Below are 139,124 nucleotides of genomic sequence, written 5' to 3'. Positions count from 1 at the left end.
ATCTGGTACACTACACAATTCAAGATTACTGTTTGACATGATAACTGATCAGTCATCACCTTCTCATTCATCTAGTACACTACACAATTCAAGATTACTGTTTGACATGATAACTGATCATCTCACCTTCTCATTAATCTAGTACATTACATTCAAGATTACTGTTTGACATGATAACTGATCATCTCACCTTCTCATTAATCTGAGTACACTACACATTCAAGATTACTGTTTGACATGATAACTGATCATCTCACCTTCTCATTAATCTTTTACACTACACAATTCAAGATTACTGTTTGACATGATAACTGATCATCTCACCTTCTCATTAATCTAGTACACTACATAATTCAAGATTACTGTTTGACATGATAACTGATCATCTCACCTTCTCATTAATCTAGTACACTACACAATTCAAGATTACTGTTTGACATGATATCTGATCATCTCACCTTCTCATTAATCTAGTACATTACACATTGAAATGATTACTATTTGACATGATAACTGATCATCTCACCTTCTCTTTAATCTAGTACATTACACATTCAAGATTACTGTTTGACATGATAACTGATCATCTCACCTTCTCTTTAATCTAGTACATTACACATTCAAGATTAATGTTTGACATGATAACTGATCATCTCACCTTTTCTTTAATCTAGTACATTACACATTCAAGATTACTTTTTGACATGATAACTGATCATCTCACCTTCTCTTTAATCTAGTACACTACATTCAAGATTACTGTTTGACATGATATCTGATCATCTCACCTTCTCATTAATCTAGTACATTACACATTGAAGATTACTGTTTGACATGATAACTGATCATCTCACCTTCTCTTTAATCTAGTACACTACACATTCAAGATTACTGTTTGACATGATATCAGATCATCTCACCTTCTCATTAATCTAGTACATTACACATTGAAGATTACTGTTTGACATGATAACTGATCATCTCACCTTCTCATTAATCTAGTACACTACACATTCAAGATTACTGTTTGACATGATATCTGATCATCTCACCTTCTCATTAATCTAGTACATTACACATTGAAGATTACTGTTTGACATGATAACTGATCATCACCTTCTCATTAATCTAGTACACTACACAATTCAAGATTACTGTTTGACATGATAACTGATCATCTCACCTTCTCATTAATCTAGTACACTACACAATTCAAGATTACTGTTTGACATGATAACTGATCATCTCACCTTCTCTCATTAATCTAGTACACTACACATTCAAAATTACTGTTTTGACATGATAACTGATCATCTCACCTTCTCATTAATCTAGTACACTACACACATTCAAGATTACTGTTTGACATGATAACTGATCATCTCACCTTCTCTTCATTAATCTAGTACACTACACAATTCAAGATTGCTGTTTGACATGATAACTGATCATCTCACCTTCTCATTAATCTAGTACACTACACATTCAAGATTACTGTTTGACATGATAACAGATCATCTCACCTTACTCATTAATCCATGAGCACTACACATTACACAAGATTACTGTTTGACATGATAACTGATCATCTCACCTTCTCATTAATCTGAGTACACTACACATTGAAGATTACTGTTTGACATGATAACTGATCATCTCACCTTCTCATTAATCTGGTCATTACTGACACAATTCAAGATTACTGTTTGACATGATAACTGATCATCTCACCTTCTCATTAATCTAGTACACTACACTACATTCCAAAGATTACTGTTTGACATGATAACTGATCATCTCACCTTCTCATTAATCTAGTACACTACACATTCAAGATTACTGTTTGACATGATAACTGATCATCTCACCTTCTCATTAATCTAGTACACTACACATTCAAAATTACTGTTTGACATGATAACTGATCATCTCACCTTCTCATTAATCTAGTACACTACACCATTCAAGATTACTGTTTGACATGATAACTGATCATCTCACCTTCTCATTAATCTAGTACACTACATAATTCAAGATTACTGTTTGACATGATAATGATCATCACCTTCTCATTAATCTAGTACACTACACAATTCAAGATTACTGTTTGACATGATAACTGATCATCTCACCTTCTCTTTAATCTAGTACTATTACACATTCAAGATTACTGTTTGACATGATAACTGATCATCTCACCTTCTCTTTAATCTAGTACATTACACATTCAAGATTACTGTTTGACATGATAACTGATCATCTCACCTCTTTTAATTAGTACATTACACATTCAAGATTACTGTTTGACATGATAACTGATCATCTCACCTTTTCTTTAATCTAGTACACTACACATTCAAGATTACTGTTTGACATGATATCTGATCATCTCACCTTCTCTTTAATCTAGTACACTACACATTAAAGATTACTGTTTGACATGATATCTGACCATCTCACCTTCTCATTAATCTAGTACATTACACATTGAAGATTACTGTTTGACATGATATCTGATCATCTCACCTTCTCTTTAATCTAGTACACTACACATTAAAGATTACTGTTTGACATGATATCTGATCATCTCACCTTCTTTAATCTAGTACATTACACATTCAAGATTACTGTTTGACATGATATCTGATCATCTCACCTTCTTTAATCTAGTACATTACACATTCAAGATTACTGTTTGACATGATATCTGATCATCTCACCTTCTCTTTAATCTAGTACACTACACATTCAAGATTACTGTTTGACATGATATCTGATCATCTCACCTTCTTTAATCTAGTACATTACACATTCAAGATTACTGTTTGACATGATAACTGATCATCTCACCTTCTCTTTAATCTAGTACATTACACATTCAAGATTACTGTTTGACATGATAACTGATCATCTCACCTTCTCTTTAATCTAGTACACTACACATTCAAGATTACTGTTTGACATGATAACTGATCATCTTACCTTCTCATTAATCTAGTACATTACACATTCAAGATTACTGTTTGACATGATAACTGATCATCTCACCTTCTCTTTAATCTAGTACACTACACATTCAAGATTACTGTTTGACATGATAACTGATCATCTTACCTTCTCATTAATCTAGTACATTACAATTCAAGATTACTGTTTGACATGATAATCATCACCTTCTCATTAATCTAGTACACCAAGATTACTGTTTCTGATCATCTCACCTTCTATTACACATTCAAGATTACTGTTTGACATGATACTGATCATCTACCTTCTCTTTAATCTAGTACATTACTGTTTTGACATGATAACTGATCACATTCAAGATTACTGTTTGACATGATAACTGATCATCTTACCTTCTCATTAATCTAGTACACTACACATTCAAGATTACTGTTTGACATGATAACTGATCATCTCACCTTCTCATTAATCTAGTACATACATAATTCAAGATTACTGTTTGACATGATAAACTGATCATCTAACCTTTTCTTTACCCTAGTCAAGTACACATTCAAAGATTACTGTTTGACATGATAACTGATCATCTTACCTTCTCATTAATCTAGTACATTACACATTCAAGATTACTGTTTGACATGATATCTGATCATCTTACCTTCTCTTTAACTTTATGGGTCGTTCATCAGGAGGTTCATCTCCATCTTCATCACTGTTACTTATTACCCTTTGTTCTTGTCCACAGCTTTCAGGATCTTTTCTTTGAACCTGACCTTCTTTAGTACCTATACTTTTAGAGGAATTTGTTTTAGTTTCAGTGTCTGATTCTCCTTCACGTACCTCAACTGCGTAGCCTTTGCTCGATTCACAAGTACAAACTTTAAAATCACTGTCTTCATATAAACTACAGTAATTTTTAATATTATTCTGTTTACAAATACCTGACAGTTTTTTAAGGTCCTCATTATTCTTGTGGTTATTACTGTCTACAATAACCTGTTTAGAGCAGTCCTCATTGTTCTTTTGGTCAGAGTTGTTCACAATGATCTGTTTAGAACAGTCGTCATTGTTCTTCTGGTCAGAGTTGTTCACAATGATCTGTTTAGAACAGTCCTCATTATTCTTCTGGTTAGTACTGTCTACAGTAACCTGTTTAGAGCAGTCTTCATTATTCTTCTGGTTAATGTTGTCCACAATAATCTGTTTAGAGCAGTCCTCATTATTCTTCTGGTCAGTGTTGTTCACAATAATCTGTTTAAAACAGTCCTCATTGTTCTTCTGGTCAGTGTTGTTCACAATAATCTGTTTAGAACAGTCCTCATTGTTCTTCTGGTCAGTGTTGTTCACAATAATCTGTTTAGAACAGTCCTCATTGTTCTTCTGGTCAGTGTTGCTCACAATAATCTGTTTAGAACAGTCCTCATTCTTCTTCTGGTCAGTGTTGTTTACAATAATCTGTTTAGAACAGTCCTCATTATTCTTCTGGTCAGAGTTGTTCACAATGATCTGTTTAGAACAGTCGTCATTGTTCTTCTGGTCAGAGTTGTTCACAATGATCTGTTTAGAACAGTCCTCATTATTCTTCTGGTTAGTACTGTCTACAGTAACCTGTTTAGAGCAGTCTTCATTATTCTTCTGGTTAATGTTGTCCACAATAATCTGTTTAGAGCAGTCCTCATTATTCTTCTGGTCAGTGTTGTTCACAATAATCTGTTTAAAACAGTCCTCATTGTTCTTCTGGTCAGTGTTGTTCACAATAATCTGTTTAGAACAGTCCTCATTGTTCTTCTGGTCAGTGTTGTTCACAATAATCTGTTTAGAACAGTCCTCATTGTTCTTCTGGTCAGTGTTGCTCACAATAATCTGTTTAGAACAGTCCTCATTCTTCTTCTGGTCAGTGTTGTTTACAATAATCTGTTTAGAACAGTCCTCATTATTCTTCTGGTCAGTGTTGTTTACAATAATCTGTTTAGAACAGTCTTCATTGTTCTTCTGGTCAGTTTTGTTTACAATAATCTGTTTAGAACAGTCCTCATTATTCTTCTGGTTAGTACTGTCTACAGTAACCTGTTTAGAGCAGTCTTCATTATTCTTCTGGTTAATGTTGTCCACAATAATCTGTTTAGAGCAGTCCTCATTATTCTTCTGGTCAGTGTTGTTCACAATAATCTGTTTAAAACAGTCCTCATTGTTCTTCTGGTCAGTGTTGTTCACAATAATCTGTTTAGAACAGTCCTCATTGTTCTTCTGGTCAGTGTTGTTCACAATAATCTGTTTAGAACAGTCCTCATTGTTCTTCTGGTCAGTGTTGCTCACAATAATCTGTTTAGAACAGTCCTCATTCTTCTTCTGGTCAGTGTTGTTTACAATAATCTGTTTAGAACAGTCCTCATTATTCTTCTGGTCAGTGTTGTTTACAATAATCTGTTTAGAACAGTCTTCATTGTTCTTCTGGTCAGTTTTGTTTACAATAATCTGTTTAGAACAGTCCTCATTATTCTTCTGGTCAGTGTTGTCTACAGCAGTCTTCTCTACAGTACCTTCCTTAGCACAACTGTTTTTCTTAATGACATTATCAGAATGACTCATGGTAAATTCTCGATACATTTCTCCTTCTACACCAGCACAGCACGTCCTGAAGCCTTCATCACATTCTAGAGAACACTGAATTTGAGGAGAAGTGTTTGGAGGCACAACTTCCAAAACTAAATTATCTGTATTTAACTGTTTTTCTTTCCAGTAATTTTCATGAAACTGGAAATAAGTAAGTTGGTACAGTTCTTTATAATGAGCTTCCCATAAAGCTTCCCATGAACTGTGATTGTCAACACAATCTAAGTGTTCAGTTTCTTGAAAACTCACAAACACACTACAGTCTTCCAAATTTTCAAGATTCAATACACAATTATTTTTGTTACATTCTTTACCACTAATACTGGAACAACATTCTTGGCTGCTTAAGGAACACTTACAGTGACAAATTTTAATAGCTGTATCTGATGGTGTAATATCTTCATTCGCGAGTTGATCACTGTTGCACATACCTGTACCAATACATGCAGATAAGTTGTTTAATGTCTCTTTAGTACAAGTATTTGGCTCAGAAATTTGTGAACCAGTAATGTCACAACCGATGCCTGCTTGATTTTCTTGGGTCTCACACCTAGAACAATCGTTAGTCATAGAATTAACACAGTTTTGAATTTCATAATAGGATACTTGCTTCAAGTTGGTTTTACACTGAGCATTTTCAACATATCTCTCCTGAGAATAGGTTTCATCTACAAAACAACCAACTTGCTTTTTTATCTGAACTAATAACTGTGTGATTTTTATTACAATCATGTTGTTGACCATTATACTCTGGACTTAAATAATCTTTATATTTTTCCAGCCATGTTTGCCATAAAATTAATTCTCCATACTCAGACCAGTACAGTTCCCATGCCTTGTGTTCATCTTGAGAATACTCAAACTCTGTACCATCTTCATCAGATACACAGGAGTAAGCTTCATTAATATTAAACATGTGTTGTTCTTCTTCATCTTCATCCAGAAGAGCTTCTATCTCATCTTCTCTTCCTTTAGCACTTTGTGTTTTTTTTCTTTTTCCATATCTTTGCCTTTTCTTTATACCATACTGCCAGAAAATATTAAACAAATGTAACTGATTTCTTTTGTAACTGAAAGTCTAGACATTAAAATATCTACCGCAAAGTTGGAAGACAAATAATTAAACACTTGAATATAAAATAATGATTTTGATTTCTGGTATACTTGTACTTCAAATTACTTATTAACCTACCACATAAGTTCAGTTGCTGTGATTAACTTTGTTTATACAACAATTTAGTTAAAAATGCAGTTCTGTGATTAGATTTTTATTTATAAATACCTGAGGTAAAAATAATGCTTTATTACTGATAGCAACTCTCACAGCACAGAAACTAATTCACCATGTAAATTAGAATTTATTATTAAAAAACAAATATATATCATATACAGACTAATATGAATATAACTGATGACTAAATCTAAATCATTTGAAATTTATAATAATATCACAAATACATTTTGTTTAATAAAACAGTATTAATTTCCAAATTTAAATATAGTCTGAGATGTGTGTGTTATAAACAACATTCCCTCTAAGTTGCAAGGCCACACACCAACTAATTAGTCAAGAGCTGCACACTTCATTATTGCAGCCATGTACATTCTCAGTAAAGTTGAGGAGTCTCAACATGTTGACTGCCTTATTAACACTGTTATTCAGCAAACCTAAAGCCCAAATAATTAAATGGTAGCCTAATAATCCAATGAGGTTGACGGCCAAAAAAATGTTAGGTCACATCTGCTCATTACCTTGATATTGGTGCACACGATAGGTAGGTAGGTATTCAATGTTTATTGGCACAAAGCTACAAGGCTATCTGTGCCAGACAAGATGTAGTACAGTACAGATATAGGGCACTTAAGGTAAAAAGTAAAATATGTAAAATTAGGAACTGCCAGGAAGACGGAAGCAAGAAGTACACTCTTGCTGACAGTCACCTGAAGTTGGCCTTTCCAGTCCTGGGTTCAGTTCAAAAGAAAAATAAAAACTAAAATGTGTAAAATTAAGATTTGCCAGGAAGACTGAAGCATGAAGATTGAATTTGCAGTCAGTCACCAGAAGTTGGCCTTTCCAGTCCTGGGTTCAAGTCAAAATAAAAATTGAAATGTGTAAAATAAATCATGCTAAAACAATATATAGTCCAATAAAAAACCTTAAATTAAGTGTAAAAGACCAATGGCTCTTAAAAATGTAAAAACATGAGTGATATGAGCAGTATCACCTATAACATGAGCCAAAGTCAAGGGCAAACCTGCATTACAAATATCTTTAAAATGGTGTCATCATTCTAGGTTGTAAAGATGGCATGATAACAAAATGTGGATGATTGTGATCTGAGTGCCACATAGACCACACATTGGTGCAGCAGTTCCAGATAAAAGGAAGTGGTGGGTTAAAAAACTGTGACCAATGCGTAGCCAAAACGATCTCTTCTCTCTGATCTTTACAGAAGCAAGTGGACCAAAGACCCAGAGAAGATTTGATTTGAAAAAGCTTGTTATTGTGTTGCTCATTTCAGGTTGCCTGCCATCTGGTGTACAATCTGGATTTGATAACTGTACCATAGTCCATGTAGGGAATGGGTACTGGGATGATAGATCCAGAACAGACAGACTTTGCTGCTCTGTCGACCAGCTTATTTCCACAAACACCAACATGACCTGGTGTGCAAAAGAATTGGATGGACATAGATGAGAGAGAAAGATGGGCCAGTTTGTTTTCGATATTGATGAGAATAGGGTGATGACTATCATGGAATGATTCCAGGGCCAATAGACAGCTGAGTGAGTCTGTATATATTGTACAATTTGTATATTACATTATTTCAATATGTTTTAGGGCAAAAGAGATGGCATAAAATTTGGCAGTGAAAACAGAAACTATAGGGGGGAGTCTGTGTGCCACAACTGAACTGTCACATACCATGGCAGAGCCCACTGAGTCACCCTATTTGGAACCATCTGTATATATAGGAATGGATGGATCATATGAAAGATGCTCAGCAAAGAAAGAGCGATATTTCCAATCGGGTGTATCTGCTTTCCTCAGATGACTCAAAGATAGGTTACAATTGGGGACAGTAATTTGCCATAGTGGAATAGGCTGATTTGAAGAAACTGCAATGTTATTCAAAGATAAATCCAAATCTTCTAATTGTGCCTGGATACAGAGACTAAAAGGAACAATGGCAGATTTTCTGTTGTTAAAAAGTGTGGTCCATTGTGGTTGGAAAACACAACTCCAGGTAGGATGCTGTGGTAAGGATCAAAGTTTGGAAGCATACATTATAGACAGTTGCAAACAGCAAATATATAGAGGAGGTTCATGAGATTCCACATACAGACTTTGCACGGAAAAAGTACAAAAAGCTCAATGCAAAGCCAAAGCTCCTGATGATGGACAGGATCCAACATTTTCAGTGCTGAGGTTCTTAAAGAACCATAGACCACAGACCCATAGTCAAGTTTAGATCTGACAAGGGCACGATTAATTTTGAGCATGGAGTATCGATCTGCTCCCCAAGAAGTAGAAGAGAGGACACGGTGGAATGTTCAATACTTTAACACATTTGATCACGGAGTTGCTTGATATGCAATATAAAATTTAATTTACAATCAAATGTAAGACCTAAGAACTTTGCCTCAGGGATAACAAGAAGTACATCATCATCAAGACAGAGTTCTGGATCTGGGTGGATTCTCCGTTTGTGGCAGAAATGTATACAAATGGTTTTAGAAAGTGAAAGTTTAAAACCATTTGCCGTGGTAAACTTCAGTATCTCATTGATTGTAGTTTGTAGCTGCCATTCAATAAACCTCATGTTTGATGACTGACATGAGATGTGAAAGTCATCAACAAAAAGACCATTTGCAACAGTAGTGGGAGCTATTTACTGATGGCATTAATCTTTATAATGAAAAGTGTAACACTCAGAATACACCCTTGGACTTGGAAATGGCACTTCATTAAGAATTGCTGGATAAAAAAGGGTTAGTTTCCATGCAATCCATACGAGTAAAGGTCCCTTAAGATGCCATACCTCCATGTTGTATCGTAAGTTTTTTGTAAATAAAAAAACCAGTAACAAGATGTTGTCACCTTAAAAAGGCTTCTCTGATTGATGTTTCAAGGCGAATTAAGTGGTCTATCATAGAGTGTTGTCTTCTGAACCTACACTGAGCAGATGAGAGGAGGTTGTTTGATTCAAGAGCATTGTCTTCTGAACCCACACTGAGTAGATGAGAGGAGGTTGTTTGATTCAAGAGCATTGTCTTCTGAACCCACACTGAGTAGATGAGAGGAGGTTGTTTAATTCAAGAGCATTGTCTACTGAACCCACACTGAGTAGATGAGAGGAGGTTGTTTAATTCAAGAGCATTGTCTTCTGAACCCACACTGAGTAGATGAGAGGTTGTTTAATTCAAGAGCATTGTCTTCTGAACCCACACTGAGTAGATGAGAGGAGGTTGTTTAATTCAAGAGCATTGTCTTCTGAACCCACACTGAGTAGATGAGAGGAGGTTGTTTAATTCAAGAGCATTGTCTTCTGAACCCACACTGAGTAGATGAGAGGAGGTTGTTTAATTCAAGAGCATTGTCTTCTGAACCCACAGAGTAGATGAGAGGAGGTTGTTTAATTCAAAAGCATTGTCTTCTGAACCCACACTGAGTAGATGAGAGGAGGTTGTTTAATTCAAGAGCATTGTCTTCTGAACCCACACTGAGTAGATGAGAGGAGGTTGTTTAATTCAAGAGCATTGTCTTCTGAACCCACACTGAGTAGATAAGAGGAGGTTGTTTAATTCAAGAGCATTGTCTTCTGAACCCACACTGAGTAAATGAGAGGAGGTTGTTTGATTCAAGAGCATTGTCTTCTGAACCCACACTGAGTAGATGAGAGGAGGTTGTTTGATTCAAGAAAGGCAGGCATTGATTAACCTCTCTAAGATCTTACTGAGACAACTTGTCAAAGTAATGGGACGGTAATTCAAGGGAATCATTGGATCCTTCCCAGGTTTCAGAATAGGGAGTATGATAACCAAACATCTGGATAGACATTTTCCTGCCATATCCGATTAAAGAGAGCTAGGAGAATAGTGAGATAGTTCTGGGAAAGGTGGAGTAATATTTCATAATGTATATCATCAGGCCTGACTGACGTATTGTCAGACTGATGAATAGCAAGTTTGAGTTCCATCAGTGTAAGAGGGCGATTGTAGTCATAGGAATGGGCAGTTGAAAAGGAAAGAGGCAGATGCTCTGCCTGTGTTTTAATGGCTAAAAGGAAGGGGATAAACTAGATACACGAGAGAGGAGGGCAGAAGTGTATCTTCCACTCACCCTCTGGATCTTATCCCATACAACTTTTGTGCTGGTGGTTGAAGAAATGCTGGTGTATTTAATCCAAGATTCCTTCTGGCTTTGATGCTTAACTTGCGGCGTGTGCATAGGCTTGCTGAAATCTGATGCAGTTTGAGGCGTGGGGTATCTTGAAATTTATCCCAAGCACGCTTCTGAGTTTTCCGTGTTATAGAACAGGCAGAATGGGGATGCCGTGAGGGAACATGTCGAGGTTTTAGAGATGCATCAGTAGCAGCTTGTATAATACTGTTGGTTACTGCTGCTATACAATTATTTATGAATGATTTACATAAGATGGCAGGATCAAGTTCCGAGAGAGTAGTGAAAGAAGGCCAGTTGGCCTGGACCAACTTCCACCGAGATACATGGGTCGGGTGGTACTGATCACGGCTAATCTCTCGTAAGATGATAGGAAAATGATCACTATCTTGTGGATTGATGTCAATCTCCCAGGAAAAGTGAGTGAGTAGCGAAGGGGAACTGACAAAAAGATCTATAGATGTAAATGACTAACAAGGTGCATAAAAATGTGTGTAAGAGCCACTATTGAATAGAGCCAGGTTGTGGTTCAGGAGCATATGCTCTATGGCACACCCTCTCATATCAATGTGGGAGCCACCCCAGAGGGGATTATGCCCATTGAAATCTCCCAAGATTAAAAAGGGGGTAGGCAGTTGTTCAATGAGGGTATCGAAGTCTGATTGATTATAATGCATTTCAGGTGTAAGATATAGAGAGCAAATAGTGATGGTACAACCCAAGGAGACACGAATGGCTACTGCCTCCAAGGGTGTGGTCAATGACAGGGACTGGGTGAGCACATGCTGATCAATCAGCAATGCAACTCCCCCATGTCCCCATCCTACACATAGCCTGTCATTCCAGTATAATACATAGTGGCAGATAGTAACTATATTTGTAAGCTGTAGAAATGTTTCCTGCAAAGAAAGACATATGGGATGATAAAAGTCAATCAGATCTTTGATGTCAGTCACATTTGATTGGAGACCTTGACAGTTCCATTGGATTAGTGTGGCCATGTGTAATTATTTCAGAGGTGAAGATGGTAGAGAGTTCTTCTGCTTACGACCTTGTTTTTTTTCTTTATTGGATGTGGGTCTATCGCCCTCTATGGATCCTGCTCTAGCTCGAATGGCCGGGTTTGAATTTATCGGTACACGTACTAATGATTGAGGGCACGAACGAGTTGTTTGTTTAATTTTTGGGATATCAAGAGAGAGGCACCCCATGGAAACATCTTGACTTGAAGAAAGTGAAGTTCGGCAATGACTGGAAGGTGTGGTCAGGACAGAGATGGAAGGAGACACTGATTCATGAACTGTGTTGATTTTGGGAAGTGTTTCATTAAGATTTGCTGGTGAAGATTGTGTAGGGGATAGGGTAAGGTCTGTTTGGACTCCTATTGTAGTAGTAGAACTGGTTATAGCAGCATAAGTTCTGGTCAGAATAGGTAATAATAATATTCAAGCCTCTGTGTAAGTGAGATTGTTAACTGTCTTGAGATTGTTAACTGTCTTGAGATTGTTAACTGTCTTGAGATTGTTAACTGTCTTGAGACACTGTACTTCTTTTTCTTCTACCCATTTAGGGCAAGAGGTAAAATAAGAAGGATGTGTACCATTACAGTTTATACAATGTGGTTTGAGTTGGCATTCAGTGGCATTATGGTCTTAACCACCACAACGGGCACAGGTCAAGGAACCACGGCAAGGTTGTTTTGAATAACCAAAACACTAACAATGGAAACATCGTACAGGATTTGGAATATAAGGTCATACCTCACAATTCAGATATCCTGCTTTTATTGTGGTGGGAACGTGGTACTGTAAATGTTAGTATTAGAACATCTGTTGGTTCCAGAATTCCATCTTTTCGAGTGAAGATTCAGCATACTGCTGTGACACCTTAGCTGGTGAGGCCTGCGAGGATCTCCGATTCGGGGACAGTCTTTAAATCTCTTTCAACTATGACTCCTCTGAAAGTATTCAAAGTGGAATGAGGAGTAACTTCAATGGATATGTTCTCCAAGGCCTTTGATGTCAGGAGGAGTTTGGAATGCTGTGATGAAGATGTTTCCACTAAAATGTCTCCCGAACGTAGCTTTTTTACCGATTTAGGGGAGTCAGCAAGCCCTTCTAAGCCCTTCTGAATAAAAAATAGGGATATCTGCCCTAGAGGTTTGTCACTTAAGGAATGCAAAATTAGGAATTGTGAGACAGATTCAAGTGGTGAGTTAGGCTGTACAGATTTATCGATGCGTGGTCGTTTTCCAGAAGTCGGGTTTTTCTCGATGGTTTCAAGTTGTGTTACTTTTTCGTTTTAGGAGTATCCATAATAAATAGAAAATTTTTTGGTGCCCACTGACCCCACCCACCATGAAGCTCTACAAGGGGATGCACTACAGTGGCTGAAGGGTACTGCAGCGACGTCAGGGTTTCGTGAGCACTATACCTGAACACTACTGTCAGACACAATGTCCACAACACACGTTGTGGACGTCCTATGCTGGTACTCAGTTGACCCTTGCCCAAATGGACTAGCCAACTGATCCTGGGGGGGCCACCCTAAGACTGCCTGTTTGCAGGAATTCAAGGCCAAAGTGGTGTGTTGGAGTTGGACCCCTCAACCACCAAGATTCTCTCCTCCCCTTCACGGGTTACCACACATGGCAAACACACAGGTGGATGTTTAGATCCCAGAGGAGGTAAACTGTAAGAACAGAACCTTCTCTAAGAGTTCCCCTTACCATGTACAGGAATCCACATCGTGGGGGGTGCACATGAAAATATCCATTCCACCCATGGATTGAAAAACTTAAAGGGAACATTGATTATAACAGAAATATCAGAAAACAATTACATAACATCGTACTCATGTATTTCAGATAGTACAACAGTGAATACATGGACCTTTATTAGTATGTAGAATGGAGTAGCTAACCATGTCACTAAAAATATTACATAGAATGACAAGTTGACTTTTTACATGAACACTAATACAAATCATTGATTCACTTATCCTTATCAGGTCTTCTAAAAGTAAGTATATTCATTGAAATGGAAAACATTTGCAGAACTACAAAAGATGGACCAATAGATGTTAAGACACTTGTCCTTGGAGGTGGACCTAACCCACCATTCATAGAGATTTCATTTTAGCACTTTCAACTGAACATGTGCATATCACCATGGAACTAAATCCTTTAGGAATAATTTAATCTTTATTTTTAAATAAGCTGATGTAGGTTAAAGATAATCTCTAGTCTTTTGAGATCTGGAAGAATACTTATGAATGGAGTTTGAATAGTTCTATTGATCCACTTAACAAGTCAGCAAATAAGTGAATTTAGAAAAACAATCCCCCTAATTTGTTTGAGGAACTATATGGCCAATCACCTGTTTAACTAATTACATGTATCTCAGTTTTATAAGATAATAACCATCACTTTTTTAACTAATTAAATGCACCTGAACGTAATAAGGTAATAACATTTATATGCAAAAACGGCTCATTTGGGCTGAGAAAACACTTTACATAGAAGAGCGAACAACGTTTCGACCTTCTTCGGTCATCGTCAGGTTCACAAAGAAAGAGGTAACTGACCGGAAGCTGACCACATGTTTGAAAGGGGTTGTGTAACTGTGTGTAACTCGCTCTTCTATGTAAAGTGTTTTCTCAGCCCAAACGAGCCGTTTTTGCATATAAATTTTCTCAACAAGTGGGTTTCTCATCATCACTGAAGGTAATAACATATTTGTTTGCCTATCTAATTTCAAGGATCTTTGTGTCAACAGTTTTAGGTTTAATGAACAAGTTATATTCAATATAACCAATTAATGAACTTACATTTTCAGAATGAAGTTTCTTGGAGGTACCAAATGACAGTGGCAGACCCATTTCTCTCATCACCTTTACATCATCAGCATATTCTCCTTCAAATGTAATGGGTTCTTCACTTCTTTCAGACAATATCAGGGTATCTTTGGTACATGAACTGCTATCCAGAGTATCTAAATATTGGATTTTGTCACCATTACCAGCTGTTGTTATGTTAGAAACTTCTAGGTCTTCAACACTGGAAACAGAAAGGTTTTCCGTTATAAAATGAAAAGATGTACATAATGTTACAGCACTTTTAAACTTTGAGGTACTGGTAACAACAATGCCAAGATGTCTCTGTTTCACACACATAATGTTACAGCACTTTTAAACTTTGAGGTACTGGTAACAACAATGCCAAGTCAGTTAATGTCTCTGTTTCCACACACACTTTTAAACTTTGAGGTACTGGTAACAACAATGCCAAGTCAGTTAATGTCTCTGTTTCCACTTTATGAAAATTATTAGTTTTAAACTTTGAGGTACTGGTAACAACAATGCCAAGTCAGTTAATGTCTCTGTTTCCACACACATAATGTTACAGCACTTTTAAACTTTGAGGTACTGGTAACAACAATGCCAAGTCAGTTAATGTCTCTGTTTCCACTGCTTTATGAACTAGTGATTATTAGTTTTAAACTTTGAGGTACTGGTAACAACAATGCCAAGTCAGTTAATGTCTCTGTTTCCACTGCTTTATGAACTAGTGATTATTAGTTTTAAACTTTGAGGTACTGGTAACAACAATGCCAAGTCATGTCTCTGTTTCCACTGCTTTATGAACTTGTGATTATTAGTTTTCTTTGTTGGATCTCTAAGTGTCCTCCTTTTTCTAAACTCTGTTGATCAACTATGTCAGTGGTTGCTACACAATGTTTACATTAAACATGAATATAAAAGCAACAGCTAACAATACCTCTGGAGCTTGTTGACCCACTTTTCTAATCCAAAATACATCTCATATTTCTATCTTTCTTTAATAAACTTCAAGTACGTGTTAAGAGCTAAATATCACAATAAAAATATGTCTGTGAAATAAGTGTAATCAGAAATCATGATGGTTTTCATCAATATCTTAAGCTCAGTTTGTGTCTGTTGGTTTGAACTTTCAGCCATCTGCTTATGTTTTAGCATCTCTTGATCAACCAGTTCCAAAGTTGACAGAGTGATACAGGAAGATCATGAAGGGAGTTGGGAATTAAACCCCTCCCCATCTTCTATATACATCACTGTGTGTACAGTTGTTCCTTACACTTCTACACTTGATCAATCAGCACCCAACTTGATACACAATGATACAAAGAAGTTCATAATAGGGTGGAGATGACTCCATCTAATTTCATATTTAATTTCTAAAAGAAACTACCAAATCAGCATGACATGAATGACATGAGAAATGTCATGGAGAGATGGTCCCTCCATCTAATTTCATATCAATAGAATTCTTGAAAACAGTATGTCTTTATTTTTAGTATTGGTACCTTTATCTATTTTTATTGCATATTTAATGTTTATTATGTTAAGAAACAAAAACAGAAGCACAATTTCCTATTCTTTATTTAAAATAAGTGTTTATTCCACTGTCCAATGTGTGGATACTACATGCTAGCTACTTGCAATGTTAATTATTTTGTAGAGAAGGTCATTCAGTTTATCCAGCCTAGGAAAACTCAAACAAGGACAAAAACACAATAATTTAAGTTTTACTTCATGAAACTAAGCATGTAATGTATTCCTCCTGTTAAAACTGGTTATCCCAACCTGTACCACAATATCTCAAACAACTGAAACATAATATTACTTTCTGTGAATTCCCACTGAAATTTAAGCTATCTTTTATCTTTTCTAGGAAACAAAGATAATTCTGCTTTGTCAGCAACAATTTCAGTTTCACAGAATAAACCATCATATGATCTAAATATTAAAAAACTATTTTCACAGCTCTAGTAACAGCAATTAGACCACCAAGGTTCTTCTTTATAGAGTATGAAAAACAGATTAAATTATTCATAATAAATAAAACTAATTTTACAACTAGTAATGATCAATATAGAGAGAAGATATCAGGTCATTAAGTCATTATTTTAATAGACATTTTTCTAAAATTTGTTTTACTGTAATTTCATATCCACACATTTAAAGCCAGTTAAAACAATACCCATTTTCAGTAATTTTAGCTCTTTAAACAAAAAAGAAAAATAACTTTTTAGTTTGGAGATTGTATCTTCAACATTAAAACATGTTAAAAACATTAACATAACTTGTGGATCTCAGTTTCTGAATATTCAATGATGTTTTGATTTCAAAGAAATGTTTCAACAAATTATAAACACTTCTGTTTATTAACTGTAATCCTTATACTTAATGATGTTTAATAATTATCTGCAATTTTTACATGCAAGATTAATTTTTAACATCTTTCTAACATTATCAACTTATTTTACTGTGCCAGTAAATGTATTTTTATCTTTAACTAAAATCATAAAAATAGTACAAATGATAAAGTAAGGTTCTTTCACACCTATTTCCAACTTTGAGAATTAAATAATTATAAAAAAAAATATTATAAAGAAACAAAATGATGGCTGAAAGTTAGAGGCAAATGACCAATCTAGAGGATTATGGGTGAGAAGCAGTGTTCCTTCTGAAGATGAGTAGCCACACAATGACTGACCAATCTAGAGGATTATGGGTGAGAAGCAGTGTTCCTTCCAAAGATGAGTAGCCACAGAATGACTGACCATTCTAGAGGATTATGGGAGGAAAGCAGTGTTCCTTCTGAAGATAAGTAGCCACACAATGACTGACCAATCTAGAGGATTATGGGTGAAAAGCAGTGTTCCTTCTAAGATGAGTAGCCACACAACAACTTACCAATCAAGAGGATTCTGGGTGGAAAGCAGTGTTCCTTCTAAGATGAGTAACCATACAATAACTGACCAATCAAGTGCTGCACACTTCATTATTCCATCCATGTATAACCTCAGCAACTGTTAGCAGTCTCAACATGTTAATGGCCTCAATGACCCAAGCAGTAAACAGGCCTAAAGCCCAAATAACTAACTGGTAGCAGAGCACAGCACCATAATGACCCAACAGGGTTAATGGTCTCATAATACCTCTTACACTTCAGAAAAAAGAAAAAAACTTTATTCCTCATATGGACTGAAAGAAATTAAAAGAAAAATTAGTAGGAAGCCCTCATAGGCCCATGTTTATGGACTTACAACCAATATTTTCTCACAATTTAACTTAATCAATTAGAAGAATTAGATGGCCAAGTTCAAAATAGAACAGAAATTCTAAATACATTCTAAGTAAATTAATTTTACTCAATCATCAGGTATAACTTTGTGATAAACTTATGCCAAGTCTATTCTATTAATATCAGCAATATAAAAAAATAATGTTACTTCCACTTTATATTGTACAATTTGAACAAACCTAATTACAGTTGCACATTTCATAAAATTTATAAAGTCCTTTGATATTTGCAAAAAGGTAACAGGTATTAAAACAGCCCACTTCAATACTGATTAGGTACAAGTTAAAATTCACTGATATTTTATTATAAAATAGATTAGACTTAACATCAACGACATTATAAAGTTCGACAACTCACTTGTTCAACTTCAGAGCATACTTGAACTTAAAATCTTTGATAAAACATAAACACCAAGTTCTTCAAGAATGTGCAACAAGCATCAAGATTTTTGGCCAAAATATCTTAGCAAATGCAATATATATTTCTTGAAATAAGTGACAGACTTCCATCATTGTGTGTAAAAACATAAATTATATGCACTAGGAACAGTAATGTCATAACAATGTACCTACCTTGAAGTGGGACATTAACATCTGAGGAAAAATAGAATTACTTTTACCTAATTTTTAGTACTAATGGCATTAATGTAAAAACTAAATATTTATAGTGTAATTCGTGATTTTATTATATATAAAATTTAAAGTATGATAACTTTCTTACCCAATAAATCTCGTACAGCAGCACCAATACAAATCATGTGAATTATCCGCTTGCATTTCGATGTTTGCTATAAAGTACCATGATTCACATCTGTTGTTGAAAAGTACCTCACCGTTGTATTCCAAACAATTGTTATGTCCAACAACAACCATTATTGTTGTCAAATGCTAGGTTTGTTAGTGTTGCTCAACTCTCATTTAGTAATAGCACTACCACTTCTACTAATACAAGTAATTCTTTACTACTAGTATTATTCGAAGTCCAAGTACTCCCGACATGAAACAAACATGTAAACTTTTAAAAGAATGCTATTTATTCTTTAGTTTTCAATATTTAACATTAACCACTGCCGTCCTCAAATTTTGCACAATATCAATACTCCGACCTAAAGCATTGTTATAGACATACATGAAAGGAACCGGTGAAGTGACACCTTTCTTATATGAATGTAAAATAGAAAATATTTATTTTGCAATTTAATTTACAAACTTCGTTCCCAATTGCTTCTTTCTACATAAACTTTACAGAAAGTGCACCTATTGTAAAACTAATTGCTAAAGAAATGAATAAGAAGAATTAGGTTTAAATTTATGATACAAAAAATTGAATATATTTTTCACTCAAACAATTAATATAATATATTCCATTGTTCATAGATGGCAGGCCAATAGTAAAAGTATAGCAAGTGTATGCGTTTTCTTATAGCAAAGCCACATCGGGCTATCTGCTAAGTACACAAAATGGAATCGAACTCCTGATTTTAGATTTGTGTATCCGTAGACTTAGCGCTGTACCAGCGGGAGACAGTATGATTAGAGAATGGTGGGTAACTAAAACGTTAAATCACTTTTAAAATAGACACACTTGTTTGTTGAATGAATCTTTTGGCCATCTCATGCACGATAAGTTGATCACAGTTTGAGATGTAGTGACGCAGCAAGTTGATTGTTCAGTTTAGGTTGTAGGTTACGAATTAGGAATGTTTCCTTTTCTCTTAGCGTCCATAATATTTGTTGTGACATGTTTGTCTGATGTAATTCGGCGAAATGTATAAAACTATCTAACCTCGAATTTTATTCTCATTTACGACCAAGATCTCTAAAAGACTCAACACCAATATAAATAGAAACACACAAATGATTATATAAACAAATAATAAAACAAAACAAAATATTGAATATAAATAATGCTTTCAAAGCCAGATCTCACAGTTTACTTTATTGATTAGTGAATTATTCTTTTTGTGTTGAACAGCGCGTAGGGTTGAATCTGTATAGAGTTTCGTACACTTATTTCACAACTAGCAAACGTATATTCATATACACGTGAGGCCACAACATTTACACGTCATCACATACTCTACTACTTTTAATATATTGACTCAAACACATGCTTCATTATCATAGTACCATACCCTACACGAACTACATCACAGGTGACTGTAGTTATAGTTCGGTAATGTGCTGTCATCTGTAAGTGAGTAACTCAGCAGCTTTGAAGGTCTGGCGAAATTTATATGCATTAGATATTCAACCTAAATTTTCATGAGCCAGTAATGTTATTCGTATTGTCTCTACCTCCCCACAGTAAATAGATGTTCAGTATTACAACCATGAAGAGTTGAGCCACACAAATAACACAAGTCAATTCATACGCACTGCTCGCGCTGCTCGTTTCATGTGAAAATAAAATCGGCAGACCCCAGACATAGACTTTTCCCGAAAAGTTATCTGATTCAGTCTCTGCTTCGGGATAGAACAAAACCCTTACTATTCACAGAGAGTCATGCCTCATTAAGAATATGGAAGAATCCTTTTCAGATGAAACACTGGCTTTTACTTGTTTATGGTGGTGTATTTTAAAGCAGTAAATTGAAATATTATGAGAAGCATTTCGTTTTAAATATTTTACTGACATTATACAAGGGGCAGCTATGAAAAGAGTACTAGAGTAGCACAAAAAGTGGCATCCTTAGGGTGTAATTGAAAATCATACAACTCGTAGTACTGAAATTGTTACTGAGAGAAAATCCATCAATGAAAGATAATGAAAATGTTGGTGAATGAACGATCAAAGTAATGGTAGTTTCACCTAAACCGGTTTGGTGTATGTGTGTAGGACCGAATTTTCAGAAAAGATGCAACCAACAAAGATTTATACTAGATACAGATGTTGACGTCAGGAAAGAAAAAAACGCTACCAGCTGAGAGGTTTGATGTACAGGGTGTTTGGAAAGTCACTGTGCAGTTTTGAAAGCAGCGATAACAGCATTCATTCAGTTTATTTCAAGCCAGCAACTGATAGCAGTGTTTAGAAACAAAATAAGAATAATCCAGGTCTGTATTGATGCCAACGGGGTTCACTTTGTTTGTTTGTTTTGAATTTCGCGCAAAACTACTCAGGGCTATCTGCGTTAGCCGTCCCTAATTTTAACAGTGTAAGACTAGAGGGAAGGCAGCTAGTCATCACCACCCACCGCCAACTCTTGGGCTACTCTTTTACCAACGTCACATTATAACGCCCCCACGGCTGAAAGGGCGAACATGTTTGGTGCGACCGGGATTCGAACCCGCGACCCTCGGATTAGGAGTCGAACCCCTTAAAACACTTGGTCATGCCGGGCCCAGAGGGTCACTTTCAACATTGTTTATAATTGTCATTCATATTTACCTCCTGTATTCTATATTGAAACATGTCTGTTAATAAATATATAAGTGCACAGTGACTTTCCGAACACCCTGTATAATTTAAAGCTGGTTGGAATTCTGTATAAAATGGACAAAAATTATTGTAGCTTCTATATACCCGTTTGACATTTAAAAATTGTTAGAATAAATTTTAAATACAACAGAGGTTGAGTTTTCTAAAAGGAAGAAAACATCTGTTCTTAAAAACTAAGCCTGGTTTGGTCTTGTGATTAGCTCGGTCAACTAGCAAGTTGGGGGTCGTGAAATCCAAACATTTTCATTCTATTTCATTCCTCAGCTGCTTCATATTTGAACAAATATATCGTGAATATAGCTTATTTATGTGTGTGGTATTACACAGATGACTACTAAAGCAAAAAGCTAGGTCCATTAATAACTGAACGTTCTTGAATTTGGGGGGTATTTTTCCCAAAGAGTTATGACAGTTAATTCATAGTTAAAACACAGACCTATGCAAATGTTAATGACTTTTAAATCTTTAAAATGTAAAATCAGCAACAACTAATACTCATGTTCGTCAGTTTGATCTGAGTTAGCCTCAGTAAGACGAAACCACTAAATAAAAATAGCATTCAAGTTAAACTTCATTCACAAAAGGTGAACACCTAACGTTACATAGTAACTGTAGGAGCTATTCTCAAAATATAATGATGAAAAAAGAAACAAACATGCAGAAAAACACAATTCTAAAGAAAGAACTTTAAACAGCTCTTACTATATTAAATAAATAGAAAATGTTGGCTTCTGTTAAACAATGTAACAAAAAACACACACGAAATTCTCCCTAAATGTATGTCAAATCTGTATCAAATCTCAGTAATTCTGGTGTAAAAGCTGTGTAGTTTTACCTTCTCATGCCCCAGCACTGTCTTAAATATCAATAAACCCTCAAGTTTCTGAAAAATACTTGCAACTGTTACCTGACTCACTAATTGAATTGTTTGTTTGTTTTTCACACAAAGCTACTCAAGGGCTATCCGTCCCTAATTTAGTAGTGTAAGACTAGAGGGAAGGCAGCTAGTCATCACCACTCACCGCCAACTGTTGAGCTACTCTTTTACCAACGAATAGTGGGATTGACCGTAACATTATAACGCCCCCACGGCTGAAAGGGCGAACATGTTTGGCGCGACGGGGATGCGAACCCGCGACCCTTAGATTACGAGTCGCACACCTTAACACGCTTGGCCATGCCGGGCCAAAATATTCTTATAGTGAAGGTGTCGGGGTACGAACCCACTAATTGAAAACAATATTGTTCTATAAGATAACCATATAAGCAGTCTTCTTGGTTCACTACTTAAACTAGTTTGCCCTTTAAGGAAAGTGAAAGCTAGTAACTCACCTGTATTTAACTTGAGGATATATTAGATGCGACAATTTTGAAAATTTTACTTTTGACTAAAGACGTGGAAAGCACATATTGCTTCTCCATACTACATACATTACTTTTCTAGATGGATATATTAAACATTCTAATCAATACTATTAAAAAGGAACATTAAAAAGTTTAAATATATGTAAAAACGAGTGGTTTGGGTTGAGAAAATTTTTATGTAGAGGAAAAAAGTTTACCTTACTCTAAATATTGCTCTGATGTTGAACTTAACATAATAACAGAAAGCCTTTAAAGATTATAACAATGGCTATGTGTGTATTAAGGAAATCCTGTACATTTATACAAGTTTGGTAAACCTAAGGGACGTTGCTGATATGTTATATCACAAGCAACAGTAGTTTCTAGAAGTAAATTGTAACACTATGTTCACTCGCCTGCCACTTAAATAGATTAAAAAAGCTGATTAGGTCTGTATCTTGTCTTTTTATCACCAACAAGAAAATCAAACTCAGTGGCGGCGCCAGGGGAGCTTGAGTCCCCCCAAATGAGCCAAGCCCCCCAATATTGTTACATACATATATTCATAAAATATAGAAAACACAATCGTCGTTGTTGCTTAACAATTAACATCAAAGAGACATAGATCTGTAGAAGTCAACGTCTTCATTAAGACGGAAGTATGTGTCATGCGTCCCATAGCAACGTACTGAATGTACTGAAACTCGTGTGTTGTATTGCCGCTCCCCTGTGTAATGCCATTCTATCTTGAACTTTGACGAAGATTAGACAACCACGTTGATTTTAAGTTACAACAGATCATCAGGGATTTTACTTGATAAACCAAAGGTTTCACAGGTATTTACCCATCAATTTCAAGGGGCAGGAAGTATCTACACCATTGGAGCTTGCAATCATGCTGGAACCAGCCTTCATGGATCTCCACGAACTTGTATGCATCGCTGTGACCATGCCTGTCACTTCAGCTGCCTGTGAGAGAAGTATCTCATGTCTCAAGACATACTTGAGCAACAGCAGTGGTAACAACTGCACCAGCAACCTTGCTGTCATATCAGTAAACTCCAGGAGGGCAAAACAACTCGATATTGATACTGTTATAGACACATTTGCTGCCAATCATCATAACAGGCGCATTGTTTTGAAGTAATATTGACTATAAGCACAACATGATGAAAGATAGTTAGCCTGATAGTGACCTTACTTTTCCTCAGAGTGTATTAACTTCCACATGGGATAATTCGTTTTTGCTATGTAAAGTATATCTTTATGTTATATTTCTTTTGATTTGTAGCTTTACTCTTAATGGTATATTAAATGTTCAATCTAAGCTAATCTTGAGTTTATTTATTATTATGTATTACCTTGGGTGGAATTTAGGTGAGCTTCTTCTGTACATATATTTTCATAAACAGTTAATTTCTAATTTGTAATAATGAATTATTAATCAGAGTATGAGTTTCCAATGAAAACTGCATTGAAAACGCAGTTCAAAATAGCACACCTTCCTGAAATGTACCTTGGTATTTACATTATTATAATTTACCATCTATACTCCATATTGATGGCATTTTGGGAAACCCCTCCACAGTTTACCTCAGCCCCCTCAACGAAAATATCCTGGTGCCGCCACTGTTCAAACTTATCCATATGAAATAATGATGTAAAGTCTACCTTTAAAAGTGTTTTTGGCTTAATTATGAACGACCGTAGCCCAAAGTGAAATTCGTGAAATAGGTGGCATTTTCCTCAGCTATAAACAGTTCCTTGTTAAATACCCTTCTCTTCAAAATAACAGCACCACCACCTTTGTGTGACTATTAACTATTCACCCAAATTTTTAAATATGTAATTTGTATTTAGTTGTAGAAACATAAGTGTGTACAAGTAAAAGATTCTTAAGTTGACCACTTTAGTTTAAGTTTGTGGCTTAACGACTACGTTTACCCTTAGTAAATGATTAGGTCTGGCATGGCCAAACGCGTAAGGCGTGCGACTCGTAATCCGAGGGTCGCGGGTTCGCGCCCAAGTCACGCCAAACATGCTCGCCCTCCCAGCCGTGGGGGCGTTATAATGTTACGGTCAATCCCACTATTCGTTGATAAAAGAGTAGCCCAAGAGTTGGCGGTGGGTGGTGATGACTAGCTGCCTTCCCTCTAGTCTTACACTGCTAAATTAGGGACGGCTAGCACAGATAGCCCTCGAGTAGATTTGTGCGAAATTCCAAAACAAACAAACAAACAAGTAAATGATTAGGCTAATTTCAATTTGGAACAAGGCCTAACAACAGAGTACATTTAATCCATAGGTTTCACTCCTGTTTAATTACGATTGCTAGAAGTGAACTGTTTATGATTCAAAACAAGACCCAATCGTAGAGGTTCAAACTGATACTTAGCATCATTATCCAAGTTAGAATAAAACTAACCTTACTGTAAACTACATGTATCTACAAATTACCGGAAATCTTCGAGTATATCTTTAATACGTTGTAAAGTGCGCCAGAACTTCGATGTTTTCAAACTGACTCTTAACATTTGTTTGTTCCGGTTTCCCTCGAAAAATCCATTCTATCAACATCCACGGTTTTATTTAAAAGGGGTTAATACCATTTGAGACTACTTGTTTCTTTCTTAATATTTTTTTAAAATGGTTTCTTGTGGTAAATTTTAATAAAGAGTGTGTTATTTGATAATACAGTTCTGAGTACTTGTGATGTTTGATATGGAATTTGAATAACATAATTACTGGTTAGGACTAGTTTTCTAAAACATGTTTGTTTGTTTGTTATGAATTTCGCGCAAAGTTACTCGAGGGCTATATGTGCTAGCCGTCCATACTTTAGTAGTGTAAGACTAGAGGGAAAGCAGCTAGTCATCACCATCCACCACCAACTCTTGGGCTACTCTTTTACCAACGAATAATGGGAGTTACCGTCATATTATAACGCCCCCACGGCTGAAAGGGCAAGCATGTTCGGTGTGACGGGATTAGAATTACGAGTGGAGTGCCTTAACCACCTGGCCATGCCGGACCTTCTAAACACACCCAGTTAATTAAAATTTCGTTGTAATTTCAAATATTATAAACTATATAACTTTAAAGTAGTACAAACAAGTAGATTGGTACCCCGATGGGTTATTGGTAAATTTAAGGGCTTCCAATGCTAAAATCCAAGGTTCAATGTATGCAGTCGAACTATATTATTATTATGGGATTGTAGTTAAGATCCTTTGTATATAATCAGTAACTGAAATATTTTAAATTTAAACTGACCATTCATTTTAAACATGTTCTAGTGTTTGTGATGAATTATGTCTATGAACTAACGTCTTTTTTTTAAGTTTGTTTTCTCAAACTAGAACCAGAAACCAAACCTGTATTATACTGTGTGTTTTATTAACTAAGCTAAGGATTTTCCCACTATCAACTCCTGCTAAGACACATGCCAATCACAACACTTAGCAGAATATTTATTTTCTGTACGTTGTTCTACAAAACCGTATTAAATCTTGGAAAGGTCGGTTAATATTGTCATTGAATCGTGCTAGTGTAAAATAACAATAAGTTTCTGCATTCAACTGTATAATGTTGATGGTTACTATCAATAATAACGTTATTACTTAATACTGATAATACTATAGCATTTAAAGATGCATGCCAGTGAAATAATGAGACCAGTTTTTAATTATTTGATGCCCGCATTAGATCATCCAACTTACTGTTTCCATTTTCTGATACGTTAAAAAAGTACTTTCTAAACTTACAAAAGTAAACATTTATTTGTTTCAAACACCCCGTGTCGTCGAACCAATCTCAACCAAACGTGGTAGAAAGATACTCTGGACCAAGAGGCACGTTATTATCTGGCCTCACTCGAAACCAAAATATGTTTGTTTTAGCTAATGATTCCACACTACAGTCTTGAATAATTTTTTTTTCCTAAAACTGTAGTTTTCATCAACAAATGTGAGTATTTTCAATACAATATCAAATATTCACATTTTTTGCTTGGCAACCAAAGGACAAAGTCAAACTCTTAAAGACAGGGCTTCAGTTGAAAATCCCTAGCTTTTCACATGGTTGGATTAAGGTTTTGTTGGGCTCTAGTTTTTTGTTTGTTTTTTCAAATTTGTGGAAAGCTACAAGAGGGCTATCTATGCTAGCTATCCCTAATTTAGTAGTGTAAGACTAGAGGGAAGGAAGCTAGTCATCACTACCCACCGCCAAATCTTGAACTACACTTTTACTGATGAATAGTGGGATCGACCATCACATTTTAATTCCCCTACAGCTGAAAGGGCAAGCATGTTTGGTGTGATGGGGATTTAAACTCTCGACCCTCAGATTATGGGTCAAGCACCCTAACTTCCTGGCCAAGCTGTCCTGAGCCACAGTTCCAGGTAATGTTTGGAAATAACAGTAACAACTAGCTCTTGTCTTTATTCTACCAGTTTTACATAAGTCTCTGGTTTAATACAAAACTGATTCTAAGTTGAGTGTTCAAAAGAAGAAATCTCTAATGTGGTCTATCAAGAAGCACTCAGAATATCAAACACCAAGGCTGTAGAAAGGGATAACCAAAATAGTAACATCGATAAACTAAACTGTATGTATATTATTAAAGTTCTTGATTTATTAGTTCAAGCCCTACATTAAATCTTTATGCTCTCAAATGTAAGACGCCTGTCTCAGCTTGTATAACCAAGTACCATACGCTTGTTAACACAAACAAAATTACAGAACGCGTTTCTGTGGCAAGGTTCATCAATTCTCATATTCAGTATAGTAGACAGTAATTTCAGTAACTGTACGTTTTCAGTAGTATATATGTTTTGTTTTTCCAGATGTAATACAACTAAAAGTTAGAATATTCAAGTAGAATCGTACTGTGGTTCTACTGAAAATATTTTATAGTGAGAGAGAACAAATATATCTTTTGAGGACACCATCATCCTCTTAAGGTAATGATGTCCTTAAACTTATTGTTGACATAAGTGGGGATTCGCTTCATACAAAATGTAAACATCTACCATTTTGTTTCTGTTGACACTAGTGGTCTATAGAAAGGTCCATCATTTTAATTACATTTCATTATGTTAAAAGTGTCCAATTCATCTAAAGAATGTATTTGTTCATGAAAGAAATGTTCCTTCACTACAATGCTCTTATAATTAAGGTTGACTTGCATAGACCTATGAGGACTGACAGCATCTGCACTTGTAAAACAACACATACAAGGCTTAGTTTTAGTGGATGTATTTCCCTAAAGAATGTAGCTGATATATATAACACATTTTAATTTTAAAATAACTTCAATAAAGACAAATTCACATCTGTAGAGCTATTACTTCATTTATAAATACATTAACATACATTTAGTACATCGTTAGCAAATACAGAAATTCATGCATTTGCAGTTATTGTTTTACTAGCAAAGTACAAAAATGGATGAACCTACTATATGAATATTAAATATAATGTGAAGATATCCATCATTTGAAGAAAGTATGCCTTCAATTAAATATAATGTAAATATATCCATCATTTGAAGAAAGTATGCCTTCAATTAAATATAATGTGAAGATATCCATCATTTGAAGAAAGTATGCCTTCAATTAAATATAATGTAAAGATATCCATCATTTGAAGAAAGTATGTCTTCAATTAAATATAATGTGAAGATATCCATCATTTGAAGAAAGTATGCCTTCAATTAAATATAATGTAAACATATCCATCATTTGAAGAAAGTATGCCTTCAATTAAATATAATGTAAAGATATCCATCATTTGAAGAAAGTATGCCTTCAATTAAATATAATGTGAAGATATCCATCATTTGAAGAAAGTATGCCTTCAATTAAATATAATGTGAAGATATCCATCATTTGAAGAAAGTATGCCTTCAATTAAATATAATGTGAAGATATCCATCATTTGAAGAAAGTATGCCTTCAATTAAATATAATGTGAAGATATCCATCATTTGAAGAAAGTATGTCTTCAATTAAATATAATGTAAAGATATCCATCATTTGAAGAAAGTATGTCTTCAATTAAATATAATGTAAAGATATCCATCATTTGAAGAAAGTATGCCTTCAATTAAATATAATGTGAAGATATCCATCATTTGAAGAAAGTATGCCTTCAATTAAATATAATGTAAAGATATCCATCATTTGAAGAAAGTATGCCTTCAATTAAATATAATGTAAAGATATCCATCATTTGAAGAAAGTATGCCTTCAAATAAATATAATGTAAAGTTATCCATCATTTGAAGAAAGTATGCCTTCAATTAAATATAATGTGAAGATATCCATCATTTGAAGAAAGTATGCCTTCAATTAAATATAATGTGAAGATATCCATCATTTGAAGAAAGTATGCCTTCAATTAAATATAATGTGAAGATATCCATCATTTGAAGAAAGTATGCCTTCAATTAAATATAATGTGAAGATATCCATCATTTGAAGAAAGTATCCCTTCAATTAAATATAATGTGAAGATATCCATCATTTGAAGAAAGTATGCCTTCAATTAAATATAATGTGAAGATATCCATCATTTGAAGAAAGTATGCCTTCAATTAAATATAATGTGAAGATATCCATCATTTGAAGAAAGTATGCCTTCAATTAAATATAATGTGAAGATATCCATCATTTGAAGAAAGTATGCCTTCAATTAAATATAATGTGAAGATATCCATCATTTGAAGAAAGTATGTCTTCAATTAAATATAATGTAAACATATCCATCATTTGAAGAAAGTATGCCTTCAATTAAATATAATGTGAAGATATCCATCATTTGAAGAAAGTATGTCTTCAATTAAATATAATGTAAAGATATCCATCATTTGAAGAAAGTATGCCTTCAATTAAATATAATGTAAAGATATCCATCATTTGAAGAAAGTATGCCTTCAATTAAATATAATGTGAAGATATCCATCATTTGAAGAAAGTATGCCTTCAATTAAATATAATGTAAAGATATCCATCATTTGAAGAAAGTATGCCTTCAATTAAATATAATGTAAAGATATCCATCATTTGAAGAAAGTATGCCTTCAAATAAATATAATGTAAAGTTATCCATCATTTGAAGAAAGTATGCCTTCAATTAAATATAATGTGAAGATATCCATCATTTGAAGAAAGTATGCCTTCAATTAAATATAATGTGAAGATATCCATCATTTGAAGAAAGTATGTCTTCAATTAAATATAATGTGAAGATATCCATCATTTGAAGAAAGTATGCCTTCAATTAAATATAATGTGAAGATATCCATCATTTGAAGAAAGTATCCCTTCAATTAAATATAATGTGAAGATATCCATCATTTGAAGAAAGTATGCCTTCAATTAAATATAATGTGAAGATATCCATCATTTGAAGAAAGTATGCCTTCAAATTGTTAAGCAGCTAAAACACATGTCAAAAATAAAATGTGTTCAATGTGTTCAGTGTCTCAGAAGAATTTTGCAATGTGATGTAAGGGTTTTGAAGACATACAATGAAATATTTGAGTAACAATAAAACATACATATAATTATAAAAAATAGCTTTTATCTCCAAAAGGTTTTTATTACAATAGAAATCTTTCTTGATTAAAACATACTATATAAAAACAATTTATAGTTTTATAATTGTACTTAATCACTACAAACTAATGACTCATCATTTGCTACCAAATTGCCTTCTATATATATATATATATAAATTTTAACACATGATATATATCTCAATTTCTTACAACCATATTCTTCAAAGAAAAAGCTTTCAATTGAGTCTGCTAACAGGAAGTCTAGTGTTGAATCAAGAAGTAACAGGAAAACACCTGTTTATAACCCAGTCTGATGAATGGTAGTCTACTGTTGAATCAGGAAGTAACAGGAAAACACCTGTTTATAACCCAGTCTGATGAATGGTAGTCTACTGTTGAATCAGGAAGTAACAGGAAAACACCTGTTTATAAACCTGTCTGATGAATGGTAGTCTACTGTTGAATCAGGAAGTAACAGGAAAACACCTGTTTATAACCCTGTCTGATGAATGGTAGTCTACTGTTGAATCAGGAAGTAACAGGAAAACACCTGTTTATAACCCTGTCCGATGAATGGTAGTCTACTGTTGAATCAGGAAGTAACAGGAAAACACCTGTTTTTAACCCTGTCTGATGAATGGTAGTCTACTGTTGAATCAGGAAGTAATAGGAAAACACTTGTTTATAACCCTGTCTGATGAATGGTAGTCTACTGTTGAATCAGGAAGTAACAGGAAAACACCTGTTTTCAATCCAATCTGGTATTCTTGATGACTTCCTGTACCTTGGAGAGTGCACCAAACGTTGCCACTTTTGGCCAATTGGAAATTCATATGCCAGTAGTGATTCACTTTTCATCTCTGTATTGCACCCTGGATTCTGAAATACACATATCACTATTACACGTGCTATAAGTCATTATCAGTATTCTATAAACTGATACACTGTATAATAAAGGGTTTTATTCAAGCTAACCATAAATCGTAATTACATTTTCAGTTTGGATTTTTACTCTTTATAAAATTTATTCAATTATTTTATTTTATAAGTGATGGAGTACAGTTGGGTATAAGTTTTGTTTGATTATTTTATTCTATAAGTGATGAGTTTTAGTAGACTCCAACTCTATCCTGTATTTTAAGTGAAAACAAAATATATTTAAAAATTTTATCCTATAAATGCTAGACATGTAAATACCAAAGTTAACATTTGATTACTGAACACATTCAATTAGATTTTATGAACATTACTCAATCATTAGGTGTCTGTAAGTACAAATTATGATGTTTTACATAACAACTGGGTTTCAGTGATGTGTTTCACTTACAGACTGTTTTTAACTTGTAAATTTAGTATTTATTGTCTGAGTTCCAATAGTTGTCTTGGTCTTATACCAGTCGGTTTTAGTGGTATAAACACAGCAGATGAGTAATTATGGGTTACCACAGGCAAGTATGGCTCTATCAAATTAACAAGTCATCAACAGACTTTACTACTTGGCAAAAAAAGGTTGAGTAATCCTGCTCAAGCACTAATTACTGTTAACAGTTGGGTTTCAGTTATTTAAGTTCACCTGTTAAATACTATCTTTTATTGGTTGGGATCTTGTGACTTAGATTTATTAGATGAACACTGTCTCTTATCATTTTGGTTTTAGTGATTTAAGTTCACCTGTTAACTATTATCTCCTACTGGTTGGGATCTTGTGACTTAGATTTATTAGTTGAACACTGTTTCTTATCATTTTGGTTTTAGTGACTTAAGTTCACCTGTTAACTACTATCTCCTACTGGTTGGGATCTTTTGACTTAGATTTATTAGTTGAACACTGTCTCTTATCATTTTGGTTTCAGTGACTTAAGTTCATCTGTTAACTATTATCTCTGGCTGGTTGGGATCTTGTGACTTAGATTTAGTATTTGCCTACTGTTTGTTCTAAGATTTAGTCTTAAATAGCCTACAACTATGATATTCCTTGTTGTACACTATAATGGACAGTAATAACATATTTACAACCTGAGGTAGAAAATAGGAAGCCCACTTTGTCACTGCTGGTTGTTGAAAGTGTTGGTGGATGTGCCGATGAGTTACGGCCGCACACATCCTAAAAAGGTTCTGAAAGTGAATTCTACAAAAAAACTGTTTTCATAGAAATTCTTGACAAACAAAAAAGAGATAACATAACGATGATTAAACGGCATTATTTGACAACTAAATTTAACACACGTTTATAATATGACAAAGTTTATAACAGTTCTAGTTGTATACAACTGATATTTCTCTATGTTTACAAACTGGTGAAAAATGAGATCCATTGAGACTAATGTGACACAAAGAAAACCACTTTGTGCAATAAGATACTAGCAAAAGAAACCACTTGATGAAAGGAGATCCACTGACACTAATGTAAAACTGGCTCTTATATGTCCATATGACATTTAAATGTGTCCACTTGTATTAATGTAATAAAAAATTTACCTTTTACTTAGAGTTCCACTAAGAGAAACATACTCCCAGAATAAAAGATGTTGAGATAATTCTGCAGCTCCCGGAACTCTGGCTTCAATACAAACTGGCACTAGAATCAGAGTTGTACTTTTAAAAATAGTATTTTACCATTGGAACTGTGTTATTATAAGATTTAACAAGCAAATCATCTGGTGGCAATTATATTAAACTTTTAATAAACTATGAACTATAATTTCATGAGTAAATAAACTCAGTATTATGAGAATTGTATTTTAATCATGAAGTACAACTTCCAGTTTGATCAAAATGTGTTATACTAGTTTGGGAGAACTCCAATCCTCATCAGTAACTATGAATACAAGTTAACCAAAGAGAAATAACCTGGACTTATATAATAGTGAAATGTGAACACAAAGCACGTTCACACCAACAGTATATTTGAATTTCAAATAATAATTATGGTATGGGTATTGTCAAAATATAATTAACTATTTTGTAAGGAGTATATAAAAATTGACTAATTACACAAATATATAAAAAACACCCATGAAGAAAAATATTGATGTGAAAACAAATGGTGGCATTGTGAATATGAACTCTTCAAGGTATTTACAAATGTGTTGCCTTCATAATTAATTCATTAGTTTATGTTTAGCTTTTACACCTAACAAATACCTTTAAATTTGGCAGCCATAAGACAAATGGCTAACACTTCATTTACCCCACCAATCCTGAATGGATCCAGAAAACAACAACTAACTGTCCTCTTCTGGATATACTGTTTGAACATGATCTTGTTATGGCAACTGACTGCTACGCCCACATGTAGAGGCTGAAGCTCCTATTGTGGACAGTGAAAGTATTAATTCTTACATGATATAATTCACACAATTCAGGTAAAAAAGAAATGTAGTTTTAACTGAGTTAACACAAGGTTAACCACATTAGATAAATGTAATAAAATGTAGTTTTAAATGAGTTAACACAATGTTAATCCTATTAGATAAATGTACTAAAATGTAATTTTAACTAAGTTAACACAAGGTTAACCACATTAGATAAATGTAATAAAATCTCAAAGTGTATAACAAACATTTTGATTCCACATTTTCAAAAACAGATTATAAAGCTAGTTGAAATTAAAGAACCTAAACAGATGCTTGAAAATTACATTCAATATTTCATTATGCAAGTTTTAAAATAAATTACTTATAACAATTTGGAATGGTTATTTAAAATTGATTTCAAACAAATTTTACAACTAAAATCATTTTAAATTCTTCACAGTATAAAACACTAAAATTCTAGACAAATTAAAATTAGAACAGAAAACATTCTGAGTTATTCATAGAGCTGAAGCAAACACTGACATAAAAAAATATTCAAAACCATTTTGGAAAAAAAAATTAAAAGCTAAACCTAGATTCAAAACTTTAAACCAGAGAGAAATAATAAAAATAACACTTTACATGACTGTTAAATTCTGTGAATTACAAAGACTCTGAGAAAATGTCAAAATAAAATAGAACATCCAATTCTCACTTCTGCAATTTCCATGTGCGCTAATATGTCATCAGAACTGGTTGGCTCCAGAACCCATAAAGGGCAGAAACCTGCTAGTTCCTTCATCCAATGAATAGCTTCATTTTGGTCCCATCCTGCACTTGCATCCATAACCTAGATTTAAACCAAGACACTGTTAGACACGAAACAGCCTATTTAATTGTTCACTTGCAAACAAGTAGATAATCACAAAGACAAAAGGGTGAATTGTACTAAGAACCAGCAGAGACCCACAAAACATCTGCAACGAGATGAATATCTTTATTCCAACAGTAATTTAAACACAGGATTTATAAAATAATACAAAGGAATTTAATCATAAACCAAAATCTACTAGTCCATTTGTCTTTAGTCTAACATCAGTTAAGCCTTTATTAAGTACACCTATATTTAATAAGAAATAAATTAATACTGTAAGTTGTGTACATTTGCTTTAGTTTAGTTAGGGCTAAACTTTATTGTATCTAATAAACTTGTTATTCTATGACCTAATGTTAGACATGTTTAAAAACTCATAGGCTTTTAATATTCTGTTGCCCAAAATGTCTACAAAGTACATTTACATTCACTTAAGTGCATGTGCACACATTTTCAAAACAGATAAAACTATTATTACAATAGATATTTTAATTAAAAACTAGAGTTCGGAATTCATCATCACAGCTTTTTAAGAACCAGAAGAGGTAATATTTATAAAATAGTAACACACAAGAATATTTTCCCATCCAATCTCCTCTCGAATTATTTCAAGTCGACGCTTATCATCTTCTAATTCTTCTCCAATCTTTACTTTGAAGCTAGAAAAGATAAAGTAGTACATGTATTTATCATCTTCTAATTCTTCTCCAATCTTTACTTTGAAGCTAGAAAAGATAAAGTAGTACATGTATTTATCATCTTCTAATTCTTCTCCAATCTTTACTTTGAAGCTAGAAAAGATAAAGTGGTACATGTATTTATCATCTTCTAATTCTTCTCCAATCTTTACTTTGAAGCTAGAAAAGATAAAGTAGTACATGTATTTATCATCTTCTAATTCTTCTCCAATCTTTACTTTGAAGCTAGAAAAGATAAAGTAGTACATGTATTTATCATCTTCTAATTCTTCTCCAATCTTTACTTTGAAGCTAGAAAAGATAAAGTAGTACATGTATTTATCATCTTCTAATTCTTCTCCAATCTTTACTTTGAAGCTAGAAAAGATAAAGTAGTACATGTATTTATCATCTTCTAATTCTTCTCCAATCTTTACTTTGAAGCTAGAAAAGATAAAGTAGTACATGTATTTATCATCTTCTAATTCTTCTCAATCTTTACTTTGAAGCTAGAAAAGATAAAGTAGTACATGTATTTATCATCTTCTAATTCTTCTCCAATCTTTACTTTGAAGCTAGAAAAGATAAAGTAGTACATGTATTTATCATCTTCTAATTCTTCTCAATCTTTACTTTGAAGCTAGAAAAGATAAAGTGGTACATGTATTTATCATCTTCTAATTCTTCTCCAATCTTTACTTTGAAGCTAGAAAAGATAAAGTAGTACATGTATTTATCATCTTCTAATTCTTCTCCAATCTTTACTTTGAAGCTAGAAAAGATAAAGTAGTACATGTATTTATCATCTTCTAATTCTTCTCCAATCTTTACTTTGAAGCTAGAAAAGATAAAGTAGTACATGTATTTATCATCTTCTAATTCTTCTCCAATCTTTACTTTGAAGCTAGAAAAGATAAAGTAGTACATGTATTTATCATCTTCTAATTCTTCTCCAATCTTTACTTTGAAGCTAGAAAGATAAAGTAATACATGTATTTATCATCTAATTCTTCTCAATCTTTACTTTGAAGCTAGAAAAGATAAAGTAGTACATGTATTTATCATCTTCTAATTCTTCTCCAATCTTTACTTTGAAGCTAGAAAAGATAAAGTAGTACATGTATTTATCATCTTCTAATTCTTCTCCAATCTTTACTTTGAAGCTAGAAAAGATAAAGTAGTACATGTATTTATCATCTAATTCTTCTCCAATCTTTACTTTGAAGCTAGAAAAGATAAAGTAGTACATGTATTTATCATCTTCTAATTCTTCTCCAATCTTTACTTTGAAGCTAGAAAAGATAAAGTAGTACATGTATTTATCATCTTCTAATTCTTCTCCAATCTTTACTTTGAAGCTAGAAAAGATAAAGTAGTACATGTATTTATCATCTTCTAATTCTTCTCCAATCTTTACTTTGAAGCTAGAAAAGATAAAGTAGTACATATATTTAAGTAAAAATTACAAAGGTCAAGTAAAAGGAAACAATCACTGTATACTATGCTTTATTTGATATTTATTTAAATTAAAATAATGTTTAAAAAAGTAATTTGTAAGTAATTACAAAAACTGTGATTCACAAAATTACAAGAAAGATTTGTAGAAAACAATTGTATTTTCCTAAATTAACTTTTAAGTATCCTTGTAAAGTCTTTTACTTGGTTCCAGCCAACTAACAATGGCTCTTAAACTATTAAGTACCTTAAAACTTAAGGTTGAAATAACAGTTAATACATCAAGATTATCCAAGTTACATACAACAAAAACAATTTTCCAACTTACATAATATCTAAAAAAAAACTGCCATTTTCTAGGTTACATAGGTAACACAGGCTAAATCCATGATTCTCCGAGTTACAAACTACAACAAAATATCTGTGATTCCTAAATCAATAATAAAACATTCGATATAATTTTTGAAAGTATTCTGAAAGCATCATATCTCACCGTGTGAATCCATCGTTGAGTGCTTCTCTACAAACCTGTATAGAGAGACAGCAGTTCTTCACTTAAGATGTTATATGGATATATAGAGAGAAATACCTCTTCAACCAAGACAAAGGTGATTATTTCAGGTAATACACTCACATTACACTGAACTTCTAATGTTCCATTAATGGATACATATATAAGTATGGTTTTAGAAAATTGTTTAGCTATTCTAAAACAACAAAATATTCAAATCCATTATTATAAGTACTGTTTATGATATAATAAAGAACATAGTGTATGTTGTTACTGTTCTCAGTTGGACTTCACTCATTCTTGGCACCCCCATTCGTGCTGTGTAACAAGGATACCCATACATGGATAGAGCTTCCTCTGAAAGTAACAAATATATCTCACACATGTTGAAATACCTTACACTACACACAGATCTATATGTAGACATTCTACAAATGTGAAATACAGACAGAAACTGTTCAAATGGTTTTCTAATATAAAAAAGGACAATTTTCTTTTATGTACATACAGTTTCATATAATATTAGGGTAATATATACATTGAAACTTAAAGGATAATGTTTAGCTGTCAAGGAATTTACTTACAATTATATTTTACTTTATTTAATACATATAGAATATGATAGAATGTGTAATATCAAGAATTTTTATTAATATATTAATTTGAATACATATTAAACTAACCTCTTTCTTTCTTGTATGGTTCATTTTGCAAAAGTATTGCTGAAAAGTTAATAAAATTAAGAAAACTAAAGTGTGAATCATATATATAAAATGTTAGACTGATTAAAGCAGGTCAAATAGCTGTTTAAAATGTAAGAACAAATGAAAAAGAATAAATTCTTATGACATTTTCTGTACAAATTAAATAATTATATGAAAATCATAGTAAAGACATAAAAACAAATTTACAAAAAAGCAACAGATTATTATAAGTATTTACTAAAATTATTAAAATAGTTAAAACAGCAAATTGAAACCATTTTTTTTAAAAGTTAACAATGATAACACAGCAAAATGAATTGTTAACTTTTAATATGATAGCTAACATGGCAATGTGAATCATTTTTAACTTTTAATAAAATAGTTAACACAGCAATGTGAATCATTGTTAACTTTTAATAAAATAGTTCACACAGCAAAGTGAATCATTGTTAACTTTTAATAAAATAGTTAACACAGCAAAGTGAATCAACTTGTAATAAAATAGTTAACACGGCAAAGTGAATCAACTTGTAATAAAATAGTTAACACGGCAAAGTGAATCAACTTGTAATAAAATAGTTAACACGGCAAAGTGAATCAACTTGTAATAAAATAGTTAACATGCAAAGTGAATCATTGTTAACCTTCAATAAAATAGTTAACACAGCAAAGTGAATCATTGTTAACCTTCAATAAAATAGTTAACACAGCAAAGTGAATCATTGTTAACCTTCAATAAAATAGTTAACACAGCAAAGTGAATCATTGTTAACTTTTAATAAAATAGTTAACACAGCAAAGAGAATCAACTTGTAATAAAATAGTTAACACGGCAAAGTGAATCAACTTGTAATAAAATAGTTAACACGGCAAAGTGAATCAACTTGTAATAAAATAGTTAACACGGCAAAGTGAATCATTGTTAATAAGCTAATTAACACAGCAAAGTGAATCATTGTTAACCTTCAATAAAATAGTTAACACAGCAAAGTGAATCATTGTTAACTTTCAATAAAATAGTTAACACAGCAAAGTGAATCATTGTTAACTTTTATTAATACTATTAAAGCAGCAAATGTTCAGGAATAAATCACCTATTCATCACTGATAAAAGGAAACATTAAAGCACATTTATATAGTTATGTAACAAAATATAAAAAACCTTGTTCCTGGATAACTTTGAATATTTTTATATTTGATTCCTTTCCTAACCAAATAAAATTCAGTGTATTAAAAGTCACTGTTAAAAGAAATGAGCTGAATAAAGTTCTTTATATTTACCATTATGCCAAAATATAATTTATACCAACATGTCACTTTTACACTTATAACAATAACCAACACTTAAAATGGGATAAAACAGATGAGCAGATGATAATTTTACTTTTAGATCATTCTCCAATAAAGTAGCACAGTAAAAATGATTAAACAGATTTGTAATAAAATGAAAACTCACCCTTATAAATATAAAAGCGATAGTGTTAAACAGTACAGATATGCACAAGTTATCTTGCAAATCCTATGTTTGGACCTAAGTTTAAAACAAGCCAGTAAAAAAGAACTTAGCTGCTAAAGGTTTCATCTGGCTCAAATAAACTTAATTGTACACAAATGTCATCTTGACAACAAGAGATAGCTATGTGACTTAAATTTGAAGAATGTGGTTGGATTAATATAAATGCCAGTCTGCAAGATGTCATCAAAAGGTACCATGACCAGAATAAAACAAGCAAAAACTGGACCAGCTAATAGAAAATTTATAACATACTGAACTGAAGAGGTGTCCTAATAAACATCCCCCCCCAAGACAAAAAATAATGATGACATTAAATATGAATATGGATAGTAGAAGAAACATCATGTAAATCCATCACCACCATCCAGTCTACAACAAAGGAATTTTCATGACAACTTTGTGTTCCATTTGAAAACGAGACATCTAACAAAAATCAGTCAAACTGGTCTAGGAACAGGTATTTCTTATTTTATTTGGACCCACAATATGAAAGAAGTAAAAAAATGGGGAAGTATAAATATTTATTTCAACTGGTTTCTTCTGAAGGAGATTTGAGAGTTTAATTCAGAATTTGAAGGTGGAAGGACAACATGAAGACTGATTTGATGGATATGTAAAAACCAAGGATTCCACAGATGAATTATTACTCAAGACTGCAACAAACAAATGTAAAGTTATACAATACACATCAATAACCTTAAGAAACAGTACTTACCTAAAGCTTCTTCTCTTGTAATAATGTCAGATCTTCAAAATAAAAGTAAGTCTTGGTTTATGAAATGGTTTCAGTTAATCAGTAAGCATTAAAACTGATTTAATTAATTACATCTATGAAGAATTCTAAATAAAATAACATGATACACAGCCTGGTCACAACAAACTAAACCATGAGAATTGTAGTACCATCATAAAAAATTAAAAACACAAAACCAGCAATGTTATGTCACAAAGTGATATATTAAAATACATCAATAACACTGTATTGTTAAAGTACATACTAATATCATGTCCTAATTCATTCACCTGTACTACATCCTTCTGTTACACATCAGTAACACTGTATTGTTAAAGTACATACTAATATCATGTCCTAATTCATTCACCTGTACTACATCCTACTGTTGCATACATCAATAACACTGTATTGTTAAAGTACATACTAACGTCATGTCCTAATTCATTCACCTGTACAACAACCTTCTGTTACACACATCAGTAACACTGTATTGTTAAAGTACATACTAACGTCATGTCCTAATTCATTCACCTGTACAACATCCTTCTGTTACACACATCAGTAACACTGTATTGTTAAAGTACATACTAACATCATGTCCTAATTCATTCACCTGTACTACATCCTTCTGTTATATCAGTAACACTGTATTGTTAAAGTACATACTAACATCATGTCCTAATTCATTCACCTGTACTACATCCTTCTGTTGTATCGGTAACACTGTGTTGTTAAAGTACATACTAACATCATGTCCTAATTCGTTCACCTGTACTACATCCTTCTGTTGCACGCATCAGTAACACTGTATTGTTAAAGTACATACTAACATCATGTCCTAATTCATTCACCTGTACAACATCCTTCTGTTACACACATCAGTAACACTGTGTTGTTAAAGTACATACTAGCGTCATGTCCTAATTCGTTCACCTGTACAACATCCTCCTGTTACGCACATCAGTAACTTGCTGTATTGTTAAAGTACATACTAACGTCGTGTCCTAATTCGTTCACCTGTACTACATCCTGCTGTTGCGTACATCAATAACACTGTATTGTTAAAGTACATACTAGCGTCATGTCCTAATTCGTTCACCTGTACAACATCCTTCTGTTACACATCAGTAACACTGTATTGTTAAAGTACATACTGACATCATGTCCAAATTCGTTCACCTGTACTGGATCCTTCTGTTATATCAGTAACACTGTGTTGTTAAAGTACATACTAACATCATGTCCTAATTCATTCACCTGTACTACATCCTGCTGTTGCATACATCAATAACACTGTATTGTTAAAGTACATACTAACGTCATGTCCTAATTCATTCACCTGTACTACATCCTTCTGTTACACACATCAGTAACACTGTATTGTTAAAGTACATACTAACATCATGTCCTAATTCATTCACCTGTACTACATCCTACTGTTGCATACATCAATAACACTGTATTGTTAAAGTACATACTAACGTCATGTCCTAATTCATTCACCTGTACAACAACCTTCTGTTACACACATCAGTAACACTGTATTGTTAAAGTACATACTAACGTCATGTCCTAATTCATTCACCTGTACAACATCCTTCTGTTACACACATCAGTAACACTGTATTGTTAAAGTACATACTAACATCATGTCCTAATTCATTTACCTGTGGTTAAGTAAAAATTTAAACTACGGTAAGAACATTTGAACTTAACCAAGACAAACACTAAATTAATGAACTTTGAACTTAACCAAGTCAAACACTAAATTAATGATCTTTGAACTTAACCAAGACAAACGCTAAATTAATGAACTTTGAACTGAACCAAGACAAACACTAAATTAATGAACTTTGAACTTAACCAAGACAAACACTAAATTAATGAACTTTGAACTTAACCAAGACAAACACTAAATTAATGAACTTAACCAAGTCAAACACTAAATTAATGAACTTTGAACTTAACCAAGTCAAACACTAAATTAATGATCTTTGAACTTAACAAAGACAAACACTAAATTAATGATCTTTGAACTTAACCAAGACAAACACTAAATTAATGATCTTTGAACTTAACCAAGACAAACACTAAATTAATGGTCTTTGAACTTAACCAAGACAAACACTAAATTAATGAACTTTGAACTTAACAGAATACTAAACACAAAGTTTCACTGTTTACAATAACACAAAACAGGTACTTACATGTGTGTGAAGTCAACAGTTGAGAGCAGTTTCTCAGCTGGCTAAATACAGAACACATACATGTGAAACATTTTTTTGGTCTAAAAGTATGTTACAAGGCATGTGCTATACTTGTGTTATACAAGATATACAGCTATTAGCTTGTTAAACAAGTATTCATATATATAAATGCAAAGTTTTCAGTCATATAGTTTGCAACAGTGTTAATGTTAACAATTTCTTACAGCATGTCATGTGTGGATAAAACTGTTATTGTTTTAACTTGTCAAATACATCACACAAACATACAAAACTTGTCGCGTGCTTTGAAACAAGTTTGTTGTAAACTTCTGTTAGAGAATTGAACATGGTGCATAAATACAAATTATATGTATAGACACTTAATTTACATATATATTAATATTTCAGTAAAAATATATAACTTAAGTCAACATCTATTTTTCCTATAACCTTCAGTTATGTTTTCATATGAGAAAAAGAAAACTATCTGGAGACAAATGAAGGCACTAAAATAAATGTATAACAGTGAATCTGTTACAGCATGAGAACAGAGGGGCCAGTGATGTCATGAAAGACCACATCCCAAAATGTGATAAACCTTAAGAGCAGTCAGCCATGGAGTTGAGAGGGCACGATGAACCAAAAGTTGTATTGAGCTAAGTTGTAAAGCAGATGACAATGCTTGACTGATATTCATATGAAGAAAGACCCTGAAAGAGATGATATATAGAGTGTGCCAAAGGAAGGAGTTCTACATTTTGACCAACCAGCCCACCTGAGCTGCTGTAGAAAGTAGCTGCCAGTATGATTGGCCAATTGTTGTTCAGCATGAGACACATTAAGCCAGCCATCAATGTTACAGTCCCTAAGCATGGAGATTTCATGGGTGTGTGTTTTCTTATAGCAAAGCCACATCAGCTATTTGTGGAGTCCACCGAAATTTCATGCAAAAACCTGGAAAATTTGACAAAACATGTAAGGTGCAGAGGCAAGGGTCAAAATTGTTAAACCACCCTGAGGTGGATAAACCAAAGATAAAGATGAGACTGAGATGACATTGTTACATGTAGGCAAATGTTAGAAACATACCTTGGTGTCATCCACACCCCAGGAGAAACTGCCCATTTCAGGGTGAAAAAAGACATCATGGCAAGGGGATAGTAAAATGCAGCAGTTGAGGTGGGATAAATCTGTTACTAGCTGCCAATCTCTGGTTTTCTTGGGAACAAGAAAAAAGGTGAGGATAAAACCCCCTTGAAATATGAGGAACAGATTCAATTGCCCACTGCAAGAGCAATATTAGAACCACTTTTAACAAATGCTGATAGAACATGGGATTTCAAGGAGAAAGGAACGAAAAGGAGCAACCAGAAATAGGGAAAGAAATGGGAATTAGAAGAAAATGAGCCTCCAGTGGAAATAAATGAGCTTCAAAATTTGGAAAGGCAAAATGTTGTTGGACCAATGGCTCAATAATACTAGGAGAGTATCAATATTTTATGTCCCAGAAATGTGAAATTATGCCATACATAAATTTATAAGAGAAGTTGAGAGTAAATGGACCCGAGCCAATAAGTTATCACAAACTATAAGATCAAAACAACAAAGAAATCACACAGTAAACACCAGAACTGAGGACAAGATTCTGGCTAAAGTGAATGAAAGAAGGATGACAGTACCTCCAAAAAACTCCACAAGATTTCTCTGGAGAGCCCCAGAATATGATGTATGCAAGAAAAATATCAGAAGAAGTTGATAAAGGTAAGAAGCAAGCAAGAACATTGGACAAGGGAAGATAGAAATGATTCAGAAGAACCCCCTAAATAGGTAACAAGTGATCTTATTGTTGTTGATCTAAAACTGATAAACAGTACAATGTAAGAAAAAGGTGAAATAATCAAAGTCCTCATGTAACCATAAGGATTAGCAAGAATCCAAATATCAAGAGAGGGGAAAAAAAAGTTGTAAAGATTTTTCATGTAATAAACAAGAGTGAGGTAAAAAGGAAATAAGTGACAGAACTAAAACAACTCAAACATGAGACATAAAGACTGAATCAGGCCTAGGATACTCCCCAGGTTGGGAAGACAAAAGATCGACAAATTCTGGAGGTGGAAAAAGAGGATCAAAGTCCTTGTCAGCCAGCAGAGGCTTAGCTGTTTTAGTAGAAGTCTTGATAAGGTATGAGGAAAAAAGTTGGACCACATAAAGTTTGATCCAGATAAAGTACGAGGGGAAAAGGTTGGACCACATAAAGTTTGATCCTGATAAAGTACGAAGGAAAAGGTTGGACCACATTAAGTTTGATCTTTCGATGTATAGAAGCAAATATATCCATCATTGGGTCACTTGCACCCGAGGTCCGAGCTAAACGCTAGTTGCTGTTGTAACACCCAAAGTGGTAACGCTAACTTTGGAATGCATTTCTCAGAGAGGTTTAACCAAATTCATGTGCAAAAATAAAGTGACTTCAGTGAAGTGGTAAGAAATATTATGTTGAAAAATGACAAGTTTGTGAGGAAAACAACATGGAACAATAAAAGAAATAAAACAACAGAATTCAAACGTTGCCAAATGAAAAAAAAGAGTTTGACAGAGGTGTATATAGAGTCACATGAATGTATTGTGCTTCTAAAAGTGATGCATAGTGATTTACATGAGAGACATATTGGAATTACTTGGGTGGGGAACAGAATGCTTGTGGCATTGCATATAGAAAAAGTTTATATTGAGGGCAGCTAGGAACAAGAATATCTAATCTTATGAGCAGAAATAAGTATCTTATCAGATTCACGAAAATGGTACTTTATGGATGAATATTAAATGTTACACTCTGTAGTGGAAAAATTTACTGCAAGTTATGATAACCAAATAACACCACACAATAAAGGCATCAGAATGAACAGTTGTTATAATGACAATAGATGGTGAATTGAGTCATTACAATAAACACCCAACTAAATATGTGATAAGATGGATTAAACCAAACAGTTACTATCTGTCAAATGTAAGGATAATATAAATTATGATAGTTAACAATCAAGAAAAATGTAAAATGAAGTATTTTGCATCTACTCCTCATAATTAAACATTTTTATTAACTTTCAAAAGATATACCACATACCTCAGGTAACAAACTACATAAAAATAACTTTTAGATAAAAGACACGTAACTTACCATGTTGACCAATAACTTCCACAGAGGTTTCAGTTCATGTCGAGCCCAGAGATCCCATAGAGCATTCACAACTGCAGATGTAGCCATCTGTACAACTCCCTTCTCTGGCCCTAGCTAGTTAAGATCAGAATAATGAAAATAAGCTCTTTCTAGTTTTAATCTAATTCAAATACATTTAGAATTCCACTAACATTTCCTTCTCTAGTCTAAACTAATTAAAAACACCAGTCACCAATTAGTACACTAATTAAAAACACCAGTCACCAATTAGTAAATAATTAAAACACCAATCACCAATTAGTAAAATAATTAAAACACCAGTCACCAATTAGTAAACTAATTAAAACACCAGTCACCAATTAGTAAACTAATTAAAACACCAGTCACCAATTAGTAAATAATTAAAACACCAGTCACCAATTAGTAAACTAATTAAAACACCAGTCACCAATTAGTACACCAATTAAAGCACCAGTCACCAATTAGTACACCAATTAAAGCACCAGTCACCAATTAGTACACCAATTAAAGCACCAGTCACCAATTAGTACACCAATTAAAGCACCAGTCACCAATTAAAGCACCAGTCACCAATTAGTACACCAATTAAAGCACCAGTCACCAATTAGTACACTAATTAAAACACCAGTCACCAATTAGTACACTAATTAAAACACCAGTCACCAATTAGTTCAAATAAGTTTATAATCACAGATACTTCCCTTTTCATTTAATTATGTTTAAAAAATACATCTTAGTACCACAGTAGCAGGCTTTTCTCTAATCCTAGTACCACAGTAGCAAGCTTTTCTCTAACCTTAGTACCACAGTAGCAGGATTTTCTCTAATCTTAGTACCATAGCAGCAGGCTTTTCTCTACTCTTAGTACCATAGTAGCAGGCTTTTCTCTAATTTTGTACCACAGTAGCAAGCTTTTCTCTAATCTTAGTACCACAGTAGCAAACTTTTCTCTAACCTTAGTACCACAGTAGCAGGCTTTTCTCTAATTTTGTACCACAGTAGCAGGCTTTTCTCTAATCTTAGTACCACAGTAGCAGGCTTTTCTCTAATCTTAGTACCACAGTAGCAAGCTTTTCTCTAATCTTAGTACCACAGTAGCAGGCTTTTCTCTAAACTTAGTACCACAGTAGCAGGCTTTTCTCTAAACTTAGTACCACAGTAGCAGGCTTTTCTCTAATCTTAGTACCACAGTAGCAAGCTTTTCTCTAATCTTAGTACCACAGTAGCAGGCTTTTCTCTAATCCAAACACAAGAATTTGCAATCATAATAATAGTTTCTTTTCCAGTCAGTTCATTTAAAAATTACATTTTAGAATAAAATAGTATGTATTTGTTCAATCCAAATAGAAAACACTTCTTCATAAAAATGCTGTTCATACATTTAAAAAATACAGTTTCATTCTACAGTTGAAATTGGTTAAACGTTTATGACAATGTCCTCTTCCACAGTCCATGCAAGTGATATGTAATAAATGATGACAATGTCCTCTTCTACAGTCCATACAAATGACATATCTACTACTAATATTAAAATAATATTCCTTTCTGAAGTCTATACAAATAATAATTCACACACACATTACAGTCATACAGTGTCACAGTTGTGAGCTACAGCCATCTCTAAACATAATAAATATAACATTAATACCAGTACGACATTAAATCTAATGTTAATTTCCCTTGTTTGGATGGAGATACTCAGAATTGGTATAACTTAGTACTACATGGTAAATAAATAACAGATTTTGTTTCACAAAGGTAATTCAAATGTCCTGTTTAATAAATAAATCACAAGAACAAATTATTAACATCAACTGTATTTCCTCTTAAGTCACTGTGCAAACATAATATTAATTTAGTGAATAAAACACCTATATATATATATATATGTAGTTTGCTAATTTATAAACCAAAACAAATTAAATATACATATATATTATCTTAATGACATACTCTCTTCTAGTACAGACTAGTTGAAAACAAACCTATACATGTAGTATTATAAGTATATTGTCTTTTACAGTATAAACTAGTTAAAACAAACCTATACATGTAGTATTATAAGTATATTGTCTTTTTCAGTATAAACTAGTTAAAACAAACCTATACATGTAGTATTATAAGTATATTGTCTTTTACAGTATAAACTAGTTAAAACAAATGTATACATGTAGTATTATAAGTATACTGTCTTTTACAGTATAAACTAGTTAAAACAAATGTATACATGTAGTATTATAAGTATACTGTCTGTTGCAGTATAAGCTAGTTAAAACAAATGTATACATGTAGTATTATAAGTATACTGTCTGTTGCAGTATAAGCTAGTTAAAACAAATGTATACATGTAGTATTATAAGTATACTGTCTGTTGCAGTATAAACTAGTTAAAACAAATGTATACATGTAGTATTATAAGTATACTGTCTTTTGCAGTATAAACTAGTTAAAACAAATGTATACATGTAGTATTATAAGTATACTGTCTTTTGCAGTATAAACTAGTTAAAACAAATGTATACATGTAGTATTATAAGTATATTGTCTTTTTACAGTATAAACTAGTTAAAACAAATGTATACATGTAGTATTATAAGTATACTGCCTTTTGCAGTGTAAACTAGTTAAAACAAATGTGTAAATGTAATTTCATAATTGTAGTTACTGGTACAGTATGACTTAAAGCTAATGTTTAAACATATATTATATACAACGTAAATTATTTAAAAAGAAATTGAAACCACTAAAACTACCTTTTATATGGAGCTCACATAATCAGTGATGATGAGAAAACACATTTGTAAAATATATATGTAAAAATGGCTCGTCTAGGTTGAGAACATTTTTATGCAGAGGAGCGAATGTTTTGACCTTCTTCAGTTCACCTGACGATGACCAATGCAGCAACATGTATTTGGTACACGTGGCAAGAGCCTTGAAGAATAATACTGCATCTACACATGTTAATACATACTGTACCACAATACAATGCAATCATTGTTAGATTATAGCTGTCCACAACCTTCATCAGAAGCATCTGAGTAGAGAAGAAAGAAACAACAGAAGTGTCTGAGTGAAGAAGAGAGAAACAACGGAAGTGTCTGAGTGGAGAAGGAAGAAACAACAGAAGTGTCTGAGTGGAGAAGGAAGAAACAATAGAAGTGTCTGAGTGGAGAAGGAAGAAACAACAGAAGTGTCTGAGTGGAGAAGGAAGAAACAACAGAAGTGTCTCAATGGAGAAGGGAGAAACAACAGAAATGTCTCAATGGAGAAGGAAGAAACAACAGAAGTGTCTGAGTGGAGAAGGAAGAAACAACAGAAGTGTCTGAGTGGAGAAGGAAGAAACAACAGAAGAGACTATAGCCTTATGGTGATTACACAATAGGTTGGTGAAATAAATGTTAACACACATAGCTTTGTTCAAGGCTTGTTGTATGTGCATGCGAGGTAATAGCACTTTATGGTGCAGGGTGAGTAGCATTTCTGAGAAATATACATTATGTAACTAATAATATTATCTTACTTTGTTAGTGTTTAAACAATCATATCACAGCTTTATCTCCATTGTACAGAACATTGTAAGCAAGAGTATAGTATGACAATTCAGTTTACTATGTTACAACTGATGTACATTTTTCTCTTACTGATATGTGGATTTAGTGTTTTCTATAAAACATTATAAAGAAAAGATCAGTATGACAGTTCAGAGAATTTATATTTTATTTTATAATTTACACATGTAAGTTATACTTACCGAGTTCAGATGTCTGTTCTGGATTAGCTTTTGGAAGAATTTACCAAAATTAGCAAATATGTCTTCAAACTTCTCACCCACAATCGACGGTGACAAAATCTTGACAGCAGAAACAACTGAGAAAGGGACAACAGTATCCAATTTAAACAATCACATCAACTGACAAATGAAATCCATAAATATTTATATAACAAACTGAATTATTAAGCACTATTCAAATTTAATTATGACAGTTTGTATGTTGAGATAAAATATATATCAAAAACTAGTGGAATAATGATAACACTACTCGGTGTGCAAATCATTCTCTCCCACCAGTACGTTGTGTTTAATGTTGGCCTTGGTTGGTACATATCAACACAAATGGATCATGTTTAGTGTCTAACATTAATAATTAACTACAGAATAAATTTATATTCAACATCCAAACACTATACATGCTCAAATAATTTACTACAAATAACATACACTATAAAATAAATCAGCACACAGTGAATTTATCAGTTACTTTACTAACACAGAACACAAAGAGTAGTAGTAGGTGTCATGGGTTTTAAACGATAGAAAAATATTAAAACTAACCCAGTTACCAGTAAAATATTTATGTTTATGTGCATAAATTAACATAATTTTGATATTTTCTAAACCACAAAATATTTTGCTCAAAACAAAAACTTCATACATGTTAAAGTGAATTGAAATAACTTTAGTTTGACAAGTGAATATTACAATCTTATATACAATAATTTAAATCAAAAAACACACATTTCATCAACCAGAACATGATTTCTCTGTTGTATAACAAATCCTACTACTTTACTTTAAAGTGTTTCAGTTTGTTTCTTACATTGATCACTACAAAAACATTCCTGGTAGGATTCTAGGAAACCATGAAAGTTCCTTTAAATTCTGAACTGCAAAATTCTATCACATACACACAAATATTTAGCTGATGCATGCCTCCAAACCTCAAATAAATTACATACACAAATATACATATTATTTTCACAAACCTTTAGTTACACATACAATAACAAATATAAATAATGTAAAATTATTACTGTAATATTGCTTTTGTTTGCAGTAGGAATTCAAACAAATTTCATTGTCAGCTCTAAGAATATATTACACAATGTTACAAAAAGTCTTGAGTTGGTATGATACAAATAATTTTTAGTTTGTGGTAGTATTAATATAAACCAGGAATTTTACCAGGATATTCTACATGATACAATATGTAAAGCTAATTATAAAAGTATAAAAACCATAACTTGCTTAAATAATAATATGTGAATATATGCAAAACACAGTATACATCAATCCACATAAAACTGAGCTACATATTACATTCTGTTGATAAGTATGCAGTATTCTAATTAAAAAAAGGCTTACGTGATAAAACATTTTGTCCAATAATAAAGTACATTTAATAAAATATTAATAAGCTAAGGGAACAGTCAATCAAATTCACAGTAGATACAGGGCCTACACAAGTAACATCATTACTGACAAAGTTGAAGTTACTGTCACTTGAGAATTCATTGTAATAAACTTAAATTGTGAATGAAAAACCCACAGCAGAACAAAACCCAAAGCTTCATTAATGAATACAAATCTTATCTAAATGAAACCAGACAAAATTTCAACAAGTCTGAAACATATGGTGTTAAAGAAAAGAATGACATTATCGCAAGTGCATAGAGGGAATTACTGTGTATGGAGGTTGTGCTGCCCTCTTATTGGTGGAAGGCTCTTGTTGAATGATGATGTCATCATGTACCAGTGCAGTTCACAGTAAACATGTGAATTTAGGTGAGAGTTATCTCAAGTCTAGTAACATTGAAATCTCACTAGCAGACACCAAGAGATGATAGCATTATGTATATGGGGGTGAGGTATTGTCTTGGAATAAGGATGATCTCACTAGCAGACACCAAGAGATGATAGCATTATGTATATGGGGGTGAGGTATTGTCTTGGAATTAAGATGATCTCACTAGCAGACACCAAGAGATGATAGCATTATGTATATGGGGGTGAGGTATTGTCTTGGAATAAGGATGATCTCACTAGCAGACACCAAGAGATGATAGCATTATGTATATGGGGGTGAGGTATTGTCTTGGAATTAAGATGATCTCACTAGCAGACACCAAGAGATGATAGCATTATGTATATGGGGGTGAGGTATTGTCTTGGAATTAAGATGATCTCACTAGCAGACACCAAGAGATGATAGCATTATGTATATGGGGTGAGGTATTGTCTTGGAATTAAGATGATCTCACTAGCAGACACCAAGAGATGATAACATTATGTATATGGGGTGAGGTATTGTCTTGGAATTAAGATGATCTCACTAGCAGACACCAAGAGATGATAGCATTATGTATATGGGGGTGAGGTATTGTCTTGGAATTAAGATGATCTCACTAGCAGACACCAAGAGATGATAGCATTATGTATATGTGAGGTATTGTCTTGGAATTAAGATGATCTCACTAGCAGACACCAAGAGATGATAGCATTATGTATATGGGGTGAGGTATTGTCTTGGAATTAAGATGATCTCACTAGCAGACACCAAGAGATGATAGCATTATGTATATGGGGTGAGGTATTGTCTTGGAATTAAGATGATCTCACTAGCAGACACCAAGAGATGATAGCATTATGTATATGGGGGTGAGGTATTGTCTTGGAATTAAGATGATCTCACTAGCAGACACCAAGAGATGATAGCATTATGTATATGGGGGTGAGGTATTGTCTTGGAATTAAGATGATCTCACTAGCAAACACCAAGAGATGATAGCATTATGTATATGGGGGTGAGGTATTGTCTTGGAATTAAGATGATCTCACTAGCAGACACCAAGAGATGATAGCATTATGTATATGGGGTGAGGTATTGTCTTGGAATTAAGATGATCTCACTAGCAGACACCAAGAGATGATAGCATTATGTATATGGGGTGAGGTATTGTCTTGGAATTAAGATGATCTCACTAGCAGACACCAAGAGATGATAGCATTATGTATATGGGGGTGAGGTATTGTCTTGGAATTAAGATGATCTCACTAGCAGACACCAAGAGATGATAGCATTATGTATATGGGGTGAGGTATTGTCTTGGAATTAAGATGATCTCACTAGCAGACACCAAGAGATGATAGCATTATGTATATGGGGGTGAGGTATTGTCTTGGAATTAAGATGATCTCACTAGCAGACACCAAGAGATGATAGCATTATGTATATGGGGTGAGGTATTGTCTTGGAATTAAGATGATCTCACTAGCAGACACCAAGAGATGATAGCATTATGTATATGGGGGTGAGGTATTGTCTTGGAATTAAGATGATCTCACTAGCAGACACCAAGAGATGATAGCATTATGTATATGGGGGTGAGGTATTGTCTTGGAATTAAGATGATCTCACTAGCAGACACCAAGAGATGATAACATTATGTATATGGGGGTGAGGTATTGTCTTGGAATTAAGATGATCTCACTAGCAGACACCAAGAGATGATAGCATTATGTATATGGGGGTGAGGTATTGTCTTGGAATTAAGATGATCTCACTAGCAGACACCAAGAGATGATAACATTATGTATATGTGAGGTATTGTCTTGGAATTAAGATGATCTCACCAGCAGACACCAAGAGATGATAGCATTATGTATATGGGGTGAGGTATTGTCTTGGAATTAAGATGATCTCACTAGCAGACACCAAGAGATGATAGCATTATGTATATGGGGGTGAGGTATTGTCTTGGAATTAAGATGATCTCACCAGCAGACACCAAGAGATGATAGCATTATGTATATGGGGGTGAGGTATTGTCTTGGAATTAAGATGATCTCACTAGCAGACACCAAGAGATGATAGCATTATGTATATGGGGTGAGGTATTGTCTTGGAATTAAGATGATCTCACTAGCAGACACCAAGAGATGATAGCATTATGTATATGGGGGGTGAGGTATTGTCTTGGAATTAAGATGATCTCACTAGCAGACACCAAGAGATGATAGCATTATGTATATGGGGTGAGGTATTGTCTTGGAATTAAGATGATCTCACTAGCAGACACCAAGAGATGATAGCATTATGTATATGGGGTGAGGTATTGTCTTGGAATTAAGATGATCTCACAAGCAGACACCAAGAGATGATAGCATTATGTATATGGGGGTGAGGTATTGTCTTGGAATTAAGATGATCTCACTAGCAGACACCAAGAGATGATAGCATTATGTATATGGGGTGAGGTATTGTCTTGGAATTAAGATGATCTCACTAGCAGACACCAAGAGATGATAGCATTATGTATATGTGAGGTATTGTCTTGGAATAAGGATGATCTCACTAGCAGACACCAAGAGATGATAGCATTATGTATATGTGAGGTATTGTCTTGGAATAAGGATGATCTCACTAGCAGACACCAAGAGATGATAGCAATTGTCTTGGAATAAGATGATAGCATTATATGTATGTGAGGTATTGTCTTGGAATAAGGAGATCTCACTAGCAGACACCAAGAGATGATAGCATTATGTATATGGGGGTGAGGTATTGTCTTGGAATTAAGATGATCTCACTAGCAGACACCAAGAGATGATAGCATTATGTATATGGGGGTGAGGTATTGTCTTGGAATTAAGATGATCTCACTAGCAGACACCAAGAGATGATAGCATTATGTATATGGGGGTGAGGTATTGTCTTGGAATAAGGATGATCTCACTAGCAGACACCAAGAGATGATAGCATTATGTATATGTGAGGTATTGTCTTGGAATAAGGATGATCTCACTAGCAGACACCAAGAGATGATAGCATTATGTATATGTGAGGTATTGTCTTGGAATAAGGATGATCTCACTAGCAGACACCAAGAGATGATAGCATTATGTATATGTGTGGTATTGTCTTGGAATTAAGATGATCTCACTAGCAGACACCAAGAGATGATAGCATTATGTATATGTGAGGTATTGTCTTGGAATTAAGATGATCTCACTAGCAGACACCAAGAGATGATAGCATTATGTATATGTGAGGTATTGTCTTGGAATTAAGATGAGTGTTTCCCAGTACTTATGAAATGATTGCATCCCACTGGTTGTTAAACATCATCTAAATGATGACACAGGATAATTATTTATCATATAGTGTCTTTACTTGGTCTGTTCTAAATGGTTTGTTGTTTGATAAGCAACCTAGAAATTATATTCAAACTCTTTCATCAGATGAAGGAAATTAGGAAGTTTATTGTAAATTGTATCAATCTTGATCAGTTTCAGAAGAATGTGCACTCTGGTAATGATTGTTACACTCCCTTTGTCACTCCTCAAAATTAGCATGTTTCACAATTTGCACTTTAATTGTCAGACACTTGAAAATAACACACATGGACTTGTTTTTACACTTTAAAGACACACATGGCAATCAGTAGCAACTGGCAAGTATTGAAAATAAGTTTGTGCACTGTAACAGGCCATCACAATGAGACTCATAAGCACCCAAAAAATGGGTTTTTGCACGGACTTATTAGAACCCTTATCATGTTTGTCACGATACTCACTGTTGATGCAATCAGCTGTTGTTTGTTTACACACAACAAGCTCACAGATAACTTGTTGGCTACTATGACTGGGTTAATATATTATCTTGGTTGATGCAAAACTGTAATTATGTGAAAATGTTTGTTTCCAGTTGTGAGATGAAAATTTAGCAAACTGTTAAAATACTTACCAACTTCAAACTGTTAAAATACTTACCAACTTCATTACCACGACCGAGTGTGTATGTATAGCCATGCCCAGTTAATCCTATCTCAGTGAATAGTTCCACATAAACATAGGAGTAGTCTGGAAGAATCTAAAAAGACGGGATAAAAAACTCACACATACACTGAGATGACTTTTTTTTAATAATTATTAATAAATAAAAGCAGACAATTTTTTTTTATTTAAACAATCTATTAATAAAAAAGTTTATCCACAATATAAATTACCTTTCACATTAACAAACTGAAATATGTATTTTCAACCATTTATCTAATGAATTAGAAAATTTTGAAACAAGAGGTGTCACCTTGATACAAAGACATGAGTATTGTGTCATGAAGCCATGTCATGATTGTATCCATACATTGTCTAATAGGATATTATTTACACATCTTCCTGAAATTTGGCAAACTTTCAATACACATTACAAGTCTTTATTATAGACAAAAAGCAACAGAATATCTAATAAAGTACTTCTGTTAATAATAAATCATTCAATAAAGGAAGATGAGTACAGATTACTACAATCATCTCATGAAAAACATTACATGCAAAGTAACATAAATTAACAATAACAAAATATAGACAGATATCAGCTAGTTTTATCTTCACATCTTATGCCAACTGCCACTTAGTTGACCACACTTGAGAATTTGAATAAACATTATAAAGTATGAAATACTTAAATAAGACAATGTTAATAATATAGGTAATAAATCATAAACCAAACTGTCAAACTTTGTAACAATGTAATATAGATAATAAAATGTAGACCAAACTGTCAAACTTTGTAACAATGTAATATAGATAATAAAAGATAGACCAAACTGTCAAACTTTGTGACAATGTTAGTAATATAGGTAATAAATCATAAACCAAACTGTCAAACTTTGTGACAATGTTAGTAATATAGGTAATAAATCATAAACCAAACTGTCAAACTTTGTAACAATGTAATATAGATAATAAAATGTAGACCAAACTGTCAAACTTTGTAACAATGTAATATAGATAATAAAATGTAGACCAAACTGTCAAACTTTGTAACAATGTAATATAGATAATAAAATGTAGACCAAACTGTCAAACTTTGTAACAATGTAATATAGATAATAAAATGTAGACCAAACTGTCAAACTTTGTAACAATGTAATATAGATAATAAAATGTAGACCAAACTGTCAAACTTTGTAACAATGTAATATAGATAATAAAATGTAGACCAAACTGTCAAACTTTGTAACAATGTAATATAGATAATAAAATGTAGACCAAACTGTTAACTTTGTAACAATGTAATATAGATAATAAAATGTAGACCAAACTGTCAAACTTTGTAACAATGTAATATAGATAATAAAATGTAGACCAAACTGTCAAACTTTGTAACAATGTAATATAGATAATAAAATGTAGACCAAACTGTTAACTTTGTAACAATATAATATAGATAATAAAATGTAGACCAAACTGTCAAACTTTGTAACAATGTAATATAGATAATAAAATGTAGACCAAACTGTCAAACTTTGTAACAATGTAATATAGATAATAAAATGTAGACCAAACTGTCAAACTTTGTAACAATGTAATATAGATAATAAAATGTAGACCAAACTGTCAAACTTTGTAACAATGTAATATAGATAATAAAATGTAGACCAAACTATCAAACTTTGTAACAATGTAATATAGATAAAATGTAGACCAAACTGTTAACTTCTGTAAGAAACTGTTGTATCATCGTATTTAGATACACATCATATTGACTGCTATGTTGAAATACACACCCCTAGCTATAATGCATCTTAAATATCTACACTATAAAAGAAATAATCAAATTGTCAAGTTTTACTTTAATATATTTATATTGATGTTATATATTAAACATTATTATATGTTTGACCTAGTCTCAAAAGTTTCATATAGACTTTTACATTTTATTTCATCAAAATAATCTACAAATGTACGTGTAGGAACTATTATTTAATAACATTTTACTTTAACATATTTGTTTTAACAAAGATATGCTACAGTTCGCTGATGGTTTGAAACATATTAAGTAATGTACAGAAAAAGTTGATTAATCCACATCATGTGTTTTACAAAATGCAAGTTTTTATTAAATAAAAATATTCATCAAATCTGATGTAAGCTACCCAATAATGTAATAATAATTTGTCTATTAAAGTACTTAACAAAATCTAAGCAGTAGATTCATCTGTTTAAACAAAATGTCTCACTAGTAAACCCTGGTGTTTTATCCATTTAGTTCAGTTGGTAGAATATTCACAGGTCTTGATTTCATATCAGAAGTGAGGAGGAAATATACTCTTCAAAAAAAGAAACGCAAAAGGCAAAATATGAGACACATTGTTAACAAGTTTATTCTGGGTAGTTCTGTATGACATGTGTGAAACTTTGCACATTCACTGCTGAACATCCAAAGTCTGCAAAGGCGAAGTCCATGCTCACTAGTTGAAGTTTAACGTCACTCAACGTCAATAACAAGTATGCCCCCCGTGAGCATCAATAACTGTTTGGCATCTCCTGCCCATGGAAGTGATGAGATGACGAATCATATCCTGTGGAATGGCTGTCCACTCAGCCTGCAAAGCTGCTGCAAGCTGAGGTAGAGTCTGCGGTTGAGGTTGTCGCCGTCACAGACGTCGGTCCAACTCGTCCCAAAGATGTTCGATGGGGTTTAAATCTGATGATCTGGAGGGCCAAGGAAGAACATTGATGTTGTGGTGTCTCAAGAAGACAGTGGTGAGTCGGGCTGTGTGAGGACGGGCATTGTCATGTTGAAAAACGTCGTTGACGTTCACCACGGTGGGTTGCACATGGGGCCTAAAAATCTCGTAGACTGTTACGTACGGTCTGATCGGAAATCCTACGCAGCCCTGGTATGGTTGAGGGAGTAGATGTCACAGTGGTGGTCCTATCCCGAAGGTGACGTAACTGGATGTTGCAATCTTGTGCAGGCTGGTCACACGAGGTCTGCCAGATCATGGACGGTCACGAGTTGATCCATGTTGTTGGTGACGATTCCATAGCCTTGTGATGGTGTTTGGGTGGATATTCACAGCTCTGGCAACATCTGATCGAGATTCGCCTGCTTCCAAGCGACCAACGGCATTGTTACATTGTGCTTCAGTCAGTCTTGGCGTAACTGTATTGCGTGTCGGTGGCTTAACACTGAGCTATGGAAACCGAGAACCTGTCTCTTTTATAGGGATTTTGCACATGTTGCACTTGCAGAACATGCAGATCTCTCAAACAAATATATTGGACATGCATGCGTTTTGGCAAAAAATCCGATGTTTTCCTCTGTTTTCAAAGTGCACATCTTTTATTATCATTTTGGTCTGACAATCAGTGCCTTAACATGTGTAACATCACATACTCTGAGTTTGTAACATTATTACATATATTTCTCTTTAAAATAAAAAAATATCCCTTTTGCGTTTCTTTTTTTGAAGAGTATATATTGTAAAAAAATACATAAAATTACATAACTTACATTTCACGTTCAACAAGAATAACTTCTTTTGTTTAAGTATCTCACAAAAAGACAAGAATTTCTCCAAATATTAACATGCTACAATGACAAAACAGGCAAATATTAACATGCTACAATGACAAAACTGGCTAATAGAAATTTATTTTGGTTTTCATTAAATAGTACATATTATTATTGAGGATACAGACAATGTATCGCCACATAAAGACTCACCCACATATTATTATTGAGGATACAGATAATGTCTCACCACACAAAGACTCACCCACATATTATTTATACACTATATATTTTTTATTACTTTTCTAAGATATCTTGAAAGTTTGTTTGTTTGCAATTTTAGATTTGTTTCAAAGTGAGAATCTAATTAGGTAGGTAACTTGGTAATTATAGCTTGTATTTTTAAAGATGAGAAATAACACACTATTGCAAAAATTTAACATTTTGTTACATAAAATTGGTGTCTCATTAGAAAGAAATGGTTATATTTCAATAAAACAATTGTCAAATACAAGAAACGAAAAACAATTTCATAAAACAATTGGATAATACAAAAGACATACTCATAAGAAAAGCAATTTTGTCTGAACACAAAACAAAAAATATCATGATTAAATTCATGTGAAGAAAAACTTAGAACAATTGAAACATTGTTCACAAAACTTCTTGCATATTTATAAAAATCTCAGAAATTTCGGTAGTTGACGTTATTTGATTACTGCATTCAAGTCTCATAATTTTTCACAAAATATGCATTTTATGTTTTATCAAACTAATGCCAAATTATTTAAACAAAGTACCAAATTTTTTGCAAAAATCTGTATTTATGAATAAGAATGCAACATCAAAAGTTAGTTTGTTTTAAAGCAAAAGTTAGTAATCATGGAGGTGAGACATTGTCATGGATTCATTATTTCTGATTTCATACACAATAGGGGAAGATATCATACTAAAATTGAAAATAAAATAATTTACTCTTAAAATAAATTTTTAAAACTGTGAAAAACTACACACATTGTACTTCTGTCAGTCAAAATATTAGCTTAACATTAAAGCTCTAGAATAAATAGTCTGACATTTGTAACACTTTCATCAAGCCAGAAACTAAATCTTAAAAAAAATTATACAACATCAGAAAAATAAGAACAAATTGAGTTCTATTTTTATCTGAAATGGAATGTTACATTTTATTACTGTATATTCAAAACTTCTCCAATATATACACAGGGTGTTCAGAAAGCCACTGTGCAGTTTTGTAATCATATGTTATTATATTTCAGATTTTGGTCCCAATATAATAATATAATACAAAATAAGAAGGATCCAAGCTTGTATTGATGCCAACGGGGGTCACTTTCAACATTGTTTATAATTGTCATTCATATTTACCTCCTGTATTCTATATTGAAACATGTCTGTTAATAAATATATAAATGCACAGTGACTTTCCGTATACCCTGTATAACAGGTGGCAACCCTAGTACCATGACACACTCAATTGAATATTTATTTAAATAATTTATTAGAAACTGAATGCAATGGCAAATCTTGTTTAAAGTGTATTTATGTACATTCAGGAATACTGAGCCACCTCTCAGAGCACGTTTGGGTTGCAGTGTACAATATACACTTATTAAAGAATTAATGAACAAGGTTATATCTATATTTTCAAAAATTACATATAATAAATTATCTGATACCATATGATTACATAATATTATTTAAATTAGAGAAATAAAAAAGGTTTATAACAAGTAACGGATCTTTGATGTATAATACGATAACAAGCCTTTATACAGGGTGTTCGGAAAGTCACTGTGCAGTTTTGTCTGTTAATAAATATATAAGTGCACAGTGACTTTTCAAACACCCTGTATTTGTTGTTAGAACGTAAGGTTCAGAAAACAATTTTTCTTCACTATAATGTGAAGAAGTAAGCTAACATCAAGTTTTATTAAAAATAACTTACAAATTTACTACTTGTTTACACCTTGTGTAATAATCTTACACTACATCATATGAAGTAACTTAACAGTCATGATATTAGATGTGTTTATTGTTGATTGGTTGTGACATTGTGTTAGGTAAGGATTTAAATCTTTTTTAACTTAACATTTTGGGATTACATTGGACATATGGCCTACAAAACAACTTGTGTAGCTTTTATAGTTCTGACAAGTTTTGGAGGGTCAAGCTAATGTAATCTTATCCCATGACAAGTTTCTTATGAACAAATAAATAAATGGGTTCTTCACTGAAGAAAGAACATTTTTTTTCTCAAAGAATGTGGTGTGATATTTATGAAAAATATGTTTAAACAACAATTCTCTGTGATGCAAGTAATGTTTTGGAGAATCCTAGCCCTAAAACTTTTCTGGCATGAGAAACTTATTATGTAATCTTATCAAAATATCTGGCAAGGTAAAGATATGTTTATTTTTTGAACAGCAAGGTTAACCTTTGGGGTTAGGTTGTCTTTGGATATAGTAGATGTAACAGGATTGGAAATTACTCAAGAGAAGGTTTGATGAACGTTTAATAAACATTATCAAAGTCCGATGGAGACAGATCAATATTTGGATGAAATTAACAATTTCAAAGTTGATCTCAGATAATAAATAACAGTTGTCAGTACTTACACTGTGTATAGAACTAATACAACTAATAGTAAAGACATGCTACAATACCCATAGTTGCAAATTATTAAACATAAAAATAACAACAGTTCCAATGGCAAAAAGTCTAATATACTATGTCACCATTGCACGAAGTGGTAGTACTCATACTATTACTAAAATTAGAGAAACAGCTATATTTACTTAGTAGGATATAAAAACTAATTACTAGTAATAATGAACAATATGATCGTCTAATTTAAATCATATGCTTGGCTCTCCTCAAGCTGTCACGTTATCATTTTAGATACGAATACAAAATAACCAAGAATTATATTCATAACAGATATTTCACAGAAATCAATATGAAATTTAAAGTTCCATGTCACACCTAACGTCTCAATCACTGTTTTGTTTGTGCATAGAAAATAAATCTAACGTAATTTTATAAAGTATTAACGAAGCGAATGATTTTTAAAAATCAGTCTAGTTTTTCAGCTACGAAGCTAGGTTCTTATCTTAAACTTAGAAGAGTTTAATAATAATTTATTTTTAAATTACAAGCATTTGCACTGTCCTCATACTTAACGAATAGATAAAATTAAAAATTCAATATTTATATTATATTGTCTTTAAATTTACCGATCCTGTTGTATGCTGGGTTGAATGTTGCTCGTCTACCGGAGGTGGAAACCGAATATCTCGGACGCTTAGACCCCGAACGTGCTCGGCTGTTCGAGACATATCAAAACTAACACCTGTTGTGAAGGCTAATGTATTATTTTTACAGAAAAATCTACTTAAAGTAAACAATGACACCAACAAAAACAGAATAAATTATAGTTGCACTTAAAATGAGCTCAAAACTAATGTTGTTCAGTCTCACGCGTGATTCGTTCAAATGACCTTGGTAATATTGCATAATACCATATCAGTGAACAAGCAATGATGATATGTGCTTTCACGAACCAGAGTAACGTCAGTTAAAGTCTTTCAGTACATTTACAACAGCACTGTTAATAAATATGAATATGCAAGTGATCCTGCTAAAACTCCTAACGACTATGTAATTCAATAACTGGGTAAGATACAATGTGCATACATGTACAAAAGCTTAATATTTATACATATTATACACTGTTATATTATAAATGCATGTAGTGGTAAACTTAGAAACACGGACGAATAAAATCCTGTTTCCACTTAGACACCGGATGCCCTACCACTGAGTGATGTGGAAGTTTTATTGACGTGAACCAATTCTACAAATTGTTAAAAGTTCCCATAAATGTAATTTTAATAACTATGAAATAACTGCGGAATGATCATATTTAAGTAATTAGGGCATTTCAATAAAATAAATATGTGTATCAACTTTTTACTATAATCTGTTATTAAAAAATAGGGTAAATATCAAATTAATTATAATTTTGATAAGTTTCTACAGAGCTGTTTGTAGTTAAGCGTTTGACTCAGACCGAGTGATGAATCTTATTACAAAAAACAAACAAAAAGTTTCACGCAAACAGTGGCTTAGCTAGGGGGGGACAAGGAGGTACATCTGTCCCCGGGCACAGCATCGGGGTGGGGGCGCGCCAAATTGATGTTACATAATTAGGAATGAATTTCAGAATGAAATGTTTTCCCCTCTTAACCAATTAATGCTCAGTGTCCCATATATGGGAGTTGCAACGTCATGTATTGCCACAACTTGGTTGTGATTTGATCACGTTATACCAAAACGCTGTCTAAACGTTGCAAAAACGTCAGATTGCAACATCACTTTCTGACGAACAATGGACGTTGCTATGTAACGTTGCCACAACGTCGTAATTGGTCACATTTTTCTGTTAAGTTGTCTGAATGCTATGAAAACGTCAAAATGCAGTCACTTCACAGCGAATAATCAACGTTGTTATGTAGCATTGTGTAAACGTTGTGAAATGTAACATTATATGCTGTAAATCAGTAATCAGATCGCACATCACACGGATACTTCACCGAACAAAGCCGGTAAATTGTCTATTACTTGATCCAGTTTTTTTAGAATGCTATCATGGCCTCAGCGTCCTGTCCTTCGGGAGTAACCGAACGGCTGTAACAGATAATTGAAATGGGAGTTTAAATGACTTTACCAGATCCCTGCAAGTCTGGTAAAGCTGGAAACGAAGCCGAGGAAATCTGACTGAAGTATCTAAGCGAAGACAAGAAAATCTAACACTGGACTAGATTGTGAACAGCAGAAAATCTAACACTGGACTAAATTGCGAATAGAAAATCTAACACTGGACTAGATTGCGAATAGAAAATCTAACACTGGACTAGATTGTGAATAGCAGATACGAGTCTGAACTTTTCGCGCCTTTTCAGCATTCATCTTAAAATTGAAACGGGTGAGCGCGCAACCGAACCAACGGCTGATTTGGAATCTGACTTACCAAGAGACCAGGTCGTGTCCGAAGTGGTGAATGAGTGGCGCTCGTTTGAGATAATTTTTATCAGAAATTCGTGGATAGGTGCACCTCAGGTGCGTAGCTATTTTTGTGACAAAAATGATTTAGGTGAGAGCAAAATTGTTCAAGCTAGGCCTTTTTTAGATTTTATGATAAGATTTTTGGAGGCACCGTTATGTGCCCAAGGTGAAAATTATTGCTATTAAATATATAATTCGTTTATTCGTTGCAATGTTCATGTATCGGTCATATCATTTCAAAAATACTCATAACGACTTCGCTGTTAAGGATAAACGTAATGTGGATTTGGTTTCAAATAGATTTAATCTTTCCCGTTACTCTACATTCTCCTGATCTCCTTTATCTATTAACTATTGATCGTTCGTTTGATCTACCCACGCTGTTCGCCCTAGCTTTTACCCCTAGCGACCAAGCTCGCTTTTATCCCACCCAACTTCGGACCAAAGCGAAAGCGTAAACTCTTTCGTCAATAACTATTCTATTACTCATGGAATTGAAAACAGAGAAATGCGTAACAGTGATGTGCCAGGAAATATGATTCCCTGTAATGTAATATTATAATTTTTTATACAGCAGACAAAAAATTACGGAATCCTAATTTTAACAATGAAATATAAAATACTATATTTGCAGTTTTCAAAAAAGCTTCCCAGGATTTTATTCGTACGACAACGGTAAAGGATATCCGAATAACCAAATGGTTCAGGCTTCTGGGTCACATAACATTAAAGTAAGTAATTACTCGGCTTTCATAAAATTAGTCATAACTCAGGAGGGCCGAGAGTCCGACATGTTTATGTCTTGAGGTGTGGGGTAGAGTTACGCGTTTCGAGATTGGGGAGGTGGGGGTTAGAGTGTGTGTGCGGGATGTTATGAGTTTTTGGACTGACATGAATGGTTTCGGGGTTGGGGCGGCCGGGTGGGGCGAGGGAGGAGGGTGCGTGACGTTCGGTGATTTCAGAATTCAAATATTCAGGCACAGTAGGGGAATGTTCCGCCTATAATGTTACTGTAACAGGTCTATAGTCATATCTCAGAAGAATAAAATGTCACTGGTCATTTCCAGTTTCATTCTGAAATGTGATGTTCGTCTATTTGTAGGTTAATGTATAGGAAAAATTTCAAATTATACTGGTTCGAATGTTTATAATATAAACAATAATTAAGTTCCAACATGATCAGTTACTAATTTTATATTGTCCCCCGCTAGTACAGCGGTATGTCTCCGGATTTACAACGCTAAAATCAAGGGCTCGATTACCCTCGGTGGGCTAAGCAAATAGCACGATGTGGCTTTGCTATAAGAAAAACACACACATTAATTTTATATTTCTATTTTTTACAGATACTCAATAAAATGAAACGAGCCCAACAGAGAAAATTAAGTGGGGCAGAAGGAAGAAAACGAAGGAAGGCCCAAGATGAAGAATGTGCGTAGTCAAGCAAAATTCTGACAGCATTTCTGAAAAGATGAGAAGATTCTGAATCATCGACATCAAAATCAGTAGAGGATGTAACGAGACATACATCACATGACTCGACGAAAAGACTTGAACTAGAAGACTTAGAAGAAAAGTACAGCAGTGAAACTGATTCAAAACAACCATATTTAGATTAAATGGAATACCAAGGTTCATTAAATTCTGAAGAAGATTTGGAGGATAATTTATCTGATCCAGTTCAACAAGACAAGCCAAAATGTACTAAAATTGTAGCTGATGTGATTCACCATCAAGACTTTGGATATATGATCAGGAATAGCAATCGTGTCAGATGCAATTCGCATAGAACTAGTGGAGAGAGGGTCGATTTATTTTCAGGATAGTGCTGGGTCTTTTGCACAAAAAAATAATAGATCAATGACTTTAGCATGGTTTACAAAACAATTAGGAAAAGGAGGTACGATCTTGGTTGGTGTATTCCCCTGTGAAGGGGGAAGCATTTTGTTTTTCGTGTCTGCTTTTCCCATCGAAAGATGCAGTCATTAACTGTTCTTCTCTGAAAACTTAAAATTTTTTAAATAGTTGGAAAAAACAGAAAAAATTACTTCTCATGAGAATTCCCAAAGGCATCGGGATTCTTTCACAACATGGAAGGAAATGGAAAGGAGGCTGATAAAAAAAGAAGGTTTAAGAGATGCACAGCTTCAAAATCAAATTGCTAAAGAGAAGGAAAAATGGCGACAAATACTTAAGAGGGAGTTATGCTGCATAAAATATTTAGCCGAACAAAATTTGGCTTTAAGAGGCCACAAAGTACCACTAAAACTGAAAAAGGGGAGAGTCACAGAAACGCTGGAAATTTTATAGAACTTCTGAAGCTAGTTGCAGAGTTCGACCCAGTCATGAAGGATCACCTTTTGTATGTGCAGCAAAATCTAGAATCAACTACGTACCTCCCACCAGAAATACAGAATGAGTTCATCCAGCTTTTAGCATCTACAGTTAGAGAAAAAACTTGTGTGTGACATTCAGAGAGCCAAATACCATGGAATAATGTTTGATTCAACTCCTGATGGTGCTTACCAAGAACAAATGTCGGAGACCATTAGATATGTAGATATAAACATCGAGGAAAAAACTGTACTTGTGAAGGAGTCTTTCTTAAATAATATTGCAACTACTGGAGAAGGATAAATTACCTTTCGAAGATTGTCAATCACAGTGTTACGACAATGCATCTGTAATGTCTGGCCACAAATCAGGAGTGCAACAGAGACTTGCTGCACTCAACTCAAAGGCTACATTTGTTAACTGTGATAACCACACAATTTAGTTAAGGTTCATGCTGTTAGTCATGAGGTAGCAAGTGTGACATTTTCATACTGTGCAAGCTATCTACGTTTATTTTTTGCAGTCAACTCTTCGATAAGAGAGACTGAAAACTGTTCCTGGTGTATCAGTGAAGTCAGAGTCAGAAACTCGTTGGAGTGCCAGAGTAGAAGCTGTTAAACCGATACATGATCAACTAGAACAATTAGTAGAACTACTGGATAATATTGCAGATGATCAGGAGGAAATTTCAGATACAAGAAGTGATGCAGTTCAGTTGTAACATCGGATTCTAACATTTGAGTTTTTGGTTCTTCCTCGGTTCTGGAATACTGTACTTGCCAAGATTGACCGGGTTCAGAAGAGGCTTTAGGACCACACCATGAATTTCCATAATGCTGCTCAAGATATTCAGGCTTTACAAGGGTATTTCCTAGAAAACAGTGATGTCATATGCAAGAAATATCTTAAAGAAGCAAAGTAACTGTGCAGTTCTTGTGATGTCCAAATTGAGAGACGGCAAAGAAAGAAGAAAAAAATGCCCGGAGAAACAGCAGAGAATGTAGGACTCACAGCGGAAAATGAAATGCTACGACTGATGAAAAGTATGATTGACAAAATACATATATAAATGGGAGACAGATTCATCAGCTTGAAGAAACTGGATTAGTTTTGGCTTTCGTTTAGACATAAAGGAACTGATGTCTGAACAACTAATGAGACTAGCTTGAAACAGAGAGGCATTTTTATGGGAAGCTCTAATAATTCAGACTAGGATGGCTTGGAGATGTTCAGTGAAATAATGGACTGCCGAAAGCTACTCAAGACAAGGGCTGATGTTAAGCTTTCGACACCAGAGAACCTGCTTCGCTTCATTGTACAGTAGGGGTATGATGTATTTCCAAATCTGAGAGTCGGTCTGCAAATCTTACTGACTGTTGTAACATCTATTGCCAGTTGTGAAAGGTCTTTTAGTAAGTTGAAACTTATCCTGTCTTACCTGAAATCATCCATGGGACAGAAAAGATTGTCAGCCTTGGCTTTGCTGAGTGTGGAGCGAGAGGTTACCGACAGCATAAATTTTGAGGAACTAATCGATAAATTTGCAGCAGTAAAGGCAAGAAGAATTTCTCTTTGAAGTTACATAATTACATCCAAAGCATTATATCAAACTATTTCTTTTACTTTATGATAACTTTTCAGATTACTGTATCCAAAGTAATGTTTTAAATTTTCGCAATGTTATATTTGACTGTTATTTTAGTGTAAAATAATTCTGCATTAATTTTTTATATGCATTCTTGTTTCTGATTCTGTCCTTCTCTGTTATTCAATTATATTTTCAAAGTACCATTGTTACCTCAATTATTTCACTTTTTTCATCTCCTTTATACCCTAGAAATATGCCACGAAATGCAGGTTTTCATGTTCCAAAACTCATAAATTTCCGGAAAAGCATGACGGACCCCCTTATGGCTTACATTTTGTCACCCACCTAAGTATCTCTACCATTGTTTGAAAATTCCACCCCCGTTTCTGACCATCTTTGTTTATAACTGGCCGACTGTGAGATGTGATTCAAAGTGAAGTTAAAATAAAATATATACTCGGAACAACAACAGAAACTAACTTTGGTAAGAGGTTTTGTTCCTTTTATGAGATGTACCAAACGTTTTGAAGTTTCATCCAATCCAAGAGCCTTCTATGCAATTGGATTTTGTCATTTATACGAGGTTAAAATATATTATCGTTGAAATGCTTTTATGATAATTCATTTTGTGTATTGGATTCTCAATTAATTTTCAGACGTATCTGACACAATGTTGTGCTCTAACATTTGTACTAATATACAGTTACGACAGAAAGAGTTTGTACCCCCTGCGTCGTGAGTAATTTTTTCCTCATAACTTAAAAAGTAACACGATTAGGATAATTAAAATGTAGTATATTATAGATATTATAATAACACACATCTATGTAAAGTTTTATACAAATTTAACGACAAATAAACTATTTATAAACAAATAACCAAACATAAAAGGGGCAGAAAGTGTTCGTGCCTCTACTTTAATGGTCAGTTGTGTTGCCTTTCAGGTGAATTACTTGGCACAATCTCTCCTCATAGCTCTCCATGATCGTTTGACAGTACTCGACTGGTATTTTCTTCCATTCTTCTTTACAAAAGGCCTCCAACTCTTGCAAGTTTTTTCGGATGACGCTGATGAACCCTGGTCTTCAACTCATGCCAAACGTTTTCAATTGGGTTGAGATCGGGTTACTGCGATGGAAACTCCAGAACGCTTATATGGTTCCTCTGCAACCAATATTGCATATATTTCGATGTGTGCTTAGGATCATTGTCATGCTGGAATATCCAACGACGCCCAAACCACAAGTTCAGAGCATCATTCTTGATATAAGTGTCTAATATATTAATGCACTCTTCTTATTTCATGATTTTGTTGACGCGGTGAAGGCTGCCTACGCTAGAAGAGCTGATGGAAACCCCATAGCATGATCGAGCCACCTCCGTGTTTAACTGTAGGGACGGTGTTCTTTGGAAAATTTCGTTCCCCATTCTTACGGAAAATATAGCGAATATTATTGTGGCCAAAAAAGCTCGATTTTAGTCTCGTCTGACCAAATAATACTCTTCCAATAGGTAAAGGGTTTATCTACATGCTTTCTTGCATACCTCAATCGTGTTTCTAAATGAACAGGCTTTAAATATGGAGTTCTACGAGGACGTCATGCTTTGAACCCAGGAGATCGTAACATGTTCGTAACTGTAGAGGTGCTTACTTTAACCCCAGTTTCCCTTACCAGTTTCTGTATGTCATTACGTGTTAAACGAGGGTTCCTACTAACTTCTCTGAGAACCGTCCTCTTGGTTCTCTCTGGAATTTTAGTGGGGCGTTAGCTTAAACATGGCAATAATGCTTTGAACAGTAGATTTCAGCACATTAAATTGTGTAATACCAGAAAGAGACACGTGAGACTTGTATTTTACAATAATTCGTTTTTTTTTTAAATCACTAAACAGTTGTTGCCTGTTCGCTACGATGACCAAGCAGATAATGACGGAGACGGCGCTAAATTGCCGGAAGTACATTTTTTTGCTGGCTAAATACCAATAATTATGAGCCCAGTGTCTTGTTCTGGAATGGTATAATGTAGTTTATTCACCAAACTAAACAAACTTTTTACGGGAATATCAGTTTTTTCACACGTTCTGAAATATATGAACAGTTTCTGCTCCTCCTATTTTTGGTTATTTGTTTATAAACACTTTATTTGTAGTTTAAATAAAAAATTATGTATATGTATGTTAGTATAATATTAATAAAAAAGCCTATGTTTATTAGCCTAATCGTGATACTTTTTAAGTTATAAGCAAAAAACCACTCGGGACTCAGGGGTACGAACACTTTCTGTCGTAACTGTGGTATTTCAGACCCAGTTCTTGTCTGTCGTAGGACAGTTCCCAATGCCAGAATTTGTAAACTGAGTCGGGCGTGTTAAGAGAGTGACAGTTAATCCTTTTCATGGTAGGGTGCTAATGTGACATATCGCCTTTCCTCTGATGAGTATTCAGTGGTTCAATATTATGGATTACAGCGGATAGCCTTAATAACTTTGCAAATGTTGTTTTCGACGCTAGATTAGCCCCTAGTGGCACAGCGATATGGCTGCGAACTTATAACGATAAAAAATGGGGCTTCGATACACTTTGTTGGACAGAGCAAAGATAGCCCATTGTGTAGCTTTGCGGTTAACTTCAAACAAACGCTTAGAAAAAAATAACCAAATAAAAGTGCCTTTTCTCTGCTTTTTTTACATATAAAAAATAATATGATATATATATCTATATTGATATTTTATCTTCCATTTAATAAAAATATATAAGTGGTCTTCTGGAGGAAAACGTGAACATACATATGGTGTTTTTGGTTGTAAGTTACTTATGTCATTGAACCTACACATATTTATACAGTATTTGACGACTATGTATAATTTATATACGGCTTGGTGGTTAGGGCACTTAATTTGCACTATGAGGGTAGCGATTCGAATCCCTACGGCATCATGAGGTTGTTACACAGTGACGGGTAATCTCCCTATTTTTTAGTATTTGTTTGACTTGTTTTGAGTTTCACGTAAAGCTATAAGGGCTATCTACGCTAATCGGCTTTAATTTAACGGTGAAAGACTGGAGGGAAAACAGACAGCTACTCATCACTGCCAACTCTTGGACTATTCTTTTACCAACGAATAGTGGGATTGACCGTCACTTATAACGTTTAATTGCTGAAAGTGTGAACATGTTTGGTGGAATAAGGATTCAAACTCACGACCATTAGAATGAGAGACAAGCAGTTCTAACTACCTGGCCATGCCGGGCCATTTGTTAGCAAAATAGTTGCGATGAAGCTGTCTATAATTTCAAAATTAAGGATGGCTAGTGCAGATGGCCCTCTTATAACTTTGTGCAAAATTCAAGTAAACTACTGAAATAATTTGAAACCCAATACCTCATTTGCTTCATGACTTCTAACAGAGTTTGGGTAATTTATTTGTATACAATTTGAATGTTATTTATTGCAAACATTTATCTTTGTGATGTCCCTGAGTAACGAAGGTAGCGCTGCGTTGTTATGTGACTTTTGCGCTCATATTTGAATGTGTATAGTTTCGGTGATTTGACAGTGTTTTTCAATTTATTGTGAGGAGAGGCATTTCTTATTTGAGAGAATTCCACTGGTCGTAAAATAACAATATGTTTTTATAATTTATATTTTGTAATTAAGGGTACCCGTGCAATTTTTTGTGAGACTAAATAAGTTGATTAGTAATTGAATATAGCTTGAAAATTACACTTAGTTACTACAGCCTTTAGAGTTAAAGAGCCTAAGAAGTGAGAATCTTGTATTCTCAAGACGGCTGGTAAGGGTATTAGCATGTTAATTAAAATAAAGTACATAAGGTCGAAACGTTGTTCTCTACTTTATTTTAATTTAAATGCTACTACCCATATCAGCCGTCTTGAGAATACATTTTTACTTCAAGTGGGTTTCTCGTAATCACGAAGTGAGACATTGATTTATGGTAATAGTAACTAAGTGCTCGAAAACTAGGCTTCGAACTAATCAAGCTCAATATCCCAACTGTTTGAAATCTGTATAAATTATTTGTAAACCTTATAAATTGAATATTTGTTATGAAATCATAATCAGTGATGACGAGAAAACCCACTTGTAGAGAAATATATATATGTAAAAACAGCTGGTTTGGATTGAGAAAATTTTTTTTGCAGAGGAGCAAACAACTTTGTCACCTTTTTCGGTCATAGTCAAGTTCACAAAGATAGAAAGAGGTAACTGACCACATGTTTGGTCAGCTATCGGTCAGTTACCCCTTGTTCGCTCCTCTATATAAAAAATTGTCTCAACCCAAACCAGACATTTTTACATATATGTTTATGAAATCAGTTCTCTTTACAAACATTATTTTAAAGTTTAACATAAAGTTTTAAAAGTTAAAGGTCACTCACTCATTAGCCTTATGATTTACCTGTACCAGAAATGCTGTATACTTTGAATTGTTATGTAGAAGAGATTGTTAAATTAAGGCACTGATAATTCATGTTTGACTGTTATAACATGAGCCTCATATGGTTAAAGGCTGTTTATCACATAAGAAGAATAAATAAGTTTCCTCAATGTAAAAAGGTCATGAATATCTATATTAATATCTTTGCTGCTGTGATATAGAGCATATGTAATATTGGCTGTGGAAGCTTGATTTGTGTTTGTTCTTCCGAGTAGAGTAAGCCATTTCAAGAAATAACGTAGACACTTGTATAAGTTGAGTTTGAAAGTTATCTTTCTTTTATATACTTGTACTTAGGATAATTGTTTACTTAAGTAAACTGAAGATTGTGTGATATCATGTCAGGATGCCAGTTTGACATGAATATAGGATATTTCTACGATTCTGTGTCTTTCACCTAAGCATGTTTTGATCCTGTTTTTGTTTGGTTTAGAAACTCTCAACCAGTATTCACATACCATAAATGTTAATTAGAAGCTGGTCTATATAAAGTAACATACATAATTAGTAAAGGTAAAGTTTTGATATGGTTCTGTATTCCCTTTGTTATCTGTCTACACGGTGTTTTTCGAACCTGTGTTGTACAGGGTTCATGTAGACATCAATGTACCAAGATAACACTATCATGTCTTGCTTATTGTGTGATCTCAAGTACTTGTTTTATCCATAGCTCTTCATTTCTTAATAAGTTGCTGAATAATTTTTCATGAAGATAAATGCTACTGGTAGACCTAACCTTGAGTGATTTATTTAAGTTGTATTGTCAATTTCTATTGTTTATTGTTTTATTCTATGTAAACTCATTTACCAGGAACATCTTTAGGGTTTGCCATGAATCGGTTAAGCAAGACACTGGGCCAAAGGAGTCTCAGCCAAAGTACATCAGAATCAGAAGTCCCAGAGAACAGTTTTGAGACGTCTCTGTCAGATATTGATAGACTTAAAAGGAGTCTCAGCCAACATACATCAGAATCAGCAGCCCCAGAGGACAATTTTGAGACGTCTCTGTCGGATATTGATAGACTTAAAAGAACAATAGCAGCATTAAAAGAAGAAAATTCATTGCTTAGACATAACATAGAAGATAAGAAGGAACAACAGTTGAAAAGGTAATTTACCTATTCAGTATTCTAGATTGTAATAATTTAAACCAAGGGTTGGCAACCTCTTTCCATGCAAAGGTCAGAGGCCATGTTTGTGAGTGGATGGAGGGCCACATTAAGTTACAAACTTGAATTAATTTTTAGGACCACCATGGGCCGGGTGGATGTGATATTTTGTTTGAGAACTGAGGACTGGATGATTCTGGCTGGTGGGCTGGACCCTGCCCACGGGCCGTGGGTTACCAACCCCTGATTTAAACTATGACATTAACTTAACGTTTTTTCATGTCATAACTGTTTTTAGACTGTAAAATAGTCTGATAACAGAGGTACTTATTGAAGTAAAATACTTTGACACAGGTGCTTATTAAAGTAAAATACTCTGATAACACGGGTACTTATTGAAGTAAAAATAATCTGATAACACTGGTGCTTATTGGAGTAAAATTCTCTCATAACATGGGTATTCATTAAAGTAAAATACTCTCATAACATGGGTGCTTATTGAAGTAAAATACCCTGATAACACGGGTGCTTATTGAAGTAAGATACTCTGATAACACTGGTGCTTATTGGAGTAAAATTCTCTCATAACACAGGTGCTTATTGAAGTAAAATACCCTGATAACACGGGTGCTTATTGAAGTAAGATACTCTGATAACACTGGTGCTTATTGGAGTAAAATTCTCTCATAACACAGGTGCTTATTGAAGTAAAATACCCTGATAACACGGGTGCTTATTGAAGTAAGATACTCTGATAACACAGGTACTTATTGAAGTAAAATACTCTGATAACACAGGCACTTATTGAAGTAAGATACTCTGATAACACAGGTACTTATTGAAGTAAAATACTCTGATAACACAGGTACTTATTGAAGTAAAATACTCTGATAACACAGGCACTTATTGAAGTAAAATACTCTGATAACACAGGCACTTATTGAAGTAAAATACTCTGATAACACAGGCACTTATTGAAGTAAAATACTCTGATAACACAGGTACTTATTGAAGTAAGATACTCTGATAACACAGGTACTTATTGAAGTAAAATACTCTGATAACACAGGTACTTATTGAAGTAAGATACTCTGATAACACAGGTACTTATTGAAGTAAAATACTCTGATAACACAGGCACTTATTGAAGTAAAATACTCTGATAACACAGGCACTTATTGAAGGAAAATACTCTGATAACACAGGCACTTATTGAAGTAAAATACTCTGATAACACAGGCACTTATTGAAGGAAAATACTCTGATAACACAGGCACTTATTGAAGTAAAATACTCTGATAACACAGGCACTTATTGAAGTAAAATACTCTGATAACAGAGGCACTTATTGAAGTAAAATACTCTGATAACACAGGCACTTATTGAAGTAAAATACTCTGATAACACAGGTACTTATTGAAGTAAAATACTCTGATAACACAGGCACTTATTGAAGTAAAATACTCTGATAACACAGGCACTTATTGAAGTAAAATACTCTGATAACAGGTACTTATTGAAGTAAGATACTCTGATAACACAGGTACTTATTGAAGTAAAATACTCTGATAACACAGGTACTTATTGAAGTAAGATACTCTGATAACACAGGTACTTATTGAAGTAAGATACTCTGATAACACAGGCACTTATTGAAGTAAAATACTCTGATAACACAGGCACTTATTGAAGTAAAATACTCTGATAACACAGGCACTTATTGAAGGAAAATACTCTGATAACACAGGCACTTATTGAAGTAAAATACTCTGATAACACAGGCACTTATTGAAGTAAAATACTCTGATAACACAGGCACTTATTGAAGTAAAATACTCTGATAACACAGGCACTTATTGAAGGAAAATACTCTGATAACACAGGCACTTATTGAAGTAAAATACTCTGATAACACAGGTACTTATTGGAGTAAAATACTCTGATAACACAGGCACTTATTGAAGTAAAATACTCTGATAACACAGGCACTTATTGAAGTAAAATACTCTGATAACACAGGTACGTATTGAAGTAAAATACTCTGATAACACAGGCACTTATTGAAGTAAAATACTCTGATAACACAGGTACTTATTGAAGTAAAATACTCTGATAACACAGGCACTTATTGAAGTAAAATACTCTGATAATGCAGGTACTTATTGAAGTAAGATACTCTGATAAAACAGGTACTTATTGAGTAAGATACTCTGATAAAACAGGTACTTATTGAAGTAAGATACTCTGATAACACAGGTACTTATTGAAGTAAAATACTCTGATAACACAGGCACTTATTGAAGTAAAATACTCTGATAACACAGGCACTTATTGAAGTAAAATACTCTGATAACACAGGTACTTATTGAAGTAAGATACTCTGATAACACAGGTACTTATTGAAGTAAAATACTCTGATAACACAGGTACTTATTGAAGTAAGATACTCTGATAACACAGGTACTTATTGAAGTAAAATACTCTGATAACACAGGCACTTATTGAAGTAAAATACTCTGATAACACAGGCACTTATTGAAGGAAAATACTCTGATAACACAGGCACTTATTGAAGTAAAATACTCTGATAACACAGGCACTTATTGAAGTAAAATACTCTGATAACACAGGCACTTATTGAAGTAAAATATTCTGAAACACAGGTACTTATTATTCTTATGTTTATTTTCTTCCACAAATATATTTAAATAAAGTGGCTACCTGGCATTATTGTTATTTATAATTACAACTATTATATGTACATCTAAACTCTAACAAAATGCCAACCTTGCGGAAACCTCCAGTCAATGTCAGTAACTAATTGATCAGGTAGAAAGTGTTCTGATTATATCGAAAAACAATTGTGCAAAGAGTTTTTTACACAACAAAACCTCTATTATCATAAGAAATGAAGGATAATCTAAGAAAGACTTGAAACAACAGCAACAAAGCTAGGTGAAAGTAAATAGAAGAATTAATAACATGTTAGAATAATTCAGGGTAGGATACACTTTTATCAAACAGTTGATTAGAAAATACCAGTAAATGGTATTGACCAAGTGAATTACATCAAATCAATGAATTATTACAGTTGACCAAGTGAATTAATTCATACTATTGACTATGTGAATTAGATCCTAGTGTTGACCAAGTGAACTAACTTTTATCGTTAACCAAATTAATTAATCTATTTCTGTGTTATCGTATCCTGATGTTATATTAATTTTCTCTAGGAAGGTCCATACGAACATTTTAACGGCAGAGCAAAGTAAAGACAACGACATTGAAACTCTGAAGAAAAGAGTGAGGCCATGTCTATACTTTTTGTTTATTTGTAAAAAAAGATTATTTGTCATACTTTTCTTCAAGTTCTGTTATTTTACTTAATTGTATGATTGTAAAAATTAAAAAATGAAATGAATTTATTATAACCTTTATTGAGCGTATTTCTTAATGTGTGATTTACAACTTTACATTTGATTATTTTCGTATAAACACTTTTTTCTCATAATTCCAGCTGTTATTAACTGAATACCTTTGTGGACTACATATTTCATCATTCAATCGTGAAATCTGTGGTTACAGTAAGCAAACTTTTAAACTCTTAGTTTTGTAGTAATAGAAATGTCACATTATTATTCACTTTCAAAAGAAGTCAGATGAAATTAACTGCAAGTAGCAGCAGACCAATATTTTTGATAATTAGAATGTTTACATTTTTTGACAAAATGTTTTAATAATGCTGTCAGTTTAACATTTCTGTGAAACTCTCACAGTTTTGTGGTTCTTGTTACTTCGTGGAATCTTCCTGAGATACAAGTTTTGTTTTTATATTCTTTATTTAGATGAGGTGGAAAAGACCAGTGTGTGTTGTATGTCAGGAGATTGTAATTATCTTAGTATGTTATATGTTTTCACACAGATAAGATTACTGTGTGCCACATCTCAGGAGATTGAAATAATATTTATGTATTTTTACACAGATAAGATTACTGTGTGTCACATGTCAGGAGATTGAAATAATATTTATGTATTTTTACACAAATAAGATTACTGTGTGTCACATGTCAGGAGATTGAAATAATCTTAGTTTGTTATGTATTTTGACACAGAGAAGACTAGTACATGTCAGGAGATTGTAATAATCTTAGTTTGTTATGTATTTTTACATAGATAATACCTGTGTTTGTCACATGCCAGGAGACTGTGATATTCTTAGTTTGTTATGTATTTTGACACAGATGAGACGGAGAAGACTAGCATGTGCCACATGTCAGGAGACTGTAATAATCGTAGTTTGTTATATATTTATTATTACATAGATGAGACAGAGAAAACCAGTATGTGCCACATGTCGGGAGATTGTAATGAGCTGAAATTTGAGACAGAATTTAAGGTAAAACCAAGAGAAGGGTGTAGTATATTAATTATTTTCAGAAATTTTTTTATATTTGCTGATTTTGTTTAATGTAAACTGTTAAAAGTGGTTTATAAGTTTATTGTCATTTCACTGAATGATAATGATTGTTTACCTGCTGTGATAAAATAAATTCACTTGTTCTGTATTTGAAGTCAATGGATGAAATGTCTCCGTGTTACACGTGGAATATCCAAGAATTCAGAGAGAGTATAAACAATATTTACAAAGAAATATATTTCTGTGTGTGTGTATATATACATAAATAAGTATGTAACCTAAACTTTAATACACTTATCGGTTGAGGTGCCCTATTCAATACACTTATCGGTTGAGGTGCCATGTTCAATACACTTATGGGTTGAGGTGCCATGTTCAATACACTTATGGGTTGAGGTGCCCTGTTCAATACACTTATGGGTTGAGGTGCCCTGTTCAATACACTTATGGGTTGAGGTGCCCTATTCAATACACTTATCGGTTGAGGTGCCCTAGTGTATTTGTCAGTATTTTAAGATTACCCAAGATTTCTTCTGTAATTTTAAGTTGAATGACATATAATTAAAAAAAAAAGTTTGTAACTTAAAAATTTTAAACCTAATTCTACAGATTTTGTTCATTCAATATTAATAAAAGATAAATATATCCATTTTCTGCACGTTACAGATGGTAAAGATTGTTACAAAATATGCAACTTTTATTTAAAATGATTAGTTTTGTGTGTGCAGTTTTTCAGCTGCCTATATGGGTATTTAAATTAACTGGTAAACTGAATTAATTACCTTTAGTTTACATTTAAGATTTTCTGACCATTAGGTAGTTGAAGAAGATGGGAAAATTAATAGAATCGGTGATTTGAAGATTGCTGTTCAGGAAGATGTTACAGATGATATGGACCAGTTTATTTGGTACTGATGTTCAGCAAATATATTTTATTTATTATTTTATTTTTATTATTGTCACTATAAAAACATATATCTGTATGAATAGAGTAATTAGATTCATGTAATTTTGTGAATGATAAAACGATAGGATTTTTCATAGGGCTAACGGTGATAAACTGAGTCATAGAAAAGATTGTATGCTTGATTAGAAAATAAAAGCAGTTTGTTAGCTTATCTCTAAAACTTAAATTTAAAATTAAATAAAGAATGAAAATGTTTTCTTTCAGACACAAATGTCTTGTACAAGGAGAGAGAATTAACAACAGCATATAAATGAATATATTTTATTTGCTCCTTAAGGACATTTAAAATGTATTTAATAATTAACAATCTTTGTTAATTATTATTCATGATATTGAAAGAAGTTGGTCATCTAGAGGTTTAAAACTAGAATTTAGTTAAAAATTGTTAGGGTTAGAGAGAATAAACAGTAGAATGTAGTTAAAATTACAGGTTTCAATATAGAAAATCAACAGTAGAATGTAGTTAAAATAATTAGGCTTGAATATAGAGAATCAACAGTAGAATGCAGTTAAAATTACAAGGTTTGAAAACAGATAATGAACAGTAGAATGTAGTTAGAATTACGAGGTTTGAATGTAGAGTATCACCAGTAGAATGTAGTTAAAATTGCAAGGTTTCAATATAGAGAATCAATAGTAGAATGTAGTTAAAATTACAAGGTTTGAATGTAGAGAATCAACAGTAGAATGTAGTTAGAATTACGAGGTTTGAATGTAGAGTATCACCAGTAGAATGTAGTTAAAATTGCGAGGTTTCAATATAGAGAATCAATAGTAGAATGTAGTTAAAATTACAAGGTTTGAATGTAGAGAATCAACAGTAGAATGTAGTTAAAATTACAAAGTTTGAATATAGAGAATCAACAGTATAATGTAGTTAAAATTACGAGGTTTGAATATAGAGAATCAACAGTAGAATGTAGTTAAAATTACGAGGTTTGAATATAGAGAATCAACAGTAGAATGTAGTTAAAATTACGAGGTTTGAATATAGAGAAGCAACAGTAGAATGTAGTTAAAATTACGAGGTTTGAATATAGAGAAGCAACAGTAGAATGTAGTTAAAATTACGAGGTTTGAATATAGAGAAGCAACAGTAGAATGTAGTTAAAATTATGAGGTTTGAATATAGAGAATCAACAGTAGAATGTAGTTAAAATTACGAGGTTTGAATATAGAGAATCAACAGTAGAATGTAGTTAAAATTACGAGGTTTGAATATAGAGAATCAACAGTAGAATGTAGTTAAAATTACAAGGTTTGAATATAGAGAATCAATAGTAGAATGTAGTTATATTAATAACACACAAGGTCTCAGTCTGGTGTAGTTTATACCAAATTTTAGGTATGATAAAATAATTTTAGAAACTGACTGTTTTTGACATTGTTTAATAATATCCGATTAATCACTTTCATGAATCCGTTTGTATAAAGCTTTTTTAAAATTTATATTTTTTCTGTGTAGCTATGAAGATCAGAATTCTTTACAAGACTTTTTACACAGTTATCTTAGTTATTCAGAAAGCTATGCAAACTTGAAGGAATTAGTTACATTGTTGGAATCGCGCTTTCGAGATTCCATTGAAGTGGTAAAGAAGAACAGTAGAGTAATGGTTAGAATATTGAAGAGAGGATCAGACAGGTACTAAAGTATTTTCAAGTTAATTTTATGCACATTTATGTAAAGTTTACTGCTTTGCAACAAATTAATTTGTGTATTTGCTGAGGTTTTAGTATAAGGAATTTTCTTGTGACTAGCTTGATGGGTAGATCAGGATAAACCTCTTTCAAGCAATGTTTTGATTCTCTAGAAATTTGTGCAGACATGTTGATGTACAAATCAGTGTTTTCTACTGTTTTTGCCATCATGGCCATCCATTAGAGTTAAGGACTGTTTGCCTTTAAGATAAACTTGTACATTTAAACCTGTTGATCCACTGAACTAAACTGATAAAATTACTTAAAGCCAGCTTTAATCACTTTTAGCTAGCCTTCCCTTAAATGTACTTTATCTGCCACATTTTAAGACAACCATTTATAAAAGAACCACTGTGTTAGAAAAACAATGTTTTATTTAAAAGTGACTCCCATCCTGCCAACATTTGTACTTGTTTCTTTCTTACTATTTATTTGTGACAACTGAAGGACAGACATGATGCATCAATATTCTTAGTTCCATTAACAGTTTTAAATATCTCAATCTTCCAGAACTTGTAGTTTTACCACAGTTTAGAGACCTTAACCTGGCCTTGTATGACAACCTGTCCAGAATATAACAAAATACATTTGCTAATCACAACTGGTTTTTCTATATTTTTGTACAGACGATTGGAATTACTGACGTAATGTAAATTAGCTAAAATAAAGTATTTTTTTAATATAAATCAGTAAAAATGAAAATATTTACATCTTTTAATCTCAAGCTATTTAAAGATGTATTATATGAGAAATGATAGGTGCATCTTTTGGTAAATAGACCAACATGTCTTGCGTAGGTTGTCTGCACTACAAGTTTAAAATAATTTCTTTCATTCTTGCACTTATGTTGTAGAAAGCAGCATCGGTTGATGATGGTTGCTGTTTAAGTGTTAAAGAAATGGTACTTTAGTGAATAAGTAGTCAGTCTGAGGGCTCACATCATTAAAAAACAGGTCTCAATATTGGTGGTGGGCACAGTATATAAAGCCCACTGTATAACAAATGAAGTGAAGTACATAATATCAAAATTTTAATTTCATCAACAGATGTATTTAATAAAAGGCAGTTAACTTACTATTGGTCACTGATATCCAGATATAAACAGCTGCTATTGAAATGTGTTGGAGACAGATATTTGTAGCTAACTAAAGACTTATTGGTAAAGATTTACTTATGTTTCAAGCTGACTGCTGTAGCTAAAACTTCAGTTATTTAATCATTATAAGAACGTTACTTATTTTTCTACTAAAACAAAGGAAACAACTTCATATTTCCTGGGATTTTTTGAAAAACCAAGATCATGGCTACAACTGTATCCTGGAGTCACCAAATATTGGTCAGTACAAAGATCTGGTAGAAATAACGTACTATTAAAACTGTGTATAGATGAAATGTTATGTTATTGATAGTATATGAATTATTTTATTTCTGGGTTACCAAAGGTTTAAGCTAGGCTCTTCTATCTACAGACATTAAGTATACGTTTGCTTGTTTCAGTAGCTACTTTAGTTCAATTTTCATGAAAGCAAGCTATGAACTTAGATCAATCCAGTAATTAATTGAGCAAATTTAGTATAACAGTCTAGAAGCAGTTTCATTAATAAAAAATGTGTAATGATTAGAATGCATTGATTCATGAGTTACATTTATAGTAAGTTACAAGAAAAATCATATTAATAAAACTTGATGTAACAATAACTGTAAATTTTATAGTATAGAATGGGCTGTAATAATAAGGCACAATACAAAACAAATTAATGGGAAAACTTAAATTATGAACAGCAAGTATAATAAAGTTATTCACTGTAATTATTTAATGCTGTGGCAATGTTTACCATTCTTAAGTTGTTCATTAAAAATTATTTAAGAAATGACTGCCTATGCTTTGATAAACATTATACTATTATTGGTGAGCCACTTTCTGATTGGATGGAAACTATTTGCAGCGTGAAGTGTCGATACATGGCACAGTTCCATTTCAAGTGATAAACAGGTAGAACTAGTTTTTACATGTTGTGCCTATCTTCCTCATTGTTTCCAGTAATGTATATGGTATTCTCCAAGACACTATTTACATTAAATTGAGTCATTTCACTTACAGATGAATCTGAAATGTCAACAATGACTGAAAAGTTCCAACTAGCAGTAAAAGATGCAGGACTGAAGGCTGCTGTTCTTGGTTTGATAGATATATTTTTAAAAACTGCTTGAAGAAAAGATTTTGAAACATTTTTACTTCTGTTTGTAAAGTTTTAAATAATAAAGGTGGTTGTAGAAGAACCTAGCCATATTGTTTTTGTTTAGATTTGAATTTTTTTGTTACATCTTCAGTTTAAAATCTTTTCCATTTTTTCAACAATGAAAAGTAAACCATAAGTGTATTGTTTTTTAAACTTGGATTAAAATTAATAAATAATATCCTGTAGTTACTGAATTGAAAAGTGACTTCAGAACTAAGACGAGTTGTACAGGACTCTATTCTTCTGTACCTTTAACTTAGCAGTTGTGTGTTAAATTTTAAAAATATATATATCTTCTGATATACATTACATAACCTTCCAAGGACATTTATTTTACAACAACAGAAACTAAAGATCTTAGAAGCTGAGAGATATTACGCAAACATGGACTTGGATCTAAATGCCTACAGTTTTGTTTGTGAGGGATTATACATTCAAATAATTTTAATATATGTCTCAGAAAACATGTTTTTTAGTTCTGATACTTTGATGTTACTTAATTAACCTTGACACTGATGTCATTAGACTACAGTATCTTGTTATTTGTTTATATACTAACTTATATTAGTCTGATTTGTTATTTACTGTCTTCAGAGTCTACCACTTTGGTTTTTGAGCTTTTAATGTGTTCAAAATGAAAACTTTGTTGGTTAAATTGAATTATATGGGTTGGAATGAGAAAGATATTTAAATCCCTTGACAGTAAATTTAAATACTAAAAGCTTGTCAGATTTTCTAAATAATGTATTTTTATTACTCTGATTAAATTAATAGAATAATCAGATATAATAAACATTTTAATTATTTGATACTAGATGGCACTAGTGGTACATTAAGAGAATAATGATTAGATACTGTTACTACTTACACACTATGGTACTAGTAAATAAAACCCATCTCCACAAACCAGTCATTTAGTTCTGAGAAGTTGAAGCATGTTGGTGGTGTATTTGAATGTAGTTTATATTGTAGAAGATCTATATCATATGTTAATACTTTAACTGAATAAAAAAAGGTATCCAGAAGAATGCCAAGAAAACTTGTGCAGTTGAAGTTGAGAAGTGTTATTTGCTTACTCGTGGTAATATTCTTTGTTATGCTACTTTATAATACTAGTTACAGGGAGACGCTTTACAAAATATACACTCGAGTTTGGTATGTTCACAGTAATAAGTTTCATGAGTCAGATAATAATACTGATGTACTTAGTCTCAAGTATCTTCTTGCCACAAGCGTAGATGTAGCTGAAAGAGGTGGCACTGAATTGCTAGCTCTTCGAAAACTTGTCGACCTACAATCAATGAAAAAGGGTAAAATAGAAGGAACTCGAGGTAACAGTGATCCTTTGTCTCAGGGCATTGCAAGATCATATTGTGCAATGATGCATGGACTTAAAAAGATACATCCAAAAATTAAGGTATGTTACCCTTAAGTTTTGAACTAAAAAGTTAAGTATCCACAAACAGATTTTGAAATAAAAATATTGTTTCTCAGAAATAATTCCTAATATTTAAATAAAACTTCTAACACTCCTTATTATTCAGTTAACTGAACTGCAACAAAGTAATACACCACCATCAATATCTTTCCATTATCAACAAAGTAATACACCACCATCAATATCTTTCCATTATTAACATAAGGAAACAAATTACATTTTACTGTAATTATACTGTCAGTAAATTGTAGCTAAATGATGCTAGTACTTGATTCCTCTAAAACTATGTTTTTGTGGAAGACAATGTTTTTATTTCCTCCGTTGTTACTATCACAAAATTAGTTGGTTGACTGTACTGTTCTGTAGGTGTGTAAGGACATAAATAATAATACCTGATGCACTTCCAGTGAAACAAAGTAGAAATATAGAAATATATTTCCACTTCCTCTCCAAGTTTTGTGGATTAGTTTTTTTAACAATTGCTTATCTGTTTGCTCCTATCACATCTTTAGAGAAGGTTACACTCACACAAATTTTTATTTATTAAGATATTTTGTAAAGTAATTGTTTAAGTGCCTACAAGGTTTATTTATTATTTTTGTAGTTGGTTGAATAGTTTAATATTTCCTGTGTAACACAAGGTGGTAGAACTGTCTTGGGTCCAGTAAAATTGTGAAGACAATTCCTGCTACAGTTTCATGACTTAGAAAAACAAATTACTTGATGAAATTTTGTAGAATGGACTTGTGGAGACACAAGTGTAGAGGACAACGTTTCTAAAGTCTTCTGCCTTTCATCTTCAAGACTTTCAAAATGCCATTCTCTACACTTGTGTCTCCATAACAGGCAGTTTCTGTCCATTCTACAGTTAAAGAACAAATTATGGGTTTTGGAGTGAAGGTTGTTTAAATTCATTGTGCATTTTTCACACTATACTCACAAAACTAGTGACATGTAAAGTAATATTTAAATAGAACGTTTCTTATTTTATAGTACAATTATTTTTATTTGTTGTCAGAAAATTATAAAAAAAGTTGGAGAATGCTATTCACATTTTGGTGGTACATTCTGTTACAATTCAAGTACTGATTGATGCTTACATTAAGGCTGTTGCCACTGTTCACTCTTTGAAGTAAACAAAAGAGGCCTACACTTTATTTACAAATTTCACATAAACCATTCTTCTAATGTTTTCAACACTATCTTTTGTTCCAGAACACTTGAACATCTTGTTTTTTGTTTGAAATAACATGTAATTCTATGCACTTTAACAATGATTGTAGGTTTTCAGGTAATACTGGAAAAGGAAGATTGTTCAACAATTACCCTTTATGGAAATCAAAGACGAGAGAATTCAGAAGTTACAAAGATAATGGAAAGTGAAGATGAGAAGGTGCTTTCCGAACATATAGCAATCTGGGTCGAGCCTTTAGATTGTTTTCATGAATATAAAAGTAAATTTCTTAAATATCAAAATTTTACCTCTAATTGTTTTAAACATCTTTACAATTTACAGGTAGTTTAGCTAATCATGGACTATTTTATGTGCTTTAATTATTGAATAGTTACCAACTTATTTATATAGCCTCTATAAACTAATCATAATTTACAGGTAATATCCTGAAAGATATTTACAGATAATATTTTGTAAGAGAATGAGAAATAGTTTGTGTAATCCAAAAAAGATGAAGTTTCATCATAATTTTTCAGTTTTGAACAAAGTCAAAATTTATAAACAATTATTGGTGCATTCTGTGCCCAAAACAACACAAACAATTTCTTTGTTCTAATAGACAAGTATTGGTGCATTCTGTGCCCAAAACAACACAAACAACTTTTTAATTCTAAACAAACAAGTACTGAACCATTGTCTGCTCAAAACAATACAAGCTGCTTTGTTCTAAACAGGTATTCATGCATTTTGCACCCAAAATAACACAAAGAAGTATGTTGTTCTGAACAAGATGACAATCTAGAAATACGTGTTTGTTGTGAACAAGGTATATGTTTACCATCTCTGTTTTAAATAAAACATTTGAAAATAATTTTTATAATTAAGATGAGAGTTCACAAACAAACAAGGTGTGCATGAAGTAACACCTAGTGGTCACAACTCTTTCTCTACTAGATTACTTCCAAATAAATCAAAGTGGGTTCATCACATGATTTTTAAAGAACGAGATAGATTTGTTGGGAACTCAGAATAAATTATTGGTATGCTTGTGCTAAAGTAATATGAAGTGCTAACAGTACTTTTTGCCATGTGTATATGGTGAATCAGATGCAGGAAAGACAATTTAGTTTTTTGTTAGTATAAACACACAAAATAAAGTTAAATATTAAAACCATATTCTGATATTAGTTCTCACCCTTTCTAGTTTCAGAATTTTGAAATAAATGTGCATGAATACTGACTTTCTATTATTTTTGTGTTTTCAGAGAACATACTTCATTGTGTTGCAACTATGGTGTGTGTAGCAGTAAACGGTAAGCCAGTTATTGGTGTGATACATCATCCGTTTCAAAACTTAACAGGTAAGTTGGTGTTAATAAAAACACAGCACATCGAATAATGTACTGTTCCTTAAGTGAAAATAAATCTATTGTAGAACTGGTATACGTATTGTTTTGGTACATTTATATATACACACTGTGTAAAGTTAAGAGTAAATAGATGAACAAGTTGCACTGAATTCAATGATTTGTCATTTTACAAAAACATGTTACATAACTCTTACACATTATGTTTGGTATTTCATTTATTATTTCTGTACTTGTATGATAACTCATATTATTCAGGATTTTATATTAAAGTATTTTGAGTGTCATACATGTACTGTAAACCATGGTTTACAGTACATGTAGTTACTTTAGTAACTAGACTGTTTTCAACTGTGCAGATGGGTTTGTTCTATGAATAGCTACTTAGCTATGCATATTTGACTTTAAACCTTGACGTACAGTTACTTCAACACCTGCTGTTAGTGGTGGGATTAAACATCTGGTTAGAAAAGATATCTGTTTCAAGTAAAACCAGCATAACCCTGTATGTATGATATTTCTAAACATTCATAGGTTTGATAAATTATGATTATAAATATATTACTTCCTCACAATTTTTTTTTAGATTTTTGTATTTAAGGTAGCATAGGTATTTTAGTCTAACTACTTACTGTTATATTACATCTTGACTGTAGTTTAAAATTTAGTTGTATTAAATGAAGTAATTCAGTCTGAATATTTAAACTGTTACACTACATCCTGACTGTACTTGTATGTGTTTAATATAACATAGTATTTTTTTCTGTTCAGTCACATCTATATACATAACCATTATACTTATGATTGATGTGTTCTGTATTCTCGTTATTTATATGTCTGCACAAATTAAGTTTGAAGTGTAATTGTTCTGTATTCTCGTTATTTATGTCTGTACAAATAAAGTATGAAGTGTAATTGTTCTGTATTCTCGTTATTTATATGTCTGTACAAATTAAGTTTGTTTTTCAAAACTTCCCGGTTTTTACCCAATCAAAAACTTATTAGTAGACATTAATAGAGATTAGTTACAGACCTTAGAAATATAGTCTTCAAAAAAAGAAACGCAAAAGGGATATTTTTGTTATTGTAAAGAGAAATATATGTAATAACGTTACAAGCTCAGAGTATGTGATGTTACATGTGTTAAGGCACTGATTGTCAGACCAAAATGACAATAAAAGTTGTGCACTTTGAAAACGGAGGAAAACATCGGATTTTTCGCCAAAACGCATGCGTGCCCAATAAATTTGTTTGAGAGATCTGCATGTTCTGCAAGTGCAACGTGTGCAAAATCTCTATAAAGTGATTGGTTCTCGGTTTCCATAGCTCAGTGTTAAGCCACCGACCGCAATACAGTTAGGCCAAGACTGACTGAAGCACAATGTAACAATGCCATTGGTCGCTTGGAAGCAGGCGAATCTCGATCAGATGTTGCCAGAGCTGTGAATGTCCACCCAAGCACCATCACAAGGCTATGGAATTGTCACCAACAACGTGGATCAACTCGTGACCGTCCATTATCTGGCAGACCTCGTGTGACTAGCCCGCACAAGATTGCAACATCCAGTTACATCACCTTCGGGATAGGACCACCACTGGGACATCTACTGCCTCAACCATACCAGGGCTGCGTAGGATTTCCGATCAGACCATACGCAACAGTCTACGAGATTTTCAGGCCCCATGTGCAACCCACCATGGTGAACATCAACGACGTTTTTCAACATGACAATGCCCGTCCTCACACAGCCCGACTCACCACTGTCTTCTTGAGACACCACAACATCAACGATCTTCCCTGGCCTTCCAGATCACCAGATATAAACCCCATCGAACATCTATGGGACGAGTTGGATCGACGTCTGCGATGGCGACAACCTCAACCACAGACTCTACCTCAGCTTGCAGCAGCTTTGCAGGCTGAGTGGACAGCCATTCCACAGGATGTGATTCGTCATCTTATTGCTTCCATGGGCAGGAGATGCCAAGTAGTTATTGATGCTCACGGGGAGCATACTTGTTATTGACGTTGAGTGACGTTAAACTTCAACTAGTGAGCGTGGACTTCACCTTTGCAGACTTTGGATGTTCAGCAGTGAATGTGCAAATTTTCACACATGTCATACAGAACTACCCAGAATAAACTTGTTAACAATGTGTCTCATATTTTGCCTTTTGCGTTTCTTTTTTTGAAGAGTATATTATAAATGTATTTAGGGTGACTTAATATTGTCTGCTAATAATTCAATGTTACAGGCTTTAGAAATATTATAAATGTATTTAAGATGCAATGATTGTTGTTAGAGAAGAAAATGGCAGACAAAGGTGTTTCTGCTTTGTCCCCAACAAGGAAAATGTTCAGCAAAACTATAATCTTCGCAGGGTCGGAATTATATAAGATTATAATTATGTAAGATTATAATTATGTAAGATTATAATTATATAAGATTATAATATAATATATATATACAAGATTATAATTATGTAAGATTATAATTATATAAGATTATAATATAATATATATATATATAAGGTTATAATTATATAAGGTTATAATTATATAAGGTTATAATTATATAAGGTTATAATTATATAAGATTATAATTATATAAGATTATAATTATATAAGATTATAATATCTGATTTATAATTATATAAGATTATAATATCTGATTTATAATTATATAAGATTATAATATCTGATTTCCACATTTAACACAAAGGTGAAAAATGACATCTCACCACTACTAAAATCTAACTAAATTGTTTAACAATATCTGGAATTAATGAAGTGAACTGATATTTTGTAAAACAAGATATCAAGTCAGAAAATGATAGGGTGATAATGGAATGTTTCCAATGTGGTACATACATAGTCTACCTGTGATAGTGGAATGTTTCCAATGTGGTACATACATAGTCTACCTGTGATAGTGGAATGTTTCCAGTGTGGTACATACATAGTCTACCTGTGATGGTGGAATGTTTCCAGTGTGGTACATACATAGTCTACCTGTGATGGTGGAATGTTTCCAGTGTGGTACATACATAGTCTACCTGTGATGGTGGAATGTTTCCAGTGTGGTACATACATAGTCTACCTGTGATGGTGGAATGTTTCCTATGTGGTACATACATAGTCTCCCTGTGATGGTGGAATGTTTCCAATGTGGTGCATACATAGTCTACCTGTGATAGTGGAATGTTTCTAATGTGGTACATAGTCTATCTTTAGCAGTTCTGGACCATGCTTCAGGTATTTTTAAACAAAGTGTTTCTGGATTCAGAAATTGCTGAAAGATACTGATACTCTAGAGCTAAAACCTCTGCAATAGTTGGAGAAATATCCAGAAGGTGGAACTGAGCAAACTGTTACATTGTACCAAGGGACTTTAACGTGTCCACTGATGGCAATAACAATGTTGACAGTAAAATGTATCTTACTGTAGTGATGAAGACACAGAAAAGGTAGTAAATGAATACTTGCTTGTCACAATTCAACTGGAAAATCAACTGGTGAGAACATTGCATAACTCCTTAAAGTGGGAAAGTTATATCTGAGTAGTTGTTATAAACACAAGTATGGGAGAAACATAGAGTTGCAGGTTATCATCTGAAACTTAACCCTGAATTAGGGTATCCCAATTAACATGTGGCAGTATCAGTTTAATGGAATTCTTGATGACATCAGTTATGATCCGAATATAAGAAACAAGAACTTTGAGAATCTGTGTGAACTATCCTGAAGCATGTGTTCACACACTGGCTGTCTCTTGCTTACAGAGGTTAAATGAGCAGTGGAGACCTCTGAAATAATACCATACAGCCAAATATCATGTAAAAACAATAAAATCCACATGAAGACAAAGTCTGTAAGTGATCTGTATCTTCTTTGGATGTCTCCTCTAGCAACACTCAGTGGAAAAACATCACAAGTCAGAGCAATACTAAACTTTCAAATAGAATTCACAAACTACATCTCCTACAACTCAATGATTGTCTTAAACATATATTTCTTGGAATTGCCATTGTCTCCTTTCAAAAAATAGAACTCTGAAAGATATCCTTGTTTACACAAAAGTGAATTACTTTCCATGTAATAAGTCACGTGGTAAAACCTGCAAGTTTACATATGCAATAAATCACATGGTGAAACCTGCAAATTTATAAAATATCACAATGAAGAAAGCTTTAAAATATCTAAACAAAACATGTGAAACAATCACCAACAACTCTTAGAGAACATTTCAACAACGATATACAATTTCAATAATACACAATGATAGTACTTCACTATGGATTATTTTCTTTAAACTTTGGTAATTATTTAGTGACAAGCCTAGAGTGTGTATCCTAGATTATTTACACAATGTTATTTTGTTCAGGTGTACTACTTTAAGCTCTTGAATATTTAAATAATGTTACTACTAAACTTGGACTGTTTACATGTTGCCTTTGTTATTTATTTTGGTTTGTATAGAAAGAAAACATCTTGAGGTCTATGTAATGTTGCTAATTCATTTTAAAATTATTCTCTTACTGAAGTGTGGCATGCCAGTTGTCGGCACAGTTTTATTTATACATGAAAGTGTTAATTCTTTGATAAAAAGTTTTCTGTAACCTTGAATGTCTGCTTTCATAGGTTGGAGAGGGGAAACACTTATGTGTCATAAAGTAAAATATCTTCTTATTTTTGTGATGGTTACAATACTTGGGTAAGATATCCTAGTATTTGATGCACTGTTATAATTTTGTTCATGACTTGTAGTGCTAGGACTGTGTATCTCGCAATGTCTTGGACCCACAAGGGGTTCATCATGATTAGTTTTGTCATTTTGTGGTTAAGTACAATTAAAATTACCTTAATTTTTTTACAGTTTGGGGTTGGGTTGGCCATGGTGTAACATCAAAAATGAAAATTGGCAAGACTTTCTTTAAAGAGTGGACAACGGAACCAGAGATTGTGTTATCTCGCACTGAAGCAAGATTAGGGGCTGATTTTGCAGCACGAGCCTTTGGAGGAGATGAAACTATCACTTTAGCAGGAGGAGAAGGTCATTGTTGAATGTTTTAGATACAACTACAGTGTTGTTAGTGATCAGCTGCAGGAGAAGGTCTTTGTTGAATGTTTTAGATACGACTACAGTGCTGTTAGTGATTGGTTCCAGGAGAAGGTCTTTGTTGAATGTTTTACACATGACTACAGTGTTGTTAGTGATTAGTTCCAGGAAAAGGTCTTTGTTGAATGTTTTAGACATGACTACACTGTTGTTAGTGATTAGCTCCAGGAGAAGGTCTTTGTTGAATGTTTCAGATACGACAACAGTGTTGGTAGTGATTAGCTCCAGGAGAAGGTCTTTGTTGAATGTTAGTGATTAGCTGCAGGAGAAGGTCTTTGTTGAATGTTTTAGATTCGACTACAGTGTTGTTAGTGATTAGCTGCAGGAGAAGGTCTTTGTTTATTGTTTTACGTATGACTACAGTGTTGTTTGTGATTAGCTCCAGGAGAAGGTCTTTGTTGAATGTTAGTGATTAGGTCCAGGAGAAGGTCTTTGTTGAATGTTTTATATACGACTACAGTGATGTTAGTGATTAGCTGCAGGAGAAGGTCTTTTAGAATGTTTTAGATACGACTACAGTGTTGTTAGTGATTAGCTGCAGAAGAAGGTCTTTGTTGAATGTTTTAGATATGACTACAGTGTTGTTAGTGATTAGCTGCAGGAGAAGGTCTTTGTTGAATGTTTTAGATACGACTACAGTGATGTTAGTGATTAGCTGCAGGAGAAGGTCTTTTAGAATGTTTTAGATACGACTACAGTGTTGTTAGTGATTAGCTGCAGGAGAAGGTCTTTGTTGAATGTTTTAAATACTACTATAGTGTTGTTAGTGATTAGCTGCAGGAGAAGGTCTTTGTTGAATATTTTATATAGGACGACAGTGTTGTTAGTGATTAGCTGCAGGAGAAAGTCTTTGTTGAATGTTTTAGATACGACTTCAGTGTTGTTAGTGAGTAGCTGCAGGAGAAGGTCTTTGTTGAATGTTTTAGATACGACTTCAGTGTTGTTAGTGAGTAGCTGCAGGAGAAGGTCTTTGTTGAATGTTTTAGATACGACTTCAGTGTTGTTAGTGAGTAGCTGCAGGAGAAGGTCTTTGTTGAATGTTTTAGATACGACTTCAGTGTTGTTAGTGAGTAGCTGCAGGAGAAGGTCTTTGTTGAATGTTTTAGATACGACTTCAGTGTTGTTAGTGATTAGCTGCAGGAGAAGGTCTTTGTTGAATGTTTTAGATACGACTTCAGTGTTGTTAGTGATTAGCTCCAGGAGAAGGTCTTTGTTGAATGTTTTAGATACGACAACAGTGTTGTTAGTGATTAGCTCCAGGAGAAGGTCTTTGTTGAATGTTTTAGATACGACAACAGTGTTGTTAGTGATTAGCTCCAGGAGAAGGTCTTTGTTGAATGTCAGTGATTAGCTGCAGGAGAAGGTCTTTGTTGAATGTTTTAGATACAACTGCAGTGTTGTTAGTGATTAGCTCCAGGAGAAGGTCTTTGTTGAATGTCTTTGTTGAATGTTTTAGATACGACTGCAGTGTTGTTAGTGAGTAGCTGCAGGAGAAGGTCTTTGTTGAATGTTTTAGATACGACTATAGTGTTGTTAGTGATTAGCTGCAGGAGAAGGTCTTTGTTGAATGTTTTAGATACGACTACAGTGTTGTTAGTGATTAGCTGCAGGAGAAGGTCTTTGTTGAATGTTTTAGATACGACTACAGTGTTGTTAGTGATTAGCTGCAGGAGAAGGTCTTTGTTGAATGTTTTAGATACGACTACAGTGTTGTTAGTGATTAGCTGCAGGAGAAGGTCTTTGTTGAATGTTTTAGATACGACTACAGTGTTATTGTGATGAGCTGCAGAAGGTCATTGTTGAATGTTTTAAATATGAGTACACACCCATTCGACTACAGTGTTGTTAGTGAAGTTAGTTTTTGTCTTATATTTTTGATAACAAAGAAAATGAGGTAACTGTACTATGACAACTTTGGTATCAAAACCAAATTTGTAGAATTATAAGCCTTCAGATTTATTATTGAGCTCATTTGGAGGAAGATTAATAGATCAGACCTGTGCTGTTGAATGGTAGGAAATATGCTTGTTAGTAAATAATTTACATAAAAAAACCAGGTAGTTGAAACTGTATCAAGAAAAATTCTTCAGATATATTTAAAGTGTCTTCTGATAGTAGTCATAGTCAATAAAACGTAGGGTAACGAATGTTTTCCTAGATGTATTAAAAATGTCACTTTCTTCACAATAGGTTTCAAGCTGTTACAAGTGTTCCAAGGTCTTGTATCTGCTTACATTCATTTGTTAACCATTAAAAAGTGGGGTATATGTGCTGGAGATGCTTTACTGCAGACTGTGGGTGGAAATGTTACCACTTTGAAGGGAACACTCATTTCTTATGAAGCATCTGATGAGGTGGACATTAAAGGAGGAGTTTTAGCCACACTGTTTAAACATGACTTTTTTCTCGACAAATTTAAGAAGGCTAAAAATGTAACCTAACTTTAACACGACTGGTTTCAATAGAGCTTTGTTGAGATATTGATGTGCGTGGTTGTGTATATTCAACAATATGTTGTACAAACATGTAAATTCTGTTTTGAAGTAGGACTATAACTTTATTCTTAATAAAGAAACAGCTTTCCACCCTTTTATCTGTTTATTAAATCATTCGACCAATAATTAGTAAAAGTTACTGACTGGCTGTAGAAAGTAAACTTTTAATGATTAGTAAAGGGTACAAACATCTAGACAAGTTTACAGTCGAGTACAAAACTCTGAAGATGAATTTGACACTTTCTTAGAAGTTCACGTGATGCTGTTTAGTATATACATTAAAATTTTTACATTATTTTCTGTCAATCTTAGTGTCAAACCTCCACTCTCCTTCACAATCTACGGAATTCTTCTACCAGGTAGTGGGGAACGTAGTTTGTAATAGTCTGAGAAAAGAACAACAAATTTACCAAACACTGTATATTATTTTTAAAAACCTAGGAAAGAAAATATGACCATGAATTATATCACACAATAAGATAAAGAAAGGAAGCTTTGAAAGTGTAAAACACACCTTGAGGGGAATCTCTCCAAATTCTTTAAGTTCCTCTAAAAATGCTAAGCAACTGACCACGTCCACATGAACATCACCACGACCTGATCTGTAAGAAAACAACTTCTAAACTTTATAATGAATGACAGCACTATAAAACAAATTGAATCTAGAACCTGCTCTCAAGCTTATTGAAATATAATAAAAATAAAATAATTTGATATCTTTCCCAAGTAACTAAACTAAATTTTATTGTGGTTTTTGTCATTTGATAAGTAACAGTGTACAGATATTTACATAGAAGTAGGAAAAGCTATATACAAATATATTCACAAGAGTTTTTCTGTGATATTTATATAAGGTTTAAGGAGCTATTTGAAACCATAATGTGTTTTTAATAGAATCTGAAATTCTCTATACTTCCAGTTACATTCCATAGTAAGTCACAACACGAGTTGTTACAAATGGAAGACATGACATCCTATAATTTCTTGCCAAATACATCTGGTAGTGAGCCCAATAAAGTTGAGTAACATTTGTATTGTTTGATATAACAAAAAGTTTGAAACAAAATATGTTCTGAAAGTGTGGAAGTTCTATTTCATTTAATTAATATATGTTTAACACTCCTACGAAAAGACGTTTCTAGTCCTGATTTCTCCAAGCCCGTTCCCCTGGCTGTGGTTTCGCTAGATAGTAGATAGGGACAGTGGGAATCTCGTTAATCCATTCATTAATGGATTTAAATGTCAATTTCATTTAAATACAAAATTATTAGCCTAATATTAATAACCTTTCAAGTTGCTCTGGGGCCTATTAGGCCCCACTTTTCGTAGGAGTGTTAAAATTCTTTCATCGTTAGCTATTATCAACCTAACTGTGAGATCATGTTTTTCAACACATCTGTAGGAATAGATATGACAGCATCTTGGATACAAAGGTATTTAAAATCCCTTTCTTTCTCTCTTATATATTTTTGTGTTAAAAAGTCCAAAGGGGTAAAATTGGGGCAACTTCTCAAGAGCTGTAATTTTTATCAAAATAAGGGTAGTTTGGAAATCTGCCTTAAAATATATTCATAAATAATAATAAATAACAAAACTTACAAGCCTTCAGAAGATGTTTTGTTGCTATCTTAATAAGAAAGTTGTTCAACTTATTTTTTGGAACATTCTGTGTAAACTAATTGATAATTAAAGATTCCTGTGTTTTATTCTTCTGTAAGGAGTTTCCTGGTCAAACGGAACTAATCAGAAAATTACAAGGTGCATTGAAGATAAGTCTTATCAAATAATTTCCCAACTGTAAACCTCCCTAATAAGGATTTACTCCCTAGATAGGGAGATATTGAATACTGAATTATCCCAACTGTAAACCTCCCTAATAAGGATTTACTCCCTAGATAGGGAGATATTGAATACTGAATTATCCCAACTGTAAACTTCCCTAATAAGGATTTACTCCTAGATAGGAGATATTGAATACTGAATTATCCCAACTGTAAACTTCCTAATAAGGATTTACTCCTAGATAGGGAGATATTGAATACTGAATTATCCCAACTGTAAACTTCCCTAATAAGGATTTACTCCCTAGATAGGGAGATATTGAATACTGAATTATCCCAACTGTAAACTTCCCTAATAAGGATTTACTCCCTAGATAGGGAGATATTGAATACTGAATTATCCCAACTGTAAACTTCCCTAATAAGGATTTACTCCCTAGATAGGAGATATTGAATACTGAATTATCCCAACTGTAAACTCCCTAATAAGGATTTACTCCCTAGATAGGGAGATATTGAATACTGAATTATCCCAACTGTAAACCTCCCTAATAAGGATTTACTCCCTAGATAGGGAGATATTGAATACTGAATTATCCCAACTGTAAACCTCCCTAATAAGGATTTACTCCTAGATAGGAGATATTGAATACTGAATTATCCCAACTGTAAACCTCCCTAATAAGGATTTACTCCTAGATAGGAGATATTGAATACTGAATTATCCCAACTGTAAACTTCCCTAATAAGGATTTACTCCTAGATAGGAGATATTGAATACTGAATTATCCCAACTGTAAACTTCCCTAATAAGGATTTACTCCCAGATAGGGAGATATTGAATACCGAATTATCCCAACTGTAAACTTCCCTAATAAGGATTTACTCCCAGATAGGAGATATTGAATACTGAATTATCCCAACTGTAAACCTCCCTAATAAGGATTTACTCCTAGATAGGGAGATATTGAATACTGAATTATCCCAACTGTAAACCTCCTAATAAGGATTTACTCCCTAGATAGGAGATATTGAATACTGAATTATCCCAACTGTAAACCTCCCCTAATAAGGATTTACTCCCCTAGATAGGAGATATTGAATACTGAATTATCCCAACTGTAAACCTCCCTAATAAGGATTTACTCCCTAGATAGGAGATATTGAATACCGAATTATCCCAACTGTAAACTTCCCTAATAAGGATTTACTCCCAGATAGGAAAGTGGTAGATATTGAATACTGAATTATCCCAACTGTAAACTTCCCTAATAAGGATTTACTCCTAGATAGGGAGATATTGAATACTGAATTATCCCAACTGTAAACCTCCCTAATAAGGATTTACTCCCCAGATAGGGAGATATTGAATACTGAATTATCCCAACTGTAAACCTCCCTAATAAGGATTTACTCCTAGATAGGGAGATATTGAATACTGAATTATCCCAACTGTAAACCTCCCTAATAAGGATTTACTCCTAGATAGGAGATATTGAATACCGAATTATCCCAACTGTAAACTTCCCTAATAAGGATTTACTCCCTAGATAGGAGATATTGAATACTGAATTATCCCAACTGTAAACTTCCCTAATAAGGATTTACTCCCTAGATAGGGAGATATTGAATACTGAATTATCCCAACTGTAAACTTCCCTAATAAGGATTTACTCCCTAGATAGGGAAAGAGTGGTAGATATTGAATACTGAATTATCCCAACTGTAAACCTCCCTAATAAGGATTTACTCCTAGATAGGAGATATTGAATACTGAATTATCCCAACTGTAAACCTCCCTAATAAGGATTTACTCCCTAGATAGGAGATATTGAATACCGAATTATCCCAACTGTAAACCTCCCTAATAAGGATTTACTCCTAGATAGGAGATATTGAATACCGAATTATCCCAACTGTAAACTTCCCTAATAAGGATTTACTCCCTAGATAGGAGATATTGAATACTGAATTATCCCAACTGTAAACTTCCTAATAAGGATTTACTCCTAGATAGGAAAAGAGTGGAGATATTGAATACTGAATTATCCCAACTGTAAACTCCTAATAAGGATTTACTCCTAGATAGGGAGATATTGAATACTGAATTATCCCAACTGTAAACCTCCCTAATAAGGATTTACTCCCTAGATAGGGAGATATTGAATACTGAATTATCCCAACTGTAAACCTCCCTAATAAGGATTTACTCCCTAGATAGGGAGATATTGAATACTGAATTATCCCAACTGTAAACCTCCCTAATAAGGATTTACTCCCTAGATAGGGAGATATTGAATACTGAATTATCCCAACTGTAAACCTCCCTAATAAGGATTTACTCCCAGATAGGGAGATATTGAATACTGAATTATCCCAACTGTAAACTTCCCTAATAAGGATTTACTCCCCAGATAGGAGATATTGAATACTGAATTATCCCAACTGTAAACTCCCTAATAAGGATTTACTCCCTAGATAGGAGATATTGAATACCGAATTATCCCAACTGTAAACTTCCCTAATAAGGATTTACTCCCTAGATAGGGAGATATTGAATACTGAATTATCCCAACTGTAAACTTCCCTAATAAGGATTTACTCCCTAGATAGGGAAAGAGTGGTAGATATTGAATACTGAATTATCCCAACTGTAAACCTCCCTAATAAGGATTTACCCTCAGATAGGAAAGAGTGGTAGATATTGAATACTGAAGTATCCCAACTGCAAACCTCCCTAATAAGGATTTACTCCCTAGATAGGGAAAGAGTGGAAGATATTGAATACTGAATTATCCCAACTGTAAACTTCCCTAATAAGGATTTACTCCTAGATAGGAGATATTGAATACTGAATTATCCCAACTGTAAACTCCCTAATAAGGATTTACATTCCTAGATAGGAGATATTGAATACTGAATTATCCCAATTGTAAACCTCCCTAATAAGGATTTACTCCTAGATAGGAGATATTGAATACCGAATTATCCCAACTGTAAACCTCCCTAATAAGGATTTACTCCTAGATAGGGAGATATTGAATACTGAATTATCCCAACTGTAAACCTCCCTAATAAGGATTTACTCCCTAGATAGGAGATATTGAATACCGAATTATCCCAACTGTAAACCTCCCTAATAAGGATTTACTCCCAGATAGGAGATATTGAATACTGAATTATCCCAACCGTAAACTTCCCAATAAGGATTTACTCCCTAGATAGGGAAAGAGTGGTAGATATTGAATACTGAATTATCCCAACTGTAAACTTCCTAATAAGGATTTACTCCTAGATAGGAGATATTGAATACCGAATTATCCCAACTGTAAACCTCCCTAATAAGGATTTACTCCCTAGATAGGGAGATATTGAATACTGAATTATCCCAACTGTAAACCTCCCTAATAAGGATTTACTCCCTAGATAGGGAGATATTGAATACTGAATTATCCCAACTGTAAACCTCCCTAATAAGGATTTACTCCTAGATAGGAGATATTGAATACTGAATTATCCCAACTGTAAACTTCCCTAATAAGGATTTACTCCCAGATAGGAGATATTGAATACTGAATTATCCCAACTGTAAACTTCCCTAATAAGGATTTACCCCTAGATAGGAGATATTGAATACCGAATTATCCCAACTGTAAACTTCCCTAATAAGGATTTACTCCCTAGATAGGGAAAGAGTGGTAGATATTGAATACTGAATTATCCCAACTGTAAACCTCCCTAATAAGGATTTACTCCCTAGATAGGGAGATATTGAATACTGAATTATCCCAACTGTAAACCTCCCTAATAAGGATTTACTCCCTAGATAGGGAGATATTGAATACTGAATTATCCCAACTGTAAACCTCCCTAATAAGGATTTACTCCCTAGATAGGGAGATATTGAATACTGAATTATCCCAACTGTAAACTTCCCTAATAAGGATTTACTCCCAGATAGGAGATATTGAATACTGAATTATCCCAACTGTAAACTTCCTAATAAGGATTTACTCCCTAGATAGGGAAAGAGTGGTAGATATTGAATACTGAATTATCCCAACTGTAAACTTCCCTAATAAGGATTTACTCCCTAGATAGGGAGATATTGAATACTGAATTATCCCAACTGTAAACCTCCCTAATAAGGATTTACTCCCAGATAGGAGATATTGAATACTGAATTATCCCAACTGTAAACCTCCTAATAAGGATTTACTCCCCAGATAGGAGATATTGAATACTGAATTATCCCAACTGTAAACCTCCCTAATAAGGATTTACTCCTAGATAGGGAGATATTGAATACTGAATTATCCCAACTGTAAACCTCCCTAATAAGGATTTACTCCTAGATAGGGAGATATTGAATACCGAATTATCCCAACTGTAAACTTCCTAATAAGGATTTACTCCTGATAGGAGATATTGAATACTGAATTATCCCAACTGTAAACTTCCTAATAAGGATTTACTCCTAGATAGGGAGATATTGAATACTGAATTATCCCAACTGTAAACTTCCTAATAAGGATTTACTCCCTAGATAGGGAGATATTGAATACCGAATTATCCCAACTGTAAACTTCCTAATAAGGATTTACCCCTAGATAGGAAAGAGTGGTAGATATTGAATACTGAATTATCCCAACTGTAAACTTCCTAATAAGGATTTACTCCTAGATAGGGAGATATTGAATACTGAATTATCCCAACTGTAAACCTCCCTAATAAGGATTTACCCTAGATAGGAGATATTGAATACTGAATTATCCCAACTGTAAACCTCCCTAATAAGGATTTACTCCCTAGATAGGGAGATATTGAATACTGAATTATCCCAACTGTAAACCTCCCTAATAAGGATTTACTCCCTAGATAGGGAGATATTGAATACTGAATTATCCCAACTGTAAACCTCCCTAATAAGGATTTACTCCCTAGATAGGAGATATTGAATACTGAATTATCCCAACTGTAAACTTCCCTAATAAGGATTTACTCCTAGATAGGGAGATATTGGAATACTGAATTATCCCAACTGTAAACTTCCTAATAAGGATTTACTCCTCAGATAGGGAGATATTGAATACCTGAATTATCCCAACTGTAAACTTCCCTAATAAGGATTTACTCCCTAGATAGGGAGATATTGAATACTGAATTATCCCAACTGTAAACTTCCCTAATAAGGATTTACTCCCTAGATAGGGAAAGAGTGGTAGATATTGAATACTGAATTATCCCAACTGTAAACCTCCCTAATAAGGATTTACTCCCTAGATAGGGAAAGAGTGGTAGATATTGAATACTGAAGTATCCCAACTGCAAACCTCCCTAATAAGGATTTACTCCCTAGATAGGGAAAGAGTGGAAGATATTGAATACTGAATTATCCCAACTGTAAACCTCCCTAATAAGGATTTACTCCCTAGATAGGGAGATATTGAATACTGAATTATCCCAACTGTAAACTTCCCTAATAAGGATTTACTCCCTAGATAGGGAGATATTGAATACTGAATTATCCCAACTGTAAACTTCCTAATAAGGATTTACCCTAGATAGGAGATATTGAATACTGAATTATCCCAACTGTAAACTTCCCTAATAAGGATTTACTCCCAGATAGGAGATATTGAATACTGAATTATCCCAACTGTAAACCTCCCTAATAAGGATTTACTCCCTAGATAGGGAGATATTGAATACTGAATTATCCCAACTGTAAACCTCCCTAATAAGGATTTACTCCCTAGATAGGGAGATATTGAATACTGAATTATCCCAACTGTAAACCTCCCTAATAAGGATTTACTCCCTAGATAGGAGATATTGAATACTGAATTATCCCAACTGTAAACCTCCCTAATAAGGATTTACTCCCTAGATAGGAGATATTGAATACTGAATTATCCCAACTGTAAACTTCCCTAATAAGGATTTACTCCTAGATAGGGAAAGAGTGGTAGATATTGAATACCGAATTATCCCAACTGTAAACTTCCCTAATAAGGATTTACTCCCCAGATATGGGAGATATTGAATACTGAATTATCCCAACTGTAAACCTCCCTAATAAGGATTTACTCCTAGATAGGGAGATATTGGAATACTGAATTATCCCAACTGTAAACCTCCTAATAAGGATTTACTCCTAGATGGGGAGATATTGAATACTGAATTATCCCAACTGTAAACCTCCCTAATAAGGATTTACTCCCTAGATAGGAGATATTGAATACTGAATTATCCCAACTGTAAACTTCCCTAATAAGGATTTACTCCTAGATAGGGAGATATTGAATACTGAATTATCCCAACTGTAAACTTCCCTAATAAGGATTTACTCCCTAGATAGGGAGATATTGAATACTGAATTATCCCAACTGTAAACTTCCCTAATAAGGATTTACTCCCTAGATAGGGAAAGAGTGGTAGATATTGAATACTGAATTATCCCAACTGTAAACCTCCCTAATAAGGATTTACTCCTAGATAGGAGATATTGAATACTGAATTATCCCAACTGTAAACCTCCCTAATAAGGATTTACTCCCTAGATAGGAGATATTGAATACTGAATTATCCCAACTGTAAACTTCCCTAATAAGGATTTACCCCTAGATAGGAGATATTGAATACTGAATTATCCCAACTGTAAACTTCCCTAATAAGGATTTACTCCCTAGATAGGGAAAGAGTGGTAGATATTGAATACTGAATTATCCCAACTGTAAACTTCCCTAATAAGGATTTACTCCCTAGATAGGGAGATATTGAATACTGAATTATCCCAACTGTAAACCTCCTAATAAGGATTTACTCCCTAGATAGGAGATATTGAATACTGAATTATCCCAACTGTAAACCTCCCTAATAAGGATTTACTCCTAGATAGGGAGATATTGAATACTGAATTATCCCAACTGTAAACCTCCCTAATAAGGATTTACTCCTAGATAGGGAGATATTGAATACTGAATTATCCCAACTGTAAACCTCCTAATAAGGATTTACTCCCTAGATAGGGAGATATTGAATACTGAATTATCCCAACTGTAAACTTCCCTAATAAGGATTTACTCCCTAGATAGGGAGATATTGAATACTGAATTATCCCAACTGTAAACTTCCCTAATAGGATTTACTCCCTAGATAGGGAGATATTGAATACTGAATTATCCCAACTGTAAACTTCCCTAATAAGGATTTACTCCCTAGATAGGGAGATATTGAATACTGAATTATCCCAACTGTAAACTTCCCTAATAAGGATTTACTCCCTAGATAGGGAAAGAGTGGTAGATATTGAATACTGAATTATCCCAACTGTAAACCTCCCTAATAAGGATTTACTCCCTAGATAGGGAAAGAGTGGTAGATATTGAATACTGAATTATCCCAACTGCAAACCTCCCTAATAAGGATTTACTCCTAGATAGGGAAAGAGTGGAAGATATTGAATACTGAATTATCCCAACTGTAAACCTCCCTAATAAGGATTTACTCCCTAGATAGGGAGTGGTAGATATTGAATACTGAATTATCCCAACTGTAAACCTCCCTAATAAGGATTTACTCCTAGATAGGGAGATATTGAATACTGAATTATTATTTTGTTACATTAGTACTTGTTTAACATTTTATTCAGTAAATGTAAGAAGAAAAACCTTTCATTTCAAGAAGTTTGCTAATGTTTAATAATTCATGTTCAGAGTAACTTTTATATGTTCAAGTCATTGAAACATTTATAAGGTATAAAACTTTCATAATTATTATAAAAATGTAAATGTCTGTTTTATGACAGTATTTAACCAGGAACCATTATGCTGAACTGCAGTGTTTGGAAATGAAAGTTTGAAATTATTCTCAAATTGAACAGAAAACTTAATGCCAGGATGTTAATTGTTAAATATGGTTTAGCCTGATTCTTATTGTGAAATACAATACAAAGCAGCATCACCACACTACTTGTGTGAAATAAAGGTTTGATTTCACTTGTACAATTGACTAACTGCTATATTTCATTGTGGGTTCTGGGACAAAGCAGCATCACCACACTACTTGTCTGATCAGCTGTGGGAAGTCGTTTTGACTAAGGAATGTCTTCCTATTCAAGGACAATATAATAATATACAGAGTTTCCTTATCAATATAAATGTTGAAAGGCTACATTGGGCCCACTACCAGGTTCTCTATGGAAGGATTGTAATACATCATACCTTTTCTGTCTGTAACAACTAGCATATTTAACTTGACTTTGCCTATTAGGACATAAGAACCAGAAATAAATGTCATGTATAGTTAATGGTGGTCTGCAGTACAACTTTTGTTAAACTTCCTTTTCCTGCTTTGTCTTCTATTATTATTTTAAATGTTTATCATAATAATTAGATAAGAAAGAACATGGAAGTAAACTGAAACTAATTTTGTCAAGAAGGTAGTCTGGGTCATACCAGGCATATGAAATTATTTGACAAGAATCTACAGTGTGCCATACTGGGCATATGAAGTAATTTAACAAGAACGTACTGTGTGCCATACTGGGCATATGAAGTCATTTAACAAAAATGTAGTATGGATCCTGCTGGACAAATGAAGCAATTTGACAAGAATGTAGTGTGGGTCATACTGGGCATATGAAGTAATTTGACAAGAATGTAGTGTGGGTCATATTGAACACATGAAATAATTTGACAAGAATGTAGTGTGGGTCATACTGGACAAATGAAGTAATTTGACAAGAATGTAGTGTAATCATACTGGACAAATGAAGTAATTTGACAAGAATGTAGTGTGGGTCATACTGGACAAATGAAGTAATTTGACAAGAATGTAGTGTGGGTCATACTGGACAAATGAAGTAATTTGACAAGAATGTAGTGTGGGTCATACTGGACAAATGAAGTAATTTGACAACAATGTAGTGTGGATCATACTGGACAAATGAAGTAATTTGACAAGAATGTAGGGTGTCATACTGGGCATATGAAGTAATTTGACAAGAATGTAGTGTGGGTCATACTGGACAAATGAAGTAATCTGACAAGAATGTAGTGTAAGTCATACTGGACAAATGAAGTAATTTGACAACAATGTAGTGTGGGTCATACTGGACAAATGAAGTAATTTGACAACAATGTAGTGTGGGTCATACTGGACAAATGAAGTAATTTGACAAGAATCTACGGTGTGCCATACTGGGCATATGAAGTAATTTAACAAGAATGTAGTGTGTGCCATACTGGGCATATGAAGTCATTTAACAAAAATGTAGTATGGATCCTGCTGGACAAATTAATCAATTTGACAAGAATGTAGTGTGGGTCATACTGGACAAATGAAGTAATTTGACAAGAATGTAGTGTGGGTCATACTGGACAAATGAAGTAATTTGACAAGAATGTAGTGTGGGTCATACTGGACAAATGAAGTAATTTGACAAGAATGTAGTGTGGGTCATACTGGACAAATGAAGTAATTTGACAAGAATGTAGTGTGGGTCATACTGGACAAATGAAGTAATTTGACAAGAATGTAGTGTGGGTCATACTGGACAAATGAAGTAATTTGACAAGAATGTAGTGTGGGTCATACTGGACAAATGGAGTAATTTGACAAGAATGTAGTGTGGGTCATACTGGACAAATGGAGTAATTTGACAAGAATGTAGTGTGAGTCATACTGGACAAATGAAGTAATTTGACAAGAATGTAGTGTGGGTCATACTGGGCATATGAAGTAATTTGACAAGAATGTAGTGTGGGTCATACTGGTCAAATGGAGTAATTTGACAAGAATGTAGTGTGGATCATACTGGACAAATGAAGTAATTTGACAAGAATGTAGGGCGTCATACTGGGCATATGAAGTAATTTGACAAGAATGTAGTGTGGGTCATACTGGGCATATGAAGTAATTTGACAAAAATGTAGTGTGGGTCATACTGGACAAATGAAGTAATCTGACAAGAATGTAGTGTAAGTCATACTGGACAAATGAAGTAATTTGACAACAATGTAGTGTGGGTCATACTGGACAAATGAAGTAATTTGACAACAATGTAGTGTGGGTCATACTGGACAAATGAAATAATTTGACAAGAAGGTAGTGTGGGTCATACTGGGCATATGAAGTAATTTGACAAAAATGTAGTGTGGGTCATATTGAACACATGAAATAATTTGACAAAAATGTAGTGTGGGTCATATTGAACACATGAAATAATTTGACAAGAAGGTAGTGTGGGTCATACTGGGCATATGAAGTAATTTGACAAAAATGTAGTGTGGGTCACACTGAGCACATAACATACAAAGAGAGTTTAAAATAATTTACAGTGATAATATTGAGCACATATAAAGTCACTTGGCAAGAAAGCAGTGTGACTTGTACTGAACACAAGTCATCTGGTAAGAAAACTAGAATGGCTCATTTTATGTAACAATAGACACTTCACAAAAACAATTTTTTGTAATGAGCTTAACATGTGAAGAAAAGTTCCATTCTTAGGTTAGATTTTTATTTGAATCATGAGGAAATTTATCCTCTCCTTGGAACACAAAAGATACATGTGGAATTAGTAAATTTATCCTCTCCTTGGAACACAAAAGATACATGAGGAATTAGTAAATTTATCCTCTCCTTGGAACACAAAAGATACCTGATAAGAATAAAACTGATAAACGTGGAAATATCCAAAGACACCACAGTAAGCTAAGTATTATGATAACTACAAATAATATATTTTGAACATATTTAATTAACTAAGCTCATTACTAGGTATATATTTTTAGTTATGTGTTTATTCAAAAGGTAATAATCACAATAATTATTTTGAAACACTGAATAAAACGAATATGCTATTAAATGTATATTGAAATTCTGAGTCACGTTGTTAAACTGACACATCACCAGCCTACCAAATTAACTTATTTTGTCATAATTAAATTTAGTCAAATCAACATACCCTGTATTAGACTCCACGACTGATTTAACCCACTGACCGATGTAGGTCAAGTACTTTTCAGTGTTATCTTGATGAAATTGACGAAGGAAAGTAAGCGTGCCAATAACAAAAGGGAATCCATCAACTGGTTCTACTCCTTTCCTACTAACCAGTCCTCCTAAGATAAAAATATAGAATAAATACACTTACAACAGTAAATTACTTACATACATTCATATATTTGAAATAGAAGATATTTCAAATAAAATGTACCTCCGTCCGTAAGCAAGTATAGAACAAACTAACAACCAGTAAGTGTTGTGGCTTGATGGACATGAATAGAGAACAAACCAATGATCAATTAGTTGAGGAGCTTGATAAAGATGAACAAACTAATGACAAGTTAGTGTAGTAGCTTAATGAAGATGAACAGAGAGCAAACCAATGATCAATTAATGTAGTAGCTTGATGAAGATGAACAGAGAGCAAGACAATGATCAATTAGTGTAGTAGCTTGATGAAGATGAACAGAGAACAAACTTATGACAAGTTAGTGTAGCAGCTTGATGAAGATGAACAGAGAACAAACTTATGACAAGTTAGTGTAGCAGCTTGATGAAGATGAACAGAGAACAAACTTATGACAAGTTAGTGTAGCAGCTTGATGAAGATGAACAGAGAACAAACTTATGACAAGTTAGTGTAGCAGCTTGATAAAGAACAACAGAGAGCAAACCAATGATCAATTAGTGTAGTAGCTTGTTGAAGATGAACAGAGAGCAAACCAATGACAAGTTAGTGTAGCAGCTTGATGAAGATGAACACAGAACAAACTAATGACAAGTTAGTGTAGCAGCTTGATGAAGATGAACACAGAACAAACTAATGACAAGTTAGTGTAGCAGCTTGATGAAGATGAACACAGAACAAACTAATGACAAGTTAGTGTAGCAGCTTGATGAAGATGAACAGAGAGCACGACAATGATCAATTAATGTAGCAGCTTGATGAAGATGAACACAGAACAAACTAATGACAAGTTAGTGTAGCAGCTTGATGAAGATGAACACAGAACAAACTAATGACAAGTTAGTGTAGCAGCTTGATGAAGATGAACACAGAACAAACCAATGACAAGTTAGTGTAGCAGCTTGATGAAGATGAACACAGAACAAACTAATGACAAGTTAGTGTAGCAGCTTGATGAAGATGAACAGAGAGCACGACAATGATCAATTAGTGTAGCAGCTTGATGAAGATGAACACAGAACAAACTAATGACAAGTTAGTGTAGCAGCTTGATGAAGATGAACACAGAACAAACCAATGACAAGTTAGTGTAGCAGCTTGATGAAGATGAACACAGAACAAACTAATGACAAGTTAGTGTAGCAGCTTGATGAAGATGAACAGAGAACAAACTAATGACTAGTTAGTGTAGCAGCTTGATGAAGATGAACAGAGAGCAAACGACAATGATCAATTAGTGTAGCAGCTTGATGAAGATGAACACAGAACAAACTAATGACAAGTTAGTGTAGCAGCTTGATAAAGATGAATAGAGAACAAACTAATGACAAGTTAGTGTAGCAGCTTGATGAAGATGAATAGAGAGCAAACGAATGACAAGTTAGTGAAGCAGCTTGATGAAGATGAACAGAGCAAACAATGGCAAGTTAGTGTAGTAGCCTGATGAAGATGAACAGAGAACAAACTAATGACGAGTAGTGTAGTAGCTTGATGAAGATGAACAGAGAACAAACTAATGATCAATTAGTGTAGCAGCTTGATGAAGATTAACAGAGAACAAACTAATGACAAGTTAGTGTAGCAGCTTGATGGATATGAACAGAGAGTAAACCAATGATTAATTAGTGTAGTAGCTTGTTGAAGATGAAGAGAGAGCAAACTAATGACAAGTTAGTGTAGCAGCTTGATGAAGATGAACACAGAACAAACTTATGACAAGTTAGTGTAGCAGCTTGATGAAGATGAACAGAGAGCAAGACAATGATTAATTAGTGTAGTAGCTTGATGAAGATGAACAGAGAACAAACTTATGACAAGTTAGTGTAGCAGCTTGATGAAGATGAACACAGAACAAACTAATGACTAATTAGTGTAGTAGCTTGTTGAAGATGAAGAGAGAGCAAACCAACAACAAGTTAGTGTAGCAGCTTGATGAAGATGAACACAGAACAAACTTATGACAAGTTAGTGTAGCAGCTTGATGAAGATGAACAGAGAGCAAGACAATGATTAATTAGTGTAGTAGCTTGATGAAGATGAACAGAGAACAAACTTATGACAAGTTAGTGTAGCAGCTTGATGAAGATGAACACAGAACAAACTAATGACAAGTTAGTGTAGCAGCTTGATGAAGATGAATAGAGAGCAAACAAATGACAAGTTAGTGAAGCAGCTTGATGAAGATGAACAGAGCAAACAATGGCAAGTTAGTGTAGTAGCCTGATGAAGATGAACAGAGAACAAACTAATGACGAGTAGTGTAGTAGCTTGATGAAGATGAACAGAGAACAAACTAATGATCAATTAGTGTAGCAGCTTGATGAAGATTAACAGAGAACAAACTAATGACAAGTTAGTGTAGCAGCTTGATGGATATGAACAGAGAGTAAACCAATGATTAATTAGTGTAGTAGCTTGTTGAAGATGAAGAGAGAGCAAACTAATGACAAGTTAGTGCAGTAGCTTGATGAAGCTGAACATAGAACAAACTAATGATCAATTAGTGTAGCAGCTTGATGGATATGAACAGAGAGTAAACCAATGATTAATTAGTGTAGTAGCTTGTTGAAGATGAAGAGAGAGCAAACCAACAACAAGTTAGTGTAGCAGCTTGATGAAGATGAACACAGAACAAACTTATGACAAGTTAGTGTAGCAGCTTGATGAAGATGAACAGAGAGCAAGACAATGATTAATTAGTGTAGTAGCTTGATGAAGATGAACAGAGAACAAACTTATGACAAGTTAGTGTAGCAGCTTGATGAAGATGAACACAGAACAAACTTATGACAAGTTAGTGTAGTAGCTTGATGAAGATGAACAGAGAACAAACTAATGACTAGTTAAAAACGTTACAGCATTGTTTGCTCCTCTACATAAAAATTTTCTCAACCCAAACTAGCCGTTTTTACATATATATTTTTCACGAAAATGGGGGTTTTCTCGTCATCACTAATGACTAGTTAGTGTAGCAGGCTGATGAAGATGAATAGAAAATGGATGACATTTTCATTTAGTTAACCCTAGCATTATTAGGCTGATATCAATCAACTCTTTAAACACGATCTTACCAAGACATCTCATAAAGCTAATTCTAGAATTCCAAGGTTAATTACAGTTTTATCACAACCTAGGTTGTCAGAAAATATGTGAGAAGAAATAATTACAACTTACATAACTTACAAAGATTTCAATTACATACTTTTACAGCTTCTATCCAAGTGCTGTTTTGTGTAAAGGAGTACTTAAATTTTCAAATGTTCTTACCAAGGCTTTTGACATAAGTTAGTTTAGGGAGCAGAGACACTGTGAAGAGAAACATAAAAAGAGCAAGGTGTTGTAGTGGTTTGGGTGTGATGTAAATCTGAAAAATTCAAAAAGTCCAATGAACATTTGATTTCCATTTATTTATTACTATAGTTTTTATGTTTGGTTTTTTTTCCTGTCCATTAACTGCATTCCTTACATCTATGAAAGTAATTCATCTCATATTTAAAATTTTATATACATGCGTTATAGAGACATCTTACTGTATTAAAATCACAAAAGTCTTGTAATATGGAAAGAACATATTCAAAATAAAGTGTACTTGCTTCCAGTGAATTCAACAACTATGGTTACCCACACACTGAGTTACTACATTTTAATTTTTCCAAATTTAAAGGATTGATGATATTTGAATTTAACAGATTTCAGGTTTACTGTCAATATTTTACTAAATTACAACTATCCATAAACAATACTGTCACCTTTAGTAAATTTTAAATAAAATAGAAGATCCAAAATGCTTTGGGAGTTATTACCACAAAATATTTTATCTAAAAATTATATTCTTTTATTTAAAAAATAAATTATCTTTTTTAAACAACCACTCATTCACAAACTTGTCATAACTCAATATTCTTAAAATTTATAAAGACTAATGGCTATGGTTTGTAAGTTCACACAGACATCTTGGTTTTGGTTTATAAAAGAACAACATTTAAACTTATTACCTTGGCTAGAGGATTTGATATGCCAGCCCAGTCTAAGTAACAAGACAGTTCATACAGCAAAGGATTGTCTTCTTTAGGATAAGGTTTACTGGGATCTTTATAGTGTGCTTCTATACCAGCTAACAAAGCCCTGCAATATACAACTCAAAATAAAAAAAAATTAAACTAGAACTTTTTGGAAATACTACCTTTATTGGACGAATTTGTTGAAATGGTGTGGCCATCACAATTATTATAACTGACATGGACTCTGGGCTTGCTAACTTTACTGCATGAATTTGATGACATGGTTTGGCCATTACAGTTACTATAACTGACATAGACACTGGGCCTGCTACCTTTACTAGATGAATTTGATGACATGGTGTGACCATCATAATTATTATGACTGACCTGAACTCTGGGCCTGCTACCTTTACTAGATGAATTTGATGACATGGTGTGACCATCATAATTATTATGACTGACCTGAACTCTGGGCCTGCTACCTTTACTGAATGAATTTGATGACATGGTGTGATCGTCACAATTATTATAACTGACATGGACTCTGGGCCTACTACATTTACTGGATAAATTTGATGACATGGTGTGGCTATGACAATTATTATAACTGACATGGACTATGGAAAGTGGTACTTTGCTGGATGAATTTGATGACATGGTGTGATCATCACAATTATTATAACTGACCTGGACTCTGGGCCTGCTACCTTTACTGGATGAATCTGATGACATGGTGTGGCCATCAGAATTATTATAACTGACCTGGACTCTGGGCCTGCTACCTTTACTGGATGAATCTGATGACATGGTGTGGCCATCAGAATTATTATAACTGACCTGGACTCTGGGCCTACTATCTTTACTGGATAAATTTTATGGCATGGTGTGATCATCACAATTACACTCTGTAACAAAACTAAGCTTCTCTGTGCTTAGTTTCACGTAGAGAAAATTTTTAATTTTCTCAGATGTTTTATGCTATATTATGTATAATCAGTAGAAAATCAAACTCTTTAATCTGTGAAGTGACATTGTTTTCTGTATGGAGAGTTGTCTATTTCATCATTAATTTCAAATTTATTGTTGTCGGAATCACACCAACAAGCTTAATAAATTTGTTAAGGTTCTTATGACAGTTAGAAACCCAGAAAAATTATGATAGTTATATATTCGTTTTCATTTTGCATGTTATTAGGTGTATTATTTAATTCAAAAAAAGATGTAATGTAGTAGTACCATAAATATAAAAAGTAGGTTTGAGTTTCACTGATAGTCAACAAAAAACATGGTCCAGGTAACAATTATTATTTTTCATATGTATTCTTTATTATAAAAATAACTAAAATGTAAAAATTAAAAAGTTATGAGGTTAGGTCAGGTAAGATAATGAAAAATAGATAATAATAATAATAATAATAAAAGTACATATGAATAGATACATTCTATTAAACGTTTTAACTATTTAAAATAAATAACTGTGGTTTCGTGTTACATTTTGCAGTTATTCTAGAAAGTAAAAATCTGAAAATTTAGATTTCTTATGGTGATGAAAGGTAGGTCAAACCATCCCAGTCTCTATTGAGGTAACATAAAAAATATGACATTTGACAAAAACAAGTTTGATATTTATGAGTTACAAAAATTGAATTTGAAAATTTTTCATATGAAGAAAGGTAATTTTAATCTTAACATGAAAATCACTTTCCATTCAGATCAGTCAACATTCTGACTCTGTATACTTGGAGACAATTTTTTGATCTTTTGTCTACAAAAGACAATGTTCACTGAAAGCTTGCCATATTTTGTGAGCATTCATTACATATTTTCAGAGTTAAAACAATTTACAACATGTACATCTTTATGGTTACAAGTTATTTACATGGCAGTTAGAAAGTCTTGTAAAATACAGGGGCCTGTTGAGAAAGGCTTAATTGTCTGTTCAAATAGTTTATGATTCCTCTAATCTAGTCTGGATGATACATCAGTTAAAAAATTTTATTGTTCCTATCAAAGTACATTATATATTGACATTTCAATTCATTACTTCCTGTGCAAAAATATATTTTTCTTTATTGTTGAGCCACGTACAATCATGCCATATTTTGTTGTAAGGTGCTCTTTTCTCTCATGCACCATTTGAATCAGAGCTATGAAAACAGTAGACATTTACAGAGGTAAAAGTTGAAAGTTTGAGTAAAAATATGCTTTTTCACTGGCACTTGGTAGTTGTAATCAAACCTGATAAGATATGAAACATTTGCATAAAAGAGAGAAACTAAATGATGTCTTTTGACTTTTGGGCTTATCACAATTGTATCTCTTATAAAATGAATGATGTCTTTTGGGCTTATCACTATTGTATGTCTCATAAAATTAATGATGTCTTTTGGGCTTATCACTATTGTATCTCTTGTAAAATTAATGATGTCTTTTGGGCTTGTCACTATTGTATCTCTTATAAAACTAATGATGTCTTTTGGGCTTATCACTATTGTATCTCTTATAAAATTAATGATGTCTTTTGGACTTATCACTATTGTATGTCTTATAAAATTTACTACAGCTAAAAATTAATATTTTATATTAATTCTCTCCTGGCCAGAAAAAGTCTCACCATTACACCTGGAATGTTGCCTTGTCACAATAGAAACATTTAACGAAACTAAGAAATAATTTATGGTATCTAGTTTCAACTTAACAGATGCAAATCATTTGCTTTTTCAACATATTTTTCTTTAAGTCATGAAATGCTCAAAATTTTGTTGTAAAAATACATCACAGAATTTTAATTTTGTGTCTCCTGCTGTTGATAAGTTACATTTCCACTTTATATATTAAGTCAGTTTCACTGTGGTTGATATTATATTCAATTTACTTGGGTTACTGAGGTATTTCACCCCTTCCAACTCACATGATAAAAATATTATCAGGCCAGGTAATATTTTTACAGAGACTAGTTTATAGTTAACATACACAGAATTTATTTTCAAGAGTATATTATTTTATTTATGTGTATAGTTTAAATACAGTAAACTTACATTCAATACATTATTATTTAAGTCACTTTAATGTTTTATGTCATCTACTGTCCTTGCTAAACCTAATTGAGTTTACCTGATGTCTTGTCATAAAATGAAATACCTGTAGTTTTGGAACAAAAACAATTTACCATGAAAACATTTTCAGGAATATCCAAAGAAACTGTAAAAACTTTCAGATCTGTAGTTTGTTCCTCTAAACTTTCCCATCAGGTTCCACTGTTTATCTTTAAAGGAACATGGTCATTATCTCTTAGACAACCTTTCTCATTCTATATTGATGTCAATTGTTTATAATCTGCTCTGTACAGTTGTACTGAAGCCTTTCCTAAACTTTTTAAGTAGTTATTAAAGTTGCATGCTGCGAGATCATAAAAGGGTGGGTCCAAGATCACACACTAGTAAAATCAGTGAAAACAAATGGATAATACTATTCACAATGGATGACACTTTCTTATTAAATACAAACCAATACTCTGGGATGATCAGGAGAGTTCTAAAACGTTTAATGAAGTGCAATGTTTACAGACAAGACACTTTGGAGCTACATAAAAAATACAAGTTTGAAATATTTGTCATCTGTCTTTGCAAATTACAATAAATAAACATTACAAAATTATCATGCACCAATATGAATATTTTTGAATTAGAAATTAGTGAAATATGAGTTAGAATTACGTTGTTTCCTTAAAATTTGAAATTTAGATAAATACTTGAAAACTGAAAGTTCCTCACCTGTTGTGATAGTGTTAATGTTATATTTTGGTATGCTATATAGTTTTTCTGTGGGAGCTATTGAAAAAGTAGGAATCTACTTTCAAAAACAGTTTATAAGTGAAATGTGTATGTAAATCCAAAACCATGTATCTTACTGTACTTAAGAGTGTCATTTAACACATCATATTTAAAACATTATTTGTAATGCATGTACACTGACAATAGGCAATGTTTTGTACCTTTAGATTCTACTTATACAACTGAATGAAAAAAGTATTAAAACTGTTTGCTTGACTTGTCAATCATCTATTATTTCATCAAGCTACAAAATGCAATAAAAAATGAGAAACCCAATTATTCACTGTTTATAAGAGAAACAGGAACATTTCTCAGCTTAATTGTATAACATCAGTTCATCACTTATAATTTTAATAAATTACAACATAAGAAAACATACAAATATTGATTCATGATCTATATAACTGAAATTACCTTGTGTTTAATTCAAACTTACATCATTCAACTTCATAAAAATCAGAAACACTTACTCGTTCATGGTCTGAAGAGCACTTGCCAAATGTTTGGAGTCAAACTTACAAGTTGTGTTTAATTCAAACTTAATTTGCCTTCTCAACAACTGCATCTGTCCAACCTGGAGAACAGAATAAAAGTTGCAAATGGAGAAAAATCTAAACCAAAATTATGTTGTTATGAAACGAATAACATTTGTAATTAAAATAGCTGGCAAACATGAAATAAGCTTAATAAACGCATTTATAAAATTTTCATGACAACCAAACAGCAGTATTTATTTTGTTTGTTGTTAAGCTTAAAAACTGTGCAAAAGGTTATCTGTAATGTGCCCACCATGAGCAGAAAGCAACATACATCTACTACACTGTAACAAAATGTTCTTCTTTTAGAGACAACCACCATAAGTTCATGTTAAATCTAAAACACATGGATTTGTTTTCTAATCTAAAATACAACTCATTTAAAGATAACTTTTCACTCTAATACTTCCCCCTTTTTTGAATATCTTGCAACATATTCAAGATACAACTTTGATCAGTTTCTTCAGAATATCTTGCAACATATTCAAGATACAACTTTGATCAGTTTCTTCAGAATATCTTGCAACATATTCAAGATACAACTTTGATCAGTTTCTTCAGAATATCTTGCAACATATTCAAGATACAACTTTGATCAGTTTCTTCAGAATATCTTGCAACATATTCAAGATACAACTTTGATCAGTTTCTTCAGAATATCTTGCAACATATTCAAGATACAACTTTGATCAGTTTCTTCAGAATATCTTGTAACATATTCAAGATACAACTTTGATCAGTTTCTTCAGAATATCTTGCAACATATTCAAGATACAACTTTGATCAGTTTCTTCAGAATATCTTGCAACATATTCAAGATACAAGTTTGATCAGTTTCTTCAGAATATCTTCTAACATATTCAAGATACAACTTTGATCAGTTTCTTCAGAATATCTTGCAACATATTCAACATACAACTTTGATCAGTTTCTTCAGAATATCTTCTAACATATTCAAGATACAACTTTGATCAGTTTCTTCAGAATATCTTGCAACATATTCAAGATACAACTTTGATCAGTTTCTTCAGAATATCTTGCAACATATTCAACATACAACTTTGATCAGTTTCTTCAGAATATCTTCTAACATATTCAAGATACAACTTTGATCAGTTTCTTCAGAATATCTTCTAACATATTCAAGATACAACTTTGATCAGTTTCTTCAGAATATCTTCTAACATATTCAAGATACAACTTTGATCAGTTTCTTCAGAATATCTTGCAACATATTCAAGATACAACTTTGATCAGTTTCTTCAGAATATCTTGTAACATATTCAAGATACAACTTTGATCAGTTTCTTCAGAATATCTTGTAACATATTCAAGATACAACTTTGATCAGTTTCTTCAGAATATCTTGCAACATATTCAACATACAATTTTGATCAGTTTCTTCAGAATATCTTCTAACATATTCAAGATACAACTTTGATCAGTTTTATTCACTAGGTTAACACTGATATTTTGTGGTCCAGATTTTATAACAGAAGCACACAAAAACATGATTCAAAATTGGTAATGTTATTTCATTTACTCTACAGATTTTTAGTCAAACTCTAGCTTATTTTCTCCTGTGTACTTAGAATTGTGCTACAAACAGTTCAAACTTTGTTTATTTTTGTACCAAGTAAATAACAACAGTATACAAAGGTGAGAACCATAAATTTCACTATCACTGGAATAGTTATGCTAACTCATGTATCATTAAGACTGCTGGTAAGGGTATTAAAACTTTTATTAAAATAAAGTAGAGAACAACGTTTCAACCTTATTTTAATAAACGTTTTAATACCCATACCAGCAGTCTTGAGATACATTTTACTTCAAGTGGGTTTCATCACCACTATGCTAACCCACTTCAGTAATTATAGTGTAAGCCTTACTCTTTTCACAAACTTCTATAATAATAATAATAACAATTTAACTGGTTTATTGTGCACAATAAGTATTATAATGTAAGCCGTGCTCTTTTCACAAACTTCTATAATAATAATAATAACAATTTAACTGGTTTATTGTGCACAATAAGTATTATAATGTAAGCCTTACTCTTTTCACAAACTTCTATAATAATAATAATAACAATTTAACTGGTTTATTGTGCACAATAAGTATTATAATGTAAGCCGTGCTCTTTTCACAAACTTCTATAATAATAATAATAACAATTTAACTGGTTTATTGTGCACAATAAGTATTATAATGCAAGCCGTGCTCTTTTCACAAAATTCTATAATAAAAATAATTTAACTGGTTAATTGTGCACAATAAGTATTATAACGTAAGCCTTACTCTTTTCACAAACCTCTATAATAATAAAAATAATTTAACTGGTTAATTTTGCACAATAAGTATTATAATGTAAGCCTTACTCTTTTCACAAACTTCTATAATAATAATAATAACAATTTAACTGGTTTATTGTGCACAATAAGTATTATAATGCAAGCCGTGCTCTTTCCACAAAGTTCTATAATAATAATAATAACAATTTAACTGGTTTATTGTGCACAATAAGTATTATAATGTAAGCCGTGCTCTTTTCACAAACTTCTATAATAATAATAACAATTTAACTGGTTTATTGTGCACAATAAGTATTATAATGTAAGCCTTGCTCTTTTCACAAACTTCTATAATAATAATAACAATTTAACTGGTTTATTGTACACAATAAGTATTATAATGCAAGCCGTGCTCTTTTCACAAACTTCTATAATAATAATAACAATTTAACTGGTTTATTGTGCACAATAAGTATTATAATGTAAGCCGTGCTCTTTTCACAAACTTCTATAATAAAAATAATAATAACAATTTAACTGGTTAATTGTGCACAATAAGTATTATAATGTAAACCTTGCTCTTTTCACAAACGTCTATAATAATAATAATAACAATTTAACCGGTTTATTGTGCACAATAAGTATTATTATGTAAACCTTGCTCTTTCCACAAAATTCTATAATAAAAATAATTTAACTGGTTTATTGTGCACAATAAGTATTATAATGCAAGCCGTGCTCTTTCCACAAAGTTCTATAATAATAATAATAACAATTTAACTGGTTTATTGTGCACAATAAGTATTATAATGCAAGCCGTGCTCTTTCCACAAAGTTCTATAATAATAATAATAACAATTTAACTGGTTTATTCTGCACAATAAGTATTATAATGTAAGCCGTGCTCTTTCCACAAAGTTCTATAATAATAATAATAACAATTTAACTGGTTTATTGTGCACAATAAGTATTATAATGCAAGCCGTGCTCTTTCCACAAAGTTCTATAATAATAATAATAACAATTTAACTGGTTTATTGTGCACAATAAGTATTATAATGCAAGCCGTGCTCTTTCCACAAAGTTCTATAATAATAATAATAACAATTTAACTGGTTTATTGTGCACAATAAGTATTATAATGCAAGCCGTGCTCTTTTCACAAAGTTCTATAATAATAATAATTTAACTACTTAATTGTACACAATAAGTATTATAATGTAAGCCTTACTCTTTTCACAAACTTCTGTAATAATAATAATAACAATTTAACCAGTTTATTGTGCACAATAAGTATTATAATGCAAGCCGTGCTCTTTTCATAAAATTCTATAATAAAAATAATTTAACTGGTTAATTGTGCACAATAAGTATTATAATGTAAACCTTGCTCTTTTCACAAACGTCTATAATAATAATAACAATTTAACCGGTTAAGTGTGCACAATAAGTATTATAATGTAAACCTTGCTCTTTTCACAAACGTCTATAATAATAATAATAACAATTTAACCGGTTTATTGTGCACAATAAATATTATTATGTAAACCTTGCTCTTTCCACAAAGTTCTATAATAATAATAATAATACTTTAACTGGTTTATTGTGCACAATAAGTATTATAATGTAAGCCGTGCTCTTTTCACAAACTTCTATCATAATAATAATAATAATAACAATTTAACTGGTTTATTGTGCACAATAAGTATTATAATGTAAGCCGTGCTCTTTTCACAAACTTCTATCATGATAATAATAATAATAATAACAATTTAACTGGTTTATTGTGCACAATAAGTATTATAATGTAAGCCGTGCTCTTTTCACAAACTTCTATAATAATAAAGAATTTAACTGGTTTAATTGTGCACAATAAGTATTATAATGTAAGCCTTACTCTTTTCACAAACTTCTATTATAATAATAATAATAATAATTTAACTGGTTTATTGTGCACAATAAGTTTTATAATGTTAGTCTTACTCTTTCCACAAAGTTCTATAATAATAATAATTTAACTACTTAATTGTACACAATAAGTATTATAATGTAAGCCTGACTCTTTTCACAAACTTCTGTAATAATAATAACAATTTAACCAGTTTATTGTGCACAATAAGTATTATAATGCAAGCCGTGCTCTTTTCATAAAATTCTATAATAAAATAATTTAACTGGTTAATTGTGCACAATAAGTATTATAATGTAAACCTTGCTCTTTTCACAAACGTCTATAATAATAATAATAACAATTTAACCGGTTAAGTGTGCACAATAAGTATTATAATGTAAACCTTGCTCTTTTCACAAACGTCTATAATAATAATAATAACAACTTAACCGGTTTATTGTGCACAATAAATATTATTATGTAAACCTTGCTCTTTCCACAAAGTTCTATCATAATAATAATAATAATAATAACAATTTAACTGGTTTATTGTGCACAATAAGTATTATAATGTAAGCTGTGCTCTTTTCACAAACTTCTATCATGATAATAATAATAATAATAACAATTTAACTGGTTTATTGTGCACAAAAAGTATTATAATGTAAGCCGTGCTCTTTTCACAAACTTCTATAATAATAAGAATTTAAGTGCTTAATTGTGCACAATAAGTATTATAATGTAAGCCTTACTCTTTTCACAAACTTCGATAATAATAATAATAACAATTTAACTGGTTTATTGTGCACAATAAGTATTATAATGTAAGCCTTACTCTTTTCACAAACTTCTATTATAATAATAATAATAATAATTTAACTGGTTTATTGTGCACAATAAGTTTTATAATGTTAGTCTTACTCTTTCCACAAAGTTCTATAATAATAATAATTTAACTACTTAATTGTACACAATAAGTATTATAATGTAAGCCTTACTCTTTTCACAAACTTCTGTAATAATAATAACAATTTAACCAGTTTATTGTGCACAATAAGTATTATAATGCAAGCCGTGCTCTTTTCATAAAATTCTATAATAAAAATAATTTAACTGGTTAATTGTGCACAATAAGTATTATAATGTAAACCTTGCTCTTTTCACAAACGTCTATAATAATAATAATAACAATTTAACCGGTTAATTGTGCACAATAAGTATTATAATGTAAGCCTTACTCTTTTCACAAACCTCTATAATAATAAAAATAATTTAACTGGTTAATTTTGCACAATAAGTATTATAATGCAAGCCGTGCTCTTTCCACAAAGTTCTATAATAATAATAATAACAATTTATCTGGTTTATTCTGCACAATAAGTATTATAATGTAAGCCGTGCTCTTTTCACAAACTTCTATAATAATAATAACAATTTAACTGGTTTATTGTGCACAACAAGTATTATAATGTAAGCCGTGCTCTTTTCACAAACTTATATAATAATAATAACAATTTAACTGGTTTATTGTGCACAATAAGTATTATAATGCAAGCCGTGCTCTTTTCACAAACTTCTATAATAATAATAACAATTCAGCTGGTTTATTGTGCACAATAAGTATTATAATGCAAGCCATGCTCTTTTCACAAACTTCTATAATAATAATAATAACAATTTAACTGGTTAATTGTGCACAATAAGTATTATAATGTAAACCTTGCTCTTTTCACAAACGTCTATAATAATAATAATAACAATTTAACCGGTTTATTGTGCACAATAAGTATTATTATGTAAACCTTGCTCTTTCCACAAAGTTCTATAATAATAATAATAACAAATTAACTGGTTTACTGTGCACAATAAGTATTATAATGCAAGCCTTACTCTTTTCACAAACTTCTATAATAATAATAATAACAATTTAACTGGTTTATTGTGCACAATAAGTATTATAATGCAAGCCGTGCTCTTTCCACAAAGTTCTATAATAATAATAATAACAATTTAACTGGTTTATTGTGCACAATAAGTATTATAATGCAAGCCGTGCTCTTTCCACAAAGTTCTATAATAATAATAATAACAATTTAACTGGTTTATTGTGCACAATAAGTATTATAATGCAAGCCGTGCTCTTTCCACAAAGTTCTATAATAATAATAATAACAATTTAACTGGTTTATTGTGCACAATAAGTATTATAATGCAAGCCGTGCTCTTTTCACAAAGTTCTATAATAATAATAATTTAACTACTTAATTGTACACAATAAGTATTATAATGTAAGCCTTACTCTTTTCACAAACTTCTGTAATAATAATAACAATTTAACCAGTTTATTGTGCACAATAAGTATTATAATGCAAGCCGTGCTCTTTTCATAAAATTCTATAATAAAAATAATTTAACTGGTTAATTGTGCACAATAAGTATTATAATGTAAACCTTGCTCTTTTCACAAACGTCTATAATAATAATAATAACAATTTAACCGGTTAATTGTGCACAATAAGTATTATAATGTAAACCTTGCTCTTTTCACAAACGTCTATAATAATAATAATAATAACAATTTAACCGGTTTAATGTGCACAATAAATATTATAATGTAAGCCGTGCTCTTTTCACAAACTTCTATAATAATAATAATAATAATTTAACTGGTTTATTGTGCACAATAAGTATTATAATGTAAGCCGTGCTCTTTTCACAAACTTCTATATAATAATAATAATAATAATTTAACTGGTTTATTGTGCACAATAAGTATTATAATGTAAGTGCTCTTTTCACAAACTTCTATAATAATAATAATAACAATTTAACTGGTTTATTGTGCACAATAAGTATTATAATGTAAGCCGTGCTCTTTTCACAAACTTCTATAATAATAATAATAACAATTTAACTGGTTTATTGTGCACAATAAGTATTATAATGTAAGCCTTACTCTTTTCACAAACTTCGATAATAATAATAATAACAATTTAACTGGTTTATTGTGCACAATAAGTATTATAATGTAAGCCTTACTCTTTTCACAAACCTCTATAATAATAAAAATAATTTAACTGGTTAATTTTGCACAATAAGTATTATAATGTAAGCCTTACTCTTTTCACAAACTTCTATAATAATAATAATAACAATTTAACTGGTTTATTGTGCACAATAAGTATTATAATGCAAGCCGTGCTCTTTCCACAAAGTTCTATAATAATAATAATAACAATTTAACTGGTTTATTGTGCACAATAAGTATTATAATGTAAGCCGTGCTCTTTCCACAAAGTTCTATAATAATAATAATAACAAATTAACTGGTTTACTGTGCACAATAAGTATTATAATGCAAGCCTTACTCTTTTCACAAACTTCTATAATAATAATAATAATAATTTAACTGGTTTATTGTGCACAATAAGTATTATAATGCAAGCCGTGCTCTTTCCACAAAGTTCTATAATAATAATAATAACAATTTAACTGGTTTATTGTGCACAATAAGTATTATAATGCAAGCCGTGCTCTTTCCACAAAGTTCTATAATAATAATAATAACAATTTAACTGGTTTATTGTGCACAATAAGTATTATAATGTAAGCCGTGCTCTTTCCACAAAGTTCTATAATAATAATAATAACAATTTAACTGGTTTATTGTGCACAATAAGTATTATAATGCAAGCCGTGCTCTTTTCACAAAGTTCTATAATAATAATAATTTAACTACTTAATTGTACACAATAAGTATTATAATGTAAGCCTTACTCTTTTCACAAACTTCTGTAATAATAATAACAATTTAACCAGTTTATTGTGCACAATAAGTATTATAATGCAAGCCGTGCTCTTTTCATAAAATTCTATAATAAAAATAATTTAACTGGTTAATTGTGCACAATAAGTATTATAATGTAAACCTTGCTCTTTTCACAAACGTCTATAATAATAATAATAACAATTTAACCGGTTAAGTGTGCACAATAAGTATTATAATGTAAACCTTGCTCTTTTCACAAACGTCTATAATAATAATAATAACAATTTAACTGGTTTATTGTGCACAATAAATATTATTATGTAAACCTTGCTCTTTCCACAAAGTTCTATAATAATAATAATAATACTTTAACTGGTTTATTGTGCACAATAAGTATTATAATGTAAGCCGTGCTCTTTTCACAAACTTCTATCATAATAATAATAATAATAACAATTTAACTGGTTTATTGTGCACAATAAGTATTATAATGTAAGCCGTGCTCTTTTCACAAACTTCTATAACAATAATAATTTAAGTGCTTAATTGTGCACAATAAGTATTATAATGCAAGCCGTGCTCTTTCCACAAAGTTCTATAATAATAATAATAACAATTTAACTGGTTTATTCTGCACAATAAGTATTATAATGTAAGCCTTGCTCTTTTCACAAACTTCTATAATAATAATAATAACAATTTAACTGGTTTATTGTGCACAATAAGTATTATAATGCAAGCCTTACTCTTTTCACAAACTTCTATAATAATAATAATAATAATTTAACTGGTTTATTGTGCACAATAAGTATTATAATGTAAGCCGTGCTCTTTTCACAAACTTCTATAATAATAATAATTTAACTACTTAATTGTACACAATAAGTATTATAATGTAAGCCTTACTCTTTTCACAAACTTCTAATAATAATAATAACAATTTAACTGGTTTATTGTGCACAATAAGTATTATAATGCAAGCCGTGCTCTTTTCATAAAATTCTATAATAAAATAATTTAACTGGTTAATTGTGCACAATAAGTATTATAATGTAAACCTTGCTCTTTTCACAAACGTCTATAATAATAATAATAACAATTTAACTGGTTAATTGTGCACAATAAGTATTATAATGTAAACCTTGCTCTTTTCACAAACGTCTATAATAATAATAATAACAATTTAACTGGTTTATTGTGCACAATAAATATTATAATGTAAACCTTGCTCTTTTCACAAAGTTCTATAATAATAATAATAATAATTTAACTGGTTTATTGTGCACAATAAGTATTATAATGTAAGCCGTGCTCTTTTCACAAACTTCTATCATAATAATAATAATAATAACAATTTAACTGGTTTATTGTGCACAATAAGTATTATAATGTAAGCCGTGCTCTTTTCACAAACTTCTATAATAATAATAATAACAATTTAACTGGTTTATTGTGCACAATAAGTATTATAATGTAAAGCCTTGCTCTTTTCACAAAGTTCTATAATAATAATAATAACAATTTAACTGGTTTATTGTGCACAATAAGTATTATAATGTAAGCCTTGCTCTTTTCACAAACTTCTATAATAATAATAATAACAATTTAACTGGTTTATTGTGCACAATAAGTATTATAATGTAAGCCTTACTCTTTTCACAAACTTCTATAATAATAATAATAATAATTTAACTGGTTTATTGTGCACAATAAGTATTATAATGCAAGCCGTGCTCTTTCCACAAAGTTCTATAATAATAATAATAACAATTTAACTGGTTTATTGTGCACAATAAGTATTATAATGCAAGCCGTGCTCTTTCCACAAAGTTCTATAATAATAATAATAACAATTTAACTGGTTTATTGTGCACAATAAGTATTATAATGCAAGCCGTGCTCTTTCCACAAAGTTCTATAATAATAATAATAACAATTTAACTGGTTTATTGTGCACAATAAGTATTATAATGCAAGCCGTGCTCTTTTCACAAAGTTCTATAATAATAATAATTTAACTACTTAATTGTACACAATAAGTATTATAATGTAAGCCTTACTCTTTTCACAAACTTCTGTAATAATAATAACAATTTAACCAGTTTATTGTGCACAATAAGTATTATAATGCAAGCCGTGCTCTTTTCATAAAATTCTATAATAAAAATAATTTAACTGGTTAATTGCGCACAATAAGTATTATAATGTAAACCTTGCTCTTTTCACAAACGTCTATAATAATAATAATAACAATTTAACCGGTTAATTGTGCACAATAAGTATTATAATGTAAACCTTGCTCTTTTCACAAACGTCTATAATAATAATAATAACAATTTAACCGGTTTATTGTGCACAATAAATATTATTATGTAAACCTTGCTCTTTCCACAAAGTTCTATAATAATAATAATACTTTAACTGGTTTATTGTGCACAATAAGTATTATAATGTAAGCCGTGCTCTTTTCACAAACTTCTATCATAATAATAATAATAATAACAATTTAACTGGTTTATTGTGCACAATAAGTATTATAATGTAAGCCGTGCTCTTTTCACAAACTTCTATCATGATAATAATAATAATAATAATTTAACTGGTTTATTGTGCACAATAAGTATTATAATGTAAGCCGTGCTCTTTTCACAAACTTCTATAATAATAATAATTTAAGTGCTTAATTGTGCACAATAAGTATTATAATGTAAGCCTTACTCTTTTCACAAACTTCGATAATAATAATAATAACAATTTAACTGGTTTATTGTGCACAATAAGTATTATAATGTAAGCCTTACTCTTTTCACAAACTTCTATAATAATAATAATAATAATTTAACTGGTTTATTGTGCACAATAAGTATTATAATGTAAGCCTTACTCTTTTCACAAACTTCTATTATAATAATAATAATAATAATTTAACTGGTTTATTGTGCACAATAAGTATTATAATGTAAGCCTTACTCTTTTCACAAACCTCTATAATAATAAAAATAATTTAACTGGTTAATTGTGCACAATAAGTATTATAATGTAAGCCTTACTCTTTTCACAAACTTCTATAATAATAATAATAACAATTTAACTGGTTTATTGTGCACAATAAGTATTATAATGCAAGCCGTGCTCTTTCCACAAAGTTCTATAATAATAATAATAACAATTTAACTGGTTTATTGTGCACAATAAGTATTATAATGTAAGCCGTGCTCTTTTCACAAACTTCTATAATAATAATAACAATTTAACTGGTTTATTGTGCACAATAAGTATTATAATGTAAGCCGTGCTCTTTTCACAAACTTATATAATAATAATAACAATTTAACTGGTTTATTGTGCACAATAAGTATTATAATGCAAGCCGTGCTCTTTTCACAAACTTCTATAATAATAATAACAATTTAACTGGTTTATTGTGCACAATAAGTATTATAATGTAAGCCTTGCTCTTTTCACAAACTTCTATAATAATAATAATAACAATTTAACTGGTTAATTGTGCACAATAAGTATTATAATGTAAACCTTGCTCTTTTCACAAACGTCTATAATAATAATAATAACAATTTAACCGGTTTATTGTGCACAATAAGTATTATAATGTAAACCTTGCTCTTTTCACAAACGTCTATAATAATAATAATAACAATTTAACCGGTTTATTGTGCACAATAAGTATTATAATGCAAGCCTTACTCTTTTCACAAACTTCTATAATAATAATAATAATAATTTAACTGGTTTATTGTGCACAATAAGTATTATAATGCAAGCCGTGCTCTTTCCACAAAGTTCTATAATAATAATAATAACAATTTAACTGGTTTATTGTGCACAATAAGTATTATAATGCAAGCCGTGCTCTTTCCACAAAGTTCTATAATAATAATAATAACAATTTAACTGGTTTATTGTGCACAATAAGTATTATAATGCAAGCCGTGCTCTTTTCACAAAGTTCTATAATAATAATAATTTAACTACTTAATTGTACACAATAAGTATTATAATGTAAGCCTTACTCTTTTCACAAACTTCTGTAATAATAATAACAATTTAACCAGTTTATTGTGCACAATAAGTATTATAATGCAAGCCGTGCTCTTTTCATAAAATTCTATAATAAAAATAATTTAACTGGTTAATTGTGCACAATAAGTATTATAATGTAAACCTTGCTCTTTTCACAAACGTCTATAATAATAATAATAACAATTTAACCGGTTAAGTGTGCACAATAAGTATTATAATGTAAACCTTGCTCTTTTCACAAACGTCTATAATAATAATAATAACAATTTAACCGGTTTATTGTGCACAATAAATATTATTATGTAAACCTTGCTCTTTCCACAAAGTTCTATAATAATAATAATAATACTTTAACTGGTTTATTGTGCACAATAAGTATTATAATGTAAGCCGTGCTCTTTTCACAAACTTCTATCATAATAATAATAATAATAACAATTTAACTGGTTTATTGTGCACAATAAGTATTATAATGTAAGCCGTGCTCTTTTCACAAACTTCTATAATAATAATAATTTAACTGGTTAATTGTGCACAATAAGTATTATAATGTAAGCCGTGCTCTTTCCACAAAGTTCTATAATAATAATAATTTAACTGGTTAATTGTGCACAATAAGTATTATAATGTAAGCCTTACTCTTTTCACAAACTTCTATAATAATAATAATAACAATTTAACTGGTTTATTGTGCACAATAAGTATTATAATGTAAGCCTTACTCTTTTCACAAACTTCGATAATAATAATAATAATAACAATTTAACTGGTTTATTGTGCACAATAAGTATTATAATGTAAGCCTTACTCTTTTCACAAACTTCTATAATAATAATAATAATAATTTAACTGGTTTATTGTGCACAATAAGTATTATAATGTAAGCCTTGCTCTTTTCACAAAGTTCTCTATAATAATAATAATAATTTAACTGGTTAATTGTGCACAATAAGTATTATAATGTAAGCCTTACTCTTTTCACAAACTTCTATAATAATAATAATAACAATTTAACTGGTTTATTGTGCACAATAAGTATTATAATGTAAGCCTTGCTCTTTCCACAAAGTTCTATAATAATAATAATAACAATTTAACTGGTTTATTGTGCACAATAAGTATTATAATGTAAGCCGTGCTCTTTTCACAAAGTTCTATAATAATAATAACAATTTAACTGGTTTATTGTGCACAATAAGTATTATAATGTAAGCCGTGCTCTTTTCACAAACTTCTATATAATAATAATAACAATTTAACTGGTTTATTGTGCACAATAAGTATTATAATGTAAGCCGTGCTCTTTTCACAAACTTTCTATAATAATAATAATAATTTAACTGGTTTATTGTGCACAATAAGTATTATAATGTAAGCCTTGCTCTTTTCACAAACTTCTATAATAATAATAATAACAATTTAACTGGTTAATTGTGCACAATAAGTATTATAATGTAAACCTTGCTCTTTTCACAAACGTCTATAATAATAATAATAACAATTTAACTGGTTTATTGTGCACAATAAGTATTATAATGTAAACCTTGCTCTTTCCACAAAGTTCTATAATAATAATAATAACAATTTAACTGGTTTATTGTGCACAATAAGTATTATAATGTAAGCCTTACTCTTTTCACAAACTTCTATAATAATAATAATAACAATTTAACTGGTTTATTGTGCACAATAAGTATTATAATGTAAGCCGTGCTCTTTTCACAAAGTTCTATAATAATAATAATAACAATTTAACTGGTTTATTGTGCACAATAAGTATTATAATGCAAGCCGTGCTCTTTCCACAAAGTTCTATAATAATAATAATAACAATTTAACTGGTTTATTGTGCACAATAAGTATTATAATGCAAGCCGTGCTCTTTCCACAAAGTTCTATAATAATAATAATAACAATTTAACTGGTTTATTGTGCACAATAAGTATTATAATGCAAGCCGTGCTCTTTTCACAAAGTTCTATAATAATAATAATTTAACTACTTAATTGTACACAATAAGTATTATAATGTAAGCCTTACTCTTTTCACAAACTTCTGTAATAATAATAACAATTTAACCAGTTTATTGTGCACAATAAGTATTATAATGCAAGCCGTGCTCTTTTCATAAAATTCTATAATAAAAATAATTTAACTGGTTAATTGTGCACAATAAGTATTATAATGTAAACCTTGCTCTTTTCACAAACGTCTATAATAATAATAATAACAATTTAACCGGTTAATTGTGCACAATAAGTATTATAATGTAAACCTTGCTCTTTTCACAAACGTCTATAATAATAATAATAACAATTTAACTGGTTTATTGTGCACAATAAATATTATTATGTAAACCTTGCTCTTTCCACAAAGTTCTATAATAATAATAATAATACTTTAACTGGTTTATTGTGCACAATAAGTATTATAATGTAAGCCGTGCTCTTTTCACAAACTTCTATAATAATAATAATAATAACAATTTAACTGGTTTATTGTGCACAATAAGTATTATAATGTAAGCCGTGCTCTTTTCACAAACTTCTATAATAATAATAACAATTTAACTGGTTTATTGTGCACAATAAGTATTATAATGTAAGCCGTGCTCTTTTCACAAACTTCTATAATAATAATAATAATTTAACTGGTTTATTGTGCACAATAAGTATTATAATGTAAGCCTTACTCTTTTCACAAACTTCTATAATAATAATAATAATAATTTAACTGGTTTATTGTGCACAATAAGTATTATAATGTAAGCCTTGCTCTTTTCACAAACTTCTATAATAATAATAATAACAATTTAACTGGTTTATTGTGCACAATAAGTATTATAATGTAAACCTTGCTCTTTCCACAAAGTTCTATAATAATAATAATAACAATTTAACTGGTTTATTGTGCACAATAAGTATTATAATGTAAGCCGTGCTCTTTTCACAAACTTCTAATAATAATAATAACAATTTAACTGGTTTATTGTGCACAATAAGTATTATAATGTAAGCCGTGCTCTTTTCACAAACTTCTATAATAATAATAATAACAATTTAACTGGTTTATTGTGCACAATAAGTATTATAATGTAAGCCGTGCTCTTTTCACAAAGTTCTATAATAATAATAATAACAATTTAACTGGTTTATTGTGCACAATAAGTATTATAATGTAAGCCGTGCTCTTTTCACAAACTTCTATAATAATAATAATAACAATTTAACTGGTTTATTGTGCACAATAAGTATTATAATGCAAGCCGTGCTCTTTCCACAAAGTTCTATAATAATAATAATAACAATTTAACTGGTTTATTGTGCACAATAAGTATTATAATGCAAGCCGTGCTCTTTTCACAAAGTTCTATAATAATAATAATTTAACTACTTAATTGTACACAATAAGTATTATAATGTAAGCCTTACTCTTTTCACAAACTTCTGTAATAATAATAACAATTTAACCAGTTTATTGTGCACAATAAGTATTATAATGCAAGCCGTGCTCTTTTCATAAAATTCTATAATAAAAATAATTTAACTGGTTAATTGTGCACAATAAGTATTATAATGTAAACCTTGCTCTTTTCACAAACGTCTATAATAATAATAATAACAATTTAACCGGTTAATTGTGCACAATAAGTATTATAATGTAAACCTTGCTCTTTTCACAAACGTCTATAATAATAATAATAACAATTTAACCGGTTTATTGTGCACAATAAATATTATTATGTAAACCTTGCTCTTTCCACAAAGTTCTATAATAATAATAATAATACTTTAACTGGTTTATTGTGCACAATAAGTATTATAATGTAAGCCGTGCTCTTTTCACAAACTTCTATCATAATAATAATAATAATAACAATTTAACTGGTTTATTGTGCACAATAAGTATTATAATGTAAGCCGTGCTCTTTTCACAAACTTCTATCATGATAATAATAATAATAATAACAATTTAACTGGTTTATTGTGCACAATAAGTATTATAATGTAAGCCGTGCTCTTTTCACAAACTTCTATAATAATAATAATTTAACTGGTTAATTGTGCACAATAAGTATTATAATGTAAGCCTTACTCTTTTCACAAACTTCTATAATAATAATAATAACAATTTAACTGGTTTATTGTGCACAATAAGTATTATAATGTAAACCTTACTCTTTTCACAAACTTCTATAATAATAATAATAATAATTTAACTGGTTTATTGTGCACAATAAGTTTTATAATGTTAGTCTTACTCTTTCCACAAAGTTCTATAATAATAATAATTTAACTACTTAATTGTACACAATAAGTATTATAATGTAAGCCTTACTCTTTTCACAAACTTCTGTAATAATAATAACAATTTAACCAGTTTATTGTGCACAATAAGTATTATAATGCAAGCCGTGCTCTTTTCATAAAATTCTATAATAAAAATAATTTAACTGGTTAATTGTGCACAATAAGTATTATAATGTAAACCTTGCTCTTTTCACAAACGTCTATAATAATAATAATAACAATTTAACTGGTTAATTGTGCACAATAAGTATTATAATGTAAACCTTGCTCTTTTCACAAACGTCTATAATAATAAGAATAACAATTTAACCGGTTTATTGTGAACAATAAGTATTATAATGTAAGCCTTACTCTTTTCACAAACTTCGATAATAATAATAATAACAATTTAACTGGTTTATTGTGCACAATAAGTATTATAATGTAAGCCTTGCTCTTTTCACAAACTTCTATAATAATAATAATAATAATTTAACTGGTTTATTGTGCACAATAAGTATTATAATGTAAGCCTTGCTCTTTTCACAAAGTTCTATATAATAATAATAATTTAACTGGTTTATTGTGCACAATAAGTATTATAATGTAAGCCTTGCTCTTTTCACAAACTTCTATAATAATAATAACAATTTAACTGGTTTATTGTGCACAATAAGTATTATAATGCAAGCCGTGCTCTTTTCATAAAATTCTATAATAAAAATAATTTAACTGGTTAATTGTGCACAATAAGTATTATAATGTAAACCTTGCTCTTTTCACAAACGTCTATAAAAATAATAATAACAATTTAACCGGTTAAGTGTGCACAATAAGTATTATAATGTAAACCTTGCTCTTTTCACAAACGTCTATAATAATAATAATAACAATTTAACCGGTTTATTGTGCACAATAAATATTATTATGTAAACCTTGCTCTTTCCACAAAGTTCTAAAATAATAATAATAATACTTTAACTGGTTTATTGTGCACAATAAGTATTATAATGTAAGCCGTGCTCTTTTCACAAACTTCTATCATAATAATAATAATAATAACAATTTAACTGGTTTATTGTGCACAATAAGTATTATAATGCAAGCCGTGCTCTTTCCACAAAGTTCTATAATAATAATAATAACAATTTAACTGGTTTATTGTGCACAATAAGTATTATAATGCAAGCCGTGCTCTTTCCACAAAGTTCTATAATAATAATAATAACAATTTAACTGGTTTATTGTGCACAATAAGTATTATAATGTAAGCCGTGCTCTTTCCACAAAGTTCTATAATAATAATAATAACAATTTAACTGGTTTATTGTGCACAATAAGTATTATAATGCAAGCCGTGCTCTTTCCACAAAGTTCTATAATAATAATAATAACAATTTAACTGGTTTATTGTGCACAATAAGTATTATAATGCAAGCCGTGCTCTTTTCACAAAGTTCTATAATAATAATAATTTAACTACTTAATTGTACACAATAAGTATTATAATGTAAGCCTTACTCTTTTCACAAACTTCTGTAATAATAATAATAACAATTTAACCAGTTTATTGTGCACAATAAGTATTATAATGCAAGCCGTGCTCTTTTCATAAAATTCTATAATAAAAATAATTTAACTGGTTAATTGTGCACAATAAGTATTATAATGTAAACCTTGCTCTTTTCACAAACGTCTATAATAATAATAACAATTTAACTGGTTAATTGTGCACAATAAGTATTATAATGTAAACCTTGCTCTTTTCACAAACGTCTATAATAATAATAATAACAATTTAACCGGTTTATTGTGCACAATAAATATTATTATGTAAACCTTGCTCTTTCCACAAAGTTCTATAATAATAATAATAATACTTTAACTGGTTTATTGTGCACAATAAGTATTATAATGTAAGCCGTGCTCTTTTCACAAACTTCTATCATAATAATAATAATAATAACAATTTAACTGGTTTATTGTGCACAATAAGTATTATAATGTAAGCCGTGCTCTTTTCACAAACTTCTATCATGATAATAATAATAATAATAACAATTTAACTGGTTTATTGTGCACAATAAGTATTATAATGTAAGCCGTGCTCTTTTCACAAACTTCTATAATAATAATAACAATTTAACTGGTTAATTGTGCACAATAAGTATTATAATGTAAGCCTTACTCTTTTCACAAACTTCTATTATAATAATAATAATAATAATTTAACTGGTTTATTGTGCACAATAAGTATTATAATGTTAGTCTTACTCTTTCCACAAAGTTCTATAATAATAATAATTTAACTACTTAATTGTACACAATAAGTATTATAATGTAAGCCTGACTCTTTTCACAAACTTCTGTAATAATAATAACAATTTAACCAGTTTATTGTGCACAATAAGTATTATAATGCAAGCCGTGCTCTTTTCATAAAATTCTATAATAAAAATAATTTAACTGGTTAATTGTGCACAATAAGTATTATAATGTAAACCTTGCTCTTTTCACAAACGTCTATAATAATAATAATAACAATTTAACTGGTTAATTGTGCACAATAAGTATTATAATGTAAACCTTGCTCTTTTCACAAACGTCTATAATAATAATAATAACAATTTAACCGGTTTATTGTGCACAATAAATATTATTATGTAAACCTTGCTCTTTCCACAAAGTTCTATAATAATAATAATAATAATTTAACTGGTTTATTGTGCACAATAAGTATTATAATGTAAGCCGTGCTCTTTTCACAAACTTCTATCATAATAATAATAATAATAACAATTTAACTGGTTTATTGTGCACAATAAGTATTATAATGTAAGCCGTGCTCTTTTCACAAACTTCTATCATAATAATAATAATAATAATAATAACAATTTAACTGGTTTATTGTGCACAATAAGTATTATAATGTAAGCTGTGCTCTTTTCACAAACTTCTATAATAATAAGAATTTAACTGCTTAATTGTGCACAATAAGTATTATAATGTAAGCCTTACTCTTTTCACAAACTTCGATAATAATAATAATAACAATTTAACTGGTTTATTGTGCACAATAAGTATTATAATGTAAGCCTTACTCTTTTCACAAACTTCTATTATAATAATAATAATAATAATTTAACTGGTTTATTGTGCACAATAAGTATTATAATGTTAGTCTTACTCTTTCCACAAAGTTCTATAATAATAATAATTTAACTACTTAATTGTACACAATAAGTATTATAATGTAAGCCTTACTCTTTTCACAAACTTCTGTAATAATAATAACAATTTAACCAGTTTATTGTGCACAATAAGTATTATAATGCAAGCCGTGCTCTTTTCATAAAATTCTATAATAAAAATAATTTAACTGGTTAATTGTGCACAATAAGTATTATAATGTAAACCTTGCTCTTTTCACAAACGTCTATAATAATAATAATAACAATTTAACCGGTTAATTGTGCACAATAAGTATTATAATGTAAGCCTTACTCTTTTCACAAACCTCTATAATAATAAAAATAATTTAACTGGTTAATTTTGCACAATAAGTATTATAATGCAAGCCGTGCTCTTTCCACAAAGTTCTATAATAATAATAATAACAATTTATCTGGTTTATTCTGCACAATAAGTATTATAATGTAAGCCGTGCTCTTTTCACAAACTTCTATAATAATAATAATAACAATTTAACTGGTTTATTGTGCACAATAAGTATTATAATGTAAGCCGTGCTCTTTTCACAAACTTCTATAATAATAATAACAATTTAACTGGTTTATTGTGCACAATAAGTATTATAATGTAAGCCGTGCTCTTTTCACAAACTTCTATAATAATAATAACAATTTAACTGGTTTATTGTGCACAATAAGTATTATAATGTAAATGCTCTTTTCACAAACTTCTATAATAATAATAATAACAATTTAACTGGTTTATTGTGCACAATAAGTATTATAATGTAAACCTTGCTCTTTTCACAAACTTCTATAATAATAATAATAACAATTTAACTGGTTTATTGTGCACAATAAGTATTATAATGTAAACCTTGCTCTTTTCACAAACGTCTATAATAATAATAATAACAATTTAACTGGTTTATTGTGCACAATAAGTATTATAATTAAACCTTGCTCTTTCCACAAAGTTCTATAATAATAATAATAACAATTTAACTGGTTTATTGTGCACAATAAGTATTATAATGTAAGCCTTGCTCTTTTTCTATAATAATAATAATAACAAACTGGTTTATTTCAATAAGTATTATAATGTAAGCCTTGCTCTTTTCACAAACTTCTATAATAATAATAATAACAATTTAACTGGTTTATTGTGCACAATAAGTATTATAATGTAAGCCGTGCTCTTTTCACAAACTTCTATAATAATAATAATAACAATTTAACTGGTTTATTGTGCACAATAAGTATTATAATGTAAGCCTTACTCTTTCCACAAAGTTCTATAATAATAATAATAACAATTTAACTGGTTTATTGTGCACAATAAGTATTATAATGTAAGCCGTGCTCTTTCCACAAAGTTCTATAATAATAATAATAACAATTTAACTGGTTTATTGTGCACAATAAGTATTATAATGCAAGTCTTACTCTTTTCACAAAGTTCTATAATAATAATAATTTAACTACTTAATTGTACACAATAAGTATTATAATGTAAGCCTTACTCTTTTCACAAACTTCTGTAATAATAATAACAATTTAACCAGTTTATTGTGCACAATAAGTATTATAATGCAAGCCGTGCTCTTTTCATAAAATTCTATAATAAAAAATAATTTAACTGGTTAATTGTGCACAATAAGTATTATAATGTAAACCTTGCTCTTTTCACAAACGTCTATAAAAATAATAATAACAATTTAACCGGTTAAGTGTGCACAATAAGTATTATAATGTAAACCTTGCTCTTTTCACAAACGTCTATAATAATAATAATAACAATTTAACTGGTTTATTGTGCACAATAAAGTATTATAATGTAAGCCTTGCTCTTTCCACAAAGTTCTATAATAATAATAATAACACAATAAGTATTATTTAACTGGTTTATTGTGCACAATAAGTATTATAATGTAAGCCGTGCTCTTTTCACAAACTTCTATAATAATAATAATAACAATTTAACTGGTTTATTGTGCACAACAAGTATTATAATGTAAGCCGTGCTCTTTTCACAAACTTATATAATAATAATAACAATTTAACTGGTTTATTGTGCACAATAAGTATTATAATGCAAGCCGTGCTCTTTTCACAAACTTCTATAATAATAATAATTTAACTGGTTTATTGTGCACAATAAGTATTATAATGTAAGCCTTGCTCTTTTCACAAACTTCTATAATAATAATAATAACAATTTAACTGGTTAATTGTGCACAATAAGTATTATAATGTAAACCTTGCTCTTTTCACAAACGTCTATAATAATAATAATAACAATTTAACTGGTTTATTGTGCACAATAAGTATTATAATGTAAACCTTGCTCTTTCCACAAAGTTCTATAATAATAATAATAACAATTTAACTGGTTTATTGTGCACAATAAGTATTATAATGCAAGCCTTACTCTTTTCACAAACTTCTATAATAATAATAATAATAATTTAACTGGTTTATTGTGCACAATAAGTATTATAATGCAAGCCGTGCTCTTTCCACAAAGTTCTATAATAATAATAATAACAATTTAACTGGTTTATTGTGCACAATAAGTATTATAATGCAAGCCGTGCTCTTTCCACAAAGTTCTATAATAATAATAATAACAATTTAACTGGTTTATTGTGCACAATAAGTATTATAATGCAAGCCGTGCTCTTTCCACAAAGTTCTATAATAATAATAATAACAATTTAACTGGTTTATTGTGCACAATAAGTATTATAATGCAAGCCGTGCTCTTTTCACAAAGTTCTATAATAATAATAATTTAACTACTTAATTGTACACAATAAGTATTATAATGTAAGCCTTACTCTTTTCACAAACTTCTGTAATAATAATAACAATTTAACCAGTTTATTGTGCACAATAAGTATTATAATGCAAGCCGTGCTCTTTTCATAAAATTCTATAATAAAAATAATTTAACTGGTTAATTGTGCACAATAAGTATTATAATGTAAACCTTGCTCTTTTCACAAACGTCTATAATAATAATAATAACAATTTATCCGGTTAAGTGTGCACAATAAGTATTATAATGTAAACCTTGCTCTTTTCACAAACGTCTATAATAATAATAATAATAACAATTTAACCGGTTTATTGTGCACAATAAATATTAATATGTAAACCTTGCTCTTTCCACAAAGTTCTATAATAATAATAATAATACTTTAACTGGTTTATTGTGCACAATAAGTATTATAATGTAAGCCGTGCTCTTTTCACAAACTTCTATCATAATAATAATAATAATAACAATTTAACTGGTTTATTGTGCACAATAAGTATTATAATGTAAGCCGTGCTCTTTTCACAAACTTCTATAATAATAATAATAACAATTTAACTGGTTTATTGTGCACAATAAGTATTATAATGTAAGCCGTGCTCTTTTCACAAACTTCTATAATAAGAAGAATTTAAGTGCTTAATTGTGCACAATAAGTATTATAATGTAAGCCTTACTCTTTTCACAAACTTCGATAATAATAATAATAACAATTTAACTGGTTTATTGTGCACAATAAGTATTATAATGTAAGCCTTACTCTTTTCACAAACTTCTATAATAATAATAATAACAATTTAACTGGTTTATTGTGCACAATAAGTATTATAATGTAAGCCTTACTCTTTTCACAAACTTCTATAATAATAATAATAATAATTTAACTGGTTTATTGTGCACAATAAGTATTATAATGTAAGCCTTGCTCTTTTCACAAACTTCTATAATAATAATAACAATTTAACTGGTTAATTGTGCACAATAAGTATTATAATGTAAGCCTTACTCTTTTCACAAACTTCTATAATAATAATAATAACAATTTAACTGGTTTATTGTGCACAATAAGTATTATAATGTAAGCCTTGCTCTTTTCACAAAGTTCTATAATAATAATAATAACAATTTAACTGGTTTATTGTGCACAATAAGTATTATAATGTAAGCCGTGCTCTTTCCACAAAGTTCTATAATAATAATAATAACAATTTAACTGGTTTATTGTGCACAATAAGTATTATAATGTAAGCCGTGCTCTTTTCACAA

At 31.9% G+C, this 139,124-nt stretch overlaps 4 protein-coding genes across 9 annotated transcripts; 2 read left to right on the top strand and 2 right to left on the bottom strand.

The window, feature by feature from the left end:
* Nucleotides 1-30,462: 30,462 nt before the first annotated feature.
* LOC143241626 (mitochondrial enolase superfamily member 1-like) lies at nt 30,463-62,566 on the bottom strand. 2 transcript variants are annotated; one of them, XM_076484802.1, is made up of 15 exons: nt 61,974-62,566; nt 55,185-55,284; nt 49,386-49,501; nt 45,611-45,724; nt 42,433-42,473; nt 40,205-40,236; nt 37,953-37,991; nt 37,544-37,626; nt 37,252-37,286; nt 35,198-35,285; nt 34,468-34,602; nt 33,601-33,766; nt 32,935-33,034; nt 32,473-32,584; nt 30,463-31,335 (listed from the first exon to the last, which is right to left on the bottom strand). In XM_076484802.1, the coding sequence occupies exons 1-15, from the start codon at nt 62,073-62,075 to the stop codon at nt 31,177-31,179; spliced, it is 1,422 nt and encodes a 473-aa protein (XP_076340917.1). In that variant the 5' UTR covers nt 62,076-62,566; the 3' UTR covers nt 30,463-31,176. The 2 variants fall into 2 exon arrangements, with proteins under 2 accessions (XP_076340917.1, XP_076340918.1); XM_076484803.1 differs by having other exon boundaries at nt 32,473-32,560.
* Nucleotides 62,567-71,210: 8,644 nt separating this feature from the next.
* LOC143241933 (uncharacterized) lies at nt 71,211-82,657 on the top strand. Of its 4 annotated transcripts, none has more exons than XM_076485244.1 (9): nt 71,211-71,337; nt 73,010-73,295; nt 76,529-76,598; nt 76,813-76,879; nt 77,618-77,691; nt 78,529-78,620; nt 80,145-80,321; nt 81,634-81,713; nt 82,479-82,657. In XM_076485244.1, exons 2-9 carry the CDS (start codon nt 73,018-73,020, stop codon nt 82,586-82,588), a joined length of 948 nt encoding a protein of 315 aa, XP_076341359.1. In that variant the 5' UTR covers nt 71,211-71,337; nt 73,010-73,017; the 3' UTR covers nt 82,589-82,657. The 4 variants fall into 4 exon arrangements, with proteins under 4 accessions (XP_076341359.1, XP_076341362.1, XP_076341361.1 ...); XM_076485247.1 differs by having other exon boundaries at nt 71,234-71,299; nt 72,998-73,295; XM_076485246.1 differs by having other exon boundaries at nt 71,238-71,299.
* Nucleotides 82,658-83,254: 597 nt separating this feature from the next.
* Nucleotides 83,255-94,267, top strand: LOC143241932 (putative inositol monophosphatase 3). 2 transcript variants are annotated; one of them, XM_076485241.1, is made up of 5 exons: nt 83,255-84,034; nt 85,347-85,509; nt 86,495-86,590; nt 91,474-91,650; nt 93,907-94,267. In XM_076485241.1, exons 1-5 carry the CDS (start codon nt 83,645-83,647, stop codon nt 94,155-94,157), a joined length of 1,077 nt encoding a protein of 358 aa, XP_076341356.1. In that variant the 5' UTR covers nt 83,255-83,644; the 3' UTR covers nt 94,158-94,267. The 2 variants fall into 2 exon arrangements, with proteins under 2 accessions (XP_076341356.1, XP_076341357.1); XM_076485242.1 differs by having other exon boundaries at nt 83,260-83,698.
* A 28-nt stretch (nt 94,268-94,295) lies between these two features.
* LOC143241935 (WASH complex subunit 5-like) lies at nt 94,296-115,629 on the bottom strand. The gene is made up of 6 exons (XM_076485249.1): nt 115,497-115,629; nt 111,188-111,317; nt 110,460-110,556; nt 106,965-107,121; nt 94,726-94,813; nt 94,296-94,597 (listed from the first exon to the last, which is right to left on the bottom strand). Exons 1-6 carry the CDS (start codon nt 115,589-115,591, stop codon nt 94,544-94,546), a joined length of 621 nt encoding a protein of 206 aa, XP_076341364.1. The 5' UTR covers nt 115,592-115,629; the 3' UTR covers nt 94,296-94,543.
* Between the last annotated feature and the right edge of the window lie 23,495 nt (nt 115,630-139,124).

Source organism: Tachypleus tridentatus, unplaced genomic scaffold (assembly GCF_004210375.1).
Source record: "Tachypleus tridentatus isolate NWPU-2018 unplaced genomic scaffold, ASM421037v1 Hic_cluster_1, whole genome shotgun sequence".
Taxonomy (NCBI): domain Eukaryota; kingdom Metazoa; phylum Arthropoda; class Merostomata; order Xiphosura; family Limulidae; genus Tachypleus; species Tachypleus tridentatus.
Note: the sequence above shows the minus strand (reverse complement) of the source record. Positions and strands in the feature narration are given on the sequence as shown.

Excerpts from the sequence above, each read along its gene's own strand:
- LOC143241626 (XM_076484802.1), bottom strand. The coding sequence starts at position 62,075 with ATGTCTCGAACAGCCGAGCACGTTCGGGGTCTAAGCGTCCGAGATATT. Across the intron at positions 37,992-40,204 it reads TACAAGAGAAGAAGCTTTAG|CAATACTTTTGCAAAATGAA; the intron begins GTAAGTACTGTT and ends TTAACTTTTCAG. Across the intron at positions 33,767-34,467 it reads CGCACATGGAAATTGCAGAA|GAGCTTCAGCCTCTACATGT; the intron begins GTGAGAATTGGA and ends TGTCCACAATAG.
- LOC143241933 (XM_076485244.1), top strand. The coding sequence starts at position 73,018 with ATGAATCGGTTAAGCAAGACACTGGGCCAAAGGAGTCTCAGCCAAAGT. Across the intron at positions 76,599-76,812 it reads TTGAAACTCTGAAGAAAAGA|CTGTTATTAACTGAATACCT; the intron begins GTGAGGCCATGT and ends TCATAATTCCAG. Across the intron at positions 81,714-82,478 it reads CCTGGAGTCACCAAATATTG|ATGAATCTGAAATGTCAACA; the intron begins GTCAGTACAAAG and ends TTTCACTTACAG.
- LOC143241932 (XM_076485241.1), top strand. The coding sequence starts at position 83,645 with ATGCCAAGAAAACTTGTGCAGTTGAAGTTGAGAAGTGTTATTTGCTTA. Across the intron at positions 86,591-91,473 it reads TCCGTTTCAAAACTTAACAG|TTTGGGGTTGGGTTGGCCAT; the intron begins GTAAGTTGGTGT and ends ATTTTTTTACAG. Across the intron at positions 91,651-93,906 it reads CACTTTAGCAGGAGGAGAAG|GTTTCAAGCTGTTACAAGTG; the intron begins GTCATTGTTGAA and ends TCTTCACAATAG.
- LOC143241935 (XM_076485249.1), bottom strand. The coding sequence starts at position 115,591 with ATGCAGTTGTTGAGAAGGCAAATTAAGTTTGAATTAAACACAACTTGT. Across the intron at positions 94,814-106,964 it reads GTCGTGGAGTCTAATACAGG|ATCAGGTCGTGGTGATGTTC; the intron begins GTATGTTGATTT and ends GTTTTCTTACAG. Across the intron at positions 94,598-94,725 it reads TTGGAGAGATTCCCCTCAAG|ACTATTACAAACTACGTTCC; the intron begins GTGTGTTTTACA and ends TTCTTTTCTCAG.